We start from the raw sequence: 139,251 nt of genomic DNA, 5'->3' as shown, positions 1-139,251 counted from the left end.
ATTTGAACTCAAAATTTGTGAGTGTTGTCTCTGCACTTGTCAAACTATGGAACAATAGTTCTTTACGGTAACTTTTTATCTCGTATTATCTCCTTAAAATCTTTTATTTTGGATGGAAGTTATAACGGTGTTATCCAATTTTAATGAGTTCAAGAACCAATACTTACAAATTTTTAGTTCAGTGACTAGAACTTTAATTAAATTAAAGTTCAGGAGCCAATACTCGAATTTTCTTTCTTAGGTTGTAGTCATTGTATATTTGACATGGTTTTTTTTTTTAAGGTTAATATCGTTGAAGATTAAAGCTTTTAGGGCAACTAGTACACATAATCATCTTGTAGCATAACATTACGGTCTCGTTTGGCAGCTCAGACTGTACTGACTATTTCAGTCGGATAGGATAAATAATCGTCGGATAGTACTGACTAAATTAGTCGAGCGTTCGGTATTGTATCGAATTAATTTATGCATTGGATAATACGTCGGACTATAATAATTTTTTTTTTAATTCACAATAATTGTTGTTAAAATTAAAATATAAAATAATAAAAAGGAAAAAAAAAAACCAGGACCCTTCTCAGTCGCATCTTCCTTCTTCACCATCTTCCCCGCGCATCAATCCCACCCTCGGCGACAGATTGCAGAAGAGTAGTGGCCAGGGTCGAGAACTCGGAGCCTATATTCGAATTCATGTCCCCCTCCTCGTCGGAGCCCAGCTCCCTTCCTCATCGGAGCCCAGATCCGAATTGATATACCCCTCCTCGTAGGAGCCTAGCTCCCTTCCTCATCGTCCTTCTCGTTGTCGGAGCCCAAATCGGAAGAATTTGAATCATCATCTTCCTCGAAAGAATTTGTTGTCAGAAATCAAAGGCAAACAGAGAGGTGGGAGGTGTGTGTGCAAAGAAGGAGGGAGGAAGAGAGAGAGAGAAACAAAAAGATGGAGACGAAGACGAACCTGAAAGTAGACGAGAGATAGCAGGCGATGTGAGAGAGTTGAAGGAGAGTGCATGAGAGAGGGACGGAGTGAGCCAGTGTGAGCGAGAGAGATGCACTTGACTAAATAATACAGAGGTTTGGGACAGGATAAACAAGCGGGTGTGAAGGGGATAAAAAAAGTAGGGCCAGATTCAATAATCCGGTGCTTATTTAATACGAAGCTCACCAAACCTCCGCTCCATATTATTAGCATTATCCGAGGATCTTATACGGCGTGCCAAACAAGGCCTATATGTACAATGCAGAACAATAGTAAAGTAGACATAATCAAAGGAAAGAGTTCTTCCAAAATTAGCCAACAAATCAGCTACAAAGTTGGCTTCACGGAGCACTAAGTGTAGTTAATATATGTTTGACATGTACGTGACATGCTATCAATATACAATCATAGTTTGCCACTTTTAGAGCAACTCTACCGTGGTGGATTGCTCGGGGGACAGGCCAGAGAAAGCCTGAGGCCCTATGGATTCGCTCCATCGTGAAGGAGCCCGAGTGGAGTTGGAGGCCCGAGCTCAAGGCCTGTGAAGAATTGCCAGCCCGAGAGCCTGAGTGGATGTGACGCCAGGGCTGACGTCAGCTTGGTGTCAGGCCCTTTTTTAATTTTTTTTTTTCTGTCAGGCGTATGCACCCCACTCGCGCGTGAGGGCGCGTCGCCAGACATATTTTCAGAAAAGTCAGCCTACTTTTCAGACTGAAATGTTACCATTGGAAGCCACGTGGCTTCCCACGGTCTATTCGATCTCAACGGTAAAAAAAAAAAATCTTATTTAATATCAACCGTTCGATCTGAGATCGACGGTTGATATTAATTTGCTTTATAAATAAAAAAATAGTTTTAAAATTAAGAAAAGTTACCGTTGTGACACATGGCACAATCTGGAGTGTTGGAATTCAAATTTTTTTTATATCCAATGGCAGAGATTAATTAGTTGAATAAAAATAAAAAAAAATTGTAAAAAAATTGAAAAAAAATCTGAAATTATTTTTTAAAAAATTGTTTTTACTTTTCTATAAATACTTTCTCATTATCATCTACCTTACACCACAATTTCATATTTTCTCAACTACTTTCAATCACATTCCTTTCTTTCTCTCAAAGTTTCAATCCATTTTTTTTTCAACAAAATGACTACTGTTGCATGTACGAATGGTCGCTTCTTGAAGATATTGCGTTGTGTACTAGCTGGGTTGAAGTTACTCATTGTTCGCTTACGGGTAATGAGATGCAATTGCGAGAAATGTGGAGTCTTATTCATACCAATTATCTTGAGAAAATTGGTGAGAAAAGAACCAAAGAATCGATGTCCAGTTGTTGGAAATTACTTAGCCAATCATTTAGTACGTGGAGAGACGCCTTGGCACAAGGTAGTACTAATATTCGAAGTGGGGAAAATTACTCAGATCAATTAACAATATATTATTTTTTTTGTTTGTACTATACCCGAATTTACATTATAATTATTTGTTTGTATTATTTATTTGTTACCTACTTACATTATAATTATTTATTTGGATGACTCGACGGGAATGTGAGGCTCTGCCCATTCTTGCTTCATCATCTCTCCTTCTACGCTCCTCATCCTTTTCTTTCTCATTTTTTGCCACCTGGAGATTGAACATTCCTTCTGATTGGTTAAACAATTCTTCCTCTACCTGATCGAGTTCCCACATCATCCTTGAGGAAGAAGAAGACATTGTAAGAAAGAAGCAAAAACTATGAATAATGATAGAGATCTTGAGAAAATTGGTGTGAGATTTGTGAGGATGGATGGTGGATTATATGGAGGATTCAGAAAGGATTAGGTTGCACATAATGCCACGTGACATGCCGTCATTCGTTAAAAATCTGATGGAATCTATCCTCAAAGATTGTAAACAGATTATGACACGTGGCGCAACGTGATTGGTCAATAATCTTATCAGAAATCCATCACCAATAATTGTATTTTCGGATAATGACACATGGCACAACGAGTAAGATTAAAAATGTTATCGGAATTCCATCCCCAATAATTGTCTTTTCGGATTTTATCATAAGTGGCACAACGAGAACGATTAAAAATCTTATTCGAAATTAGAAATAAAATTATTCTGTATTATTTAATAATACTTTGGATAATGACACATGGTACAACGAGAACGATTAAAAATCTTATCCGAAATTATAATTAAAATTATTTTGTATTATTTAATAATACTTCAGATAATGACACGTGGCGCAACGAGAATGATTAAAAATCTTACCGAAATTACAATTAAAATTATTTTGTATTATTTTATAAATAAAAAAAATACTAATATTTTATTGTCAATTGTCAGGGCTATTGAAGTGTAACGGTGAAGATGCAAAAGGCGATTACTATTCATTAAGAGCCGTCACTGTTCATCAGGTGAATTGAATAATAAATAACCTGAAGGGAGGGCTCACACGCTGGAGTTGCTCTTATACAATTATTGTATCAACAAAACGCCTTAGTCGGTTGGACTACATTAAGGTCTATGAGGTGGATCGACAAACAAAATTTTGAACACATGACCTCGTGGTGAGAAGTAAAAGTAAAATTAAGAAATGATAAGTCTGTTCTCTCCCTCAATTCTCTTGAACAACATAAGTAAACAGCTTTATTCTGTCGAATATTGTCTGCTGTACTTGATTCTTCAGCAATATATGTACATGGTGATGACAGCAGCGTAATCTTTGGGTTTATGCCTTCATATCTCAACGTTCGTTAACTTGGCTTTCATGTGAGCTTACACATTTCTCATTGGACCTACTTTGCTTTCTATTTTATCTTTCCTGGCTGCAATATATTATTAAGCAAATTTGCCTTTTCCTACATGCTTTTACAAAAAGCAGGTTTTTTAAGACACTGTTACAAAAAGCAGTTTTTTTAGGACACTTATACAAAAAGCATGTGCCAAATGCACTTTGATGAGCCTTTGGCCTCAACTTCAGAAACTTTCGGAAAATCAGATTCCAATTATTCATTATAAAAAGCTGAGCGTAAATCAACTTTTATAGTGTGATCTTAATTGATTAATTACTATACTGTTGATCTTATAATATTGTGAAATTTGGGAGGTCACTACTTTTAGTTTGTTTGGAAATTACTAGATCCTTTTGCACTAATGGCAGGTCAACTCTAATAAAACCACCAAAACCATCCATTAACAACTAATTAATTGTTGGAGAATACAGTCACTCACTCAATTCTTTTGGGTCTTTTGGGACTAATATTTTCGACCCCTTGTTTGTACTTTGTACGAATGATAGATTGTTTACAAATATATCATGATAATATGATAATACGTTTACAATAATGTAACGTAATTATAATAGAACAGAACTAGTCACAACTAAATATAAAATCGATATGCATATATATAATATCATAGCATCTATAAATGAGTCGAAACTAAAATCTCGTCTGATCAAGTGAAAAAGCAAATTTTAATTTTGGAGCTAGAAAGCAAAGGAAGACAGAGTTGGTGCAACTTGGTCTTTGAGCTTTTTTAGATTCCTTTTGTCGTATCCGAGAAAGCATGCAATTGATGAAGACATTTACCTTATATACTTATTGTGGCCATATTATAACGCGATCATGCAAACTGTCTTTTTTTCTGGTTTTCCACAAAGAAAAATGCGATCTTATCATATTGATATATACCTAAAAAGATTCTCAGATATATATCTTCATCAACGCCTAAAGCCTCTCTAGCTAATCTGTGAGCAACAAGGTTGGTCTCTCTAGGCGCATGTAGCGCACTGCAAAACAAGGACTAAGTAAAGGAAGGAGCTAATCGTTTCATTACCTAAGAAACAATAAGAAAATTATCAGCTAGCTAGGATGGAAGACAGCCACCGAGGTCCACTTCCATCCTAACATGATCCGAAATGTGGCATGATTTCATGGACGAGGTTAAAATTGGCCGACAAATTAACAAATGTCAAGTCTTTGCGGTTTTATTTCAAAATTAATTGGCAATAGAGAGAACAAAAATTTTATGGTGCTTCAGAATATGAGATATTACGAGTTCTTTAATCGTTAGATCTTGATGTTTGTATTTTTTAATAGATATCTAACGTTTAAAAAATGGAGAAACTTGATATAAGTCCAATTTTTTTAGCCAATAGTAGGAATAGTCCAGTTTATTAAAACAAGTCCAATTTCTTATATTTAATTATTTAATTATCAATAGTTATCTGTTCAATGATAAGATTTATTATAAAAATCAAATTTCTTCCCAATTATCTCTTTGCTTATTTCTTTTTATTTATCTTTTTGTTATTTCTCGTTCTTCCTCCTACTTTAAACCCCATTTATAGATTTTATTTTTAATTTTTATAATCAACCTATATCACAGGTTAATTATATTTATCTACCTATATGACATATTCTTTTTTTTATAATCAACCTGTCACAGATTAATGTGTCTTACTTGTAGGTATGTTATGTTTTTCTACATTTTAATTAGGTTTCATATCTCACGTATAGGTATTATATACATTCATATATTTGTTACCTGAGTTAGGGTAGAATGTTTTGTAGATAAATTTATGTTAGTATATTAGTATTTTTGTTATAAGATATTAAATATATTCTTTTGGAGTTGGAAAATGCATAATATTAGAAGATTTTAATTGATTTTTAATATTTTTAGAAAATATAAAATGAGTATAAAAGAAATAAAAACATATAATTAGATAACTGAACTCATTCCTAAAAACACTCTACATTTTTGGACCTGGATCTAAAAGCCCCTTAAAAAATTTAGAGTATTTTATACTTCAGAGCACCATAGAAAATCTCGAGAGTAGCTCTAGAACGGTTTCTTAACTTTTCGATTTGATGCATTTCTTCAGATCCTCACAAATCGGTTCTGCCTGACAGCTTGCAAAATATATGAACCACAATGAACTTGGCCATGATACCATACGATAGATCTGTTATGTAAATATTCTGCTGCAATGCTTTTGTTTTCTGGTAGAAAAATTTGCTACTGTATAGAGATATGTTCAAATTCCCTAATACTAATTTTAACCACAACATAAATTAACGTGTTGGATGTCTAGTGGTTAGTGGGCCAAAATGTACTAAGGAATCAGGATTTGGATCATCTTCTGAGCAGAGGGTCCGAATCCTGCTAATCAAGGAACATAGACCGTTGAATCAAAATCTAACGGCTACAAATAGGCAGATCCTCTAAAAATTATAATAATTATAACCGTTAGATTTTGATCCAATGGTTCGTGTTCCTTGATCAACAGGATTCGGACCCTCTGAGCTCAAGAGAGGATCCAAATCCAAGGAATCAGCTCATTGTGGTTTCAAATTAGGTCAAGTTCCTAATATTTTAATTTAAGAAAAGAGGAATAAATTATTTCATTTTCCTTGGGAAAGCCAGTCTTAGATTTCAAAATATCATAAAAAAATAAAAATAAGACAAAGGATGGTAAAAAACCCCACAAAGAACAGATAAAACCAAAACCCCGGAAAATTAATAAACAGAGGAAAACACAACAAAATAACAACCAGAGAGCAGCACGCAAATGTCACGTACAGTTTCTAATTTTTCCCTTTACGACATCAAATAGTTTATTAATCATACGGGCCACTTAATTAATTAATTGGCTCATCAAACTATCGTTGCGTCATATAAGTTATAACTATATGGTTAATTTAGTATCCTAAACCTAAATTTCGATGAAATGTCATATGAATGCTTAATTTAGGTGTCCTAATAAACTAAATTTCGATGACATGCAATATGGATAGCATTCGTTATACTTTTAGATGGCTACTCAGGCAGTATAAAACAATGTTATGGTAACTCTATAAAGGTTACATTCGAAGTTTTCAAATTCTGAATCTATAGTCTTGTTACTCTACACCCCTTCTCACTACTACACGGACTCTAAATCAATCATACACCTATTACTAACCTTATCATGAAATATGAATGAACAATATTAGTATAATGGTAGTTTTCTTCTAACTAATAAAAGAGATCTAGTTTTCTTATCAACAATTATTATTGGTGTAGATTTTGCATATCAACGGGTTGGTATTAGGCTATCTCCAACCGAAAGGTTCCCAGGGCCAGAGGGCCAAATATAGCCCAAAAATCGTCTCCAACCGAGGGCTAGGCCAGAGTGCCCATAGACCTCACGGAATTTGAAAGGGCCAAATTTTTGTTAAATCTGTCAGATTTCCTGTCGGTTATAATCGACAAGAATAAGAGCAATAGTGTCGGTTATAACCAACACGAATAGTAGGGAATTTTTTTTTATAATGAATTTAAACCATTTTTTCCCTATAAATACCTAAGCCATTCCTACACCATTTCTCACATAATTTTCACCATTCCATACTATCTCACTTTATTCTATTTCATTTCTTCACATTATATTTTCTTACCTCTTCCAATAATATTTCCTTCAGTTTTTTCAATCATTTTCAAATGGCCTCATCTGCAATGAAAGGTAGGGTTTGGACCCAAAAAGAAGATGAAGCTCTTTGCAAGGCTTATAGATAGGTCTCGGAAGATAGTGTGAGGGGGATTTCTCAAACAAGTGAAGGTGTTTGGACTCGTGTGTAAAAAAAATACTGAGAGTTTTACAAAGGCACCATTCCACCGGATACCCGAAACCACGAGAGTTGTTTTTCAAGATGGAAGAAACATCTTCATCCAAGTTTGAATAAATGGCATCAAGCACCATTAGCATCCGTAATTAGACATGAAAGCGGCGCCAATTACTACGACGAAGTTAGTGTTTTCACAGTTTATTTTAAATGCTTAATTATATTACATTTAATTTCATAAATTAATTTCCTTTAATTTTTGTAATTATATTTTCTAGGTACGCCAAGCGGAGGAATTGTATATGGAGGGCATCTCAAAACCCTTTCAGTTTCACGGTTGTTGGGAAATTTGTAAAGTGTGGTTGTTATTTGAAGATCTACCTCAACACAGACCTCCTACGTCGGTGTTCGGAACTGCATCCTTAGCTGTAGATATGGATGAAGATGGATCTCCTGCCAACAAACAAGGGTAGAAAATCTGTCTTTGGGTGAAGGTTCCATACCTAGGGCTATAGGACGAAACAAGGTGTGAAGTTGAAGGAAAAGGGCAAGACAAATGATGATTACGCCACTCAACATGAAGTGGCAGCCTCATTGCGACTAATGGCGGATTAAAATGCCCTTAAGGTGGAAGAAAGGAAAGGTAGGCATGAAGAACGGGTCAAACAAATAGAAGAAGAGATGGATGTTAAGAATATGGAAAGGAACACTTAGAATTACACTCCAATGAGTAAGGCCTATTTTGATAGGAAAAAGAAAAAGAAATTATGACTCGGCAACAGTTGTTTACCTCTGACTATATTCCTACAATGGCAGATGATGAAGATGATGTTGATTATAGATATTAAATTTAAGTTGTTGTAGTTTTTAAATTTAAGTTAATGTTGTTTTTAAATTTAAGTTGTTGTAGTTTTTAAATTTAAATAATAAACTATGTTTGGCCCTATGGTCCTTTGGCTCTCGGTTGGAGACAATTTTTTGTGACAAGGCTAAAACAAGTCCTATGGCCCTCGGTTGGAGATGGAGGCAAATATGGCCATGTACTGTTCATTAAAATATTAATATCTTGGAGGGTCAGAAGGCTAAAACGAGCCATATGGCCAGCTCTCGGTTGGAGATGGCCTTATCTTTGGTTGGAAGGTGACTCTTTTAGTATTATTTATTCTCTCCAATCGACTTATTTTGATCCTCATTGGCCTCTTTGTACGCAATAGTCTATTTCTTTGGACTGCATTCAAAAGATGACTTTCTACGTCCCCTCACATATATTGCAAAGAAAATGTTGTTGTAAACAATTTTGCTAACATGGGCTTGTCTTCTCCAACCCTGGTATGGCATGATTCCCCTCTGTTTGTGGTTTGTGCTACTTTATTTTCAAACTACACTGATTTTCTTGGCTTCCTATTCTCAAATTAATGTGCATTTCGATATACAAATTTGTCTCATTTTTTTTTTCTTAACCTTGTGATTTAGCTCAATTTGTTTTGCAGGTTTAGACCTTTATGTTTGGTTTTAGAAAGGTTAGGTTTCATGTCTCTTCCCCTCTTTTCCTTGTATCTTTATTGTTTTTGTTTCTAGGAGGGTAAGGTTTATGTCTCCCTTCTTTTTTATTTTATTTTTAATGGTTTAGACCATCCGAATCTGATAGACAAAAAAAGCACAATAGTGGTTGCTTATCCAAGAAGAAAATGACAAACGAGTGCGTGAAATCTTAAAAGGCAATCAAACCAATATTTTGCTATCATAATTACAAATTCACGAGAGGGTAAGGTCTATGTCTCCCTTCTTTTTTATTTTTATGTTAATGGTTTAAACCATCCTAATCCGATAACCAAAAAAAGCACAATAATGGTTGCTTATCCAAGAAGAAAATGACAAACGAGTTCGTGAAATCTTAAAAGGCAATCAAAACAATATTTTGCTATCATAATTACAAATTCACGAGAGGGTATGGGCGTAGCATTTGGGGACAGGCATGGGGACGCCTAGGGCATTGTTGTAGGAGAATCACCACATGATCATGGTGGGTGCATTATGAAAGGCACAAAATCGATAGGCAAATCAATAGGCAGCTTTGGAATCTTATTTTTTTGGTTCAGAATCTCCTTAACAGATGTGGTCTTTAAGATATCACCTTGTTTTACTTTATAGATTCTAAGGATTGGGTGGGGGCTAGGGTTTGAGGTAGGTATAAAATTAGAGAAAAACTAATAAAAATGACTTGAAAACTTTGAGTTTTAACGATAAGTACCAAATAAAGGGTAAAATGAATAGTACCAGGATTGACTTTTTAGTGTAAAAATGTAGTTTTTCGTTAAAGTGAACAATATCAAGAGTTTTTTTTGTTAAAGTACCCTAAAATCAAAGCAACTTTAATCATCAGTTAACCTTGTTTTGATATTATTCAATAAATAAGCTTTGAGGCTCTATTAGATTTCCAGAAAAATCCAAGACTGTTACTCTTTTAAAGTTATTGTTAGATTTCCTTGACAGTGGCATTTAGGTCATAGAAGAAAATCACATTTGCACATATTTTACCTTTTGCAAATAACGTATCTTCATTTGAATAAAATTGTATATCGTTTAGTCATCTAGTTATAGTTAATAAATAGATGGTTCATCATGAATATATTCCTTGATACTCACATCATCGATTTGTTCCATATATCTGAACAACTAAACAATTTCTGATTGTACCTCCTTGGCGATTATTCAAGTGGTAAAGCAAATCAAGTTCTTGTTAATTGCCTCCAATTTCATTGTTCTTTGTTGATGTCAATTAAAGTGGAGGCTTGTATACGTAGCTATTGATCTTTTAGAATCCTCCCTTCCCCTTAGCTTCGCTTGTAGCCAAAACAAAATTTATTCACCAAAAACGGCTTGAGCTTGATCTTCATAAAGGACCCGAGTCCAAGATATTTACAAGCTCAAAATGATTTTTGACATCGCAATTTTTTTTTGTTAATTACGAGCGGAAATTTCTAATATAAACTATGTTATGGGGTTTTTAATCTCGAAACACACAAGGTTATAAATGAGGGGAATCCACCAATTGTTCTAACTTCGAAAAATTAAGACAAAACCTCTTAATTTGATCCACTTAAACTAGATGTTTTAAAAATTTGAATATCATTATTTCTTTCTAAGAACCTGTGCAATTGATGGTTTTCAGTAGTGAACAAATGAAGGGTATTTTCGCCACTACATTGTCTGTGAACAGTGCACCCGAGTTTGGATTTTGGTATAGAAATAATGTTTCAAAGAATGAAATTGTAGAGAATCTCATTCCAAGTGTTTGGGATTCCACATAGACACCAATGACTACAATCAATTTCTGTGGGACCTCCCAACCCATAAATTAGAGGATGTTGATGTGGTAGAAACTAACACACAAATTAAACCTTATAAATTATGCAATCATAGTACGAGTAAGTAGGGATCGTTTTATTCCGAAGATTCGAAGGGATGCTAATCAACACAAATTAAACTTATAAAACTGAAAACTAAGTTAAACTAACAACAAAACAGTGACTTGGGGATTTTGGACAAATTTAATTTAAACAAAAGTAAAAGGCAGCAAGTAAATTAAGTTGTGAATGAAATATGGATGAAAGGATAGCTAAATGATTCTTCTCCACACATGAATCATATGCATACAAATCGATTTCCAGTTATTCTTTCTATAAACCATGAATGACAATGCCCCAAATTAATTGTGAACAACACTAATTAACTCTCAGATTTTCCTAAGTTCATTGAATTGGACTCAGCAACGCAACCAAATTATTCTTCTCTAGTTCCCTAACTATGAAAAGCATGATAGAGATACATCTCAAAGGTCATTAAATTCTGTGAAAGTCATAAGCATTGACAAAACATTCGTAACTATGATAAGCATGATACTCCTGCCAAGAAGTTACTTAACTCAATCATGACTAGTGACTTTTATACGAATTTCAATTCGGAAGTTAAGAGAATCACTGATCAAAGAGCGAGCAGCCGCCAGGTTTAATGATTTGGTGGGATCCACAGATGTAGTGGCTGGTGAACCGCTTCTTCTTCTTCCGCGAAGATTCAAACAAAAATTCCCTTATATTCTAGCATTAAATCCCTGCATGCAAACTAAGTATGCATCCTTAATAAACATAAATAAGTTCTCTATAAAGCAGATAAGTAAATCGCATTCATGTTTTATGAAACAATAACTGGATGTAATCAATTTATATAAAACATATGATTATGACTTCGAATTCACTTCTAGAAAAAAAGAAACTTAGTTACACATGTTCATCATAACTGAAAAGCAATCTAAAATAAACATTGAAACTTAAAACAAAGATAGAAAGAACTCTGAAAATTCCAGCAACTTCAATGGATGAATGGTACGCGTGGCACATCCTAAATCGTTGCAGGAATTTCATATATATAGGGGAAACGATTGAATCCAAGGAGGAAAGGAATTAGGCATTTTGAATTATTTTAGGACTCTAAGAATTAGATAGAAAGTGTTGGAATGTGATTAGGATTCCTCATTGCAGCTAGAGATAAGATAAGATGATGTTGGATAAGATAAGATAAGATAAGATAAGATAATGTTTCTCTCCAACTAGGATTCCTCTTTCTTGTGTAATTCCTTGCCTTCCAACCCTCAACTTTAATTTTTCCAGATTTTAGCACATATCTAGCACCATTTAAACACCAAAAACATCCAGCCCATATGTTATCCAATCCAAGTCCAAAACTACTCCAAATTCCTCCATTTGGCTATGTATTGTCATCTTTACCAACTGGACCTACAATAATACGAAAATAACTTAAATTACCAAAATAAATGGAAATTAAATAGTAAATGCAAAGAAATAAGATAACAAAATCATATAAATATGCTCCTATTAGATGTCCATCTTTACACAAGAGGGAGAGGTTTGTTACATCTAGCAATACCACAGGAAGGGCCGTATTTGACATTTTGAGGGCTTTGAATTTAATAAAAGGGCACTCCTAATTTTTAAAGAAAATAATTGTTTGGACTATATTATATTTATACATTATTTAACGATCAATGTTCAAACTTAATCTAAATCAGCATCTCACTCTTATTAATTGAATTTTCTATTGTCATGAAATTATGCTTTAGGGGCCATCCATGAAAAAGAAGCATGATTGAAAGAGAGATACAAAATACACTCAGTGCTTGGCGGAGAAAGTAATACACAAGTTTTTTTATTGCTAGAGAAAAGTGGACGAAAGTAATACACAATTGTTTTTTATTGATACAGAAAAAATTAATATATTATGTATTTATCAACTGTAATATATATAGATAAAATTACGATTATGATTTTTCTTTTCAGTCAAAAAAAATTTTATTAACAAAATTGTGCTCATATGTAATGTCTTAGGTCTATGTCCTATTACTTTGGCTGTATTATTCGTAATTGCCTATTTACGATACAGACGTGGTGATCAGTTGAATGCGATATCATTGCTGAATCAATCAATGCAAGAACAATTGCTTTATTTTGAAAAAGGAGTTTCCAACCACCTTTCCTTTTAGACTTTAGGCCAAACAATCCTTGTAATTTTAGAAACAATTAATCTCCAGCCACATTTCTTTTTAGATTTCCAGCCAATCATCCGATTACAGATTATTGAATCGTTATTAATTTCATTCAATTCATATACTTCTATATCTCTCAATCCAAATTATATACTTAGGTTTATTATATTTTTAAGAGTTCTTTTTTTATTTCTTTTGTAAACAGAATGCTTTTAATGGTCCCCTTTTTTGGTTTTTTGAGACATTTAGAAACAATTTTTTTTTTGTCCTTTAAAAATTCATAGAATTATAAAACATTTCTTTTGCAATTTTTATTTTTATTTTTTTTTAGTTCTTTTTAAATTGTTTCAAAGAATGAAAGTTTTTTTTTTTTTTTTTTGGGAGAACCCAGGTGTAGTTCAACTTTCATTCTAAAAATTGTTTAAAATAAAATAATAATAATAATATTTTTGACCTTGCTTTTTCATTGGATCATATAAGAGGATAAAATTTTTTAGGGCTCAGAAATTCGTTGCACCTTTGGCACACCCCAACACTGCTCGTCACTAGCTTTTTTATTATGCTTGATTTATCCTATTTACTATAATCCACTTCAAAAATATTATTCTACACATACTCGTATGTCATGAAAACATAAAGAAGAAATTGCACCATGAATAGTAATGTGAATATAAGATAACTTTCTTAGAGTGCTAATAACGAATCATTTTGATTAATTAGCTAATAGTCATTAGTTTAGATAAGTTATATTAGACAAAGAACGAATCATAATGAGATGGAGAAATTCCTTGGAAGAAAACCCTAGACTTTGATCCACCTATCCAGCCCAAATTCATGACTGCGTTGCTGGTCTCGCCTCCTACTTCAATATTATCTTATCTGTAAAATTACAACAGTTAACCTAGTATTTACCTTTTCACTAGAGTCACAATTTATAGAGATGTTAGAATAGACTTAATTAATCAGTAATCATTTCTGTAATTATTGTATATATTATTGGAATTATTTTGTAATTATAATTATGTAGGGTGACATAATTCTCTATTTAGTTAGGAATTCTACACTAATTATAATTAAAAAATATATTCATATAGTATAGTATATGTAACAATTACAGTGATGGTTCTTGATTAATTAAGGATTTTTTTGGTAAGTGTCTTTTTTTTTTTTTTTGGTTACAAAGGGGCCCAAAGCCCAAGCAGGAACTACTAAACAAAGAAGAACATTAGCCCAAGGGGCTTACACAAACAACTTGAGTACTAGCAACTCCAAAAATATCATCTGGAAGTAAACCAACAATTGAAAGAGGACAGTTATCCAACATAATACAACCTAGATTCAAAGAAAAACTCAGTTTTACTAAACCATCAACACCATATTCCTTTCCCTATAATATGACCTAAATCAAATTGTTCAAAATGAAAAATCAAGTGATGATAGCCATATAACAAAGAAGCTAGGGGATGCAAATCATGCACAAGAAATTTGAAGATTGACACTAAAACAACATAGTCAGATTCCACAAGTATCCTCCTAGCACCCTTATCCAAAGCCATTTTCATACCCAGAAAGAGATCCCACAATTTTGCTTCAAGGACTTCTCCTACTCCTATATTAACTAAAAAAAACCTTCAATCCAAAAGCCCTGATGATCTCTAAATACTCCTTCAAAACCGATAGCATGGTTTTTTCCCTTGACAAGAACCATCAATATTCAATTTCAACTATCTGTCATTTGGAAAAACCTAAAGTCAACTTTTCAATAATTCTGCAGGGCTTAGAATGACTAACCTTATTAGCATCAATCCACTCCCAAGCATACTTCAAAATAGCCTTCACAAGATCGAATGGAGGTTGATAGGAAGGATTGAATACAATACAATTTCTCCACTTCCAAATATGCCAACACACAAACTAGAAGAGATTACACCATTCTAAACCTCGCTGACTGAGAGATTGACAGTGTATGTTAGTAGCAATCTATCTGTCACGCCCCGATCCCAACCTACGTCCAGGATCGACACGTAATGTCTCAAATACTCGTACATCTAACATACCTAGCCTCCGAGATATGGATGAAACACCACTCAAGGTCCAAATTGCATAGTAATTTTTCGTATGCTTTATGGTTGCATCTAACGTTCTCGTTAGACTGCCTATGTACCCTCAATAGGGATCAAGCCATTCGTAGTTCACCATTTGTCAAACTCTAATCTTTTCATAAAATACTTCTAGCGAAAAACATAGGGTACCACACTACACATCAACCATAAGCCAAACACAATTATCATCTTGTCATACACGCAAGTATGCTATTCCTGCACATATGCTTTCCAATTCATCCTTCATATAAATCACTATGTTTCACATAATACCACAATTCATAGTCTGCAACATCTCAAAGAACAGTCAACAAAGCACAATGTTATCTTCTAACCACAATGGTCAACGAGTCTAATCATAATGACAACAATCACAACCAATATCATTCCACAATCACTTCAATCAATAACACATAACATATACCAAAATGCAGGGCTAGAGCGACGCAGTTCGGCCGAAGCCTACATCTCTGAAGCTGATATCAACTCTAAGAAACCAAGTCAAATGATGCGATTTTGGACCACTCAACGGAATTAAAACACCAAAAGGGATTCTGGACCTTTCAACAAAATCCAAACTAGGATACGATTCTGGACCATCACTCAATGGAATCGCGGAGTATAAGGGATTTTGGACCATCACTCAATGGAATCCAACCAAGATACGATTCCGGACCATCACTCAATGAAATCCAAACCAGGATACGATTCCGGATCATCACTCAATGGAATCGCAGAGTAGAATGGATTCCAAACCATCACTCAATGTTCTAAAATCGGTCAACTATAGGGTCCACAACCCTACGAAATTTGATCCGGAAGATCCGTACGTCGGATTTTGGATCTATAACATCCTAAGGTCCACATTATGCTCATAGAACAACTTACTAAAATCTCATTGCAATCTGACAGTCGGATCTCTGCCAATTGCTAGAATTAGGTGGCGGTCAACAATTAGTTTTACAAACTTAGAAATTCAATTCGGAAAGATCCGTATGCTGGATTTCTGATTCTTCAGTTCCTAACATCCTCAAATATTACGTTCTATAAGATATTAAAGTTTGAGGACGATCCAACAGTCGGATCGTCGATTCATATATTTATCAAGTGGCGTATTATAATGAAAACAAGTTCAAACAATCAAATTTCATCAAGCGGGAATCAACTCTGAAATCAAGACATCTAATTTAGTTTAAAATAGCATCGTCGGCCTACTGGCCACGCGCCGCCGCTAGTGGCGGTCGGCTGCCCGGACTTGCCAGAAAATTCAACTATCTCCAAAAATTACCAAATTTTACCATAATGAAGATCTCAATGAGTAAAGCAAGTTTTATACATGTGGCCAACTCCAATTTGGTTGGAAAAAGCCCCAATTTGGCTCCCACCCGTCGAAATAAATTAATATAAATTCTCGAAACATAATATAAAATGTCAAAAATACAAATACATAGATCATAACAGTGAAATCTAGGAACGGGATTTCACATTCTTCCCCCCTAAAAAAAATTTCGTCCTTGAAATTTCCCAGTATCAAATCATTGTCCACTAATGCAACAATTCAAGTAAATAGTGATGCACAAACACATTCACACTTTAGCTATAACTAGATTTAGCTAGCTCAAGTTCAATCACATTGTACCTCAACTCACAAATATAATCATCGTCGTCCCAGCACGACTTCAACACCAATCTTTGCACAATCACAAAGAATGCCACTACTGACAAGAATTCATCAATATACTCATGATTTTGGCAACCAAACCAAACAAATTGTAATTACAAGCTTTCCCCCTCAACCCTTTTCATCAAACGTTAAAAAAATGGAATAATATTACACGTGTCCCACAATTGGGAAGTTGTTATCAGAGTGACACAATAGCTAGGTCACAGTTATTTTATTTTTGAAAATTTATTAATTCATCTTTACAAGTTGCATGAAATTAATTGTGTACATCAAACATTCAAATAGAGGTATTTTAGGCATTTGAAATTTTTTTAATGTATAAAGTCAAACATAATTAATGAATTTGCTGATGTGAAATATAGTCAATGATGATTTTTACTCACGTAAAAAACTAATGCCGAATTTTATTTGGAGAAAATTAAATTTGAAAAGCCAGAGTCATATTTTTATTTTTATTTATTTTATTTTTGATTATTGGATTGTCAAAAATCAAACATACATGAATATAGTAAAACAAGAATGTGAGAGGAGAAAAAAAAGTGTCTATTTATTATTACTCATTAAATATTGTAATAAATATAGCTTTAACTTTTAACTAGGACTACTGACACACCCCGACCGAGATCAGGGAGTGCTGGCCGTCACACGGAGGTGACGTAACCACGTGCACAGTGCGGAAGCTAATAAAATAGTAATATAAATAGTACGAATAACTAAAAAAAAAACTAGCATACATAAGGTGATAGAAATAAGTGCTAGCGTAAGTGAGACACAAGTTCAGAGCAATAAGCCTAAAGCAGTCCAAAGAAAAATAATGCGACAACAGTACACCCGAAGGTGACCATACGCTGGTGATCGTCTGTCAGAAATGCCGGGAAAGCCCTCTGGGAAACCACCAAACCAACTGGACAACTAGAACCTGGAGGGGCGCAAAACAAAAGCGTGAGTGGGCAAAAACAAAGCTTTTCGAAAACCATTTAATAAATAAGTTCTAACCCCTCGCCGTAAAACCTGTTTACTTCCCAGAAAAATAGATATACGTATATATACCAATCATGCTCAAGAATATGCCATGCCAAAACCTCAGAACAAAATGCAAGTGCTCAGGTATAATCATAACAATAGCATATAATCTGGCAGCCGGAGTCACCTAACGTGACCTGTACGGCTGCATCTAGAGCTCAAATCTCAATATCAATAACTAGACCTGCACACGAGTCGGAACCACCTAAAGTGGTCTGTACGACAGGCCTGGGTGTAACATATAAATGCTCTAGTGCTACGATCACGTGAAGGCTGGGCGAGTAATCGCGAGTCACCTACAAGTCGGAACCACCTAAAGTGGTCTGTACGACATGACTGTGCACCTAACTTGGATCCAAGCTGAGCGTGTGGTGCGGGAGGTGAACATCACGTGAAGGACTGTGCCTTACTCTGGGCGGGAGCACTAACACCGGGGGTGCAGGTTATGAGCTCTCTAAGCATCTCAAACCACTACTGAATGTAAACATAAATAATCATTACCTGGCACTTACCTGTGTGTCCACAGCACCCAATATGCATATATATATATATATATATATATATATATATATATATGTACGATTAATAATGCAACTCACGATGCATAAACAACGATAATATAATGCATGGCATATGGCAAATAACAATTCAAATCAATTTCTGGGAAAATATAAGTATATAGGTATATACGGAAACCAAAAGCCCACTCACTGGTATGTGGAAGGGTCGTAACCCCCCTGCCTCGAGTGACCACGCTCGTCCTCGGGATAGGTACCACCTATATGCGAAACAACTACAAAAACGTCAATTTTAAAGCACATAACCAAACCTTTTGAAATAACTTCTCATACAATGCTCAAATGGGGTGTATGAATACATCAACGTGATCTACTCAACCTCAGGAACATCCCCATATTTTTAAAATAATTTTTCACCATCGCACGCGCCCCCACGTGCCGACCAAGGCACGGCCACACGCGCCGGCCACGCGAAGGCACGTGCCTGGCACGCTGACGGCGTCAGTTGGAATATTCCGTCAGTTTTAACAGATTTCGTCAACGGCGTCAGGAATATTCCGTCAGACTTGACAGAATATTCCGTCGTCTTTTCCGGCAAGCCTCCGGCGCCGGCGACGGAGCCGGAAAATCGGGAAAACTTTAAACTTCGATATCTTCTTCGTTTTTCAACCAAATTTCACCAAATTGGTACCAAAATGAAGCTTAGAACTAGAGGAACACAATCATACCACTTTCAAGGGTTTAAAACCACAAAATCTCACCTGAAAAATCAACCCAACTCCGGCCAACTTCGAAACTAGTGATCCCGACGTCCAAATCCTTCAAACGAACCACCCCGAGCCTCCTAGGGACCTCACCAAGCTACCTACAAGCTTCAAATTCCCTAAAACGTGAGAAATCACGTGTGCATGAACAATACTCGAAATCGGACATCGTGGATTCGACATGAAAACGATGGTGTTCTTACCTAAAAATGGTATAGTTAGACTCCTACAAGCCTCACGAGCTCGAATAAGTGCTTGGATTCCACGATCTGTGAAGATTTGATGGGTGTGTGGGTGTGTCCGTAGGTTTCAAAGGAAAATGGGAAGGGAACTGGGCACGGGTAGGATGCAGGGCAGGGGAAAAAGTGTGTGGGTGTGTGGGAGTATGTGTGTGGCTCAAGACATGCCAACAAAACCCAAAAACATAACACAAAACGTAAAGAAATCGAACTAGGGGCAAAATCGTCTTTTCTCGTTACGTTTTTAGAATTTCTCGGGACGGGCTGTTACAACTACGGTTGAGAGAGAAATTTTTTAGTGTGCTAGGAACAAGCCCCGGTACACAATTGGTTGGAAATTTTTGTTTTCAAATGTCCAACCAATTGCATTATTACACTTATGTACTAGGCCGTGTTCCGCACACTGAAAAATTTATTGGTTAATGTTTCTGTTCAAAAAAAAAAAAAAAAAAAAAAGGGAAAGATTTTATTTACTTGGGTATTTTGTATTATATATGTTATTTTATTGAAGTTTTTCTTTGTTTTCAAGGAATTAATTTTGTTGACTTATTTGATTAGATTAGTATCCTAGAAGCCTTCCTGTATTGCTATATATTGTAAACCATACTATCACCCACCCATAACTCAGCCACAAAATATCCAAACCCTAACACTAGTGTATGTGCACTTGAACAACATCAGAAAAGAAAAGATGAATGATTCTACCTCTCCTTCAACAAAAGCATTAATATTTCTCATTCAAATAGTTTGTCTAGTTGTGTTTCTTCCAACCAGCCATTGCAGCAGACCGGCAGTCTTCTTCCCAATGGATGCCAGTCTGATCGAACAAACATGCAACCAAACACCATATCCCGATCTTTGCGTCTCTACTCTTCAATCAGACCCTGGATCGAAGCGCCAAAGCAGATGTCAATGACTTAGGCATCATATGGTCGATGCACTAAAGCCTAAGGCACTCGACGTTTTGGATAAAGCCTTGGTACTTGTAGTTAAAGAACCCGGAAATCAGCCCGCAAAAGCTTGCGCAAATACCTACCAAGAAGTTCTCTTACTGATATTCCACAAGCCAGTGAAGATTTCCCTAAAGGTGAGTCTAGGATAGCAGCGCTAGCCATGATCAATGTCGTCCAAAAATCAGATTTGTGTGAAAGTGGTTTTCCCGGCGGCAGTCCTTTCAAATATAAAAGCAAAGTTGTCCATGATGTTGCTTATGTGGCTTCAGCAATTGCCAAATTAATCAACTCTTAATGTATTCTTCTATTGTTGTAGTAAAGTAGTGAATTTGATATAATAAAAACTCAAGAATAGGATTAGAGTTGTTTGACAATTTCCAAATCCATTTTTTTTGTTTACAAATGATAGTGTTAGTGAGTTAAATTGTTAAATGTTAGCAGGAGGAGGATAGTTTAGGGTTGAAGCTGCACTAGGGTACATAGCAATCATGTTTATGCATCTTAGTGCATGTTCGATCTCCACCGTTATCTAAGCCACTAATGCTATCGTTGTACCCAAAACAATGAACATAATGAATTTTTATCTTATCACATGTAAATAAGTATAAAATTTCCGATTGGAATATATTGAGTAAATTATTTTGCTTGTATTTTACAGATATTAAGTAAATTATTTGTTTTTAAGTAACATTTTAAAATTTATATAGTAGGTGCACTATTTGAATCAAATAACATTTCTTTATTTTGTATGTAAATTATTTTGCGTGAATTTTTACATATATCGAGCATTTTATTATTATATATATGTGTGCTTCAAATAATATACCTACATTTGTATGGAGAGTATTATTTTCTTGATTTAATTAAGCATGTATTATTTCATATATTAGGCATGTTTTATTGTTATTATACAATAGGAAATGCATTTATAACATTAAGAATAATGTTATTCATACCATGTTTTTGTACCACATTTCTATACCACCTTGGTGGCATTTGATGTGAACAGCCACATCATTTGAAAAGTTTACAAAACCCAAGGAAATGAATAAGAAAGACTCCTCGTACACCACAGTCATCATTTAATTAACTAGTTTTTCTTAATTATTAGTTTATTAAATAATGAACTAAATTTAAAAATCTAATTAATTCAAATGATGTGGTTGTCCACATCAAATGACATCTAAGGTGGTATGAAAATGTGGTACAAAAATATGGTATAAATAGCACTACTCTAACATTAATGTCTTTTTCTTTTTGTAAAATTATTAATTTGTCCTTACAATCCACATGTAATTAATTGTTTAGGCATTCAAACAATTTTAAATGTGTAAAGTTAGACATAATTAATGAATGTAAGTGGCCATTTTCTACAGTGGTGGAAAAAAGTTAAGCCCTTGCATAACTGTATGGGTTCAAACTCCGTCAGTGGCTAATCTAACACCTAATTTAACAAAAATCTACTGTTTGACAAGAAAAAAAAAACATAATTAATGAATTTGTTGATGTCGAATACAGTTAGTGGTTTTATTTACACAATTAAGAAATTTGTTGATGTTGAATCTAGTCAATGAGTTTTATTTGAGTGAAAAACTTATATCTCATTTTATATGGAGAAACTTAAAATTCAAAGGCCAAAGTCTATTTTTATTTCTAGTCATCGAATGGTAAAAAATCAGACATGCATGAAAATAATAAAACAAGGGTTGGAGGAGGAAAAAAATGTGTCCATTTATTATTTCTGATTAATGAAAAAAAAATTAAAATTTGGGGAGAAAATACATTTTGCCAAGATTGAGAGTGAATGAGAATGAGAGAGAGGAGTGAGTCTGAGAGAGTTAGAAGAGATAGTGAGAGAGATGAAAGAGTGAGTGAGAGTGAGAGTGAGAGTGAGAGATAGGGAAGAGTGAGTAAGAGTGAGAGATAGATAAGAGAGAGAGAAAGGAGAGATTTGGGGAGAGGGAAAGAGATGAGAGGTAAGAGAATAAAGGACATTGAGAAAATTGTGGAGGAGCTATATTGGTTTTAAAAACTGTATCACTTTGCGCGATGAAGGATACGAGTTTGAGCAATGAAATATTGGTAGCGCAAAGTCTTAATAAAATTTAAAAAAATAAAATTTCCCGCTTCCTATTTTTGGCACCCGCTCAATTTTGAAGCTTTTGCACGACGAAGTTTTGGTCGTGCAAAGTTTTGGGCAACGAATGATTTGACACACCCTGACCTAGAATGTTCACCTGGACTCTGAATCGAGATGTGTCAGCCGATACCAGAAAGGTGACAAAGCCAATATAAAATATAAAACTAAATAAAAAACAAGTAAATAGGGTTTAGGTGACGAAATATTGATATTCATCATACAAAGTTAGGAAAAAAAAAATTAACTTATGAAAATAACTATATTAAAATTTATAATATAAAATTAAATAAAAAAAGAAAATAAGTTGGTTTAGGTGACGAAATATTTGGATTTCGTCACGCAAAGGTTTTTAAAAAATAATTTTTTATTTTTGTAAAGACTTTGCGTGACGAAGTTTAAAATTTCATCGCGCAAAGCAACTTTGAGTGATGATGTTTGTTTCGTTGCGCAAAGTGACTATGCGCGACGATGTGTGTTTCGTTGTGCAAGGGTTTTTTTTATTTGTGGTTTAAAATGACTATGACAATGTTTTTGTCCAAAAAAAAAAAGTTTTATTTATTTATGTATTTATTATTATGTTATTCTATTGAAAGTTAAGCTTCTTTGTTTTCAAGGAATTATGTTGACTTATTTGATTAGGTTTGATGTGAGATTAGTATCCTAGTTTAGTGTAATGCTATATATTGTAAACCATACTATCACCCACCCATAACTCAGCCACAAAGTACAGAAACCCTAAATTAGTTTGCACAATAGTCTATGCACTTGAACAGCATCAGTAAAGAAAAGATGAAGAATGATTCTACCTCTCCTTCAACAAAAGCACTAATATTTCTCATTCAAATTGTTTTTCTAGTTGTCTTTCTTCCAACCAGCCATTGCAGTAGGCCAGCGGTCTTCTTCACAATGGATGCCACTCTGATCGAACAAACATGCAACCAAACACCATATCCCGATCTTTGCGTCTCCACTCTTCAATCAGACTCTCGAAGCACCGAAGCGGATGTCAAAGGCTTAGGCATCAAAATGGTTGATGCAGTTAAGCCTAAGGCAATCGAAGCTATGAATAATGCCTTGGAACTTATAGAAGGAGCTTGCGGAAATACCTACCACCAAGTTTTCGGTACTGATATTCCACAAGCCAGTGAAGCTTTCTCTAAAGGTGACTCTAAGATAGCAGAGATAGCCATGATCAATGTCGTAGAAAAAGCAGATTCATGTGAAAGTGGGTTTCTCGGCGGCAGTCGATCATTTCAAAGATAAAAGCAAAGTTGTCCATGACGTTGCTTATATGGCTTTAGCAATTGCCACAGGATTGAACTTTTGATGTATTCTAATATAATAGAAACTGAAGAAGAGGATGAAAGTTGTGTTTGAAAATTCCCGAATCCAATTTTTTTTTTTTTAATTTTTACAAGCAATAACGTTAGTGGGTTAAATTGTTAAATACTATAAGGAGGAGAATTGGTAGAGATCGAACCTGTATTAAGATGTATAACAATCATGCGTATGAATCTTGATGCGAATTTGATTTCCACCGCTATCTAAGCCCTTAATACTATCGTTCTACTAGAAAACCTGAACATAATGAATTTTTAAATCTGATTACTCCCATAAGCTTGGAGCCTTGGACATATATGCAATTATTTATCACCTATAGTTTGAGGTACCGAATAGAAAGAGGTTTAGTATTGTTCAAAAACTAAAATTACAAGTGAACTGTGTGTCAAAGGTTTACTAAACTCAATCTTTGTAACATATTAAAGAGATTAGTTGCAAGATTCCACATCACTCAGGAGTGAGGATCCTGTAAGTCTTCTATGTATATTTCCATCTCTACTTAGCACGAGGCTTTTTGGGAGCTCATTGGCTTCGGGTTCTGTAGGAACTCCGAAGTTAAGCGAGTTCGCGCGAGAGCAATCCCAGGATGGGTGACCCACTGGGAAGTTCTCGTGTGAGTTATCGTGCTACGGTGGAGTCGAGCCCAGGATGTGGTGGGGGCTCGGGCTAGGATGTGACATTAGTATTGTTCAAACCCAAAAGAAAATACGCAAGTACTCTTGGATTTATATATATTTTCTATAAAATTTTAACTAAAACTAAAAGAAAATAATAAGGTGCCTACTTTCACACACCATTTTTAGCCTCACAAACACCCCCACCTATTGTGGTCATCAAACTGAAAAAATCAATCATAAACATCGAACAAGATTAAACAAGAGTGCGAGAATAGAAAAAAATTGTACGTGTGCTTAACGTTTCTCATCAAATATTGTATAAAATATAGTTTTAGCAAGGGTTATGAGATTCCATCATTGCCTCAAATATTCTCAAGATTTGATGATAGCAACAATATACTTACATTAAAGGGATGACAAATAAATTAGTTCTGAACTCGCCATTTTCGAGATTCGAATTTAATACTTCTCACTTATAAGTAAAAGAAATGTCAACCCGTAGTACTAAGTAGCATTTGAAATTTAATTCTTAAAATTATGGTGATGTAAGCAAATTGGGCACTCTACTAGAATAAAATAAGTTCTTATACATGCAAAGCAATTGGGTTCGCCTCAAGGAATAACAGCCCACAAGGTTAAACTCTTCTTTTTCGACCGAAACTTCTCGATTTCATGAGAAGCCTCCTGTTCTTAGGCCATCTCCAATCGAGGGCTAGCCAGATGGCTCGTTTTAGCCCTCTGGGCCTCCAAGATTCTTCCAGATATTAATATTTTAATGAACAGTACAGGGCCATATTTGCCTCCGTCTCCAACCGAGGGCCAGAGGACCAGAGGGCTCGTTTTAGCCATGCCACAAAAAACCGTCTCCAACCAAGGGCCAAAGGGCCATAGGGTCAAACATAATTTATTATTTAAAAACTACAACTTAGGTTCAAATCCAACGGCTAAGTGACGTCAGCTAGCCATTGGATTTGAATTTTTCTTTTGCTATAAATAGGGTGGATATTGGGCTATAATTCACATAACTTTGAATTCAATCTTTTTCAATTCAAGTTTGCAATGAATTCCAACTTTGGATCCTCTTCGGATTCCAACTTGGGGTCCTCATCCAATTCCAAATTGGAAGCAAAATGGGGGCAAATGAGACGAGAAGATGAGGAGTGTGATGAAGAAGTTCAAGTAAGGCGCAACAAACAAAACATAGCATCAGCCATGGCTGGGGCCATGGTGTGTCAGCCAACTGAGGAACAACCTCAATGAGGTGGCTCTATTGCTGGCCACTCTTACAAACCACGAAACAGGGCGATGTCGCATGCCAATCTGATGAACAACTACTTCAACCCCAACTCGGTGTACACATAAGAGGATTTCAGACGTCACTTCTGGATGAGGCGTCATGTCTTCGAGCGTTTACTTCGTGATGTCCAGCAAGTCAATCCATACTTTCGACAGAAGCTGGACAGAGCAGGCCGTCCTGGTTTCTCACCTCATCAGAAGGTTACTGTTGCACTTCGAATGATGGCCTATGACTCCCCAGCTGATTCGATGGATGAAACCCATGGTATGTCTGAGTTTACATGCCTTGATACTCTTCAACAATTCTGTGACACAATTGTTCAGGTTCACAAAGACGAGTACCTCCGCAAGCCAAATCAAGAAGATCTGAATCGGCTTCTTTGCAAAGCTAAAGACCATGGGTTTCCGGGCATGATAGAGTCATTAGACTGCATGCATTGGGATTGGAAGAACTATCCCACCGGATGGCAAAGAGGCTTTAGTGGAAGGTCGAGAAAGCCAACTATTGTGTTAGAGGCGATTGCCTCATATGACACATGGATTTGGCATGCTTTCTTTGGAATCCCTGGATCCTAAAATGACATTACAGTTCTTAGGCATTCACCCCTCTTCAATAACTTGACGGAAGGTAAAGCACCTCAACTTCACTACTACATCAACAACCGTCAATACAATATGGGGTATTACTTGGCAGATGGCATCTACCCAAAGTGGGTGACACTTGTCCAAGCAATTCCAAACCCTAGGAATGACGCAGAAAAGTTGTTTACCTTACACCAAGGGGCATACCGGAAAGATGTTGAGAAAGCTTTTGGTATTCTACAAGCACGGTGGAAGATTATTAGCGAACCGACAAGAGGGTGGAGTTGAGAAAATTTGGACTTCATCATGATGTCTTGCATCATATTACACAATATGATAGTGGAGGATGAGCGAGATGAGTATTTTGATGGAGAGTCCGATGACGACCAAGAAGATCCAAATAGGTCAAGAAGGGCTCGTGCAAAAATATATGATGGCCCTAATTTATCTTTCAATCCAAGAACTGGTAGTATCTCTATAAATGAGTACATGAGGCGCTATAGAATGATACATTCTCATGCCACAAACAAGTACCTACAACATGATCTTGTTGCGCATCTTTGGGCCAAAAGAAGCATGGAGTATGCGTTTAAGTTTTATGTTGTTAAATGTTTTTTAAAATGTTGTTTAAGTTTCATGTTGTTAAATGTTTTTTTTTATGTTGTATAATTTGTATGTTGGTTAATGTTATTTAATGTTATTTCATATTGTTTAATGTTGTTTCATGTTACTTAATTTAATTTAATGTTGTATATTAGCTTTGGAAGTTATAGGAAAAAAAATATAATTTAAAAAAAATATGAAACAAATTTTGTGAAATAGAAGTTACTAGAAAATGTGCCCGCGCGTTGCTGCGGGACTTGAATGCATCACCTTGAACTACACGAATAAGATACATTTTACCTAAATGAAGAGAAGAATAGATGAGTGAATGCGGCAATTGATACGTACTTATTACATCAATTACTATGACTAAATGACGTGTCGATTCCATCATTATGCAATAAAAAAACGTAGGGCTAACGAATATGACCGATCATTCTAACATTCTTCCTAGCTTATCCAATCTAGATGACAGAAATGGCTAATTTCGTTGACCAATTAACCGGATTAGCTAACACTTCCTAAAGAGATATTCTTCATGCTTCACATCTCTTAACTGGAGCCGTAATAGAATTCTAGCATAGTATCCCCAATGCTATTGAATTGGATGACGGAAATGCTGAATTTCTAAATAGCTCATCATATACTTGTGATTTGTGAATGAAGATTTTGTATTCATGAATAACGATCAAATGCTTGACAATTATCGTGCTACGTAATTATCAATCACATATTTAAAATCCAGGCACAAAAGCTTTAGAAAGATAAATAAAAAAACCCATATAACTAAATAGGCTTTGAATATGCTATCAGGGCACATAATTATATACCTAAAAATGGCAACAAACCAGCTTCTTCCTCACACGACCCGACTTTCTGAAATTTCCCAAGAAGATAAATCCATTAGCAATTAAGAGAAATTCGAGATATATATAAATCAAGAAGCAGAGGAGCAGAATGTTCAAACCTAATTACACCAGAATCTCAAAACGACCGATGCCCCGGAAATAGCCATGCCCTATTGCTTCTCCTCGTTCCCAGTTTGCTCTGAAATGGGGGTGTGACTCATAGTTTGATCTGGAATGGGAGTTTGACTTCTAGTTTGTTCTGCAATGGGAGTTTGAGTTATAGTTTGCTCTACAATGGGAGTTTGAATCTTGACCGAATAAAATTATTGATCAAAATCGTTCTATTTATTAATGCTTGTTCAGAGATATAATCATACCAAACAGAAAGACTCAATCCATTGCTAACATCAGCAACCCTAATTTCCCACCAAAAGAACTTAGCTCAATAGATTTCTTAGGAAACAATTCTTAGTCGCTGCGAACCACGAACTACGCAACCGAAACAGAACCGGATTAAATAAAAGCACTTTGAGTAAAGAAAACAAAGTGAAATCTGTTTTCCATCCAAATAATCTTTTAGCTCTCCGTTCAACACTTTTGATATGTTTTATTTAAAATGGTTTCTGGAATTGGTCATCTCACAGGGTATTCTGACTCTCTTTTTCATTCATTTCACGCAAACCAATCATACCTTTTAAAATAGGGCCTGGATAGCCTAATGTAAACTACACAAAAAAAAGATTTAGAACTTGGTTTAGCGGCTGAAAATAATTTGTGCCTCCAAATAATAATGCTTACCCATAACCTAGAATTTAAAATTAGCATTTTGTGGCATTTGGATGTGAAAACTGAAGCGGCAGGTGGCAGCAGTGGTACCAAATTACAATTCTAAATCTAGCAACAGAATCCGGCTGATAATTAACCCAGAATATAAAATCTAAATAAGTTAGAGCAAAAATCACCTCAAATCTTTGCTTCTCTTGTACTTTGGTATTATGGGGTTGACTTGTAAACGGTAGATAAAGTCTTGAAAACCAAGAATGAAAAGCATTCTTTCAGTTAACCAAAAACCATTCATAAACGGAGTACGACATGTAAACAAAAAATAAATCTTGGAAAGCAGACATAAACAAACTTCAATCACAATTACTTTAATACATATTTGGATACAAAGGAAAATTGAATTTATTAAATTTTGATATAAAAAACATTAACTAATGCAGGAAGAACATTTGTGCCTCAATGGCGTGAGAAGTACTCAAAACAAACTTTGTGATGTGTAAACAGAAAATGATCATGCTCTCCAACCTAATGCAGAAAAAACATTTGAATTCTTCCATGATATCCATGATTTGCACATATTTATATACCAATTGAGAATAACAATTTAAATCCCCCACCCACCCCTTCTCCCCCACCCGAAAAGTTCACCTAAAAACCACATTAACCGCCACAGTTTAAGAATCCAGATTACATTTTTCAACAAAAAAGAATCATCCTTCAATTATTAGCCTAAATATTGATTTGCAAACACAATGTAGCAAAAGAGTTGTTCAATAGCTCATTTTGGATTATAGGAAGTCCATTCAAAGAACTGAAAAAGCATAAATGAAAATATTCAAGAACCAACCTTTTTTGGAAACCATTGGTTCTAGTCTTATGATCTTTGATTCATTTAGCGAGAACCAAATTAATCTGAAATAAAAAGAAACCTGTTAGTTAAATCAACTCAGAATTCAAAACTAATATAGATTGACAGTGAAAAAAGGTATTCGCACACACATAATGCAATACACATGTGTAATATACAATTGAGTAAGATACTTTGATGCCATGTGGATCATTAACTGTTCCCTTGAGCCACAATTTTATTTGAATTAATGTACTAAAGATTAATGCTATGTACATTGAAAACGTCGAGTGATTGTTATATCAAAAGATTTGACCACACAGGTAGGCCATGCGGCTTTGGATCGATATTAGTACACTTACATGCAAAAAATTATGAAATATTGATTGGTTTATTAATAACGTTAATAAAGATTCTTGTTTTTGGCGTGTCTCAATGAATGTTGTTTTGTTACATCGTTTTATTACTTAACATTATTAGTTAAATTTAAATACATAATGTTATGATAAAATGATTTAAACTTAACGTTATTGGTAACAGCATACAAAGTTTCAAAAAACAACATTGAACTTAACTAAGTTTGATGTGAGGATTATTTTGAATTTAAATCATAGATCTCTGCTCTAATCTGTGCACACACAGCATACACATTTTAAAACAAATAATAACAATCACAAAATAACCAACAGAGTGATGGCATAAAAATCTCAAGCATGTGGCGTCATCTGTCAATGAACAAAAATAAGATGTATCATGTATTGTAGAGGAATAGATAACTGAGAATTCCATTCAGAATCACCACAATGACAACAAAGAATAGAAGCATGAACAAAAACATGCAAAACACAGACAATGTGTTTTTTGCATAGAGGTTGTAACACTGAAAAAGTAGCAGAGCAGGAGGAAAAAGAGAAATGGAGAGCAAGGTGGTAGCCAAAAGAGAAAATCAGAGTTATTAATATCTTCTTAGCTCTCCTAATTTAATAATTTAGACTCAAAATAAATTCTGTCAGATGTCTTTCCGAATCCATGTTTTGAGAAAGATGGTACTGTCCAAGAAGAGCGGGACTTTTCCTTTCTAAAAAATGGAAGCCAACAGCAATCATGAAAAAAAGTGGGCAGAGAATATAAAATTCTACTTGTCTTTTCTTGTGGCTTTGGTGGGTTTGGCAAATGGTTTTTTTTTTTTTTTTTTTTTTTTTTTTTACAGCAATGGACGGCAGCAAGAAGGGGGGGAGAGCAGACAGGCAGCAGAAAAGCAAGAAATAATCAAATTGGACTCGAACTTACCAATTTTCTATTCAAATAAACTGAAAAAAGGAGTTGGAATCAAACTAACCTCCGTTTTCTATATGCAGCAAACTGCATCTTGTTTTTGCCTTCGTTAGCAACATACCATTGGCTCTGTACACACCAAAAAATGCTCTGTACACACCAAAAAACACAGTAAACACCTCATTCATTACTAATAACCATTTCAATTAATTTATTATTTAGACAAATTTTTCAACGATTCCGAAGCTCAGATAAAATCTGCAGGAGAAAATTGAGATTATATGCAATTGTATGTCAAATAACCTGAAAAATACCATATATCCAATATTAAGTGCATAAACCTATAAACTAATCTTTATATATTCTTTAAAATAATACAGATCAATGTAATCTAAAACATTGAAAACATTATCATACAATTAAAGAATAACGATGCAGAAAATTTTCTTTCCATTATTTTCAGATAACTTTCCAGTCAACAACCATTTCTTTTATCCCATTTGTCCAACACCACCTGCATTTCAAACAAAAAGGAAGAGTTTAATAACTAATAATTTCAGGCACTTTCCAATTTTCAGCTATGATAAAGACCATGGATAATTTATTGTGTCCATTTTCCTGCCATCTTAAGTGGCCAGAAACTGAAAATTTGTTATCAAATGTGTTAATGCTGCAATATATAGGATGACGGAGAAAATTCCAGTGAAGATTGGTTGAGGAAATTTACAGTGTCACTACTTGCCTTTAGAAAGATGTCTTTTCTGGAAACCATTTCAAAGTGTTTAGGATCCCAAAACCCGTAATCGATTATAGTGTGCCTAAAATCAAAAAATGACCTTCACAAAAACTAACTCAAAAACCCTAAATCCCTAAACCAGATTAGTGTGGTTTCATCCTGTTAAAGATACGAAAAATGAAGCCATTCAAGCGGTTAAGATATCTAGTAATGATCGTGGAGATACGCAGCTGAAAGAAGATGTAAGATAAAAAACTTATTAGTATGAAATGAATCCAATATCCTAATGTAAAGGAAATTACTCATAGTAGAAATTCTGAATGGACAAAGTTTTGGCTTCCCTTTCCGGCTATACTTGATTAACTGGGAACCTTTTTTTTAATGCAATCAGCGACTTCATGAGAGAGAGAGAGAGAGAGAGAGAGAGAGAGAGAGAGAGAGAGAGAGAGAGGAATATTAGGTGAAAAGTAGTATTGCCAAATCACACAGAGATCAAAATCTTGAATATATATGTTTAACCATATCAAACATCATTTCGTCGAAACCGACTTCACAAACACCTTCTTCTTCTGTTTACAAATTTTCAGAAACACAACAATCAACTACGTTTTCGAGAAAATTAACAAAAAAAAAAAAACCCTCTTTGATTCAGTTTTCTCAACAACCAAACAAAACCTAAAAATTTCAAGCTTACATTTTTGAAGCGAGCCATGGATAACGTTTGCAATTTCAGCTCCGTAGCTTTGTGATCAATACTGCAAAAAGTTAAAACAAAAAATTATACGCATTTAGAGTAGAAAAAGAATGAATTTATGCTAGGGATTCGCCAGATAATTAAAACTAATTGAAAAATTAAACAAAATTACCTTTGGGCGTTTAGGGTTTTGGGGGAACTCTGTCTCTGCGTGAGGTTATAGACGAAGGAAGGAGATGACTAAACGCGCGAGGCAAATTAGGTTGGTTTATTAGGCGCATCTGAACCGTCTACACATACTAAGGAAATCAAGATGCATCCAAAACACAAACAGTCAAACTGGAATGCGCATGGAGAAGCAGAAGAAGAAAAAGAAGATGAATAGGGGGTAGTCGATAGCTTACCCGACACTGGTCGTGGTCGGAGTTGACAGAAATCAACAAAGCCCTGTGCGATTTCATCGTTTTGAGATGTGATGGTCACATCATGATTTTATCACCTGAAGGTCGACTCTTCCAAGTCAGAAAACAAAAAAATTAAAATTCAGGAACAATAAACTAACAAAAACAAATTACAGAAGAGGAAAAAATCAAATTACCTAAACAAAAATCCATGATTATTCCATGAGTGCTGATTCTATAGGTTTTAAAGGGGGAAGGTTTTTTTATTTGAGATGGATGATGTTCGATCTGGGGATTTTAGGTGAGCAGATTGAAACCGAGGGAGAGAGAAAGAGAATGATGAAGAGAATGGGATCTGAGGGAGAAAGAGGGGAGGAAGAGAATGGTAAAGTGACGATCGCACCCTGCCTTTCCACGATCATCAACACGCGGCATCAAGATCAGCGGCAAAGAGAGACAGTGGCAGCTTCGTAAATAAACTGAAATGTGGTCCAAAACACTGTTCATATGAATAGTGCGATTTCCCCTCCTACTTTAGACTAAAGTAATAGGATAAAAATAGAATTTAAAATAAAATAAAGCAACTATGTGAAATAGAAGTTATAGGAAAAAATGGAATTTAAAAAAAGAAGTTATTTGAATTTTTTTCTTAAGCATTCCTGTTGGTTATAACCGAAAGGAAAACTAAATTTTCTGGCCAGCCCCGGGTTGGCGCAGCCAACCCTCCAGCCCTCTAGCCCTCTCCGATTCTGTGTGGCCCTTTCATATTCTAGAGCCCTTTGGCCTAGCCCTCGGTTGGAGACGATTTTCGGGCTATTTTCGGCCCTCTGGCCCTCTAGACCCTTCGGTTGAAGATGGCCTTGGCTTCTGATTTGTTGGTCCTTGTAATTAGTAAGAAATAGCATTCGGTTGGTCAAGTAAGACGAGACTCTCTACAAAAGAATCCATGAAGAAGTACCTGTATCCATCAGTTTCGAAATCCTTAACTTGTTCGGTTTCAGGATCCACCAAAACAAGCACTCCGCCCAGCATTCTGAACACTACTTCACCACTCTTTCTAACACCAAACGGCCCTGTTAGACTTCCTTCCAGGCACGCACTCAGTAATTTAGTCCACGATTCAGCAACACCGTACTCTTTCATGATCCACATGTGAACACGAGTAATAGTATTCGATCCATCCGAAACTTCATACTCTCTCTCAAACAAAGCAAGAGACTCTTCGTATCTCGACACAGACAAAGCTTTTCTTCTCAACTCATGTGGCACCATTATCTTTCCAAATGATTCCCTCGCATATCAAATGACACAATGCGGTTACCCTCGTTCTTACTCGGTTGAAGCCAATGCGGAGAACCATTAACGAAAGCTTGTGTATATCTACCGGCAATACCTGCAGGCATAAAGTCTGCGGGAATAACATCAGCGCTAAGACTCTTCCAGTGTCCCCCGGCTAATAACCGAACCTCAACCTTGCACCGGGCTTTGACATTTTTGTTGCTCACAATTCTCAAAACCTTATAGTCATCTATACGCAAATCATCGCCAAATGCATAAGTCGCTATCAGATTAGTATAATCTGTAGCGGAGAATGCAGGCAAAAACATAAACTTTCTAGCACAAGGGTTCCAAATAATTGTGGCAAAGTTAGCAGCAAGGCATATGAGACCATTACAAGTTCCAACCACAGAAATTATTTTGTACTAAAACCGTTCTCTTTTGGGGGAAATAATTTGTGTTATTGTAAATGAAGGGATTTAGATTCTTGGTGTACTCACCAAATGCAGGGTTGTCTCAGTGCAAGGAGAAAAGCTCACCAACCTGATGAGTAGCGTCCTCTTTCTCGGCCAAAGCATTTCGTAGAAAGAGGTGATCAGTGTTGTTTTGGTTGCTGGATTGGACCGCACAGCTGAGATGGGCGTGAATGAAGGCGGAGGTTTGGATTAGAGACCTCCATGGCAGGCACACTGCACTGCATTTGCCTAAAGATTTGATGGGCAACCTCAGAAGAATTTCCCGTAGGATTGCTTCAGGGAAGTAATAGTTTGACATAGCTTGCATTGTCTGATAATTTTGCTCTAGTTCTCAGATTTCAATGGAGGATCTGGGGATCTGGGGATTTGCTTGTCTGAAAATTTTATTCTGAGCTATTATCTTTTTGGTCAAGAAAACCAAGTCAATCTTTAGACAGTCTCTCGTTGACTTTCTAGAAGTGCAATGCTACCTGTCTGGATGCCCCCAAAATTGTCCCTCCATATATTTTTAGACGGAAGTTAAGCCAGTTGGCTAGAGTAGTGTACACAATCCTTTGCACCCTTTCAATCCCTCTCCTGTAAGTTATAATTTAGAATCTCTCTGTCAAAAATTATGCTACGTTCAGCATACATGGTTTATAACAGCAGGACTTGAAGGTATTAGCCATCGATAGATAAGCAAATTGAATCTTGTAAATAAGAAAGAAAGATTGCAATTAGATAAACGTTTAATAATATACTGATTGAGGGCTTGGGATGAAGGTTTTGTGCATAGAATAGATATAAAGATTATTGATTGAACATCCCACATTTTGTTAAAACATGAAGAACCACATCTTACAAAGAAAGAGTCGCACGCTCGAAAATTAAGGATACACGCGAAAGAGGTTGCTCTTGCTTACGTACAGATCTGGAAATCTAGTAGATGTCCTAAGATTTACATTTAAGCTTGACAAAGAACTACAAGCGATTAACGAGTCTCATGTGATGTATTGACATGGAGAAAGAGATGAGGTTCACTGCCCAGACCAGCTTTAACTGCGTCGACTTCATTTAGACAGCACTGGATAGGCCAATAGCCGATCCATCAACCTTGCATCATAAGATTACACCATAAGTCGGTACTTGACACATACGGTTAGCGCAATAGATATGGAGAAATGCAGGAAGTGTAGCAGAAACATACCATTGGAAAATGAACTCTATTCAACAAGAATTGGTCTGGCAGAAGGGATTGGTCTAGCAGAATGGCTTGACAATGTATTAGCATCTGATAGAAAAGAGAAATCAGTACTTCATGCAATAAGATCACTGCTATGGAATAGAAACGCAGAACTCAAAGTGTAATTACATGCCTTTTAATTCCACCCGCAACCAATCTTGTGTGCATACCAAAGCCTCTCGAATGTCAGGATTCAGTGAGCTTCGACATTCATCAAGCACTCTACCACCAATGTCGAATGCTGATTCTGGTGCAACAGTTGACATGGGAGTTCCCAGAACGTCACGTGCCATCATGGACAAAATAGGGTACCTAGGCGTGTGGACCTTCCACCAATTTAATATGTTAAAATCACAATTGCGTGGAAAGACAGGTTCCTCTAGATACTTGTCCAAGTCTGATATCATGTTTTGGCTCTGAGAGGTCTCGTAGAGAAATTTGTCAAATCCCTTCAATCGATCCCTACTATCAGTGCTGGTACTCGGTAAGCTGCTGCCAGGCAAAGCTGAACCTTGATCAACCATTGTTGAGCAGATTGAATATGCATCAAAAAGTTCCTTGAGGCCATCAGAAACTTCCTTAATCCTATCCAGAGCAGTACTACCGTATATTTGAGAGTAGTAATACTCCACCAACTTCATTTTGAACCGGGGATCCAAGATTGCTGCTACTGCCAAAGCCAAACTGCACTTGCTCCAGTACTTATCAAATTTAGCTTTCATCTTTAGTGCCATGGAACTAAGAAATTCATCTGGGCTCTTGCACCATTCAATTAATTGGATGTGAACATCACAAATCTCAGGAAAATATATACTTGCAGTTGGACATTTGTTGCTGGAAAAGACATTAACGATTTCAACAAGAAGTTTCAAATAAACTGTAACAGACCTCATCCGTTCCCATTCTGTGTCAGTTAAAGCTGATGTATACGAAGGGTCATGCTCTTGCAGGAGAGAAAATGCACCCCTGTATTCTAAGGCTGTTTCAAGCATATGATACGTTGAGTTCCATCGAGCTGGGAAATCGAGAATTAATCTCCTCTGACTATTAATTCCTACTTGCTGAACAATTTCATTGAACTTCCCTTGTGTCAATTGTGAACTTCTTACGTGCTTGAAACTTCCTCGAATATTTCTTATCACCTCTCTCATTGCTTCCAAAACATCCTGCACAATTGAATTTAGAAGATGTGCTGCAGAGCGAATATCAAATAACTGACCATGGACCGAGAGAGGCCTGTTTTGGGAGATCCGGTCTTTGATTCTTACAACAATGTCATCATCAACAGAACAATCATCAAATGTCAAGGCAAATAACTTACTGTCAATGTCCCAGTCCATCAGGCACTTGATAACTACTTCTGAAAGCAAGTCTTCCGTATGAGTAGAATCAAGTGTGACAAAATTCAGAATTTTCTTTTGTAATTTCCAGTCCTCGTCAATATAGTGTGCTGTCAAACACAGGTACTCAACGTTTTCTGGAGAAGACCACATTTCAACAGAAAGGTTAATTCTGCCGTGCAAACTATTAATCATCTCATACACTTGATGTTTTTCCTTCCTATAAATTTCCATACAAAACTGTTCAACATCATTATTTGGCACAACCTCAAATGATGGTTGAAGGTTCTTCACAAAAACTTTGAATCCAACATCATCAACCATGGTGAACGGGTAACCATGCAATAAAATCATACGAGCAAGATCATAACGACTACGGTCATGATCAAACTTTCCGCTTGCAATGGTAACTAGTTCATCCTTTTTTGGATCCTGATCAAACTTTATAAGTGCTGGCTGAATATAATCATCTTTTCTCTGTGCTTCATCACCATTAATACTTGCTATGGCAAGGATATTATCTTTTTTCCTTCTCTTCGCTGAAAGTAGTTGTGATACATCAAAGTTCGATCGTTTCAGACATCGCATTAAATGGTTTCTCAGATGGGTGGTCCCACTATTACTTGATCCACTGAGCTTCTTGTTACAATGTACACAAACAGCATAACATATTTCAGCCTTTCTAACCCTTTCAAAATGATTCCAGACAATAGATGTCAACCTCTTTGGTTTCTTAGCAGACTCGACTGGTATTTCCATCACATAGGCATGAAATTCAATCAAACTCTGCACAACATATGAGATAAAACGACTAAATCAGATAGAACTACAAGATGAATTTGCGGAACCTCAACCATCAATAAAAAAAAGTTGACAGTCACAAAGGAATTAAAATTACTACGAACACTAGCTATAAATAAGTCCTATAATTTACGGTGCACAACACCAATAAAAGGTGAATGCAAATACGTGTGTGTCATGTGTGTGCATGTACATGCATAATTACAGACATACACGAAAGATCTCATAGTAATTGATATTTTACAACACAACTGAATCGAGAAACACACAGAATAACAACCACACTGTTAAAATGTTCCGTGCAAGTAAATTCCTTGGGACACAGCCTTTACAAGAATTCAAATACTCTCAGACCAAAACCTTGCAATACTTAAATCATCCAGCGAACACTAAACTATAAATAAACTATAACGCACAGACAAACCAGCATAAATGCACGGAATCACTACAAGAAGAAATCACCATGTTATCACTAGTTTAAAGTCACAGAGAAATTTATCAGTCAGAAGATACACATAACAAGATTCAAGAGGTATGTGAACATTCATTTCACTAGCTGGATACTGAAACACGACGAATTTTTTTCTTCTTCAGTGCACAAGACAAACTGAATCGATTTTGGCCCATAGAGATTTCCCAAGGAAAACCTGGAAGCAAGTCTAGAACACAACCCACACAATGACCAAAAATACAACCTTGAAACCAGCAATAATGCAGCTAAAGTATGTTATGTCAACCAAACCCATGAAACCTCACAACTTGAAGATCAATTCCAATATAAAACATGACTCAAAATGAATTTAGCGGGTCTACGATTATAAGTTAATAGCTGAAAGATTCAATGTTCAAGCTCTCACTAAACCCGTTACAAATATCAAGAGGGCTATAGGTCACTAAGTCTTAACGCAGACAGAGAAAACAGCAAACTATAGACCTTGTGACATCAAACCAGATCAACACAAAACTGTCTGAATGCAAATATGAATATCGAACTCAAGAAAAATGTGCACGAAGCCACTGAGAAACCCGAAAAACAAACGAAGAACATGTCATGACACGTCACCAGGGGAACTTCAAAGGTGAAAATTTTCAACCCAATAAAAATATATCAATTAGGACTAGAAGTCAACATTTGGAGTCATTTGTTAAGGTACCATTGCATTGACTCATGTCACAATTTGAAGTGATAAATCCAGAGTCAAATCCTGCTCCTCTTGATCATACAAAAGCATGAGTTTATCCACAACCACATAACTTGAATTTCAACACCACCTAAAAACTAACTAATTCAAAAATCAAAATTTTCAAATAAATAACAACAAAAATACAAAATTCAATTTATAAAGATTCAACCTTTCATCTTCAAATCCCTAAACAACAGAACAATCATATGCATTTAAGATCTGGGTCAGACCAAAATCCACCAAATAAACTCCAATAAACATTACAAATACCAATTAAAATCTGAGCCAAACAGAGTGAGAGGAAAAAAGAACAAAATTACACAAAAATTCGAAATGGGTCTTACCGCAATTGTTGAAATGACCTTATATCTTAAAAAATCTCAGGGAATCCGATCAGTGGTCCGGCGAATCGGGGTTGGATCGTGGGTGACCCTGAAGAGAGAGAGGGAGCGAGCCTGAACCCGATGTGGGTGTGAGAGAAAATGGTTTGGATCCGATAAGTATACCCACTCACTTTACCCGTATTGGGTTGTGGGTCAACGGATTAGATATTAATTTGGCGATCCGATAGAAATTGAAGCAACGGTACGGACCCTAGTGATTTGACCTGACCCAAATTGTGGTCCGTTTTGTTTTAGGTTAGGCAGGGTTAGGTGTTAGGTGTTTGAATCATTTGCCAACATGGTATTAGAAAACAATTTATAGTAAAGAAAAAAGAGAATTGTTATTAGCATTTCAAAAATCTCATTTTATACTTCAAACTTTCTATATTATGAAAGAAAAATACACTTGTGAGGAGTATAGAATGAGATTTTTTGAGCGCTAATTACACTTCCCCACAAAAATCGCGAATAATATATTCATAGCATGTCGTATTATTATGGAAACTTTAATGAAAAGTTTTCGATACTATTCATTTTAACAAAAAATCATATTTTTATATTAAAAAATTCAATTATGGTACTATTCACTTTACCCTTTATTTTGTCTTTATCATTAAAACTCAAAGTTTTCAAATCATTTTCATTAATTTTCCTTATTATATATAAGTCATTCTCGGACATTTGGAGTTAGAACTATTTGTTTATTTACTTTGGTAAATAAGAGTTGGACTCGTAGAATCTTTCGTACTTTTGACAAAACGACATTCTAATTTAATTTAATTTAGTTTACTAGAGATAAGGAGTTTGAGTGATTTTAATTGATTTATAAGTTCATAGAGTTTGATGAAGTTTAAATGATTTTTAGAGATTTTAGTGATGTTCCTCATGAGAAATGTGAGATTTGTAAATACTTAATATACATTACGTAATATCTTCAATTCTCTCGAATCTTTTACTTTTTAAATTCCTTTCAAATAAATTTCTAATTGAATACACTTAAAATTTTATATACTCCTTTAAAATCATAATTGAATGCATTCGAATGATGTTTTACATCATATGTGATGTAAGACAAGGTATAAGACTCTCTCCAACCATGGGCTAAAAGCCAAATTACCCATTGATTCCCCCCCCCTTCCCCACCCCCAAAAAAAAACATCATCCTACCCAAGCTAAAATATTGGGCTAAAAGCCAAATGCTAAAACTGGGCCAAATACCCCCCTCAAATTCCACCCCCCCCCCCAAACATATGGACTCGCTAGAACTTGGGCCAGTCTCGGCCCGCCCACACGCGGTAGGTTTGAAATTGTTTCCCGACAGCTTGGGGCCCACTGTCAAGCCCCTGTCGGCCACTTCCTTGAGCCCAACAACTCTTTTGCGCATCAAATGACCATCATTTAAGGACCGTTGATTGATCCAACAGTCCAAATTCAATTTTTTTTAAAAAAAAAATGTTATTTTAAAATACATTGAATCCAACGGCTAAAATAATTAAAAATATATATTTAACTCAAAATTCACCCAAAAAAACTCTATAAATACCTATGTATTTGTTCAAACATCCACACAAAACTCAATTTTCTCCTACAATTCTTCCAATTTATCTTTGTACCATTTCTTTCCATTTCCAAATTGTTCAACATGGCAAGAGAGCATATTAGAGGTCATACTTGGACCTATGAGAAAGATGTTGCTTTATGCTAGGCATGGGTTTCTGTTAGCGAAGATAGTGCAGTTAGCACAAATCAAAATTAAAAACTTTTGTGGGATAAAATCATTACAAAGTTTCTAGAAAACTGCAACGGCAGCGAGCGGGACGGTGGTGGTGTTTATGATCAGTGGAAGACTACCAACAAAGCATGCACTTTATGGAAGGGAAGCTTGGAGAGAGTCGTGGTTGGCGTGGCTAGTGGAAGGAGCGCCACATAAATTGTGAGTTTTGTTCTTGATATTTTATTTCTCATGTACATAATATTAGTTTTCAACTAATTATTTTTATGTATTTTTTGCATAGGGTGACAAAGCAATGGAAATTTACAAGACAAGAGTTACACCAAAAAATCAAGTTTTTAAGTTGCAGCATGCTTGGGACGTCCTCAAGGATTGTCCGAGGTGGGGAATAAATGCGGACCAACAATGGGGAAGATTATTTCAACGTGAAGCCGCACAAACAAATGCCAGAGATGAAGGTGTCGATGAAATGACACCATCTCCTTCTTTTGCAAGGCCCCTGGGAAGAGATAAGCAAAAGGAAGCAAAGAGAAAAGGGAAGTCTCAATATCCGATGAGTGGACACTTTGCTATCGGAATTGCAAATTTGAACGAAACCTATAGTGCTCGCTAAGAAGAAACGGCCCGAATACGTTTGCAAATAAAGGAAATCTCGGATAGGGAGCAAGATAGGTTTGAAATTAATTTCATGATGGAGGACCTCAACAAATACACTCCATAGAAGAAGTTCTTACGTGGTAAGCAAAAGGAAATTTTGCGAAAGTCTGCCTCAAGGAGTATGTTTAAAGATGATGAATCCTCTGAACCCTATATCCCAACTCCCAAGTCAATCACGAAGTCCATCACCAAGTGAAGATGGTGAATATGATTATTAAGTTTATGTAGTGTATGAATTATATGCTTTATTAATTAAGTTTATCAATTGTCGTTTGTACTAAGTTTATGTAGTTTGTTAATTATATGGTTCATATCGGTTGTATTAAGTTTATGTGGTTTATGAATTATCGGTTGTATTAAGTTTACGTGGTTTATGTACTTTATTAAATTTATGTCTTATTAATTATTGTTTCTATTAATCTAGATGTCTTTAATAATTATTGTACTTATTATTTCACACTTTGATGTAGAATAGATGTCTTCAATAATTCAACCTCCATTTAATAATTTACCAACGTAATCGACAAAATACCTTGCACAAGAAGACACTTAAATTTATTACTAGAAAATAACAGCATAGTACACTTAAAATTATTAAATAAATGCTTAACCAACATCATCAACGTTCACCTTCTTGGCGCCATACATGCTACAACCAAATCCTTGCGGAGTGTGTCATGACATTTAGGAGCTTGAATTCTATTTAAACGTCTCATATACTCACTCAAGGTGACCCTATCCTGTCGGGTCTCATATATTGTTGGAGCGAGATATTCAACATCTCTTGCAATAGCTCTCGCATTTGTTGGTTGGTAATCATCCACATCTTTGTTTGAATCTTCTTCAATTTCGATGTACTCATCTTCCACAATCATGTTGTGCAAAATTATGCACGTCATCATGATTGAATGGAGGTTTTCGGTCTGCCAAAATTGTGCAAGCCCTTTAACAATGACCCATTGAGCTTGTAGGATCTCGAACGCTTTCTCCAGATCCTTCCTGTAAGACTCTTGCCTCTGCAAAAATAATTTCTTCTTTGCACTTTCGGGATGAGAAAAACTTTTGACAAAGGTAAACCAAATAGGATAAATACAATCAGTTAGGTAGTAACCTATCTCATACCTATTACAATTTACCTTGTACTGAAATTCTGGTGCCCATCCATTGACAACATCATCGAACAGAGGAGAAGACCAAAGAACATTGATATAGTTGTTTGATCTAGGAGCGCCGAAGAAAGCATGCCAAATCCATGTGTCGTAAGACGCCACAACCTCGAGCACGATGGTTGTCTTGTTATGACAGCCCTTGAATTGGTCAGCCCAAGCAGTAGGACAATTTTTTCACTCCCAATGCATACAATCGAGATTTCCTATCATGTCAGGGAAGCTTATTTTGTCTGCCTTGCGTAGAAGCCTCTTCAAGTCTTCACGATTTGGCTTGCAGAGGTATGTGGCTCCATATATAGCTTGAATTGCCTAACAGAAGTGCTTCAGGTTCCCAATAGCAGTACTCTCTACAAGTTAGCAATACTCGTCAGTTGAGTCTGCAGAGCACCCATTAGCTAGCATGCGAAAAGCAGATGTGAGCTTCTAATTAGGTGATAGACTTTGTCGGCCTGCGACATCTATCTTCCTTGCAAAGTAGTGGTCATGATTGACAACTGCGTTCAAGATGCTTTCAAAAAGCTCTTTCCTCATCTGAAACCACCTCCGAAAATCATGAGCAGGAAATTTCGGACGCTCGATGAAATAATCTTTCATCATTCGATCATGACACTCTTCTCTATCACGTTGCACAAATGAACGCCCCGTGACAGAACCACGATGGCTAGATTCGCCATGGTGCTCATATTGCATAAACAAGTTTACAAATTTAGCTTCGACATTAATCAATTCTGCATCCTCAATGTCAATCCTTGCTTGGTATTGTGTCATCTGCATTGTCATGCTACACCTTCTTCTATCACTCATTGATGAGATATTGAGAATTTTAAAAAAACAAATACTCTTTGAAAGTTGAAAGATCGGTGAATATAGAGGACGATTGATGAAAGTTGTACAGTTAGTGAAAGTTGAAAGTTTGGTGTTGAATGGTTGATGAATTGAAAGTTTGGTGAAAGTTGAAAGATTGGTGAAAGTTGAAGTCTTGTTTTGTGGAAAATTTAGTGATTTTTCAATATTTATTGGAATTTAAATATTTTTAGATTAAAATGTTCATAAAATTAATTTACGATATTCTACATATTTATATTTTAAAAAAAATTAGCCTAAATTCATTCTTTAATAATCTCGTGCTAAAATTTTAGTCTAGAATGGTTGAAGCAGAAAAACTGTTTCTGGGCTAAAAACTAAATTTTCCGAGATAAAAAATTTGACTTTTAACCCAAAGGTTGGAAATTGTCTAAGTCAAAGAAGAAAGATAATAAAATAAAATGTTTCAAATTTTAAAGAAGTAATGAAAGTTACGAACCACTGAACTAAAGACAAAATTGATCGAAGAAAGACAAAAGGATTAAGAGAAAATTTATAAATTTTATGTTCGATTCCCATTTTTGAAGCATAATACCTTCTGAAAAGAGCATTGCTTGCTAATTCAAACTCATTGTACAGTGTATTTTAATCATCCAAAGTTGTTTAAATTTCCAAAACCGCATAAACCTGTAATAAAAATTGAACTTTTCGTTTTTCCATCCCATTAATATTTTTGTATTTTCTAAGACGAACATCCTAAAGTAAGTCTATTTAAACCTTATGCCTCCCAGTCTAATTCATCAATTCAGAAATAATTAAACCACCTGCAGCTCTGGAGTGTTTAGTCGGCCGTCACACCCTATCGAGAGAGCAATGGGGAGGAAGCGATTGTTGGTGGTGCTAAAGCCGATCGAAGCTGACCCAGTTTCCCAATCAGAAGGTCCATCTCGCATCACCAATCCTCAGTCTAAGGTAATGATCCATCTGCATATTTGAACTGTTTTATTCAGCTTAGCACTCCAAGTGTTTGGTAAAATGCCAAAGTCGATAACTTTCGTTTGTCTGCTTTATTTTTTTCCTTCAAATTCATCTTTGTAAAAATGGGATAATAAGAAAATTCTTGGTTCTTGTTTATACTGCAAAAAGTAAAAAAATTTCAATGAACGCAAAAACATTACAAATGAGAAGAGAGGAGGGATTAGCACAATGTACCAATTTTGTAAGATTTTTGTAGTATTTGTGATATATTTACTTTGTAGTGTGTATTAAGGCTTCATCTATGAGTAGGCCATGATTTAAGGTGCCAAGAATGATAAAGTTTCCGGTTTTGGGTGTTTAGGCTTACACAAAACTCAAGAATTTTCTTACTTGGATTCAATTTTGAGAAAACTGTTGGAATAAGTGGAGTACGAAACAAGTTTGAAAATTAAACGGTGTGAACTTTGATTTCACTTCTTTAACTCAGTATAAAAGAGAATGGCATACCTGGGAAAGAAAAACAAGGTGACGAAAGTTTACGCTTTGTAGTTGTATATATAACAAAATCAAATTCTGATCATTTCTCGGTGTGACATGTTTTCGTTTTGCAACTTTGCCAAGGATAATACTGTTAGATCAGTTCCTGAAACCCTCTTTCTTCGATTGCATTTTCCCCCTACCTTTGATAAACTCTCGCACGCTCTATCTCCTGTTAAGTTAGTTTTAAACACCCTTGTTAATTCAGTTTCTTTTGAATGAATTGCAGATGCTACATCACTTAGACAGCAGAAGAAAGGTGCACAATGATGCAATAAGTTGTTGTCAGAATATTTTGCGCCGCAAGCCCATTGAGTGGAATTCTGTAGTGCTTACCGATCTATCACAGCCCGTCCATGATGTGGACCTTGTTGTCACAGTTGGCGGCGATGGTACTCTATTACAAGCTAGCCATTTCATTGATGACTCAGTTCCAGTTCTAGGAGTGAATTCTGACCCCACACAGCCCAAAGAGGTTAGTTACAGTCTTTGGCTAAGCCCTCAAGTATTAGTCTTTATATTGGCATGCTAGCTTCCTTAGTTGTACAGCTTGTGCTTTATCCTTGCTTGTAACGAGTTCAATTTTTCCTCATATTCCCTGATTTTTGGGCTGAGACTTGGTAATTTTCGGAGCAGCGTATTTACAATATTTTGTTTGGTCAGGTAGAGAAGCTCAGCAATGAGATTGATGCTTCCAGAAGCACAGGATATCTTTGCGCCACAACTATTGACAACTTCGAAGAGGTAAAACAAAATCATGAATTTGACACAATACAAAACAGAATCCAGACCAGTCAAATTTAGGTTCCTCTATTCTAGTTAGGGTGTCTTTAGAAGCAGGAATAGGGAAAGTACACAATTCATATCTTTTGAAAATTTGCTTTCTTTTCTCCGCAGGTACTCGACAACATCCTCCAGGGTCGAACTATCCCTTCCAAATTGACAAGGATATCCATATATGTAAACTCGCAAGTGCTTCCAACTTATGCCCTTAACGATGTCTTGATTGCACATCCATGTCCTGCAGCACTTTCGCAGTTCTCATTCAAGTAAAAGTTCCTCCGTGGTCTGCTGATCAGCCATATATTTAACTTGTTTGTTTAGCTTACACGCATTAGTTTTTATTAACTGTTTAAATTCCTGAATCGTTGCCTTCAGAATTAAAAGGGACGGCGAGTTATGTTCCCCCTTAGTGAACTCTCGGTCAAGTGGCCTCAGGGTTTCAACAGCTGCCGGATCAACAGCCGCAATGCTCTCAGCAGGCGGATTTCCGATGCCAATCTTATCTCAGGATCTCCAGTTTATGGTACGAGAGCCCATTTCACCCGGAAACACCTCAAGCTTGATGCATGGATTAATCAAATCACATCAGTCCATGGAAGTTACATGGTTTTGTAAAGAAGGTGGCGTATACATCGACGGTTCTCATGTTTTCTTTTCTATACAGAATGGGGATGCCATTGAGATATCTTCAAAGGCTCCAATTTTGAAGGTTTTCTTGTCTCACAATTTGCAGACAACAGTAAAGAAATGTGAGGAAAAGTATTTACATAAAAATGTAATAGCTTGTAAATACTAGCTCTATTCACAACTTCATTCATATGGAACTCGTGATTTCTTGTGTCAATAAAATTACTGTTTTACCTTTATATATAATTCTAAAAGTATTTCCCTAGTTTCACCAAACGCTTGCCCCAGCCATCGTTACCGGCGGTGGCTTCGCCGGGGAAATGCCATGTGTGGAATGGAATAACAAGTGATAACAAGTAATAAGTGAATTTCATGTGTCAAAAAGTAAATAGTGTGGACGATAAGCGTCCATTCAAGTCGTCTACAAAGAGGCCTATAACTGGATTAGAGCAGTAATTTATACTAGATTAATTAGAATATTGCTCGAATAAAGATGCAATAAGTGTAGGTTGTGGTTTATCTCAAAAGTACAGTTTTTGCTGGTTTATAGCTCAAAGTTTCAAACCGAACCATCCGAGTTAGCTTTTTTGCTAGTTGAACGTTTATATTGTGCTTCATCCATTCAATTTTTTCGTTTTCAATTTTGGCAATTTTGGTAGAGATAGAAAAGAAAAACATAAGAAAAAGAAGAGAAACAAAAAATAGTTGAGGAATGATAATGAGGGAAGCAGAAGAAATGTATTTGTAATGACACACAAAATGAAAACGAAAGAGTGTGCTATCCACACATATTTTTTTACTTTTCATACATCTCTTGTTGATTTCTGTCTTTTGATCTTCTTCAATTCATCCGATCCAACGATCAAAAATTAAAAAAATATGAAAGAAGTAAAAACAGGTGTGTGGATATCACATTCGAAACGAAAAACTATAATTTTCCATTAAAACCATAGCATAAAACAAAATAATTTCTTACACAAAACATAAAATAAAATAAAAATATGCTAAATACTAAATAGACCCTAAAAATTGCTCCGTAGACCCTAAGTCCCTGACTGTTACCAAGAAAAAGTGGAAAAGAAAGGCCCTAAATTGTCAGAAATTGTTCAACGTACCCTGTTACGGTTCCGCCACATGCAAGTCTAAACGGAGCTTTGGCCGGTCCACCATCACACCACAGAGAGAGAGAGAGAGAGAGAGAGAGAGAGAGAGAGAGAGAGAGAGAGAGATGGCGAGGAGGAGACTGTTGCTGCTGTTAAAACCGTTCGACGTTTACCCAGTCGGCCAATCAGAGGGTCTGTCTCGCATCACGAACCCTCAGGTACCACCATGCCCCTTTTGCTTCTTTCTGATTCGGTGTCCGCTACAACGTGGTCTTTCTCGTGGACCCTCATATTCGAACTGCTTGCCTTGCTAGTTTTGATGGGTCGCTTGCAATTTTCAGCTTAAGCATTCAACCTGTTTGTTAAAATGCCAAAGTTAATAAATTTGGTTTGAAATGAGAAGAAGCTCGGGAAAAAAATTGATTTTTTTTTTATTAAACGAAATCAATGAACTTAAGAAGTCTGTGATTTGAGTGAGAAAGGTGAAAAAGATTTGTACTTTGTACCAATTTTCAGGACATCCCCGACCCTCGTAAAGTAGGGAACCTTGTTGTGTTGGCTCGCCATTTTACCAATTTTCAAGACATTGTAGTTTAAACCATGATTTGTCTTTTAGAATTTTATGTTGTTTTGTATATATGTATAGAATCATGTATGAATGTATCATGATTGACGATGCCGACGATGGTTGATTTGTGTGTTTGGGCTTGCGGAAAAACTTCGGTATTTCTTTGGCCGGGATTTTTTTTTATGATGGTACTAGTTTCTCACCCGTACTTTGTATGATTGAGGCTTTTACAAGCTGAACTGATGTTGGAGAAACTCTTGGAATAAGTGGAATTTGCGATGGATTTATGTCAACTGTGATTTCACTGGTAAAAGCCGGTAAATGAGAAAATGCCAAACCCAAAAAGACAAATAAGTTGATGAAATTTAAGGTATTAAATCGTTTCACCAATAACGTTTGGCTTTGTGATTGTACATGTATATTAATCAAGGACACGATTCTAGCTATGTCTTTGGTTGTGGGAATATTCTTTAAACTTTGTATTTTCACCTTAAATGGAGCCTCGAGTGAAGAGCAGAGAGTCACGGGCTTGCTCTTCTCATAGTGCTCCGGACATTGATTGTCTTGCTGTTTCAGAAGGATGGTTTGGTTCCATCTTTTGACAACTTTTGCAAAGGCATACAAGTAATTCATATTTTCTTAGTTCATCATATTATGCTTTTTCCAAAGCACCCTCATAATTCAGTTTCCTTTGGAGAAATTGCAGGTACTACATTACTTGGAGAACAGGCGAAAAGTGCACAAGGATGCAATAAACTTGTGTCAGAGTATTTTGCACCAGAAGCCTGTTGAGTGGAAACCTATAGTACGTACTAATCTATCCGAGCCTATCCGTGATGTGGACCTTGTTGTTACAGTTGGGGGTGATGGCACTCTATTACAAGGCAGCCATTTCATTGATGACACGGTTCCAGTTCTAGGAGTGAATTCTGACCCCACACAACCTGAAGAGGTTAGTCTCTTAATTTGGCTAAGCCATAGAGGTTCAGTCTTTATATCGGCGTGTTAGTTCACTGAGTTTCACTTAATCATGGCTTGTAATCAGTTCATGCTTTGTTTCTTTCTTCCTGGTTTTGCCTTGGTTAGGTAGAGAAGCTCAGGAATGAGTTTGATGCTAATAGAAGCACAGGCTATCTTTGCGGTGCAACAGTCAACAACTTTGAACAGGTAAGACTGATCTTGAATTTTAACCTAAAGATGATCGGAGACTAGTTACTAGTTTTACTCCTCTATTCTAGGGTGTCTTCAAGATCAGACAGTACTGGAAGGAGAGAAAACATAGAACATTAACCTCATGCGTTAAAGATCTGTTTGCCGGCCCAAGCCCTGCTACGGTATTAAGGGCATCTAGGGTTGGTCTGCATGGAAGTATGTTTCATTAAGTGCAGTTAATTGGTTGTAGGCAGGCCCACTCACTTAGGAGTTAGTCTTAGTTAAGTAACTTCTGTATTTTCAACTTCTTGTGAAGTTGTTCCACACAACTTAAATGTGATATCATTACACGTTTTGGAGATGCAGAGTGAAGGATTTGTAGAAAAATTGGTGATTTCCAGCACAAAGTAGCAATTCCTTTTGAAGTATCGTAACTTCTGAAAAGATTTGCTCTTCTTTTCTTAGGTACTGGACAACATCCTCGAGGGTCGAGCTAATCCTTCCAAATTGACAAGGATATCCCTATGTGTAAACTCAAAAGTACACCCGACTTATGCTCTTAATGATATTTTAATTGCACATCCATGTCCGGCAGCAGTTTCGCGATTCTCATTCAAGTAAGCTTCCTCCATGGTCACACAGCTGTATGCTTAACTTATTTCTTTAGTTAACATGCATCTAACTTTCTCTCTAGCTAATATGTATCTAACTTTCCCTCCCCCGCCTACAAGCAGAATTAAAATGGATGACCAGCCATGTACCCCACTGGTGCATTCTCGATCAAGTGGTCTCAGAGTTTCAACAGCTGCTGGATCAACCGCTGCAATGCTCTCAGCAGGCGGATTTCCGATGCCCATCTTATCTCAGGATCTCCAGTACATGGTAAGAGAGCCCATTTCACCAGGAAACACCTCAAGCTTAATGCACGGATCAATCAAATCTCGTCAGTCCATGGAAGCTACGTGGTTGTCTAAATCGGGGGTCGTATACATTGACGGTTCTCATGTTTGCTATTCCATAAAAGATGGCGATGTCATAGAGATATCTTCCAAGGCCCCAGTTTTGAAGGTTTTTTTGCCCCACCATTTACAGAACATTAGTGAAGAAACGTAAGGACGGATGTTTGGGTAGAAATAAATTTTTGTAAATACGAGCTGTGAATATTGCGGAACTTCTGTAAACATGCGTTCGGGTTGTAGAGTTTTGATTCTTTGATTTCCAGTAGAAACCATGACATATTTTACTTGAAACGATATTGGAATTATTTGGAACCCTGACATCCCCGCGTTTACCAGCACGCGAGTAACTTTCTCTATTCCAAGTAAATAACCGTGCCATTGTAGTCGAATATGTAACAAACGTGTCCTGCCAGAAACATTCCGTACTATTGATATCTGCTTAGGAAATTACATCAAGTGAAGGAGGGAAGGGGGAAGAGTTGGGAGGCAAATCAGCTTCCGGGGTGCAACGTCCATGCCATAACCATATCACCGGAAGCTGTTTCACCCCAAAACGAAAATATTTACACCAAATGATGCCACAACTGATGCATTTTTCTGTTACAACATATGATTGTTTCGTAATAGGGTCTGCGAGAATTCTCTTTTTCTTTTCGAAAAAGAAAATTATAGTCATAGTAAACATATTCGGCATGTCTTTCAGCAAACAGCGAGCACTCAACTTCGAGCCTAGAACCTGAAAACCAGGTCACGAGAATTCAGGAATGGATAGCTAAGTAAACTTGGCAGAACTAAAATTGCAACTTACGTGAACATCTGGGGACGGCGGGAGAGCTGAGGCCTCTTTATTGGGGAGAGTATCATGTTCCGTAAAGTCATTGCGGGGTTGCTAGCTCCGCTTCCAAACATAGGGTGAGCACCAGCCCTTCTATTCCCAGCATCAACTGGAATAGCAGCTTGTTTTGCTGGTGAGCCAAGCGACATGTCAAAAGGACCGCCGGAGTTTGAACTATTCTGTCTCGCTGGCCATATATCCTCCTTCGGCCCTGGAGTTTCAGGAGTAAGAACGGACCAATCTGCAAGAAATAAGTCAACTGGATTTGGAAATATTTGAGACAGAGATTAAAAAATAAAGCTATTATGTTCAGATCAGTCACGTTATAGCATCAAACATCCAGAACTTGGGAGGTTTATCGAAAAGAAAAGTCAGCATAGGGTTTTTATTTACTGCTTTACAAATTTATTTCTGCAACATTAGAAGGAAAAGAGTTACCTCTTCTAACAGCTTCTCTGTTATCCATCATAATGTTAGCTTGGTTTGAGAAAATATCAGGTTCATTTCTTGAAAAGAAATTGGTCGACGGTTGGATGGCAGATCGTTTAACTGAATCGTACTCACTCCTCAATTGATCATACATTTCATCTAATTTTCTCTTCTGTCTGGTATATAATAGAGAAAATCATTATACGAGGGACCCAATAACGGGACTATATGCCTCAGGAATTAGTATCAGTGGGTATGAAACGAGACCTGGATTTCTCTGAAAACTTCTCCTGCAGCTCCTGCTTATCCTTGGACAAGCTCTCAATTTCTTGTGCCATCGTTTGGCACCTCTTCGCCATTTTCTGGTATGCAGCATGCAGCTGTTCCATTTTCTCACCAAACTTTTCTTGCATTGCTTCAAATTTCTGCCGATACTGAGCTTGCATTCTGTTCATCTTGCACTGCATTTCCAATTCCCTTTGGCCAATGTAGAACATGACACTTTTGTGTGCACTCTTCATTACTAGGAATACTGTCAAGGGAAAGATGTCCTGCCATTGTCCCTTTATAAAACATTGAATACAATGCAATAAAAACCTAATCTAGTTTCGTCACTCCCTCATAAGAAATGCACCAATCACCGTATCAGATTATTAGATTGCAGAGAAAATAGAAAAGGATACATATCTGTGGAGACACTCCAATCATGGCCATCTGAAACAGAATATCTTCAGATCATTATCAAAAGGATACAGAAGCTACAAACGCAAAAGGAAAAGTAATATAAAACATGAAGACAAGCTAGGTCTAGTCAGTGAGTACTTGCTTACATTTATCCATTCATCATTTGGATTGATATCAAAAGCTTTCATATGACTGCCAAGAGGAAAGCAAAATGAGATGGGCAAGATGCTATATGTAAGTAGGAAATAAGTTTGCCACAGTGCTTCTATTCAAAACACAAAGTTTTATTGGTGGCAGGAACTGTCATGTTATGGCTTTACTTTTCGGTTCTCTCAAGGATTGCACAAACTGGTTGCTGCACGAAAAAGAATTCTGCAGCAACCATTGATGCCGGAAACAGACTAAATTTGGTATTCAGCAGTTATCCCATACAGTGAATATCTATAGTTACACTCTCATATTACTTGTTAGTAATAAAAGATGACACCCTCTCATTTATGTACATGTATGCACAGTGCACCTGCACACTTAACTGCAAGGCTTGAAGAATACAGATTCCCAGAAAATGCTACCATTCTAAGATCATTAGAGGCACTTACCTCTTAGAGAGCACTTGATCACAAACGGGACACGCTCCATCACTGCCAAGGATCTTGCCCGCATCCTCTGTGCCTTTCCAAACTGTTAAGGAAATTTATATTCATATATACCAATCAACCCTATTTCCACAAGAAAGTTAAGTTACACGAATGTTGACGCAAAATTTTCCTCTCCGTAGGATACACAAAAGGTGGCCACAGGTGGTGGAAACGGCTCGCCCTTCCAGTTCTCGCCAACACGCATTGCATCTCATTTCAACCTTCAAAGACAATCTAATGCACTGGCATACCTAGGGGATATAAAACATGGGTTAAATGCTTTTTGTTATGGGTTTCAATTGAGAAACCAGGGAGGCTTGTGGCAAAACGAACAAAGGAAACATAAACTTTTTCCAGTGCAGTAATAAAAAATTGCAGACTTGCTACAAATGATAAGAGCAATGAGTTCATTTGCAAATATTAACACAAATTCTATGGAAAATAGGTTTTTCTTATCCATTTTCAACATTTTTGACCACTTTCTGAAACCAAAATAAAGGAAACCACTGGAACAGAAAAAATGTGAGAAATATATTGAAATCAAATCTGTCCAAAGAAATACAGACGAAGAAAATAGCTTCATGTTCATTGACAATATAATTTCTGAAAATAAAAACAAAGAAGCGGAAAAATCAATTAATTTCCTCATCAATATCAAATAATCAATGCTTAATAAACGCAAAATCCTTTGATTTTTAACATTTTCTCAGCAACCAAACAGTAAAAAGAGAAGTTATAAACTTGTATACCCGAACTTTGACCAAAATTCAGCTCCAAAGCTTTGATTCCATTGGTTTCAAAGAAAATCCTTCAGCTATCAAATTACAGACCGTCAGATTGAGATTTTCCGCTCGCTCAACTGGCCGTCTCTCGGAGTGTGCTCCGATTCATACGAAAAACTTCCTGAAACGCCAAAACGTAAAAAGAAATCGAAAATCACAGATGAAAGGACGAGAAAATTGGCGCTGAAATCCGAAATACGAAGTGGTAATACTTTTGCGGAGATTTACCGCAAAAGTCGAAATTCTTCGTTTGTTTGCCTCTTCCAATCGGAAAGATGAAGTTACAGCAGCTATACGAAGAGGACGCAGAGAGAGAACTGAAGAGAAACCCTAGCGGTTTGGAAACGAATTTGGCGGGAAATGCCGGGGACAATGTGCTTTGCTGAGCTTTATTTGCGTGAGAGAACGAGACACTCTTTGAATTTAAATTCTTAAAAAAAAAAAATGTCGAGATATGAAATTCGGGTCGGGTTCCCATAACCATCTAGTGATGGGCCGACTCCAGCCCAAACTCTCAACTCTCTCTTAGCCCAGCACCGAAATTCCTGATTTCTGTCGGCAGAACCTACAGAACTTTTCCCACTAGTTCGGCATTTATATCCGAATACTCTTTGGCAGTTCATTTTGTACGACCGAAAAAATATTGGACCCCTTTTAAATTCCTGCCAAGATGATGAATCATGTTCATGTTCTAGGTTCTACCGCATCATAGAACTAACCTAGTTAAAGGACCGCGATTTGATTTCGCTCCATCACTCAATAATCAATTACTTTTCCAATAGCGACAATTTTTATAAATTTAAGATACAATTGGTAAAGACTAGTTCATAATTATTTCGTTTTTAATTTTTAATTTTTAATTCCTACGATCAATCGTAGGAACATCACCACCAGACTTCAAATATATTAAATATGAGCCTAATTTATTTACTTTTATTTCAAGTAAGCGAACATTTCCCAACAATAAGTTCAAACCAACCATTTTGAATGCACTTTGACTTAAACAACCCTTATACAAGGAAGTCGACAACTGCCCTAAAATCCTTGGATGAAAGCAACAAGACAACCTTAACATGCGAAGGAGAAAGACGTAGCGCCAAAAAGAGCCTCCATAGACAACAACCCCCTCTCTGATATCCTCAATGAACACCCTCCTACTAGTTATCATGTTCATATCTCTAGGGCTATCCATTTATTTATTTACTTTATGCACATTTTTATTATTTTTTATCCATTGATCTTCTTAAATTTGTTCGATCTGATGGTCGAAAATTGATAGGTGTGTGTGAGAGGTAAAAATGGAAGTGCGGAATTTATTTAAATTGCTAGTTCGTTTGTGGATTATCTTATATGATTGTACAAAGAGTAATGCTACACTTACCATATTTTTTACTACCACATTCGTACCACTTCTGTAATAGAGGTAGAGTCCACAAAAGTTGATAATTGATGATATTTAAGGCAGATTAAATAAGGCATTATAGCCTCAATAGTCCTACAATTAAGGGACACCTACCCTTAATTAGTTCCTACATCTCATCCCATTAATGACGTGTTTACTTACATGGAATTAGAATGAGTAGAGTGTGAATGATTCCAATTTCGGATCAAACGTGTTTACATACATGGAATCGGAATGAGTATAGAGTGAATGATTCCAATTCCAGATCAACCCTGTGTTAACCTTCCCAACAGGAATGAAGAGTAATGTGGAGTGGACCCAATCTAAAATAAGGAATCTGATTCATACTTTTGAAGGAATTCAATTCCTCAGGGAGGTGGTGGATTTGGGCATGGCGAGAATGGGAATCAACTCCATGACCACCGTCAAACCACTACCGCACTATCCAATCAAAACCATTGTTCTAAAATTTCCCGCCTTACTCCGTCTGGGGGTTAGACGGCTAGTCACCGCTTTCATTAATTCATACACGTTTGAAAATTAAGAAAAGTCGCTCACCTAAACTGTCTAGTCTGCCTAAGCTATGCCTAGCCCTGCTTAGGTGCTAGACTCTAATCTTGCTTGACTAGTGTCTAACGTCTTTTAGAACATTGCCTAGTAACAAGCCAGTATGATCAAATCGAAACTCATTATATGAGAAGATCAAAACTTGAATAGAGGTGCAGTTGGAAGCGTATGCTACTGTCTTTCATCTTCCACTTTTGGCCTTCAATTTCGTGGTCCTGGCCTTGAAAAATTTGTCAACCATCCCCCACCCTTTGACACAAGAAAAAAAATGAAATTCCGATGCCTTTCTCTTTCTTATTCTTAAATGGGCCAGTTTAGTAATTAAATTGGTTTTAATTTCAATTCAGGAATATTTGGTAAACAACTTTTATGGAATTAACATTATTCATACTTTAATTTAAGATAGTTTAGTAAACATCTTACATAAAAAGTTTAATTCTAATTTCTCCTCTTAATTCAACTTATATTCAATTCCATTCATCTTAATCTGATAACGCATTAAATAAACGTGCCATAAGTTGAAAGCCTCAACAAGAAAGGTGCACCATCCCATACCAAACAATGCCAGTTGGACGAGCCCTCTCATTAATTTTGGTACCTTCCATACAAGGAGGAGGATTCTTTACTTTTCTAATCTCTCTACCCTTCTATACTCTCTTATTTGAACGGTCACAGTTAAGTCATGTCAACATCTTGTATTGATCTTTTTTTTATAGAGATAATAAGACAAAAAACAATGTGTGTGAGGAGGAGATGGAAGGGGATGAGAATAAGAGGGTAGAAAATCATCTTTCTCCATATAATGCCTAGTTGCTCTGGGCGTGCCCACTATAAAATAGGTGAATCCGAATCTTCGTCGGATCCTCTTTATGAGAATCTCAAAGATCCGTGAATTGTACCTATTCATTGTACATCGTGCAGTTAGTAATCATTTTAAATATTTTTATTTAAAATTAAACACAAACTGTATTTGACAAAAATTGACTGTACGATATACGATGAACAGACACGATTTATAATTCTTAAAATTCTCACCTAAAGGATCCAGAGAGGATACTGTTGGAAACTAGGCCATTTGGTTTTTGTGGGTTTCTGTGGTGTCAACAGGACGCTCCCCGGATTCTTTGATGAGGATCCAGAGAGGATCCTGTTGGAAACTAGGCTATTTGGTTTTTGCGGGCTCCTGTGGTGCCCTCTCCGGATTCATTTGACAAGGAAGGATCTGTAAATTATGTTTGTTATCATATATTATGCGATTAATTTTTGTTAGGTAATTTTTGTGTTTAAATTTAAATAAAAATATTTAAAATAATTTATGATTGTTAACCAATTTCTGGAACCCTCACAAGAGGATCCAGATTTCTGTGATGTTTACATTATGTCAGTTTTCGTTTGTCAGAAAGAAGTGTCAGTTGAGCTCCCGAAGATATTTGTAAACAGTCTTGCAATCAACAATTGCAAGGCAACGGCGGCCTCCTACGCCACGACACTTGTTAAATCCCTCCACGTGTACACCTTCAAATTGCTTGCTGTCCTCCGAGAAGATCACTCGTTTTTCGCTCACTCCTCCCTTCTTCAATTGTGGAGATAGAAACACCTATAAAACGCACAAGAGTAGAGATTTTGGAAGGGTTTAGAGAGAGAGATGAAGATACAGTGCAACGTTTGCGAGGCGGCGGAGGCGAACGTCCTCTGCTGCGCCGACGAGGCGGCGCTGTGCTGGGCATGCGACGAGAAGGTTCACAAAGCGAACAAGCTCGCGAGCAAGCACCAGAGGGTTCCTCTGTGCTCCTCCCACATGCCCAAGTGCGATATCTGCCAGGTATACTTTAAAGATTCGAATCCCACATCGAAAAAGTTGAGAAATTTGATTGTAAAAACGCGAAATTTGGATTGGGTTTTGCTTGAATTTTTGAGTTCATGCTTTGCAGGAGGCAGTTGGGTACTTTTTCTGCTTAGAAGATCGAGCTTTGCTGTGTAGAAAATGTGATGTATCTGTTCACACGGCTAATAGCTTTGTGTCGGCTCACCGGAGGTTCTTGCTGACCGGAATCAAGGTTGGGCCGGAGCCAGCTGAGCCGGATTCCGGCGGAGTTAATGGGGTTTGTGTTGGGGCGTCTTCTACTGTGAAGTTGCATTCTGGGTCTGCCTCTGTGTCTAGATGTGAAACTCATAACCCGTTGCCGGTGGAGTGCAAGGCGGGCGCGCCGCCCGGTGGAGGGATATCGTTTAACGGGGGTTCTGCAGCTGGGAGTGTTCCACAATGTTATATAGATGAGTTTCTTGGATTCTCTGATCTTGATCAGAGCTTTGACTACATTGATAATGGATCTTCAAAGGTGTGTGCCTGCCTCATTGTGTTCAATGCTAATCTTATAATTATTCATTTATTTAACAATCATTATCCTATTGCATTGTTGCAAATACATTCTTTATTTTGATTACACTTAACAAATAACAATTTATTTTGGAGAAACCTTTCGAAATTGTGGTGCCAATTTTTTGGTTTCATGAAAATTCGAATGCGAAGTACTACAAATTGGGTCTTAAAGCTCTTCAATGGACAAGTATTTTGAGATTCATAAGATTGCACTTCATAATTGCAAAAAGGAGATGTCCTATAAGCGTGTACTATAGATCATCGTAAACTGCTTTTACAGCTGTTGTGTTGCAAGGCCCTTGTGATTATTGAAGCGCTCGCTAATGTTAGGCCGTCAAGCAGTTGACAGAATTCAATAATTTGGTTATGACTGATGAGTGATGAGCGATGACCTGCTCCTTGGCATATTTCTCTAAGCATTATCGTTCTAACTTATAGCAGTGCATAATGTTGCTTTTTTCTTGTGATACCAGGCTGACTGCAGTAAACTTGGAGGGTATGACTCGCCAGTTTTAAGATCATCTGTGGAGGAATTGGAAGACTATGAGTGCATAGGTGAGGTGCCAGAGACCTCATGGATGGTGCCACAGGTACCTTCCCCGCCTACAGCATCGGGACTCTACTGGCCCAAAAGTTTTCAGAATCTGTCCGATTCTTCTACAACGTTTGTTCCAGACATATGCCACTCACAAATGCAAAACTCTCTTCGTTCCCAACATAATGGTACTATCTCAAAACGTCGTAGGCAATTCTAGTTCCTTTTACAAAAATTACCATATGCTGGGTTTGTTTGTTGTGCTTATAATACAGTATTTTTGTGCACCGTTCTTTCTCCGCTTGTAATTTTGTGTACCATTCCCAACATAATGTCTTACCACTTCCCATCATCTCCTGTAATGTTTGTAAACATCAATCCACGAAATAAAATAAACGAGTTGTATTCGGTTATTGCATATAGATTCAATTTGATTTTTACCCATTTAGATTTAAAAGGTTCTCCTTTGTCGGATAGAAGAAGTCCAGAGTTGTTACCCTGCTCATGAAATTCTAAATGTCCATAAACACGTTTTCTTCTTTAAGAAATAGAGAGATTAGGCAAGACTAGTTCTTCGTCAATTTAGAAACATTGAACCTATGGCTACTTACTAGATCCTTAGGTGCATTTGTGCTATCGGAAAAACTCAACTGCTGTTGTGACATCTTATCTTAAACAATCTAAACAACTGATGACCTGCCCATGACTCTTTGCATCTCTGGTCATGTCAATAGCTTCTCTCTTTCACATGCAGTCTCACAAGGGCTGGACCTCCTTGCTTGTTCTTTCATTTCATATTGTTAAAACTGTGATGCATTATGATTTCAGTTTCTTATGCAACTCGGATGCCAAGGTGGTGGTATCCTGATACGTTTGAGATACCGTCACCCTGCGGTGCTGTTTGACTGATATCAGATATGATCGACTAGAAATTTCTGTGCTTCTTCCCTCTTGATGATGTTCTTAGTCCCCAGCTCCATGCCTACCACTACTTTATTATGCTATGTACTGTCAAATCTTGATTTGTAATTTTGTTTTGCATTAAGGGTTAATGTGCCTCGTGTCATTTAACGTTAGGAATGTTTCATAATCAAATTGGTTGGAACCCATTTGTCCCACATCAGACAGAGACAGAGGGAAGAAGAAAGAGCCTTTTAAATAGAATTACCCCACTCTAACTAACGTCAAGGTTTTTTGTGATAAAACCCCACACCTGACGGATTGGGTGGCTGGTAAAGTGGGGACAAAATTCTACATGGTATTAGAGCCAGGGGATGGGCTTGTACTGCCACGTGATTGGGTGGGTCCCCGTTTGGCCCCGCGCGATGGGTGAGCCCCGATATGGCTCTACGTGGTTGCCGATGTGTGGATCTCCACGTGTGACCCATAAAATGGGATCTCACGTGTGGGGGAGTGTTGGAACCCATTTGTCCCACATTGGACAGATGGAAGAAGAAAGAGCCATTTAAATAGAATTACCTTACTCTAACTAACACCGAGGATTTTTATGATAAAACTTCACACCTGACGGATTGTGTAGGTGGTAAAGTGGGGACTTTTTGTGATAAAACTTCACATTTGATGGATTGGGCAGGCGATAAAGTGGGGATAGTAATGGTGTTGTTGGAGTGGGCTCTTGGCCTGTCGACTTGAAAAATTCTACACTTCTATTATTTTTTTGGAAACACTTCTTTATTTGAATTATATACAACCTGTTTGCACAAAAGATAGGAGAAGAGCATATGCTACATGTTGAATTGGGGGACAAAACATTTCACATGGCAGGATCAATACTTCAATGGCTGGCCTGCTAGTACCTGCCAGAAGTAGGATTGCCATGGAGGATAGTGTCCCTTGATTAGGCTTCCTGTATTGTCTGTTTCACGGATTGGATGCGGCGTAGGTGGCTTTCGTGGAGAGGCCAAACCAATCCAACTATTTGGGTTTGGTTCAGTTCGGTTCACGATTATACTGTTTTAGGGTAAAATTCGAATTGAACTGCTCGGATTGGTTTGGTTTTGGTCGATTTGAATGGTTTAAGGCGGTTTTCTGTCCTCCCTTTAGTCTGTTACACCTTAACTGTGCACACGATTTTTGTCGGATGAATTTCCATTCGAATCAACGCTATAGGATAAATGCAACATTACCAATTCTGTGTTGGTGCCTGTTTGAACGAACAGTAAACGTTGCATCTAGTTTTCTTCTTCTCGAGGAAGGTGGACACTTTTCTTGGCTTCCTTGAGGATGAGTTCCAAGAGCCTCTCATACATTCCGATAGCAGATTCGAGCGTATCGATCGCTCTGCTTCTATCCTTTGCTGCCACCTTCAGCACCTTCGATTTCTACTTGGCTGCTTCTGTTTTTGTTAGAGGAATTGGGTGGTTTGGTCTGAGTTCTTGTTTAGGTTTGACATGGTTGCATGAAAGGCCGCCAAGAAATGGTGAGATGAGATTCCAACCCAATTAAGGCGGATTTTTGAATTAGTAGCATCATGTGACGGTTACAGAAATTTGTTCAATTGGTACCCATCTTGTTCATTTCATTTTAACTTGACCTTAGGATTAGGTCTCATTTGGAAGGTTAATAAAGTAAATAGATATTCTAGAAATGCTATGCATGCAACGGAAGTTATTATAAGAGAGAAGATGTTCTTGATGCACAATAATCCTATTTCACTACTTCAAAGATTAATTTCCATAGTACATACATTCCTTACCAAGTTCACCAAACCATTTTCAACTAGCTTTCATTTTTCTTTAGGGAACGGGCAACATCGAACCAAAGCATTTTCTAAATATTTTCCAACAAGCATAATCTCGCTAAATCGTTAACACGCCATCTGAGATATAAGGCAACATGCCTGTGATCCATCTCCCACGTTGAGCGCAATGGTCTGTTTTCGGTCGCCAGTGAGAAAAATATGGATCATGTTTGATTTTGTTAGCATAGCTGGTCGGCACATCGGAGAAGCATCTTCAGCCTTCATGGTTTTGACAATTTACATACTCCAGTTCTGGAGCAAAACCTGCCGCATCAAGACTGCCAAAATGCTGCCCATCGATATGTTTATGACGTTCACAGCATCGTTGTTGAGCTGTAAAATAGAGCATGAACATGGTGTAAGAACAGAGGGAAATATGTTGCACATAGTTGAAGCCGATAACAAACTACAAGGAAAATTATATACTATGAAGCTGTAACATCTAGGGGCCTCCATGCTTTTGAAGGGGAATTCGTGCCACTAAAGCACAAAGAAACTTGTGCATTTCAAAATGTATCATGATTCATGATATTGTTATTATTCGAGGAACCTCCCCGTGCTCCCCAGATTGCCCATCTATTCTATCACCAGGTCCTCAACAGGACTAAAAACCCTATACTTTCCCATATCCAACATTATTTCACCAAAATGCTCAGGAAACCCATGAATCGAGCTCAACCGGCCATTGGTTCTCGTTAATATGCTAAGAGCAAACCCTCAATGGCCATGACCGATCATACCAAACTGATTCTTTATTAGAGAATGATCATAATACGCAAAAAAAAAAAGTTACTAAAAAAAGGATATATAAAGAATAAAAAATTGGGATGATCGCCTACCCATCTAAATCCTTCCTTGTCTTGAAGAGCAGCACCTATAATGCTCTCACCAAGATTAGCTATTTGTGAAGCTATTACGCATATCAGTGCTTCAGGTGCACTTACCTGTTTGACCAAAAGTACAAGGAATGTTATAAACATAAAAGTTTAAAAAGATAATACACACAAACATTGAAGGGTATATATAGTAAACAGCACCTCACCCATGGCACAACCAACAAACGCAAGAAGGATAGCGGCCAAAAGTCCAGCAAAGGTTCCCTCAACACTCATAGCCCCCTCTGTTCCCCTTGGAACTACCTTCAATGTTGTAACTAAGTACCTGGTCAAGAAGAAAAATTATGTTCTTGGAATTTTAAATTGATCTGGGGTAATAGAAAATACTAAATTTTTGATGATCTCAAACAAATCATTGCTTATCTAAAATCCAAAAGGAAAAAGACACGTTTATCCAGTTAGCAGAAAAATGAGCACAACACTAGTTGGATTCTTTCCCAAATGAGAAAACTAACCTAGGAAGGGAGAGTTGCAGAATTTTATGGGGCAGTAGCTTTCAGTATATATTAGGGGGTTTGGGGTTTCTGGTAGCAAATAATGCGGCTAGAGATTTACAAGGTGTATCCTTGAGAAAAAACTAAGATTTCAATTGTAAGCTCTAAGATTCTTCATGAAAAAAAAAAACACATCAGTTTAGTTGTTGATGCAAATGACTCGATCTAATATCACGAGAACCTAATTCTAAATTTGATACTTTTAATTCCTAGCTTCTTTATGTCGCCAGAACTACTCAAAAGATAAAATTAAAGCTTCAAATTTCACTATGCTGCAATCATCCTGCACTAGAAACTGCAGAATAGACTAAAATGATTTTGTACCTGAAGGCTAAAGCAGTATGCATTTTATGTTAGTTTCACTTTACCTGAAGGCTAAATCATTACGCATTTTATGTTCATTCCACTTTACGAGAGTGTTACACCATCAATGAAAGGTTAACCTGTACAAGCATACCATGATTAAGGCACTTTCATAGTATCAGCCCTTACATATTTATTTGAACACTATGGGTTTACTCAATTCTATTACCTAACTAAATCTAACAAAATATAGTTTCAGTAATGATTGTCCATTCTTTTACTGATGGACAGGACCACAATCAATGAGAAAAACTACTAGAACCATCTTCTCATTATGTGTCCAAGTTTTGCAGGCCTGTTCCCAAGTAACTCAGTCACCTAAAAAGAATCCTACAAGCCAACACAAGATTCAGTTGACGACTGAAGGTTTCAACTTTCAAATGACATTAGGTTGGGCCAACTGCTGGAATGTTCCGGGCACAACCATTTATCTTCCTTTTTGGCACCCATCAGAATTTGAGGCAACCTTATGTGTCAATCATACGGTGTACAGGGTTTAAACCTAATGTAAGAAATCACCATAGCATGTAAAGCTGAACGATGTATAAAATCTAATAAGAAAAGATGAAGAGAGAGATGAACTATGACAATTTCAAGCAATAGACTATCACATGCCGTATATCTAGGAACTTCTGGGGTTGCTAATTTATGTAATGCCAATAAAAACGAAACTTATTAACCAAATGTGATGCTGTTGAGTATTGAACACCAATATTAGACCCAAAAGATCAGTTATAAGTTATAACAACATGGACACGAAGATCTGAATTCAAACAAATACAGAAACTTACGTTGTTTTTCCATATGCCTTTCCCATCTCACTTGAGACAGTATCACTTAACTTAGTACAGAAGCTGGCAACAAACCCTAGTTGCCAAAGCCGAGAATATCCGCTTCCTCCTACTCCAAGTATTGACAGGAAAGCACAGACACAACCAGCAGCACTGGATCCAATGACACTGCCAGGGCCTCTCCTTCCTTTCCTCTTCTCGGCTACCCCTTCAGCCTCCTTTTGTTTCATCCTCACCTTTGTCACTGCCGTGCCCTGATAAGATTTTGACAAAACCCCATCACGAAAGATCAGAAATCGAAATCATTTGGAAATCAGATTCATTAAATGAGCATAATAGCATGGAATTGTTAAATCTGCAAAGTTACAGATTTTACGAAAATCCCCTTTGAACTGAGTCAAGTTATCAACTGTCACTATGAAGGTTCAGCACCTTAATTTTTGCATCCCTCACTCAAATTTCAAAAAGAAAAAAAAACTGAAATTTAACAAAAACTATAAAAGAACAGAACTTTAAAGTGCAATTGATAACGAAAATAAAACCAAATACCAATTATCGCCATTTAGTGATATTCTTGTTTTAAGAAACTCTCTGGATGACGAGTTCGATACCAGTTATCAAAAAGCTTTATGGAACTAATAGAATAATCAATTTATACCAGAAAACAGACAAAAAGAAAAACCCAGATAAAGTTAATATCCAAAAAACACTCAGATACATAAAAGCAAGAGAATTTTCACTCACAAGGACGAAGTATGCGGCCACCAGGAGAAACCCAGATGACCCAAAAGCGCGCCAAGTGAGAGTACCGAGCAAGAAAGCAGCTCCAATGCCAGAGGCAGAGAGTCCGGAGACCAGAATTGGAGAACCCAGCAGGAAGATCAGGAGGTTGCTGAGGACGGAGGACTGCCAGGTCGGAGGCGACGACTGGATCAGGCTCATTGCCTGGGACACAGCACTCTGCACACTGGCTGCGGGAGGCCTGTTCATTGTTTGTTTGGGGGGATTGCTGTGGCGAGGGTGGGTTGGGGTTAGGAATTTTGTGCGGAGGATGGGGAGGGAGGAGGAGGACACGCGGTGGGATTGGGATTGGAATAAGGAAGGACTTCGAGGGGGTTTGATGTGTAGGAGGAGGTGAGTTGTCGACAATGCCATTTTTTTGTGTATTTTGAATGTGGGTTTGAGTGTGTGTGAAGGAAAAGTGAAGTATTTGGGGAAATTCCATATGACGTGTCATTATCAAGCTATTTGGATCTTCCATGTTTTATTTTTTATTTTTTATTTTTATATAAAATATTCTCTGTATATTAAATATCGAATTTATTTAATAAAGAGTCAATTTCAAAATATCTTCCATATAATGACTTGAAGTTTAGTCGAGGTTTTAATTGGGTTCCAAAATCACTCGAGTTATGGAATTTAATGACAAACTTGAAAAGAAAATCTCTTGTTTCATTAAAAAGAAGTGAAAAAAGAAATATAAATCAAAAACATCTTTTATCATTCACATGAAAAAATCACCATGTTAATAGCTTGTTATGAAGTCAAACTTAATCTAAACATTTTTCTATGTTAAATTTGAATCACCCCCTTTTGTCAATTAGAAAATTAATAAATTTCGATACTTGAAATGGCATTAGACTTAGGGTTGAGTTATATTGACTAGAAGAATGTATTATTTCAATTGTACCGAAAGTTTGAACATGTAAATAAATTTAGGGGCTTTTGGATCTAGGTCCAACAACATAGGTAGTTTTTGGAACTGAGTCCAGTTATCCAATTACATATTTTGATATCAATTTTGCCCCTTCAGATAAAAATATTTAAATTCTTTAATTTTTTATCATTTATTCAGTTTTTAAATTTTGAATATTTAAATACTCAAACTAAAATATTATCTAGTAACTACCTACTATTTATAAAGAAAACAAAACCGATATAATCTAGTAACTACCTACCTATTGTATAGGAAGAAAAATGCTTTATACCTACAAAGCAAATATAATCTACTTGCAAAACAAAAATAAACTACCTATTGTATTGGAAGAAAAATGCTAGGAACCTACATGGCGGAACATATAAATATAAATATGATATAATATACCTTCATTAAAAGAACGAATTTGGAGAGAAGAACACAAAAATATCACCCATGAAAAGAAGAGACAAAAAAAGAGGAGGATTGATAGAGGGAATTGTTTGGAAGAAGGAAAAAATGTGGGATGAAACGGACTGGGGGTTGAGGTGATTATATGGCTATAACTAATCCTACAATTAAGGGATTAGTTAAACGACAAATAATCCCATAATTAAGAAATTTTGTGTATTTATAACAATTCGTAAGCCTAATGGGTAAATATGGTACAAACCACAAATAAGCATACGTGAAATCTTAATTATTGAACCTATTTCAATGAAGTGGACTAATTCTACTAATGGCTCACAAAATTGAATCTATATCAAGTTATCCCATAAATTTAATATAGAATATCGTTTGTACAATAGAAAATCGTAATTTTCACCCATTCAAAACTTGTATTTGTGACGTGTACTTCAACTACGGCTCGCTTGGAAGGATTTTAAGATTGAAACCGATGCGGTGCGTTTAGACCTACGTTCATCTGCAAGTCGAACATCTTATCCTCTTTTATCAACAAACACTCCGCAAAACCCAACCCAGAAACACAGCGGAGTGAGTGCGACTCTGAGACATCAAAATGTCCCTACTCTCGCTCGCAGCTTCATCTTCTTCTTCCTTCATGCTTTCATCCTCCGCCACTTGCTCTTCTTCCCCAAAACCCCCATTCTCCTCCTCCTCCTCTAAACCCCCCATTAAAACCCCATTTGTTGGGTTCTCGGTGGCGCCACCACAGAAGCTCTGGATTCCCTCCACCACCGATCTCAGCTTCAACAATGGAGGTTCGCCGCGTCGGAGCTTCGAGGTCTTCAGCAGTAAAACTAAGGACTTCGTTCGGGTCCCTTTGGATCAGCGATGGATGTTCGAGGACTACGAAGTCGACGGCCCTGTATGTCCTCACACTCGCGCTCTCTCTCTCTATCTCTACATATATATTACGTATGTGTATTGGGTTGTGTTTGGTTTTTGATAGAATGTAGCAAAAAAGTACTTTTTCAATTTTGCTTCTGAAAATTTTGAGTTAGAAATGCGGACCCAGAAAGCAAAGAAGAAAAAGGAGTTGAATTTTAATGGTGGGTGTGCTCAAGACTTGTTCTTTATGCTTATTTCTACGAAACACCGGTTTACTAACCTTGTTTAGCTTAAACAGTAACTTATGTAGTCTTCAATGTGAAAAATTGTGACCAATGGATAGTTTTAAAGAAAACTTAGTGTATTTTGTGTGTAGGAAACTTCTATTGATTTCTTCAAACATGGTTATTGAGTTTGAGTATATGCTTTGGGTCTGTTTACTAATAATATATACATACATTTTTATTAAAGATTGTGTAAATACGCTATCCTAGAAGTTATTGATGTCAATATGTACTTTTCTTTGAGGGCAATGTCGATATGCACTTAGGTCCTTACTCAGGTTTTCCACTCTTTTTTTCCCAGGACATTTGGAATAATACGTGGTATCCAAAAGCTGCAGACCATGTGAATACTGACAAGCCATGGTTTATCGTTGATGCCACGGACAAGATTCTTGGACGAATGGCATCCACAATTGCCATTTACATCCGTGGGAAGAATTTGGCGACCTACACCCCTAGTGTGGACATGGGAGCATTTGTCATTGTGGTATGTGGAGTGTATAGTTTATTAGTTATGCACATGCTTCTCTTCATTTTCATTGCTCTAGATGCAGACTAAATTACAATCTTCCTTGACTTATATGGTTCTGGCTGGGGAGTGGTTCTTAAGGTTTTGGTTATTGTGGAATTAGATATTTCTAGATCAATGTCTAGTCCTGACTTGAGATCATTGAAATGATATAATTCTCGTTGTGCTGAGAATTTCATTACATCTTCTTTAACAGCGTATATGCATGCATCTTTATGCTCTCTTCCATTTGCCTACGTACCTTGAAGTTGATTAGTCTTTGTCTCTATTTTTAATCTGCTAGTTTATCCCTTTATATTTGGAATTGTTTGGTTCCTTCATCATTTTGTCGAGACTTGGGCTTGGTAAATTTTTTTTGGAGGTCCTCCATGGGTGTCTGGAAGATTAGTATTCACACAATCTGAAGCCTCTGGTGCTCCAAGTGAGACTATTTCATGTGATTTATAAGAAATGGCTGTGGTTACTGATATTGATATTGTTTTGGAGCTAAATGGGTCCAGAATCCAGAAAATGGGGTACTACCAATGTTTCCCAGTCTATTTATATGATTGTCGAGTGACTCTACTTGTATAGTTTCAACCATACAATGTGATGATAAAACTGATAAAGAACTCAAGCACATACGAGATTTAGTATTTTTATTTTATAACTGCTAATGGTGCAGGTTTTCATAGAAGGCTAAGAAAGATATTTCTAGTGAGAATCACTTTTTCTATTATTGTTCCTTGTTTTCTTCTCTGCTTGTCGTTATTCTTTGGGTTAAAATGGCCGATGTTTTTATTTGTCTGCTCTCTGCTGTGTTATTAAAATTCTGGTTATTTTAGGTTGTATTTCGTGTCGACTTCCAGTTCACTTCCAGTGCACTTCCCTATCTCTTTCATTATACCCTTCCTGTGCTAGAGGAAAGGAAGGTCGTTTCAAGTACCGTTTACTCTCTACTGTGTAGGCTTTTGACTGTTCTCCAAATATTCCTTCATCCTTTTCCACCATTAGTGGTTTTGTGTTATCTTTACATTTCTATTTTTGTGTACTATGTCTAGCATCCCCTTGGTGTTTTTTAATAATACTTTGTCCTGATAAACATAAAAAAATCTCTCACAATTACACATAAAAATCAAAATGATAAAGAAGATTACCAGGGATTGAGCAAAGAAGAAATGCACGAATCGTAATAAATATTATCTACTCTCAATGTAGTCTGAAACAGTCTTAAAACATTTTGGTTCCAAAAAATTAGCATTAAATCATTTTTGTATTCTCAGATGGGCATATGCTTTACTGTTGGGCAGCCCCAAAAATGCTTCTCTCAAGCTGTGGGTCTCTAGCAGACCGTTTTTTCATTTTTGTTTTCAAGTCTTGTATTGCTGTTCTCTCTGGTTCTCAAGGTTCTGGAATTTGCTTAACTATTACTTCTTTTCATGTTTCTCTTATTTTCGCTTCCAAATACTTCTATGCTTCGGTGGATGATTGTGTTGAAATTTATAGGTAAATGCTGAAAAGGTTGCCGTATCTGGCAAGAAAAGGAACCAAAAACTCTACAGGAGGCATTCTGGACGACCAGGTGGTATGACAGTGGAAACGTTTGACCAGTTACAGCAGAGAATCCCAGAGAGGATTATTGAACATGCTGTTCGTGGCATGCTTCCGAAAGGGAGGGTGAGTTCTTGTACTCAAAGTTATCTTCCTATATGCCTACACATACACAAAAGAAAGCTATATCTTTCATTTTGCATAGATTTGATTGAAACTACGAAACTCATTCATAATAAAAGTATATGCAAGTGGTTCTCTTCTCTCGGCATGACTGTTGTGCTTGGCTTTACTATTGTTTTTCACTCTGCTACTGCTCTGCATTGTCCGTTCTGAATATTTCCTCTAAAACAAACTCTCTCGTGCAGCTCGGGAGAGCGCTTTTCAACCACCTAAAGGTGTACAAGGGGCCAGATCATCCCCATGAAGCTCAGATGCCAGTGGAGCTGCCGATTAAGGACAAAAGAATACAGAAACAGAAGTAGATTTGAAGCTGGATTCTGCAGCACTTCATCTATTTCATTTCCTGGGCAGAGTTTAATGCTTAAAATCGTTGGCTAGAACCCGGCTTTTTTCATGTTTATATTTTTTGCATGTGGATGTCGTTTTCAATATCAGGCTTGCTTGAATCTGGCCGGAAGCTTCCATAGGTTTCATTTGCTCTTATGTAATTGAATACGAAGATGAAATTATGTTACAACCGGTTTCAGCAGAAATTCTGTCTGCATGACAGATGTGCATCGTTGCTGTAAAAAATATCAATGCGTTTTATTGGTGGCAATGATATAAACACATTATTGATGACATATCAATAGTTTGTTCCATAGCCAAACTACACGTTCGAGAGTTATTAGCAGTGAGTAGTCTGGCTAAAACAAAATCAAGAATGCATTTTCCGATTTTCGTGGTGGAATATGGTCATGTAACTGTGCCAAACTCATGACAAGAAAAGACAAAGGTGGCGAGATTACATGCGCTCATAGCAAATGGAAAAGAATTTGGGCCACGATGGTCCTGCAGTGGGAATGTCTCGTTCCGGATTCTGAATAACGAGGTGTCAGGATACGTTGTTGTACTTTGTACATGGCGACTTTGGGAGGATTAATTTCAGTAACATCTCTTGAGATTTATTGTGTTTTCACATAACTCTTTTAAGTTTCTAAAATTACATTGACACCCCTTGGATTCTAATCTCCTTGGAACATCATTCATTGACGAGCTTTGACGTCACGGAAATGTTGGTTCTTTGTGATTGAAAAGTTACAGTTTCAAGTCGTGGAACCAGTCTCTTTGTAAAGCAAAAATAAAGTTTCGTACAGTAAACATTCCCATTGAAACTCGCAAACTGAGTAGCTTTATTGGGTCGTCCTTTTATCACTCATTGTGGTGGTGTTCATTTAAAGGTAATTGTAATTATTTTCTTGATAAATTAATGGCTAGATACTTGAACAAGAAACCCTAAGGAGTAAGGAGGATTCAAATGAAGTAGCCCACCGCCACGGACGTCTATAACTCACCAAATTCCAAATTGATGAGTGTAGGCTGTAGCAGTCTGATGCTTTCTTACTAACTAGTTCATACTTCGATGTCAACTATTACCGTTTCTTCTATCGTGTGGTTAAGATATGAGAAATTTTTAACTGTGACGAGAACACATGTGGTACATTACATGTTTTAATATAAGTGGTGAAATTTTTTTTTTTTAAAGTTCTTAACTTTTTAGCACACATATCCCACCATTTATATAATGACAAGTGGTGTACCATCTCGTGTACCTGTCGCACTTAAAAATCTCTCCTAGGATACGAGCACCAACTATCATCCCAACTGCTTTTTCCAATACCAATTGAGTTAGTAACGCTAATAATTAATTATTTATATCATGTGTCACCAATAAAAATGAGCATACTTATTGATGTTTAATTAATAACCCCATTGTCTAGTGATCGAATGGTTGAGAGTTAGAGTCGTGGTCTTTAAGGGCTGAGCTCTGGCACAAAGAAAGATTGTTCCTTTGTGATTGAAAGATCATGAGTTTGAGTTGTGAAAACAACCTCTTTACAAAATAAGATTAAAAAGGCTGTTTCCACCCAAAAAAAAAAAAAAAAAAAAAAAATCCCACCCCCTTGAGTTTGCCCTTTTAAAACAGTCGACACCACTAACAGGATAAGAGGTGGTGGTTGTTTTTAAACAGTCTTGGGTATTATCACTTCAATAAAGCTTTAGATGTATCTTCACGCATGCAAGTGTACTTTTGTATTGGATGAGGCTAGTTGACTTTGATTTTCCACGTCATCATCTCACGCGTACGTGCCCTCACCGCATCTCTATAAATATTAGAGAGTTTTAACAAAAAAAATTACATTTTTACACTAAAAAGTCAATCATGGTACTATTTACTTTACTTTTTATTTTGTCCTTATCATTAAAACTCAAAGTTTTTAGACCCTTTTCATTAGTTTTCATTAAATACTATGAGTGACATGCCTTAGCAAACATTCACACACATTCACAATTCACAAAATCCATCAAATGCCTTAGCAAACATTCACACACATTCACAATTCACAATTCATGTCTCGTCACAACTGCATCTCTGTAAATACATTGGGAATAGCCACACATAAGAGCACTTCCACCGTGTGCTCCAGCCCGAGGGACAGGCACAGGAACAGGGCCAAAGAGCCCGAGTGATGAAGTCCAGCGTGTGCTGGCGAGCAAGCCCGAGCGAGAGGCCAGGCAGGAATCGACAGCCCGAGAGCCTGAGGGTTGTGTGACGTGTGGCTGATGGGCGGCATCGGTGCATTCGCCGACCTTGCATCTCCCCGTCCTCCTTCCCCTCATTTGACCTAGATCTACACACCCAAACCCTCAATTCCAACGAAAAACATCAACTAAGCAGAATCAATTTCAAAAAATTAAATTAAAATTTCCAATAAAATTGCAGTTCTAAAACCACCGCATATAGGATCAAATTCGATCGGCAGTAAATAAATCAAACTAGAAATTAAAAAAAAAAAAAAAGAATCATCGGATTGCCGCTGTGTAGAGAGAAGGGAAGTGGAAGAGGGAGGGAAGGGAATGAAAGCAGAGAAGAGGAGAGGAAGACAAAAATTGGGGAAGAAGGAGAAACCGAGGAGGGAGGGAATGAAAGCAGAGAAGAGGAGAGATGATGATGGTGGAATGAGGAAAAAACGTAAATGAGGGGAAGAAGGGAAAGAGAGAAAGAAAACAGAGAGAGAGAGAGAGAGAGAGAGAGAGAGAGAGGAAGAAGAACTGGTCAAACAAAAAAAAAGGGAAAGGGTGATGAGATGTTTGATGGATTGGATGAGAAAAAATTAATATTTTATTATCCATTGCCAGAGTTATTCAAGTGCAACGGTGGAGATGCAAAAAGTGATTACTATTCATTAAGGGCAATTACTGTTCACTAGGTGAATTAAATAGTGTATTGACTGGAGAGAGGGTTCCCACACTGGAACTGCTCTAAAGAAAACTTACTAAGCATAAATTATTCTGCTTTTGCAATTGTATGAGATCAATTGAATTAAACCGATCGAAATGATGTCTATGAAATTTATTTCAAGCTTCCTTAGCTTCACATTGCTAATGATGGCCATATCGACCCTAGCCCAAACATCAAATGACACAGCAGGTTCTCCGGTGCTCGACACAACCGGACAACCTCTTCAACGTGGGGTTGAGTACTACATCAAGCCTGCCGTTACCGAAAATGGCGGCCGTTTGATCGACCGTAGAAACGGAACATGCCCGTTTTACGTAGGTCAAGAAGACCTCTCAGGTCCCGACGGCTTTCCGGTGACCTTTGCGCCATTCGCAGAAGTTGAAACAGTGGTGAAGGAGGGTAGGGACATAAAAATCACGTTTGCGGTGTGTGCAGTCAACTGCGTGGAAGCGAAGCAAGGAGAAAGGCCAAGAGACCGAAAGGAGACTAATTTTTATTGGAGAAGACGAAAATGAAGGGTATCTGACTGGAAACTACTATAAGATTATTAGAGAAGGGAATGGTCTCTACAGTCTGTTGTGGTGTCCTTATGAGGCGTGTCCCATTTGCAAATTTGATTGTAGAGCGACGTGGGTTGGTGTTTTGGTTGAGAACGGGAAGAGGTTGCTGGCATTGGATGGTTCTGCGCTTCCTGTTGAGTTTGAAAGGCATAATATTGATTAGGGTTTAGGGTTTCATTGGCATTGGATCATCATGAATATACAGTATATTATAATAATGGAGCCGATGAATTCCTTTATTCTTAATTATGGATGAATAAATTCTGGCAACTAATGTGATGGACTTGTGATTAATTGTTTAATTGTTTAAATAAAGAAATAAAAAGGGAGACTTTGCCTTCTGTTTTATGTGTTGTTGACAAACTTTTTGGAAAAGTTAGCACTTTTATGTATTTTATTATTATTATTATTTTTTTAATATTTTTTTTCTTTTCAGTTAATGGAATAATATTCGAAGTTTGTAATCCGTTTGTTCTTCTTTTTCTTTTCTGATTTTTTAAACAAAATTGACAAATTATTAATTTATGAGAGCTTATAGTGCAGAATAACGAACGATGTAAGTTAATAAGGCTGAAATGCGATCAGTCGTACAATAATAATAATAATAATAACAATACTAATTATTATTATTATCAAACAATCCATAAGAAAATTTTATTTAAGTAAAGAAAAATAAGAAAATTCCTAGAGCAAAGCTGCATACAAAAGTTCATTCCAAGTATCAGGAGCACCAGGAAGACACCAGTGACTACAGTCATTATATTTGGGACCTTCACCTGCATAAATGGAGGGGTGCCCATCTTTTCTGAGCTGCGTGAGCAATGTGATGTCCAGTAAATACAAAGGCTTTTCCATGCCACTTAACACACTCTTTACAATAGCTTCTCCCGGATGACTTGGTCCTGGATAAGTTGGTCCTAGAATTGGTTGGGTCTGTCTTAGGCAACTCCCTGCTTCTGGATCCTTCCATTCCTTGCCACTAAAACATAATTGATTTCATGCCCACAAAATGGAATATACAATGTTAGTAAATCTGCACAATTTCTTGTTTGTATGGAAAATTCGTCCAGTGCAATTGTCAAAATACCAAGTGGTATTACCGTACTACTAATTTACGCGTTACAAAATTATTAAATTGATAACATCAAATATCGGTGTAACAATTGCTTTGAAAATAGAACTTACTCAGTATGAACAGCAGCTACTCCTTGAAAGAAGACTTTGGTAATTGAAATATCAATGCTGGAATCAACCCATTTACCCCATGTTGTTAATGCAATCTTGTAGGCCTCCATGTGATCCATCTCTTTCACCACGTTGTCTCCCACTTGAAAATAGTCCCATCTGCAACAACAAAATAATAATCATAAATCATTCAATTCTAAATTAGTTTTTATGATTGATTAATTTAAACTTATATTTGGTATGCCTATGGAAATGTTCTTTTAGGAGATAGTCTGGTACATTGTCTTTTCAGTCTGTCAAAATTAAACTATTGACACGATTCTATGAATATGCTATTTGAATTGATAGTCTAAAAACATAGCATGAGTTGAAGATTGGCATACGTTTGAGCACGCCCGGTATGAGCCCACCAATGAAAGCTGTTGAAAATCAGTATGTCTACTCCTTTCCATTGGTCGCCAGTACTGATGGAGTCTAATTTCAGGACTTTGCCAATCTTTTCATAAGCCAAATCCACCAAGAACCCATTTTTCAGAAACATAATCGACACTCCATATTCCTATCAAAACATAAAACAAATTTAATTTGATTGGTAAATTCATGAAAAAAAAAAATCTATCTGCCTCAGTGGCAGATCCAGGAAATACTAGTGGGAGTGAGGGTTGGGGGGATGTTCAGTAAGAATTTTTTGGATGAAATAGCAAGCAAATTGGCATTTCATTGAGGCCTGAGTCATTTGCCAAGTCATATTCCATGCCTGTTGACAGATGCCGACAACTTTCGAGCGAGCATGTCATTCGATAATAACTTTTGAACGAGCATGCTACCCGAACGAGCTTAAAGACAGATGCCTATAGCAATGTTTACAAAGACATGAGGCTAGCAGATACCTGCCTAGTGCCCATAGGGGCAATCCATCGAGCTGTTGGAGGGCAGCTCTTCCATGGAAGATGTCTAATCTTCGAGGGGAGGGGGGGGGGGGAGGAGAGGTGTGGTCAGCTAACCCACCTTGCCTCGAGATGGATCCGTCATTGATCTACCTAAAGAGTCTATTTAAAGTTTTTCATACAAGCAAATGTTTTAAAGTCATATGAACATTAAATCTCGGGTGCAGAACTAAACGCTATCAAATGCTTTATAAAACCCTTGCGGATGTGAAAAGAAATTGAGTGGCCTAGAGTTACCTCAAGGTAAAATGTGTTGAGGGACCCTGCTTGGGTTAAGGTGTATTTAGAATTAGGGACTGCAACATGTAGCATGCATGTCAATGACTGCCACATATTGTTGCTTAGTGAGTCCCCCACAAACATGATTTTTTTGCCTCTGTTTCTCTCCAAGAAATCCTGGCCATTGAATCTGTGTCAATTTCACATGAGCTGTTAGGATATGAATGAGTGATCAACGTTGATTGGAATCAGAAGAACAAAAAAGTAACCAAAATAAAGGACAAGGCCTAAACACGTTTTTGGTTTTGTAGCTTTCACAAAATTCCACTTTCGTCTTTATATTTTCTTTTGTCCCCAATTTATTCTCTGTGATTTGTAGATTATTTTATTCCGAAAACCTTCGTCAAATTTGGTTAATTTTTGTCTAAAACTGTCACATACACAATACATGAGATGATTAGCTCGACAAATTTTGTACAAGAAATAAACAGAAAATTAACTTATGTCCGATGGAACAAGTTGCAGACTACATGCACCAAACTCTCTACAATCGAAAAACAAGAACAAAAGTAAAACTTTGTGGAAAAACTACATGGAACACGGACTAGAAGTAAAGTGATTTCTACAAACTTTTTTCTCTTCTACCCACTCCCGTGGATTGAAGAAATTTAAAAAAAAAAAAAAAAAAAAAGTGAACGAACATATATAAACAAGATTATGCAGAAGGAAAAAAAATGTGCGCAGAAATCATTTTCTGGAACGTAAAAGCTTATTTTAGTTGAGAATCAGAGAAAAAAGTTACCTTGGAAGTTCACAAGCAGTGGGCTTCCATCTATATTTGAGGTACTCTTTGTCAGGTCTACCGTTGCTGAGGCAATTGAATCCAATGAAGGGACAGCTTGAACCATTGTAAAGTGGGTAAAACTCGTCCACAACCCAACTCCCCTGATAGAAATCACAGGCAGCCGATGACGATGGCGGTAAAAGAGAAGAAAGAAGTAGAGGAAGAAGGTGAAAACACCACAGTGCCATTTCAGATTCTCGGAAATCTGATAAATTAATTGGCAGAGAGAATACTGAAACGCTCTTTATAATGATTTTTTTTTCCTTTAATGTTTGAAAATCTTTCTGGCTGTGTGGTCTTTATGAGTGGAGTTGCCGTTTGCCATTTGTTAATTTCCTTTTTCTTCCCCTGGGTTTCTGTCTTCTCTGCATGGAAGTGTTTAAATTTGATGCCTCAACGGTCTAGATTAAAGAACAAATCCTTGTCTTATAGAATAGTATCTAATCATAAAAGAATTACTATACTTTTTTTCTAAGATAAAAGAATTACTATACTTTTTTTTTGGATAAAAGAATTACGGGTTCTTTATATACAGACTCTTACAACTTTTTTTTAGATAAAAACCTATCTAATTCTAAACATCTAAATAAAATCCAAATTTGAAAAAGACTGTCAAGTAGAAAAGTAATTGACCTATTATTACAAAATGTTTATAGCTTATGCCGCAATATTCAAATCAAATCAATAAACGTTATTACTCTTCTTAATTATAATGAACAAATAATTATAGCACATACTATTACCCCTAACACACACACACACACACACACACACACACTCTACCATAAGTTCAATATATATATAATTTAACTATATGTATGTTGTATTACTATACGTTCAAATATATATATGCACAATACTAACATACATGTTAAAGTAATTCATTTACCTATATGTAAATTTATGATTAACAAATAATATATATTTTGTAGGTAAATTAATAATGAATCAAGTAATATTCTTTTATTTTGTAGGTAACTTATTTTTCATATATTATTACCTATATTTGACACATTTTATTATTATAAGATATATGTACAAATAATAGGTAAATTAGCTTCGAATCGAATAACATTGCTTTATTTTGTAAGCAAATTAATTTTGAATCAAATAGCATTCTTTTGTTATGTAGATATTTTATTTTGAGTGATGTTATTCCCACCCCCAATGTCTTATCTTTCCTGTCACATTCCAGACCAGCTCCACCGTAGCACAATATTGTCCGCTTTGGGCCCCGGCCACGCCCTCACATTTTTGTTTCTGGGAACTCATACAAGAACTTTTTAGTGGACCCATCCTGGGAATGCTCTCGCCCGAACTTACTTAACTTTGGAGTTCTGATGAAACCCGAAGGCCGTGAGTTCTCAAAAGGCCTCATGTTATATGGAGATGAGCATGTACATATAAGGCACATCACCCCCTCTCCGTTGGTCGATGTGGGATGTTACATTTCTAGCCACCTTTTAATGAATTTTTTAATTACAAATTTGTCCATTTACAAAAAGACTAATAAGGACATTAATTATCTTTTTTTTCTTAATTAAAAAAAAAAAAAAAAAAAAAACAGGTTAGGCATGGGAGACAATTTGTCTACCTTAAACCGTAACTCATATTTTCATCTCCTTACATTCAGAGAAAGTAAAAAAATAGCAATGGACTTAGAAGATGACTTTTTCATTGAACATGTAGAAGATGACGCTTCTACGGAAGAGCTAGAAGATTATGTTTCCATTAAAAAGGTAGAAGAATAATTTGTGTGTAGGTCATTTGAATTTGTCCATCGTATTTTTAAATTTGTCGTTGTTGAATTCTTTTGAATTTGGATACCTTTATCGTTTCTATTTGAATTTGCAGACTTTAGTGGTTTTCATTTACATATTATTTGTTATATTTTTTAAGAGACAATTGTGATATCCCACATCGCCCAGGGGAGTGATCCTTATATGTATATTCTCATCCTTACCTAGCACGAGGCCTTTTGGGAGCTAACTGGCTTCGGGTTCCGTAGGAACTCCGAAGTTAAGCGAGAAGGGGGCTAGAGCAATCCCATGATGGGTGACCCACTGGGAAGTTGCTCGTGAGTTCCCAAAAACAAAACCGTGAGGGCGTGGTGGGCCCAAAGCGGACAATATCGTGCTACGGTGGTGGAGCGGGCCCGGGAAATGATCCGCCCCGGGCCGGGATGTGACAATTTGGTATCAGAGCCTAACCCTGGTCGTGGTGTGCCGACGAGGACGTCGGGCCCCTAAGGGGGGTGGATTGTGACATCCCACATCACCCAAGGGAGTGATCCTTATATGTATATTCTCATCCTTACCTAGCACGAGGCCTTTTGGGAGCTCACTGGCTTCAGGTTCCGTAGGAACTCCGAAGTTAAGCGAGAAGGGGGCTAAAGCAATCCCATGATGGGTGACCCACTAGGAAGTTGCTCGTGAGTTCCCAAAAACAAAACCGTGAGGGCGTGGTGGGCCCAAAGGGGACAATATCGTGCTACGGTGGTGGAGCGGGCCCGGGAAGTGATCCACCCCGGGCCGGGATGTGACACAATTTTATAATTTCATATGTACGTATATATTAAAGGTTCTTTTGGGAATAATAGTGGGTGGGAAAATAACAATTTAATTTTTTAACTTTTTAAGGTGGGTGGGATTATAACGTGTGTGGGAAAATAAGACAATGGGTGGGTTTAGTAACTATCTTTATTTTGTATGTATCAATATCATATATATATATATATATATATATATATTTGGCACATTTTATTATTATATGTACAAATAATAGATAAATTAGTATTAAACAAAATAATTTATTTATTTATTTATTATGTACGTAAATTAGTTTGCATGTATTTTGCATATATGGGTTTGTTATTATGTAGGTAAATTATTTTTCATGTATTTTACACATATTGTGTCACATCCCGGCCCGGGACGGATCACTTCCCTAACCCGCTCCACCATTGTAGCACGATATTGTCTGCTTTGGGCTTACCATTCCCTCACGGTTTTGTTTTTGGGAACTCACGAGCAACTTCCCAATGGGTCACTCATCATGGGACTGCTCTAACCCCCTTCTCGCTTAACTTCGAAGTTCTTACGGAACCCGAAGCCAATGAGCTCCCAAAAGGCCTCGTGCTAGGTAGATATGGGAATATACATTTAAGGATCACTCCCCTGGGCGATGTGGGATGTCACAATCCACCCCCCTTAGGGGCCCGACGTCCTCGTCGGCACACCACGACCAGGGTTAGGCTCTAATACCAATTTGTCACATCCCAGCTCGAGGCAGATCACTTCCTGAGCCCGCTTCACCACCGTAGCACGATATTGTCCGCTTTGGGCTTACCATTCCCTCAGGGTTTTATTTTTGGGAACTCACGAGCAACTTTTCAATGGGTCACCTATCATGGGATTGCTCTAGCCCCCTTCTCGCTTAACTTCGGAGTTCCAACGGAACCCAAAGTCAGTGAACTCCCAAAAGATCTCATGTTAGGTAAGGATGAGAATATACATTTAAGGATCACTCCCCTGGGCGATGTGAGATGTTACAATCCACCCCCTTAGGGGCCCGACGTCCTCGTCGGCATACACACGACCAGGGTTAGGCTCTGATACCAATTGTCACATCCTAGCCAGGGGCGGATCACTTCCCAGGCCCGCTCCACCACCGTAGCACAATATTGTCCGCTTTGGGTTTACCATTCCCTCACGGTTTTGTTTTTGGGAACTCACGAGCAACTTCCCAGTAGGTCACCCATCATGGGATTGCTTTAGCCCCCTTCTCGCTTAACTTCGGAGTTCTTACGAAACCCGAAGCCAGTGAGCCCCCAAAAAGCCTCGTGCTAGGTAGAGATGGAATATACATTTAAGGATCACTCCCTTGGGCGATGTGGGATGTCATAATCCACCCCCCTTAGGGGCCCGACGTCTTCGTCGGCACACCACGACCAGGGTTAGGCTCTGATACCAAATTGTCACATCCCAACCTAGGGCGGATCACTTCTCGGCCCCGCTCCACCACCGTAGCACGATATTGTCCACTTTGGGCTTACCATTCCCTCACGATTTTTTTTTTGGGAACTCACGAGCAACTTCCTAGTGGGTCACCCATCATGGGATTGTTTTAGCCCCCTTCTCGCTTAACTTCGGAGTTCCAACGGAACCCGAAGCCAGTGAGCTCCCAAAACTTCGGAGTTCCAACGGAACCCGAAGCCAGTGAGCTCCCAAAAGGCCTCATGCCAGGTAGGGATGGAAATAGACATTTAAGGATCACTCCCCTGGGCGATGTGAGATGTTACATATTGGATATATTATTATTTTTTTTTAAAGTTATCTAACATTTTAAAATTTTAATATTAGGTGCACTATTTGAATTAAATGGTTTTTTTTATAGGTAAATTATTTTGCATGAGTTTTACATATATTAGGCATATATATGTATATGTGTGAAATAATTTACCTACATTAATATGTAAAATATAATTTTATTGACTTAATTAAGCATGTATAATAACATATAGTAGACATGTTTTATGTTATTATATATTAGGCAATGATTTATAACATTAATGATTTTTTTTTTTTGTTGTAAAATCATTAATTCTGCCATACCATTCATCTGCATGGCATTAATTATGTACATCAAACATTCAAATGCAGTTTATCAAAAAAAAAAAAAAAAAAAAAAAATCAAATAGAGGTATTTTAGGCATCCAAAATTTTTTAAATGTGAAGTGAAACGTAATTAATGAATTTGCTAATGTGGAATCTAGTCAATGAGTTTTATTCAATTAAAAAACTTAGGGTAAATCTCAGTTTACTACCCTCAAGTTTCGTGGTTTTCAACATTTAATACATGAAATTTTTTTTCGTCCCAGAATCATACCTAAAGTGTTAATTTTGGGACAATCTCATACATCCGTTAGTCTGGCTGTTAAGTCTCCCGTTAACTGATGACGTGGCGCCCATAATAACTGGATGCCACGTGTAATTAAGGGGTCTACGTGGAAATTAAAAATTCAAAAAAAGAATTCTCTCCCAAATTTAAACCCAAAACCCCTTTCGTCTTCCCTAACCAACACCCCTCTATCCCCTTCACCCACCAACACCTTTCCCTTTCCCTAGTACCCACCCCTACCACCAAGCCTTTTCAACTTCCCAAAAAACCCAACCCCCTTCCCTTCCCCCAAAACCCTAAAATTCCCTCCCTCTCTTCTCTCCTATGCGACGAACAACAAAAAAAACCCCAAATGTTCGCAAGGCCTTCACTTTCGGGAAGCCCAAGACGCTGCTCCAGCACCTCCACCACTTCTCCGGATCCAAGGAGTCCGAAATCGAGGAGTTCTGCAAGGTCCACTACCAAGACTTCATCCTCGCCGTCGACGAACTCCGATCTGTTCTCTCCGACGTCGATTCTCTCAAGTCTTCTCTTTCCGTTTCCAACGCCAAGCTCCAATCCGTCAGCCTCCCTCTTCTATCCTCCCTCGACGCCTTTGTTGAAGCCTGAAACAGATCCCGCAACGTCAACCTCGCGCTCGAATCGGTCCGAAAGTGTATTCGGATACAAAAGCGGAGGTTCACAGTTTATTTTAGCATAGTATTGAAGCACACCAAACATAGGTTCATTGTTTCTTTCTCTAGACCAGCAATGGTAGCAGTGGCAGTGAACGGACTGAAACTCGGTACGACGTCGCAGGCCTACTTGGAAGGCAAAACAGTGAGCGACAACAAGGTTCTGATATCTGACCTCTGCCGCCAGTTCTACAATCTCGGATGGATCTCAGGGACCCGTGGCAACATCACAATCAAAGTGCATGACGACCCTATTCCTAAGCCCGAGCAGCTCGTAGTCATGTCTCCATCTGGGTATTCATGGATTTTGCTCAAGTTGCTAATCTTTGTGTTTTGTTTGTTCTTTTGGTTGTTTGCTTTCTGGGTTTATGTAATTTCTACTAAATGTTGAATCTTTTGGCTCTTCTGTGTTGCTTGGTATATAAATTAATTGTGGGGTTTGTTTTGTGTTGATTAGTTACTGTGTTTTTTTAGTATGAGCTCGACAGTTTGGCTGTTTGATTAGTGAGATTTCACTTTGGGGGAAGGGAAGGGGCTGGGTTTTTAGAGAAGGAAAAAAGGCTTGGTGGTAGGGGTGGGTATCAGGGAGGGAGAAGGGTGTCGGTGGGTGGGTGGAGGGGATGGAGGAGTGTCGGGTGAGGAAGATGAAAGGGTTCTGGGTTTTTTTTTTTTAATATTTTTATTTAATTAATTATTTTAATATTTTAAATTTGGGAGAGAAATTTTTTTTTTTGAATTTTTAATTTCCAAGTGGATCCCTTAATGACACGTGGCGCCAAGTCATTGTCCATATAGGCGTCATGTTATAGTTAACAGGAGACTTAACAGCCAGGCTAACGGATGTATGAGACTGTCTCAAAATTAACACTTTAGGTATGACTTTGAGACGAAAAAAACTTCATGTACTAAATTTTGAAAATCACGAAACTTGAGGGTAATAAATTGAGATTTACCCAAAAACTTATGTCAGATTTTATGTGGAAAAAATTAAATTTTAAGGGCTAAAGTCATATTTTTAGAAGAATTACTGTACTTTGAATCCACACTAAATGAAATTAAAAGGGTGATATTTTTCTAAAAATAATTACAGGTGACCTTAGCCTTAGAATGAATATTATTAAAAGAGTATTTGAATACAAGACAAGAAGACAACTCTCTCGCATCTACCACTCGCTTCTTAAATCCTTGATAATTATACGTGTTTCCTATAAAAGTGGAAACAAGTAAATTTCTCTTGTACCACCGAATTTTTTATTTAAAAAAATGATACTGTGATCGCTTCTTCACCTAAAAGGATAAATATGTCATTAATATTTTCATTAAAATGTAAGTGAGAAAATAGAACAATTGGATGGGTTTAGCAGCACCCTAATAAAACATACATATACAAAATCGGATTTAGTGTGCGGTTTTGATTTAATACATATAATATTATAAAAATATGCATATGATATTATTTATTTTAGTATTGTAGTATTCTATCAACATCTTGAAGTTATGTGATTGAAAGCTTGAGACTTTGGGTTGAGTTATGAGATTAAATATTTTGATTTCTAAGATTGTAAATCTAAGTTTCGATGTTGATAGTTTGATGATGATTTTTTTTATTTTATTTTATAAATGGATAGGTTTATAAACTTATTAGAATTATCAATTTAATCCTAATACTTATTTTGATAGAGCTCTGAAATTTTCATCAAGTCTATGCACATGTTAAATCAGAAACTGAAACAAACCAAACCAAACTAAATCACAACATTGATGAACTGATTACATTGGTTCCAAGGCACTGTGGTTAAATTGTGATTTTAAATTGTCACAACCTATAACATACGGTTTGGGGCAATATTTGGATCCAAAATTCAATCAACCCAAACTGCACCCCAACGGTTGGAAACTTTGAGACTTTGTTACATATATGAACTTTATTACATGTTCTAATTGAATTAACAGTTAAGTTTATTATTATATCTTCTCCTCTAGCTAGTGAGAACGATTTCCATGACTCGACATCATCACCAATCACCATAACATCCCGTGCGGCCGTGCCCTAGTTCTTCTCTAGTCAGTAGTCACAAGAATAGCATACAATAGTTCATTCCATGAATCAAGGACACCAGCAAGGCACCAGTGACTACAATCATTTCCATGTTTTCCATCGAGGCCGTATACAGATGGGTGCCCGTCCATTCGTAATTGCGATAGTAACGTTATGTCCAACAAAGTTATTGGCGTTGACATTGTAGTCAAGACATCCTTGACCACAGTTGTTACTGATGGGGGACCTCCTGGATAGATCGATCCACTAACAGGTTGAGTTTGTCCATTGCAAGTTGACTTTGGGTCGTCCCATTCTTTTCCACTGCCCTGTCAGTATCCAAAAAATAATTAGTTACTTTTACTTTTTTTTCATTGTGTTAGAAATATGTTTTGATACATCAAGTGTTATAATATAATTTTTTTAAAATTTGTTTTTTTTTCAAATTTCCAACCAATCGTATTATTATAATTAATGTACTAGGACCTGTTCGCAGCACATAAACTAATACATTGAGGTTTACTAAAAAAAATTCACATGTACACTGTCACATTATTTAGTAAATAAATGTGCTAGATAAATTATGTGGCACCAACACTATTGGACGTGATATTTGATATTTCTAAAAAAACTTGTACCTGGCAGTGAGATTTAAAAAGATGATAAGAACATACTCGTAATGGGTTGGAGAAATGCCTTGAAAGAAAACTTTGGTCTTGTTAGCATCAACATTCGAGTCCACCTACTTGGACCAAGTAGTTAATCCCTCCCTAAAAGCAATCAAACGGTCCATATCCTTGAGTATTTTACCTCCTGATTCAATGTAGTCCCATCTGAAACTCCAATACAACAAGAGATTAATTATTTCTTTTGAGTATATCGATATTTTTACATTAAGGAGTGCATGCAAAGTAAGGTTCTACTTCCACAAATGTGAATAATTTTTCTAAACCATGATTATATATTTAACATAGGGGACAGGTTTGTGACATCATTTTTTACACAATTTTTATATAATTTTTTTTTTTTTTTGAGGCCTACTTCTTAATATTTTTCACGATCCGAACCATCTATGTTTGAGATCTTCCGTGTGTGTGTATATACACACACACACACACACACATATATGTATATGTACGTTATGAGGCATTGAATCAACATTGATAAATTATAATCGTATTCGAATGTTCAATCCTAATTTACAGTATGAATATATTAAAAACTACATTAATTTCTGAGATTAGTAATTTAGTATCTTACGGTTGCTTGCTTCCTGTATGGAGCCACCAATGCCAAGTGTTGAAGATAAGCATGTCGTATCCTTTCCATGCTTTGCCACTCAAGCTTGAGAACCTTGCCTATCTCTGTCTTGACTAGATCCACTAGAAATGTATTTCGAGATAGTGTAACAGAAACTCCATATTCCTGCAAACTCCAGTTCTTAGTAATTGATACTTAACATCTTATAAGCCTAAAAGCACCCGATTCAAAGATACAAATAAAAGTCCGGTCAGTGACACATTAAGATCAATTTTAATTCAAATTTTTTTAATCGAAATGATAAATTCTAAATAATTGTTGCTCAGTCACAGATAAGAAAATTCATTAATTAAATTTAGTAATCTAATACTTCAAAGACCCAAGTAATTGAAATGTATAAGATATGGCCTTCATGAACGCCCATAGTTCTTTGAGAGTAGAGATCGTAGACATGTATGCCTGCAGAAAACTCACAGGCAAAGAAAATGCGGAGTCATCTAGAGTATAATTTGATTAGGGCACTGCAGTGTGCAACATGCATGTAAGTGACTGCCATTGGTTGAAGCTTAGAGAGTCCCCGACGAATAAGATCCTCTTCCCCTTTACCCTCCTCAGCATGTCCTCACCATTGAATCTGCACCATATATTGCATAAATGAGATACATTTAATTGAAAATTATATAATTTTATTTGAGGACACTTTGGGTCCGCTTTGAATTTTATTTCATTCAAACATCTAATACTAATGAAGAAAATAGACATACACAATGTTATAAGAGAGAGACTAAAATGATAATCATTTAACTGAGTGATTAAATAGTTTCGAATTTGAGCGGTTTTTCGCAAGAATGATTTCAAATACAATATCCATGAGCCTTACAAAAATGTTCCTCAAATAAACTTACTCAAAAACCCCTCAGCTAGAAGCTTAGATATATAATAAAGGGTTACCTCTGAGAGGTGTAATCAGTAGTAATGCAGTGCAAATAGTTTTATGTAGGCTGTTTATCCAAAATGGTTATGACTTCCCATTTTGATTACTGAGCTTTAAAATCGGTAGAAGTAGTCCATGAGATTGTTCACCGTCAATCATTTTGGTCATTCTATGAGAAATCACTATTAAATTGATGGTAACTGGCGTTTTCTTCAATTAAACAGAGATTTTTCACAGAATGACCAAAATGATTGAATGTGGACAATCTCAGAGACCACTTCTATCGATTTTAAATTTTAAGGACCAAAATGAGAAGTCGTGACAATCTTGGGGACCACTTTGGCTAAAATGCCTTATATGTATGAAGAAGACTATCAAATAGCTAGTCTCGAAGGAGAAAAAATTGGCAGATAAGAAAACAAGTTGTTTCCCTTGGAAGGTCACAGTCACTGGCCGGTTTCCATCTATATTTGAGGTATTCTTTATCTGGTCTACCATTCTTCAGGCAATCGAATTCTCGATCGATGAATAATGGACACTTTGATGAATCATAAAGTGGATATGAATTATCAATTATCCAACTTCCTTGAAAATAATCACATCCATTTGACAGCTTTAGTTGTTTATCTTCGCCTGCATCACCATTACCATGCACTTTACAAGGTTGCAATATAATAACCAGCTGAGATAGAAGAGAAACAGAGGATATCATGAAACTAAACCACGAAGCCATTCTAGAAATTAATGTGATTGAAAACTGGAGGGAAGAAAGGAAATGGACACCATATATATATATATATAGGGTTTTGGAAGATTTTCCTCAACTTTACAGTGTTTTAATAACATATTCTTAAAAAGCATCAAACAGAATCTAGCTTTTTCTTTTTCGTCAAAACAAAATCAGGCTGGTAAGGAATTAATATCTAGAAATTACAGAATTTGTTGTAAATGTGGGTGGATGGACTCGTAGCTTCTTAGTGCTGGTGGATGGACCACTAATTTCTTAAGTGCTATTATTATACAACCATTTGTAACGTATGGGATAACCCCATTATCATAAGCCTATAAATAAGGGGCTTATCAAAGAATGAAATACGTTGAATACTGTGTTACTTTATTCATTATTAGAATTTACAATATATAGGCACACATGCCTTATTTTACAAAGAAAGTAATTACAAAAGATAAGAAAACTAAATCCTAAAGATTACAACCAATTACAAATTCTAATACCAAATATAGGACTCATAAAATATCTACAATAAAGTCAACACACTGCATCAAGTTTGTGCATTGATATCATACATACCCAACTTGATAAGTGAGTCATTGTAAAGCTTTACTTGATACTCTATGAGCAAGAACATCAGCAGTTGCTCCCACAAATTCACAAACAGTATATACACAATCTTCCTTTCAAGATTCTCTTTATCAAAGTGTCTATCAACCTCCACATGCTTTGTTCTATCATGTTGTACCAGATTATTCTCTATTTCCTTTGCAGACTTATTGACACAACATAATTTCATAGTTTCCTTTGGTTCAAAGCCAAGACATCTTAAAAGTTTACGTATACAAAGGAGTTCACATATTTCCTTCTGCCATATCTCTATAGTCGGCCTCAACAAAAGACTTTAACATTGCTTTCTGTTTTTTACTACGCCATGTAACCAAGTTCCCCCAAACAAACGAAAAATAGAATTTCTGTTAATAGCATTACCAGCCCAATCTGTTGAACAGTGCTCACTTGATATGTAATTAGCAATTGGATACTTCACCTTTCCTTCTGGAAAGAACCTGTCAAGTGGCACACTACGATTTTATCTTGCTGGTAATTTATACGTATCGACAAATAAGAAAACAAGTTGTTTACCTTGGAAGGAGAACAAATTGTTGTATAAAAAAACAAGTTGTCTACCTTGGAAGGTCATAGTCACTGGGTTTCACTCTACATGTGAGGTATTCTTTATGAGGTCTACCATTCTTCAAGCATTCGAATTCTCAACTAATGAATAATGGACATTTTGATGAATCGTAAAGTGAATATGAATTATCAATTATCCAACTTCCTTCAAAATAACCGCATCCATTTTATTACTTTAGTTATTTATCATCGTCTCCATCACCATTACCATTCACATCACGTAGCCAGCTGAGATAGAAGAGAAACAAATGATATCATGAAACTAAACCAGAAGCCATTCTAGAAATTTATTGATGTATTTCAAAACTAGGGGCGAACCGACTTAATGCCGAGGGGGGTCAGCTGACCTTCAACCTCCGGTGAATCTCTATGGATGACTGCTTGGGTGTTGAGTCTTTGAAAGTTGGAGTTGCCCTTCATATATGTCTTCCAACTACTTGATAAAATGTGTTAGAGAGGTGTTGTCCCTTTACTGTCTAGGCCTAATATTATTTACCTTTGGCTTGTTTGTTGGTTGTTATTACAATTGCAGGAAGAAAAAAAAAGAACGAAGTAAAAGATTATCCAAAAATGCAAAGTAAATGAAATGGTAATCTCATAGAATGAACAAAGAATCATCATTCTTGGACAAACATATTAATGAGATGCAATGAGATCAATCAATTTGTTACTGTGTTCCTTTGTTAAACATTATATGGGAACAGCCTTGGAACATGTTAGTTACCCACGCAAATGAGGGCTTAACATGTGTGCAATATGCTTTTGCAAATAACTTCAGGCCTATCAAAACTCGATAAAGTAACGATTTGCATGCTATTTCGATTAAAAAAAAAAATTTGCACGCTGGGAGTGCTATTGTTACTAACCTCCCTAATAATATTTTCTAAATCTGCCACTTTTCAAAACTGAAGGGAAGAAAGGAAATGGATGCCATATATATAGAATTTTGGAAGATTTTTCCTTTAAGCTTTATTGGGTTTTAATAACATATTCATATAAAGCATCAAACAAAATCTAGCTTTTTCATTTTGTCAAAACAAAATTTGGCTGGTAAGGATATTAATATCTAGAAAGTACATAATTTATGGCTCTTTATAAGACTGATAACAACAAAAAAAAACGTGAGAATTAAATGCCCAATTACAGGAATGTATTGACAATCTGTAACAGCCTTTTTAACCTTATAAAATTGAGAGTTTCAGCCACTTTTACATAAGCTTCCCCTTGGGGATGCCCATAGCTCTCTCTCTTCTCTTTCCTTGGCCTTTCTTCTAGAAACAAAATCCTTTCTCGAAGAATAGGGGGTGTAGTCAAACTAAGATTTTAAAAGATTTTAAAAGAGATAGATTTGATAGGATTTAAGAGGAGTAAAGACTCTTACAAAATTCCTGTGGATTTTAAAGAATTTGAATGGATTGTGGTGGAAGGATTTGAAATCCTAGGGGGTGAGGTTTGATTCTTTTTAGTTTTGGTTATATATACTTGTGGTGGAAGGATTTGAAATCCTTAGATTTGGATGGATTCTAAAATCCCTTAAAATCTTTTAATTGACTACACTAGGATTTTAAAGTCTTTTAAAATCCTCTCAAATCCGAGTTTGACTGCATCATTCTTAATAAATGATTAGCTACAAAATAATTTTTATGTATATATAGCCCATTTAATTAAGAATTTAGAGGAGAGAAGGCATGCAAGCCTTATTTAAATGACAATCCAAAAATATAAAATGAATTGAACACATACAACATCACATTATTTACGTTTTAACTCCATAATTAAATTATGCATGTATTGCGGCGAATCACAAAGGTACATTACTTATTTGGCCTAGTCCATAATAAACCACATGCACTTAAATAAAATAATCAATAAGTAATTATCAACACAAAAACAACAACAATAAAACCTTATCCTATTAAGTGAGGTCGGCTATATAAATCCTAAAATGCCAGTTCTTTTGATTTTGCGTCAAGTTTTCTCTTAGCTCCAAGTACTTCATGTCTTTTCTTAGAGTCTTTTTCCAAATCTTTATAGATCTTTCTTACCCTTTTTGCATTGAGCCTTTGTCTCATAATAGAATCTTCTAATCGGAGTATGCGTAGGTCTTCAGTTTACATGTCCAAACCACCTTAACTAATTTATTATCATCTTATCTTCAATTGCAGCCACTCATGTTTTAACTCGGATATCCTCGTTCCTGATCATGTCTTTTCTCGTGTGCCAACACATCCAAAGAAGCATTCTCATCTCCCCTACGCTCATTTTTTACATGTGTTGATGCTTGACCGTCCAACATAAAGCATTGATGGCTTTGTTGCTGTCTATAAAATATTTCTTGAGTTTTAGTGGCATACGTCAATTGCAGAACACATTTGATGTACTTTTCCACTTCATTCATCTATCTTGTATTCTATGGTTGAGATCTTCATCCAATTCTCCGTTCTTTTGCAAGATAGATCCAAGATAATGCAAGGGCTCACTCTTTGGTACTTTTTGATCTCCAATATGGTGTAAGTTGTGTTATAAATGGTTTTTTTATTTATAAGATACAAGCCCCCAGGGCAAACCAGACGCAAGATCCCATAACCCCTCTTGGAAAAGAAATCTCATAACCAAATAGAACGAGTCTCATGCAGAAGAATCTGCATTCAAACGCGACTATCATAAGGTTTTAAATGGCTACTATTAACAATAATGGTCATCATCAAAACAAATTAAAACAATTTAGTTTAATGTGTGCGTATCTCCGCCTTCCGTGCTCAGTAGTAGCCACAAGAGTTGCGTAGAATATTTCCTCCTTTAGTGATCAGTAGCCACAAGAGTTGCGTAGAATAGTTCGTTCCAGGTATCAGGCACACCAGCAAGGCACCAGTGACTACAATCATTTCCTTTCTTTCCATCGATGCCATATGTAGATGGGTGTCCATCTTTTCTCAACTGCGATAGCAACGTTATGTCAAGCAAGATTACTGCGGATGTCATGGCAGTCAACACTTGGTTTACCACAGTTGCTGCCGGTGGTGAACCTCCCGGATATATTGAGCCTCTTACTGGTTGAGTTTGTCCATTGCAAGTTGCTGAGTCTGACCCATTCCACTCTTTTCCACTGTTCCACCATTAGTATTACTAATTAATTAATTTAATTTTTACCCCTTTCAGGGTGAAATTAAACCAAAATATAATAAAAATAAAAGGAAAAAACTAAAATAAATGGCTACTTAGTAATACAGTCTAATGATATTCCTCTTCATTTGTAAATGAGATGTCTTAAGTTCAATTATCGTCAAAAAAGAATTTGAATCACATTATTATGACTAGCCTATTGTGAAGCTTAGTTCACTTCTCCACCCCTAAGGTAGATAATATCGTTTGTTAAAAAAAAAAAAAAAAAAAAAAAAGCTAAATAAATTGACTGAGTATATGAGTGACTTCGTATAAATTAAATTCATCTATTTTACTGTGGCACGTCATTTAGTAGATAAAATTATTAGGTCGAACATTATTGGATGTGATATTTTAATTATTTTCTTACTAGAAGATTTAAAAGAGGCATCGAGCACATACTTGTAGTGGGTCGGAGAAATCCCTTGAAAGAAAACTTTGGTCTTGCTAAAATCAACATTATAGTCCACCCACTTGGACCAAGTAGTTAATCCCTCCCTAAAAGCAACTAAACGATCCATATCCTTGAGTATCTCACCTCCTGCTTCAATGTAGTCCCATCTGACACTCGTAATACCAAAATGTATAATCAGTGCATGCAAATTGAGGTTTTTAATTTCCAAAATATATTATAACTTGTTCAAAGTAGTAACTTGTTAAAGTAGTATACAGTACTTAATTATAGAGATCTGACAAATTATGTTTAAATTGTATAATTTTGGTGCAATGCTTAATTATTGTATTTTGAGGTTTCTATATGTAGCATATATCTCACGGTTGTTGGCTTCCTTTATGCAGCCACCAGTGCCAAGTATTAAAGATAAGCATATCATATCCTCTCCATGCGTCCCCGTTCTCAATAGAGTCCAGCTTTAGAACCCTGCCTACTACTGTATTCACTAGGTCCACCAAAAATGCATTGCGAGATAAAGTAACCGAAACATCATAATCCTGCAAAATCCAGGGGTTTAATTTTGTGATCACTCCAAAATAATCATTTGGTAATCTTATTATTTGTTTTTTATTTTTTTTAAATAAAAAGGTTTCATCATAAAATCAATTGTTAATATGGGAAAAATAGTCAAATTTCTTATAAGCCATTGAAAGACTTTTCCTTTCACCAATGTATGACTCTTTTACCTTCACATTCTCACACGCCCACTCAGATGTGCGAATTTTCAAGCCAAATATGTGGATAACAAGAATTGGTGACAGGGGAGCATGTGTAGCCATTGGGCTTCACATGTAGGCCAACATACTCTGATACTATGAAAAAAGTTGGGGTTTCACCGAAAACCATTTGACAGTATAGGAAGTAGCCCTCTTATAAGCCCCTTGCAAGGTTTCTCCTTTAAAATGATGCTAGACTCTTTTTCCTTGACATCCTCACACCCACGCATGTGTGACGATTTTTCAAGCCAAACAAATGGATAACACGAATTGGGTGATGTGGAGCATGTGTGGCCATTGAGCTTCACATGTGAGCTGACCTGCACTGATATGATGAAGAAAGTTGAAGTTCCACCATAAAACCAATTGATAATATGGGGAGTAACCCAACCTTTTATAAACCCTTGCAAGCCAAACATATGGACAATACGTATTAGGTAATGTGGAGCACATGCGCCTGTTGGGCTTCATACTTGGACCAGCCTGCTCTGATACCATGAAGAAAGTTGAGGTTCTACCATAAAACCAATTGGCAATATGGGAAGTAGTTGAACTTCTTAAATCCCTTACAAAGTTTCTCCCTTTACCGATGTGGGAGTCTTTTACTTTCACATTCTCACAATTTTTTTCTTTAAAGAAAAGTGCATGATAACTATTTTGAATGCACAAAACAATTCTCTTTTAAGATTAATGTTCAATAGTACTTGTCCACGTATACTAGTTAGTGATCAAAAGGCTACATATATACACTTCGTTTAGGAACCTAATACCTAATCATATATATCGTTAGTAGAAAGTGTTTTGTAACTATATAGATATGCATCTGAAAAACTCACAGGCAACGAAAACGTGGAGATGGCTTCTTTCCTTGTTATAGTATAATGTGTTTGGGGCACAGCAGCATACAACATACATGTTAGCGATTGCCATTGATTGAGGCTTAAAGAGTCACCTACGAATATTATTTTTTTCCCCTTTAACCTCCTCAGAATGTCCTCCCCATTGAATCTGTACCATGTATATACGTTGAAAAATGAGAAATATGTGATATATCCGAATTCTATCAAGTAATTACATATGCTTATTTAAAAGGGAATTAAAAGGTGCAAGTGTCGGTGCCTTACATTTGTAAATTTTGTATTTGTGTCGCATAGTGTATATGTGGGTGTTCATAACTGTGAAGTATGTCAAAGATTGGCCATTGTAATTAAGGCTGGAGCCTAGTTATGATCACAACCTCTCCTGTTCTATCATGTGATGATAAAGTCAAATAACCCATGATATTGTCAAGGTCAATGATTTTGTATGATTTGATTTAGGAGAGTTCAAATCTTCTACGTTTATTTTGTGTGTGGCCACCTCTATTATTGATGAACATGTGTTAAGTTTATGACAATAAGAAGAGTTAATTTTATAGACATATGTTAATCAATATAGAAGACATGGAATTATCACACACAAAATTAGTTCCAAATCATACGTGAAGACATTTTACAAGCGAAAATTGATTTTTTCGAACCTTGCCCCGGTTCTTGGGGCAAGGACTTAAATCTTGGAAAAACACTTTATTGCTTTCTGCAATAAGCACATAACTACACGCACATAAATACAAGCTTTACTTATGAATCCACTTGTCTCCACCTTGCTGAATACATATACATGTAAGCAAATGTTATCTTTTCAAGCAGTATCCTAACATGCGCTGAGTATACATAGTTAACGGAGAAAATTTGGAAGGGTTTATATATAAGAGGTTTAGTTACTCTCTAATATTGCAAATTAGTTTTATGGTAGAATTTTAATTTTTTTTATTGTATCAGAGCAAGTTAATTCACGTGCGAAGTTCAATGACTACACATGCTCCGTGTCATTGAAGTCACATTGTCCATGTATTTGGCTTAAAAATTTGCCACACGTGAGAGGGTATGTTAAGATGTGAAAGTAAAAGAGTTCCGCAATGATGAAAAAAGAAACCTTACAAGGACTTATAATTAAGAGGTCGAGTTACTTTTTATATTGTCAACTGATTTATCAACACATTGGTTCATTTTATCAACACAAGTTATGGGGCTAATGGTGTCTAATAAGGCTGTTAACCTGAACTTTTGATTAAAGAAAATTTTAATTGAACGCCTGATTACTACTAAGCGCAGAGCTAGCCTATTCTGGTTGTGAGGGTTGGGGCACAACCACTTCAAGCTTGTATGTGGCTCCACCCATGCTGGCAAGAGAACGTTACTCTCTAAACAATCTAACGACTTACAAAGCTCGTATGTACATATATATGTAGGATTAACGGAATTCATGTCACGCCAATCTTCAACTGTATCAGTAGAGCTCTGCATATATAAAACATGGAAATCGTTACCTTGGGAGTGCACATGCGTCAGGCTTCCATCTATATTTGAGATACTGATCGTCTGGCCGTCCATTTTTCTGGCAATCAAACTCTTCCTCAACGAAAGGGCAGCCCGATGTGTCATAGAGTGGATAGCTAACATCATAAACCCAACTCCCTTGAAAAAAATCACATCCGTTTGCATATGAATAATATTGGCCTTCCAAATGGAGGCATAGAAAAATGAGTAGAGCATAAGAAAAAAAGCCATAGCCCTGCAACATATTTCCCATGGTTGACAGAGATAGAAATAAAGATGTATGTGTTATGTGTGTGTGTGTGTGTATATATATATATATTGTGTGTGGTGGCAAATGGATTGGGAATTCGATTTCAGATAGAGTGAAAGATGCAAACAAACGCTAGCTACTGTGCTTTCTGTATGGATGTCATCGATTTGAGTTTGTTGGGTGGGGTGTTTTTTTTTTTTCTTTTCGTGTGGGGTTTACTTGGATACAAATACCCATTTTTCTTTCTTGTCCATTTCTTTTGATATAGCTTTTGTTAGTTTGGACGTTTTCTTGACGTGAATTATTTTCCAACAAATTTTTATATACTGGCAGATCCTTCTAAAGAAAACCATGTCTTTTTGTAGAAAACAATGTTCTTTTTCCAGCTTCCAACAATGTAAAGGGAAATGATCTGGTACCAAATAAAAAAAATGAAGTAAATAGTTGCAATGATTGTCGGCAGCAAATATATATATGACAAACAGGTGTACATTCAAGGTGCAGACAAAACTAGTTCACAATAACTTAAGCTCAAGCATGATTTTCCACATTGAAATGAGTAATGCTATTCATATTATGTTCTTGTATCATATTTTCATACAATTTTATGTGGTATTTGGTGTGAATAACCACATTATTTGAATTAATCATATTTTTAAATTTAGTTCATTATTTAATAAACAAATAATTAAGAAAAAATAGTTAATTAAATGATGATTGTGGTATACGAGGAGTCTTTCTCTTTTCTTCATTGGGTTTGGGAAATTTTTAAAATAATGTGGCTGTTCACATCAGATGCTACCTAAAATAGTATAGAAATGTAGTAAAAAAACATAGTATGAATATCATTACTCATTCTAACTTGAAAACTTTCGCAAAAACTCTTAATTTGATATACACTAAAAACAAAGAGTTGTAAAAATTGGAATAGAATTCTTTCTCCTCTTTTTTTCCCTCCTCTTCCCTCCCCTCTTATTTGAACGGTTACGGTTAAGTCACGTCAACATCTCATATTAATTTTTTTATAACAAAATAAAGACAAAATAAGAGAATGTGAGAGGAGAGGATGGAAGGAAATGAAAAGAAAATGGAAGAGAATCCTAATCCGAAAAAATTTGAAAAAATTTGAATATCATTTAAAATCATATCATTTCTTTCTAAAAACTTGTCCAATCTCCATCCTTTCGATGGTTTTCAATAATGAATGTTTTAAAGAATAAAATTGTACAGAATCTCATTCCAAGAATCTGGGACTCCACAAAGACACCAATGACTACAATCCATTCCTGCGTGCCCTGCCAGCCCATAAATTGAAGGATGTCCATCCTTGCGCAGGAGTGAGAGGTTTGTTATATCTAGCAATGTCACGGGCTTTTTTATTGTGCTTAACACATTCTTCAGCACACCCAGAGCTGGTGGTAAAGCTCCTGGATAGATTGACTCAAGCAAAGGCTCCTTCTGCCCTACACAACTTCTTGCCCTTGGTTCATGCCATTCACTGCCACTACAATTAAAATTAAGAAAAGAAAATAATAGACTACTAATTTGATTGATGTCTTGGGAACAAACTTCATAAACAAGTTTTCAAAACAAATTATTCGAAAACTATAACAGTGATATCAACTAATTAAAAAAGTTAAAACTATTGTGTTATATTTCACCCAAAAATTGAATTGAATTCATAAAGCTGTTATTTGACACTTCAAACTAATCATTCTAGGTACACTCCTCGTTAATGAAAATATAATGAAATTGCAGTAGAAACAGTAGAAAGAGTGTTGTGAGTATATGATAACTTTTTTGGAATGCTGCAATGATGATTAGCTTAGATTAGTAATATTAGGTAAGGAACTCACTTGTAATGAGAGGGAGAAATTCCTTGGAAGAAAACCCTAGACTTCGCTGGATCAATGTTTAAATCCACCCATCCAGCCCAAGTCACGAGTGCCTTCTGAAAAGCAAGCATGCGGTCAATGTCTTTGCTCATCTGACCTCCTACTTCAACATAATCCCATCTGCAATATTATAGTAGTTAATTTGGTTTTACCTTTTAAATGCAGCTAAAACTTAATCAAAAGATGATTAAATATAATAGTAAATAATAGTTATAGACTTTACGGTTGTGAGGGTCCTCTACGATTCCACCAATGCCAAGTGTTGAAGATGAGCATATCAATATCCTTCCATAACTTGCCTCCCACAATTGAATCAAGCTTCAAGACCCTCCCAATCTTTTCTCTTACAATATCTACTAGATATACATTGCGGTCTAGCATCACTTTAACTTCATAATCCTGCAGGTATTGATTACAAATTTCACCATGTCATTTACCCAAAGGAAAATTGGGGCCGAATCACGTGCTTCGTGTTTGTAGGATCATGACAAAAGTTCATGTCAAGTAGTTGTCCAAGGGAACTGAAAGGTCAAATTAATTTCACACGAGACCAATTTAATTAATTTCACGTGAAGTAGTTGGTGGAAATAAAACTGATGAAAAGTCTAAGGGGAATTGTAGTCAAATTAGGATTTGATAGTATTTTAATAGATTTTAAAATTCGAGAGTAGTCAATGAGAATTTAAAAGATTTTGAAATCATGGTGTAATCAAATTAAGATATTAAAGGATTTAAAAGAATACATTCAAATTCATGGGTTGTTGATTAGGATTTTAAAAAGTCCTCAAAAGTCTAGATGTAGTGAAAATATCAAGGATTTGCTAGGATTTTAATGGATGAAGGATTTTGATGGATTTGATGGTATAAATAATAAATGTCATAAACAATCCAACTTTCACCCCTAGGATTTCTTTTCAAGAACGAAAAATTCTATATGTAGAAGAGGAATAGTCTTCCCCATTTTCGGCCCTACCTAAGAACCCAGTGAGCAGCTCACCATCTATACATAACAGTTTTCCAAATCTGCAATTCTCTAACTTGCTTTCACCACCCCTCATCCCCCCTGTGACCCACCCACTGCCATATTGGATGAACAATCCCATCCACCCACTACCAAAATGGGTTTGATTTTCGTTCTTAGCTTTTATTGGATGAACAATCTAATGTCGTTGCTGGTAAGGTTGCGATTAAAGCTTGTGAGTGTTTGTTGTTGCTCGAATCCAATACAAATCATGGATGCCATTGAATAAGGATGGACAGGTGAGTCACTCTTTGATTACTATGTATGCAAGGTGTGGTGAGTAGGTTTTTGCACGGAAAGTGTTTGATGACATTATTAAGAGGGATTTGGTTTCGTGGAATTCCATGACTTCTGTGTATTGCAAGATGGGGTGTGCTGGAGATGCGGTGGGGTTGTTCCGGGAAATGAGAGGTGATGGATTTGAGCCTAATGAAACGACTTTGGCAACAGTTCTTGAGCATGCGGGGACATGGGGGATTTGAGTTTGGGTACTTGTGTGAAGTGTGTTTTGTAGTTGAGAAGAAATTGGAGATCAATTCATATGTAGGCTCTATGTTGATTGGCATGATAAAAGTCCTAAGAAATTTATGAAAAAATCCATACAAATCCATATAAATCTATAAGTGAAATCCATATAAATCTGTCAAAATCCATATAAGATTGTAGAATTTATTAAAAAATTTTAAAATTTGTCACTTAAAAAAGTTTATTAAAATACTCTAAAATCCAAGTTGACTACACCCTAAAGTGTTAGGATTGATGCTTTGCACTCACCTTACCAAATTTATGTGTGATTTGACTTCACTTAAATTAAGTTGGTTATCAACTAAACAACTATTATCATCTTCTGCTAAAAATTTAAGCGTATTATGTTATTAAATTGTCAGTTTTGACTACATATACAAATAAAAATGTACCATTGAATGGTTTTGTCAACTCATATATATCCTGACAACAACTTATCAGATTCTTTGATAGTAGAATTATTCTCATACAAATAAAAAGCAATGGCCAAAACAAAATGGAGACTTGACGTACCATGAATTCGAAAATAGATACATCGTTTACTCTTATCACATTATACTTAGCAGTTGGTACAGCTGAGTGAAGCATGCATGTCAAGGATTGCCATTGATTTCGGCTCAATGAATCTCCAACGAACATGATGCTCTTTCCTCTAAATCTTTCGAAGAAGTCAAGAGCATCAAATCTGAAAACAAGGTAGTCACAAAACATTAAGCTAGGTTCCCATAGGATAAACTATTATTCAGGTAAGACATGTAAATGCTAGATCAATAATGTTTTCATCCTATCAAATAGTTATGTTATATCACTACAGCATAAAATTATGTTTAGTGTCGATTGACATTTTAAGTACACAATATGCTTATGCATTCAACAATTATCAATATGGTCATGGTGCCACTTGTGTACGCGGGTGTTAAAAGAAAAGAGAAGTTAAACATAATCATTGTTCATCATGAATCGAGAGGGACCTCCGCGACAACTTACAACTCCACAATCCATATAGGCATACAGCTCAATGACAGTAAACTGGCAGAAGGCTGCAGGTTCAATGCATGTAGATTTAGCATTGTTTTCTTTCGAGCAGGGTAGGTGATGAAATGTTTAAATTTATTTATTCCAAATGTACTAACATGGAATTAAGAGTTAGGATTTCTGTTTACATGGAAATGCCCTAAAATTTTTTTTTGAGGGTACAGTAATGTTTAAATTAATCCAAATTGTTTTGTAGTTATTATCAACATTCTTAATAAATCACTACTTTCATCTTTTTAATAGAAACTCTAGTATAAAGTTTAATTATAATTCTCTTCACTTATAAATAAGAGATTTTAAATTTCACTCCCGTTGATCATAAGTTCTTAACCAAGAGTTTAGTGAACTCCCGCTTTCCACCCATTTTCTTTCTATCAGATCTCCCTCCCCCTTCTCTCTCTCTCTCTCTCTCTCTCATTTAGGTCCAAAACAATAAGTTGTAGTAAAATCATGGGTAAATTACACAAAACTATTACAATTATAGGTCAAACGAAATTATCGTACCTTATCTTTTAAAAATAACAATATCATATCTTATCTTACGAATTTGTATCAATGTCAGACATCCGTCAATTTTTCTATTAAATGCTGATATGGCTAGAAACGGAGCCCACTCACTAATTTAATTAAATTAAAAAATAATTAAATGTATTTTTAATAATTAAATATTAAAAATTAAAAATTTAAAAAAACTAAACAAATAAAAAATGACCTATGCGGGCCTTCCCTTTCCACGTCCCACACCAACCCTTTTTCTTCTTCTCTTTGACAGCCACCAAACCCTTCCCCACCCGTCCCCCCAAATCCAAGGACCACGCACTGCGAGATGCAGAGTCCAATCGCCGGTTGCCGATTACCACCACCACCATAACCGCTTCCCCTTTCTTCCCAAAGCTCTCCATCATAGCCTCCTTCCCCAATTGCGAGCCTTCCGTTCTCGTCACCGACAACGGCACATCCTCCTCAGGGCTCCAATCTCTGCTTCGCAAGCCGACCATGCTCTTTCCAGCTCCATCGAGGTCGACGCCGTCACCGAAGCCGAGCTCCGGGAGAACGGATTTCTCTCCACCAGGCGCACCAAGCTCGTATGCACCATTGGTCCGGCCACCCCCGGATTCGACCAGCTCGAGTCGCTCGCCGTCGGCAGCATGAACGTAGCGCATCAATATGTACTATATCTTTGAGGATGGTATAGATGAACCTGCTGATGACGGTGGAATGGTGTTTTAGTTTTTTGAATTTAAAATTTTAAAGCTTTAAATTGCGGATTGCAGGTTGCCCAGAGAGAGAGAGAGAGAGAGATGGTGGTGGTGGGGGAAGGTTGGGGGGACGGGTGGGAAAGGGTTTGGTGGCTGTCGAAGAGGAGAAGAAAAATGGTTTGTGCAGGTGGAGGAAAGGGAAGACTCGCATCCGTATGTCATTTTTTATTTGTTTTAATTTTTTAATATTTAATTGTTAAAAACAAATTTAATTATTTTTTAATCCAGTTGGATTAGTGAGTTGGCATCGTCTCTAGCTACCTTAGCATTTAACAGAGAAATTAACCGAAAAATTGACGGATATTTAACATTGGAATAAATTCGTAAGATAAGATATAACATTGTTATTTTTTTAATATAAGATATGATAATGTTGTTCGACTCTTAGTTAAGATAATTTTATGTAATTTATCCTAAAATAACTCTTTCTCTGAACCTAATCATATGATAATTTTATTTTATATCAAACACGAATAACTGACATGACAACAATATGGCACCACCGATTCCCGTGAGCTCTAACACGTCTTTAATAAATAATTTGATTAATTGTCACATGAGTAGAGGCCATATCATATGAGTGGGTGGGTGGACTATAAAAGTAGAAAGAAATAAACTAATAATTCTATCACCATCCGTGCCATCCCATTGCCAAGACAATCACAGCTCACACAAACCAAAAGGTGCAACTGTCACCAATGAAAGGCTGCGACCACCGACATTTCCATGCAGCCAAACATTTATATTTCTCGGGAAAATCATTGGGGGAGAGTCGCTTTATGTATTCACCGGGGGCCACGGTCCCTCTTCCACAATTTTTGTTCTAAACAAAACATTGATATACTCTGTTCACAGGATGTTTCCCGCCAGGAAGTATATAAATTAAGTTCATTTGTTTCAAATGTAAAAAAGGGACACACACAACTAGATCTAAATTTACTTTTCATATTTCGAAAAAAATTACCAAAACAAGTCATTTTCTTAGAATTAATTTGGACTGTGGGATTTCAAATGTAAACATTGTAATTCATGTCTCCAAAATAAACAGAAGAATTTATAAATTTCATGAATTTTTATTTTTAGTCACATAAAATTTGAACTTAATATCAATAATATTGCAGCAAGCCAACAAGCCAACAACTAGGAAAACAATAAGCAATAATATTGCAGCAACAGAAAGCATTTTAATAAGTAGAACAAGAGAAATCAGAGAGAGAGAGAGAGAGAGAGAGAGAGAGGTGTGCACCTTGCTAAATCACAGTCATGTGGTTGCCATCTGTATTTCGTGTATATCTGATCGGGACGGCCATTCTTTTGGCAGGTAAACTCGTGCTCAATGAAGGGGCATGAGGAAGTATTGTAGAGGGGGTAGGACTGGTCCAAAACCCATCTCCCTTTGAAGAAATCACACGACGATGACGATGATATTGATTCATCACTTCTTGCACCATTTGCTAATACTACCGCTTGGTAATCACAAACAACAAGGAGGAGGAGAACAGCTACACTCCTAGCGCAAAAACTACTATGAACCCAGAAACCCATGAGTCCTTTTCTAGAGAGAGAGAGAGAGAGAGAGAGAGAGAGAGAGAGAGAGAGAGAGAGAGGGGTTTATAAGAATGATAATGGGATTAGAAACTCTTCTATCTATCTTCTCTTTATCTCTTATAGCTACTATATTTATGTCTTGTCCGTATATACGTGAGAGAGAGGATGGAAACTTATTGAGAAATTCAAATGATCTCCTTATGATATTTTCCTTCGTCAGCCTTCAATCAACGTCAATAAGGGAGAGCATCATGGGATTATTACTTACTTTGTACCAAATTACCAATTAGCTATGCAGTAGGGATTCTTGTAATTATATACACCTGTATTCTAGTACAATCAAAATTAATGCAATTGAAGTAAATTTCGAAACTTCCAAAACTACCTTTAAGATGGTATCAGAGCCCCTCCTTGGCATAGATGTGGGTTTGATACGGTTATCGTACCTAAACTCTCATACTAATTACCATACCAAACTTTTGATATGACAAAATTCATTACTATTACCATGCTAAAATTTGGGTATATCAAATTTCGATATGCAAAATTTTTTGGTTGGCATGTTATAGTAATGGCAATGTCATTCTTTTAAAGAAAAACTAATGAACAGCATTTCAAAACTTTGAGTTTTAACCAAAAATCATCGTATAACTTTATTTAATGATAATGACAAGAGAAATTAAGAAAAAAAAAAACAAAAAACAAAACAAACCTAACTAAAGGCGTGTGCAAAGAACACCCAACCAATCCTTCAGTTGCATAACCCTTTGACATAATCCAATTATATTTTATTCCTCTCAAATTAAAATTTCAAATTGAAGTGGGTTCCATTTGATTCAGAACCACATATGGGGCAATATGGTTAGGAAGGAGTCGGTCAGGTGTGGGTTGGGATGGTTGGTGGTAGGGTGGGGCAACATTATTGACAACATCATTGGACTCATCACCATTTTCTAGTAATGGTATTGAGCTATTAGCCATGCATGACTTTAACGGCATGGACGTTGATCTCTATCATGTTTTTTTTTTATTATTTATTTTTATATCTTTTTATTGCATTATGGTGAAAGAACTTGAAAATCTGGGACGAGCATCTACCGTTAAGTTTCATAAATAGAGTAAAAAGTTTCATAAACAGTATAGTAAGTTTCATAAGCAGTATAGTGAGTTCATAAACAGTGTAGTAAGTTTCTTAAATAGTTTGTGTGAGGGCACGCGGGTCCGTGCGTTATTTTTTTTTAAAATATTAAAATTATATATTTTTCATTAAAATATAAGTTTTTTTTTTGTCTTTTTTTTATTAAAATTTAAGAGTTTTTCATTAAAATTTAAGTCTTTTTCGTTAAATAAAATTATAACATGGTTTTTTATTAAAATAAACTTAGTCCAAGCTCAAATTTTTTTTTTTTTTTTTTTTTTTTTTTAAATTTTATAAATCCTACTCAATGAAGCTTTTAGCCCAAAACGGTACAATTACCATACCATTACCAATTGGTACAAAATTTTAGCATAAAATTGATATGGTACGGTAATATGGTAAAATTTTCCACCTCTACCTGGGCTCTTGATTCTTTACATTTTTTTTTCTGCTCCTTCTTCCTCCTAGAAGTTGGATGTTTCCTTTTCAAACGTGGGAGACAGGTTCAGATGCTAAGAGTGATTCCAAGGATTCCTTTGGCCAATTTTTCGCCATCATTCCAATTATACCTGAACGATGCTTGTTTCTAAGCCTCTACCGGTGATAACTATGGTATTTGGGGTTGCTCCATGACGATTATGCTCAGTTCGAAAAACAAGTTAGTGCTCATAGATGGTACTATTAAAAAGCCAAATGCGAAGAAGACCATTGAACTTGCTCTTTGGCAAAGGTGTAACGACATGGTACTTACGTGGATTGTCAACGTCCTCGCATCCAACATAACATCAAGTGTTGTGTATTTGAGGATTGCTGCAGATGTTTGGGAAGATTTCAAAAGAGAGGTTTTCGCAGCAAAACATCTCATTCAACATGAAAGTTCACGCACCACTTGAAACCAACAACCAATCAATGTTTACTTCACCAAACTGAGGAGTTTATAGGATGAGATAGAGGTATGTCAGACGGTGGAAGCATGTTCTTGTGGTGCTGCCAAATCCCACGGTGAACAAGCGAAACTACAAAGGTGTTGTAGATTCTTATAAGCCTTGATGAGTCGTAAGGAGCGATTGTTGGTCATATTCTTCTAACGTAACCCTTCCATCCATCCATAAGATCTATTTCCTCTTGTATCAAGAAGAGAAACAATGAGGCATAGCCACTGTGCAAGCCTTGATTGAACCCGCAGCCATGGCGGTGCAGTCCTCACGCAATAATGGCCAGGGACGATTAGCGGAAACGCAAACCTCTCATCTGTTCGTACTGTGACCACGACCATCACACATTTGACACCTGGGTCATCATTTTCATGGCAAATCCGAAGAAATTGTTGGAGTTTGAGACCCTCTTGTCCCACATTGGTCAACAATATTTTTTCATTGGCCTTTATATAGGCTTATTCCTTTTTCTTAGTAATTAGAACTTGGATTATTTGGAAATAGATTGAAGGCTTGGGCCTTATGGTTGTGTGGATTAGGCTTGATAATTATACTACAATATTAATATTAATCAAGACATGGGCCTTGGGGTACTTGAGGCCAAGGAATTAAAATTAATCTGATCAATTAGTTTTAATTTCGAATTAAGTTTTTAATTAAATTAATTAAAAACGTTTTGATTAATAGACACAACTCTTTGGAAATAGTTGTATCTTTTTGGAAATAGTTGTATAGCTTTAGATACATCCAAAAGGTGTTTGAAGAGGTATGAAAGAGCCTATATAAATGGAGTCCTCATTTCCATCAATCATTATCTTTTTCTTCTCCTTTGTCTTCCGTACAAAATTTCCAGAGAGTAAACACACAAAGCAATTCGCTAGAGTTCTATAATCCAGTGCGGGTTGTAGAATTAGGTAGTTGTATCCTGGTTGAGCAGATGTTGTAGAACCACAAGCACACGAGTGGAACGGAAATACTGTTCGAATGACATAGCGTTTGCGCTAGCCTCTACCTTCAATTCATTCAAGTTAGTATCATATTAATTGTTTGTAATTATTGTGTTATTGCATTCTGTATTGCAAGTATTTGTGAATAATAAAGTATAAGTATTTTGATTCTGTATTTCTGTTATTTTATTGTTTCTAAATTGTTCTCCAACAGACACCAGTGATGGCGATTGCAAAAAGAAAGCCAAAGGTAGTAGGTCAAGCAGCGAATGGGTTTCATTAGCCAACAATATTCAATCCATAGGGTGTGCTGAAATGACGCCCAACCATATTCAAGAGCAGTCCAGCAAATTTTATCGGTGATGAGCTAGAAATTAAGCATGGAAAGCAAAGCCAATGCAATCACTGCTGCAGGTAGGACTCTAACGAATGGGTACTGGACAGTGGTGCAACAGACCATGAGTTAGGTTTTCCATTGGCCCAAGCAACATTTAAAACATCATTGCCTGTCGTGGCTTTACCTGATGGCTAGCTGCTGGATTTTCATTGGGCACCCTTTTGGACAAAAATAATACAAATTATATGTTGAATTATAAGTGTTGAGCTGAAAAGTCTAAAATAAGATGTTCTAAATTGGTGTATTCACTTATGCAAAATGATGCAAAGTGTAAAGTTTAATTTTACTAAAAGGCCATGAGTGCCATGTGTTGATTGATCCATGTAATTAGTTAGATGAGTGACTAAGATGAATTGTAGTGTGTGTGGTCCCAAGTTAAGGCTAACTGTGATGTAAAAAGCATGTGAGTGCTCTCTTTTTGATATATGAAGAAAGTCTCCTTTCTGCATCTTTAGGCGAGAGTGAAAGGAAGAAAACTATTCAATTTCCCCTATGTTCATTTTTTTTCTGCTCTCTGTCTTGCTCTCTCTCTAAATCGAAACCAGTTTTTTCATATACACTAACATGGCCTCAGAGCCAGGTTGGGTTTAACAATCTGGGCGTAAATTTGTGAAGCTACTTTTGAGCTCAATCGAAGCTCTCTTGAAGCTCCGTGAAAGTTGTCGATTCAGATCAAAACATGTCTGGATCTGGAGGCTTGGAAGTGAGGACTCCAGTTTTCTCCGGTGAGAACTACGAGTTCTGGAGAATTAAAATGGCAACGATATTCAAATCCCTTGGGTTATGGAATCTGGTAGAGAAGGGGATTACAACCTCCAATCCGAAGAAGAAGGAAGCTGGAGAAGCATCGGAGGATGATGAAGAAATGGTGGCTGTTCTGATGAAAGACGCAAAGGCTTTGGGAATCATTCAGAATGCAGTCTCAGATCAGATATTCCCACGAATCGCCAATGCCGAGTCAGCTAAGATGGCATGGGATTTGTTGTACGGAGAATATCATGGTGGTGATCAGGTACGATCTGTGAAACTGCAGAATCTTAGGAGAGAATTTGAATATGCTAGGATGCGAGATGATGAGTCTTTATCTAGCTATCTTACACGGCTGAATGAACTAATTAATCAAATGAGAACATTTGGTGAATCTCTGTCGAATGAGAGACTTGTGCAGAAAGTTCTGATTAGTCTTAGTAAACCTTATGACTCTATCTGTTTGGTTATAGAAAACACAAAGTGTCTAGAGACTGTAGAGTTGCAGGAAGTAGTTGCAATCTTAAAGAGTCAAGAACAACGGTTTGATCTGCATACTGTTGATACTACTGGGAAAGCATTCTCATCTTTCTCAGTGAGTTCAAAAGAGCAGAATAGGGGTGAAGGTCAATCTGGTTCATCTCAGTTCCAGAAAAATTGGAATAATAAGGGCAAGAAATGGGGTTCAAAACCTAAGTTTCAGCAGAAATTTCATGCTAATTCTGCACATAATGCACAGTCAATGGGGCAGATAGGTACAAAACCACAGTGCAGGGTATGTTCTAAGTTTCACTTTGGAGAGTGTAGGTATAAAGGGAAACCTAAATGCTATAACTGTGAAAAGTTTGGTCACTGGGCTAGAGAGTGCATAGTAGGTAAATTAGTGCAAAAGGCAAATAGTGCTAATCAGGTAGAGGTGACAGGGAACCTGTTTTATGCAAATAGCACAATCACTGAATCAAAAGTGAATGGAGAACGGTATGTTGACAGTGGTTGTAGCAACCATATGACAGGGGACTCTAAGTTGTTGATAGACATGAAGACAAATGTGGTTGGCAAAGTTCAAATGCCCACAAGGGAACTCATGAATGTGGCAGGTTTTGGTACACTTGTGATAGACACTAGCAAAGGCAGAAAATATGTCAAAAAAGTAATGTACCTACCTGGGTTGAAGGAAAATCTGTTAAGTGTGGGGCAGATGGATGAACACGGTTACTACCTGTTATTTAGGGGAAAGATGTGTAGTATCTTTGATGGACCTTCATTGGATTGTCTTGTACTCAAAGTTGAAATGAAAAAGAACAGGTGTTATCCTTTGACACTGATACCAAATGATCAGGTTGTACTAAGAGCAGGTATTTCTAAGTCTACTTGGATATGGCACAAGAGACTAGGCCATCTGCATTTTAGAGGTCTTCAACAGCTTAAGAACAAAGAAATGATGCATGGTTTCCCAGTTTTAGAAGAAATGGATGAAGTTTGTGAAGGTTGTCAGTTTGGGAAACAACATAGAGAGTGGTTTCCAAAGAATCAGGCATGGAGAGCAAGTAAACCTCTAAAACTGGTGCATGTAGATCTGTGTGGTCCTATGCAGAATGACTCTTTTGCGGGTAATAAATATTTCATGCTTATTGTAGATGACTGTACAAGAATGATGTGGGTTTATTTTTTGAAATACAAGTCAGATGCATTGATCTGTTTTAGAAAATTCAAGTCCATGGTGGAGTTACAAAGTGGCTTTAAGATAAAATGTTTGAGGAGTGACAGAGGGGGTGAATTCACATCTTGTGAATTCAACAAAATGTGTGAAGATGCAGGGATTCAAAGACAGTTATCTATGGCCTATACTCCACAACAGAATGGAGTGGTAGAGAGGAAAAACAGAGCTGTAGTTGAAATGGCAAAAGCTATGCTTCATGACAAATGACTACCATACTACTTATGGGCAGAATCTGTACTCACAGCTGTCTACATATTGAACAGGTGTCATACAAGAGCTCTTGGAGAAGTAACTCCATTTGAAGCATTCAGTGGTTGAAAACCTGGAATTGCACATCTTAGAATCTTTGGTTGTTTGTGTTATGTACACACACCAAATGAGTTGAGATAGAAACTAGATGCAAAGAGTGTCAAGGGCATATTTGTAGGTTATGCAACCTGTGAAAAGGGGTACAGAGTGTATAATCCTCTTAGTAAAAAGCTTATACTCTCAAGGGATGTAGTGTTTGATGAAAATGCAGCCTGGGAATGGAAGACAGCTCCTGAGAACTATGTAACTGTGTTTAATCCTAGTGAGTTATCTGTGCTGCCTAAATGTATTTCATCAGAGACAACTCCAGAGGAAAATGATTATGCTTTGTCACCAAATCTGGCATATCCTCATGAATCTGTAAGTGATGTGGACAGCAGCATGAGAAAGACTCAAGCCTTTGATCATACTCCATTGAAATGGAGGAATCTAGATGATGTTTTGGCACAATGCAATCTTTGTATTATGGAACCTGAAAAGTTTGAAAAGGCAGCCAAAGATGAAGCATGGATGAAGGCTATGGAAGATGAATTGTCAATGATTAAGAAGAATGCAACATGGGATCTGGTGAACAGACCAAGTGATAAACCCATAATTGGGGTTAAGTGGGTGTTCAAGACCAAGCTTAATCTCGATGGGACAGTGCAAAAGCATAAGGCAAGGCTGGCAGCCAAAGGATATGCTCAGAAACCAGGTGTGGATTACAATGAAACGTTTGCACCTGTAGCTAGACTGGATACAATTCGGACTCTAATTGCTTTGGCAGCTCAGAAAAGTTGGAAATTATACCAACTAGATGTGAAATTTGCTTTTCTGAATAGAGTACTCGCAGAAGAAGTTTATGTAGAACAACCAGATGGTTTTGTGATCAAGGGGAGTGAAGACAAGGTGTACAAGCTTTATAAAGCTTTGTATGGTCTAAAAAAGACGCCAAGAGCCTGGTATAGTGAAATTGGTACCTATTTTGCTCACTGTGGGTTTGTGAAAAGTCAAAGTGAAACTACTCTTTACATCAAAGCAATGGGAGGAGAAATTCTGATTGTTTCAATCTATGTGGATGACATAGTGTATACTGGAAATAGCACTGAAATGTTGAAGGAGTTCAAGGAAGACATGATGACAAAATATGAGATGACAGATTTGGGGCTTCTTCACCATTTTCTTGGTATGAGAGTTATTCAAACTCACACAAGCATATTTATCCATCAAAGGAAGTATGTTGTTTCTTTGTTAGATAAGTTTGGTTTGAATGAGTGTAAATCTATGTTTACACCTCTGGTTTCATCAGAGAAGCTATGCAAAGATGATGGCAGTGGTTCAGCAAGTGAGGAACAGTATCGAAGAATTGTGGGAAGTTTGTTGTATCTCACAACAACTCGACCAGATATAATGTATGCTGCAAGCCTTCTAGTTCGATTCATGCACTGTCCTACAAATAAACATCTTGGAACAGCCAAAAGAGTGCTTAGGTACATCAAGGGAACATTAGATTATGGTTTGGAGTATGTAAAAGGAAAGAATGCAATGCTAATCGGATTCTGAAGGAAAATTTATGTCCTAGCTAAGAACATGTAAAGAACATTTGAATACATAGGCAAACTATTAACAAATTAAAGTAGGCATGCATCCAAAAACAATTCATAAAACCCATGACTTTCAAAGCCTAGTATATGGTGAACCATAACTCTTTAACAACATTAAAGAGAAGAAAGGATTTAGAGAATCATTACCCTTGTAGCTCATCCTTGATTACACAAGGGATTCACCCAAGTGGAGGGCCTTCAAGTCACCTCCTTTGCTTCCTTGAGGATTTGAGGATATGTTCTCCAAAACACCAAAAGCTTGATGTCTCCAAGTCTCTACACCAAAGATTAATTGTGAAGATAAAAATGGATGACTTAGGGGAGAGGAAATTGCTAGATATCCCTCCCTAAGTGGCCGGCCTCCCTTGTTGAAATAGAGAGAATAATTTCACCCAATTTCATCAAGAAAAACCCTAAATGAAATAAAGTTATAATTTTGAATTTATACTTCATTTCTTGTGAGTGGCAAACTTGTAATTAACACAAGTTTGGTATCCCTCACTATTCATGGCCGGCCTCTCTAAGTGTTTGGGCTAATTGCCCATTTTGTTTTAGTTGTCATACAACTTAAACATAATGGGCCTTGTGGACCAAAACACTTTTGGGCCCCTAAACCCAAAACCAACTTAGAAGTCCAATACGAACGTTTCGTATAATTAATTAACTAATTAATTAACTTTGACCATACTTCAATTAACCATTTAATTGCTTATCCATTTCATTTAATTACTTCACTTTCATCCTTACTCGGTGTATGATCCATTAGGTTCTAATTAGCGAGGCAGTGGGTGATGTTACTCTTAACTATCGATTGTGAATTGAAACCATATTTCAATTCTCCCTTAAGATTAGTGTTTGCTAATCTTTAGGGCTTCCACAAACCATGAGTGACACCTAGCAGCGTGTCATGGTTACCCAAGCTAAGTAGAAGTGGTTGGAGAACCTATCCAGTTACAACTACAATGCAATACGGTCATTCGCTAATACAATACTCTTAATCACATTGTTGAAGTGATAGTTTGTTTCATGTCTACTATCCAATGTGATACTTCCCTATATGATTCGCTTGAATAAGATTTGGAACAAACTTCCTAAGTCATATTCATATGCTTTGGCCAAAGACTCTCGAATCATATCTTAGAGTATTCTCCTTCCACCATGGAAGGTTAGAGATCCCTTGTTGTGCATTCATATGCCTACATGACTAGATAGCTTGACTCCAACCATGCCGTGGACACTCCAAAGGAATGCCATTTGACACGATCAAAGATCAAGAACCTAACCATTAGACATCTATAATGCCTCAGGTCAAAGGACTACTTTGCATATTGTAACCATCGAGTTCTTACATGACATGTATGTTTGAACTCTCTTTTGATCATAGTTCAGTGTACTCGATTACTCTTTCGAGCACCTATGTGTTTGTCTTAGTGTCCAACACTAAATGACTTGAGACTTGTCATATCCATACTTGAGTCGACATAACACATACTAACCTTAGCGGATTGTCAATGCCCAATTGGCAACCCTATGGCTAGGAACGTTTTAGGAATGAACATAAGAGAAAGGTCTCGAGAATCTAACTTACTTAGATCACTTATCTCTTAGATCAAATACATTCCTTGGATTCCCTTATTGCTTAAACACAAGATACAATAAATAGTGATTAACAATAAGCTTTGCCCTCCATTAAACATATAAAAGTTTAATACATTAAGTATTCCAAAAAGCTATTACATCAAATGAGTGGCTTTGTGGGCATACTTCCAACAATCTCCCACTTGCACTCAAAGCCATCCTCCCATGTATCTAATACCCATCTTTTCCATATGGCGGTTAAGTTGGATTTGAGACATTGGCTTCGTTAGTGGATCTGCTACGTTATCGGCTGAAGCAACTTTGAGGATGTTGACTTTCCCCTCGGCAGCATATCTTCTAATGATATTAAAGCGCCTATCAAAATGCTTGTTCTTTTGATGTGCCCTGGGTTCCTTGGCTTGAGCTATCGCCCCACTATTATCACAGTACAAAGTTACTGGTGATGTAATGGTTGGAACCACTCCAAGTTCAGTGATAAACTTCTTCATCCAGAACGCTTCTTTACCGGCTTCAGCTGCAGCGACATATTCAGCCTCTGTCGTGGAATCAGCAATTACACTTTGTTTCTTGCTTTTCCAGCTGACAGCCCCACCATTCAGAGTGAATACATATCCGGAGTTGGAACTTCTATCATCGACGTCAGATTGGAAATCTGCGTCTGTATAGCCTTTTACTCGCAACTTTGTCGCTCCTCCATAAACGAGGAACATGTCTTTAGTTCTTCTTAAGTACTTAAGGACCGTCTTGACAGCTGCCCAGTGTTCTGATCCTGGGTTAGATTGATATCGACTAGTAATGCTCACAGCATATGCGATATCAGGCCTTGTGCATATCATGGCATATATGAGACTTCCTATGGCGGAAGCATAAGGAATAGTATTCATTTGCCGTATCTCTTCAGGAGTCTTAGGTCCCATGGACTTAGAAAGGTGAATTCCATGTCTCACAGAAAGAAAACCTTTCTTAGATTGTTCCATCTGGAACCTACTTAGCACCTTATCAATGTACATAGATTGGGATAATGCAATTAGTCTTCTGGTTCTATCACGATAGAGCTTTATCCCAAGTACATAAGATGCATCTCCTAGATCTTTTATGTGGAAGGTTTTGGACAACCACACTTTTATCGAAGAAAGTACTGCAGTGTCATTCCCGAATAGTAATATGTCATCTACATATAACACTAGAAATACCACTGCATCCCCTACGACCTTTTGATAAACACAATTGTCGTCTTCGTTTTGAGTAAAATCAAACGATTTGATTTCAGTATCAAAACGAATGTTCCAGCTCCTTGAGGCTTGCTTAAGTCCATAAATGGACCTCAGAAGCTTGCATACCTTAGTCTTTGCAGACTTGGACGCGAAACCTTCGGGTTGAGCCATATAAAGCTCTTCCTCTAGGTAGCCATTCAGAAAGGCCGTCTTCACGTCCATTTGCCAGATTTCATAATCATGGTACGCAGCTATAGCAAGCAAAATCTGAATGGACTTAATCATGGCTACAGGAGAGAAAGTTTCTTCATAGTCAATCCCTTCTCGTTGCCTGTAACCCTTGGCTACAAGTCTAGCCTTATAAGTCTCCACGTTCGCATCAACGCCTATCTTCCTCTTGAAGACCCATTTGTTTCCAACATGTACTATACCTTCTGGAGGGTCTACAAGAGTCCAGACCTGATTTTGATACATGGAATCCATCTCGGATTTCATGGCCTCTTGCCATCTCTTTGAATCAATGTCGGACATTGCTTCTTTGTAGTCCCTAGGGTCCTCCTTTGTGTCATTGTCACCCAGAAGGTACAATTCCGCAAAGTCATTGTCTAAGCCATACCTCTTAGGTGGCTTACTAACCCTTTCAGATCTACGTGGAGCTTGGGGTCCAGGAACAGGGTTGTCAATATGTCTTGTGCTTGTTTGTGGTTCATCTTTAATCTCATTAATTTCCATCGTTTTACTTATAGTTCCTTTGAGAACAAATTCATCCTCTAGAAACTTAGCAGTTCTGGCGACAAAGACTTTCTGGTCGTCAGGATGGTAGAACTCATATCCCATAGTTTCTCTAGGATATCCCACAAAATAGCACCTTACTGATCTCGCTTCAAGCTTAGTAGCTTCAAGCTTCTTGACATATGCTTCACAACCCCAAATCTTAATGTGATTAAGACTTGGCTTTCTTCCATGCCATATCTCATAGGGCGTTTGTGAAACTGATTTGGAAGGTACTCTATTAAGCAAGTAAGCTGCTGTATATAGAGCGTATCCCCAGAATGTTACTGGCAGATCAGCGGAACTCATCATAGAACGAACCATGTTCATCAAGGTTCGATTTCTCTTTTCAGAAACTCCATTAAGTTGTGGAGTTCCCGGTGGAGTCCACTGTGATATTATTCCACACTCTTTGAGATAATCTAGGAATTCATTACTCAGATATTCACCCCCTCGATCTGATCTTAGGATTTTTATCTGTTTCCCAGTTTGCTTCTCAACTTCATTCTTGAATTCTTTGAACCTTTCAAAGGATTCTGACTTGTACTTCATAAGATACACATAGCCAAACCGAGAGTGATTGTCGGTGAATGTGATATAGTAGGAGAAAACTCCTCTCGACGTAGTAGACATAGGTCCACATACGTCAGTGTGGATTAACCCTAGAATTTCAGTGGCACACTCTTCTTTCCCAGTGAATGGAGATTTGGTCATCTTCCCTTTCAAACAGCATTCACAAGTACCCATCTGGTCATTACCTAATGGGCGGACATATCCGTCTTTCGACATCTTGCGAATCTTTTCAAGGTTCACATGTCCAAGTTTAAGATGCCACATCCTTTCTTGGTTAACTTCTTCTCTAGCCCTTTTGGGTTTTGAGGTATTCCCGCTTTCAATACAGTGCATCCCACTATTCGTCTCTAGGTGAAAAAGTCCCTCTATCATATTACCATGAGAGATAATACGACCGTTCAAGTATAAAGTGCAACTCATTTTGTCAAACAATACTGAGTGCCCATCTCGTAAAAGCTTAGAGATAGAAATCAAATTCTTTATACATGAAGGAAAATATAAACAATTTTTAAGTTCCAGGACTTCCCCAGAGGGTAGGTTAAGCATGTAGGTGCCTATTGCTTTTGTAGAGATTTTAGCGCCGTTCCCAACTCGCACAACCATCTCCCCATTGCGCAGTGTCTTGCTCCCTGCTAGTCCCTGTATCGTATTACAGATATGTTGACTAGCACCTGAATCAAATATCCAGGAATTAGAGCTCACTGTAAAAGCACTCTCTATGACAGAAATAGTCTCTTCAAAAGTTCGTGTCATAAGGCTCGCAATGCGCACCCTGTATTTCTTCTTCCAACGTCCATCCTTTCCACAATGAAAGCATGTTCCTTTGGATTTTCTTGCCTTCTTCTTATTTAACCTTTTCCTTGTGTTTTCATTCTCACTCCCACTGTCCCTTTTGAAACCTTTTTCAAATTTACAGCACATGTCAATCATCTCGTTAAAAGTATGATCGAATCTATTCACTTTATAGTTTACAATAAACTTAGTGAAATCATCCGAGAGAGATGCAAGGAAAAAATCTTGGGCCATTTTCCCATCGATGGAAGTTCCTAAACTTTCAAGATCTTGAAAGATCCTTTCCATCTTTTGTCCATGTTTATGGACCGATGCCCCTTTTGCCATTTTGGCATTTAATAGACTACAAACATTTGAGAATCGTACTTTACTAGTCTCAATGTCATGCATCTTATGCAAACTTTCAACCATGGCACATGAAGTGTCCATGTGCTTATGTAGCTTCATAAGCTCCTCACTAAGTGAAGTGAGGATTAAGCATTTGGCTTGTAAGTCATCCTCATAACATCTTGCATAATCATGACACTCTTCCTTCGAAGCTAGTTTCTTAGGAGGTACATGAGGAGGGGATTGCTTAAGCACATACAATATGTCTTTCACCTTTGAGACATTCTCAATGTGGCGATACCAAGCAAGGAAACGTTGGCCCCTAAGGCCCCTTTTGTCAAGTATAATGGTGGGTATAATTTTAGGCATGTCGTTCACTACATAACAGAAATCGTATTAGATTGTTGATAAACTACTTGATTGGGTCTTGAATCAAATAGTACCACCCACTATTTTTGGAAATTCCATATCCCTCAATAGAATCCGAGAGTTATATTGAACTCTTAGCGGGGTATGGGAGACTCACCATTACCAAGCCCACCTCACGATGATACGATGTTGGTTAGCAAAAATAATGATGAGAGAATAACGCTTTACTCATTTACAACGTTTGTAATTACCCATCTTGTTTGGCCTCTAGAGAATGTTGCCTCACGATGATACGATGTTGGCACCATTGCACTTAGTTAAGTTATTCCCACCATGCTTAGTTCGTGTAGGGGTTCAAGAATAACCTCACGATGATACGATGTTGGCTATCCTCGTTGCCTACCTCACCACATCATGTATGTACATATGGACTCCTCCTGAATGTAAGCACATACTTTGAACTTCCCCATGATAGGGTGAAGCCGGTGTAGGAGTCACAAACGATTGGAGTCCACCACGGTGGAAGGCCTACGAAAAGATGTTCAAAGCATCTCTCGCTTATCAACTTAATATCCATTTTATTTGAGGGAGTGGTGTTGGGCTACATCAATAACATTTTAATCATATTAAAAGAACATGGGCCTATCACAACTATTGGTCCAAGTTAATATGAATTAGTAGCATATAATACTCCCACTGTTTCGTTGAAACAAGCGAGACTATATGGAACTACTAACGAACGCATTGCATCCTCATATGGACTATATAGTCGTTTTAGGTTTTAGGATGATTATGAACCGATTGATTTGATCCAACATGAGCCTTGTGTTGGACCTTGGGTTTTAGGTAGATAGTTTGTTGATTTTAGTTACGCGTTTAATCTAATTAAACCGTTATTTCCTATTGGGCGTTGGACCCCAACTATTCCAATTTGCATACAATTAAACAAATAGGAATACATGAAATAAAGAGAAGGGCTTATGCCCTTTTACAACACATTGGAGGACTTATGCCCTTTACAACAAACTTGAATTAATCAAATTACATTCAAATCTATACTACTAAACCCAAACATTCATAACGTTAAGCGGCCAATCACATAGCTCAATTATCGAGGCATTTGGTTCATAATCACCCTTTTCTTAATCAATCAAATTAACTAAGAAAGCAACTTTAAACAATTGGTTTTTGGATCCATAGAATTGATTTAAATGGAACTAAATATAATGAAAATCCAATTCTCATTAAAGAGACAAAACAATTTTTGTTCTCATTTTATTTGGGTCATTTTGCAAAAACACAAACTTTTGGGCCAAAATACAAATACACAAAAGTATCAAAACTTTATATAATTGCACAAAAGTACCCCACTAGAGGGGTGGCCGGCCAAGGATAGAATCATTGAGATTTTTGATAAAAAAAATTTTGTAAGTGGATTTTGGTGGGTGAGATTAAAGATGGTGGGGAAGGTTTGAAAAGAAAATATATCTTTGACATAATTAAAGTCATTTAATCATTTCTCACCAATAATCATCACCCATCAACTAATAATCAAAACTTTATGCAAAAAAAAAAAAAAAAACTTTTGAATCAAAACTTCAAAATTTTTTGTTCTTGGCAAGAACTTCAAGAACATTGAAGAACACTCATGAAAACTCATAATAGCTCCATGAATGTTTTCACTTACCAAAACTCAATTTTTCACAACTCAAAAGAGGGTTAATATCCTAGGGTACTTAGGGGTTCCAAAAAGCACTTTAAAACCATTTTAACAAGCCTAACATGAACCCAAAAAAATCACCCTTTGGATTTGGCCGAAAATCCCAAAATACTTGGCACCAAATTTTAGTTCCAATATTCATGCTTATATGAACTACATCTACAACATTTGAGATGCTAAATTTTCAAACAAAATTTATATTCAAAGCAAGAACAAAGCTTGTAACATTTACAACATTTAAATCACATATTATGAAAAATCACAAAACCCAAAAGGATCCACCATAAACTAGGCCTAGGCTCTGATACCACTTAAAGGAAAATTTATGTCCTAGCTAAGAACATGTAAAGAACATTTGAATACATAGGCAAACTATTAACAAATTAAATTAGGCATGCATCCAAAAACAATTCATAAAACCCATGACTTTCAAAGCCTAGTATATGGTGAACCATAACTCTTTAACAACATTAAAGAGAAGAAAGGATTTAGAGAATCATTACCCTTGTAGCTCATCCTTGATTACACAAGGGATTCACCCAAGTGGAGGGCCTTCAAGTCACCTCCTTTGCTTCCTTGAGGATTTGAGGATATGTTCTCCAAAACACCAAAAGCTTGATGTCTCCAAGTCTACACCAAAGATTAATTGTGAAGATAAAAATGGATGACTTAGGGGAGAGGAAATTGCTAGATATCCCTCCCTAAGTGGCCGGCCTCCCTTGTTGAAATAGAGAGAATAATTTCACCCAATTTCATCAAGAAAAACCCTAAATGAAATAAAGTTATAATTTTGAATTTATACTTCATTTCTTGTGAGTGGCAAACTTGTAATTAACACAAGTTTGGTATCCCTCACTATTCATGGCCGGCCTCTCTAAGTGTTTGGGCTAATTGCCCATTTTGTTTTAGTTGTCATACAACTTAAACATAATGGACCTTGTGGACCAAAACACTTTTGGGCCCCTAAACCCAAAACCAACTTAAAAGTCCAATACGAACGTTTCGTATAATTAATTAACTAATTAATTAACTTTGACCATACTTCAATTAACCATTTAATTGCTTATCCATTTCATTTAATTACTTCACTTACATCCTTACTCGGTGTACGATCCATTAGGTTCCAATTAGCGAGGCAGTGGGCGATGTTACTCTTAACTATCGATTGTGAATTGAAACCATATTTCAATTCTCCCTTAAGATTAGTGTTTGCTAATCTTTAGGGCTTCCACAAACCATGAGTGACACCTAGCAGCATGTCATGGTTACCCAAGCTAAGTAGAAGTGGTTGGAGAACCTATCCAGTTACAACTACAATGCAATACGGTCCTTCTCTAATACAATACTCTTAATCACATTGTTGAAGTGATAGTTTGTTTCATGTCTACTATCCAATGTGATACTTCCCTATATGATTCGCTTGAATAAGATTTGGAACAAACTTCCTAAGTCATATTCATATGCTTTGGCCAAAGACTCTCGAATCATATCTTAGAGTATTCTCCTTCCACCATGGAAGGTTAGAGATCCCTTGTTGTGCATTCATATGCCTACATGACTAGATAGCTTGACCCCAACCATGCCGTGGACACTCCAAAGGAATGCCATTTGACACGATCAAAGATCAAGGACCTAACCATTAGACATCTATAATGCCTCAGGTCAAAGGACTACTTTGCATATTGTAACCATCGAGTTCTTACATGACATGTATGTTTGAACTCTCTTTTGATCATAGTTCAGTGTACTCGATTACTCTTTCGAGCACCTATGTGTTTGTCTTAGTGTCCAACACTAAATGACTTGAGACTTGTCATATCCATACTTGAGTCGACATAACACATACTAACCTTAGCGGATTGTCAATGCCCAATTGGCAACCCTATGGCTAGGAACGTTTTAGGAATGAACATAAGAGAAAGGTCTTGAAAATCTAACTTACTTAGATCACTTATCTCTTAGATCAAATACATTCTTTGGATTCCCTTATTGCTTAAACACAAGATACAATAAATAGTGATTAACAATAAGCTTTGCCCTCCATTAAACATATAAAAGTTTAATACATTAAGTATTCCAAAAAGCTATTACATCAAATGAGTGGCTTTGTGGGCATACTTCCAACAGATTCTGTGATAGTGATTGGGGAGGATTTGTTGATGATAGCAAGAGTATTTCTGGTTATGCATTTTCTTTTGGCAGTGGAGTGTTCTTGTGGGCCTCAGTGAAGCAGAATTGTGTAGCAATCTCTACTGCAGAAGCAGAGTACATCAGTGCATCTGAAGCAACTGCTCAAGCCATTTGGCTTAGATTTGTTCTTGAAGATTTTGTGAGATGCAAACTGAAGCAACTCCAGTGCACTGTGATAATACAGCAGCAATTGCAATTACTAAAAATCCTGTTTTCCATCAGAAAACCAAGCACATTGACATAAGGTATCATTTTATCAAGAATGCACTCCAGGAAGGGATAATCGATTTGGTGTACTGTCCAACAAATGAGCAGGTGGCAGACATATTTACTAAGGCTTTGACAAAGGATCGGTTTAACTATCTCAGGGATATGCTAGGTGTGAAATCAGCTCAAAACTTAAAGGGGAGTGTTGAATTATAAGTGTTGAGCTGAAAAGTCTAAAATAAGATGTTCTAAATTGGTGTATTCACTTATGCAAAATGATGCAAAGTGTAAAGTTTAATTTTACTAAAAGCCCATGAGTGCCATGTGTTGATTGATCCATGTAATTAGTTAGATGAGTGACTAAGATGAATTGTAGTGTGTGTGGTCCCAAGTTAAGGCTAACTGTGATGTAAAAAGCATGTGAGTGCTCTCTTTTTGATATATGAAGAAAGTCTCATCTCTGCATCTTTAGGCGAGAGTGAAAGGAAGAAAACTATTCAGTTTCCCCTCTGTTCATTTTTTTTCTGCTCTCTGTCTTGCTCTCTCTCTCTAAATCGAAATCAGTTTTTTCATATACACTAACAATCTTCACTCCAAACATAGTTTTACGAGTTGAGACGTCGTTTTCCACAAGGATGTGTTTCCCTATCATGGCTAAAAGGAATTGAATCCCCATTCAAACAACCATCATACACCCATGTTCAGTTTTTGCATTGAGCCTTCCTCACCATGCCATAAACTGCATGACCGCACCAGTGCCTCACAAAATGCCGAGACACATCTTAATATTGCTCCTGATTATCAGCTCTTTAACATGCAGTCACTTGATGAGCACCATGCTACTATCACGCAGCCTGATGATGAGCTCTATGCACGCAGCCTGATGATTAGCTATCTAACACGCAGTCACTCGATGAGTACCTTGTTGCTATCACAGCCTGATGATCATCTATGTGACACGCAGCCTGATGATTAGCTTTCTGACATGCAACTTGCCACTCAACCTGCCTTTGCTCCCGCTTCTATCCCTCTCTGGGGATCTTGTCACCTTACAACTATGAAACTCAACGACTATGTTTATCCTTCTCTTACGTTGCCCCCTCCCCTACACATGCCCTCGTCTGCCCAGTTCTAGTACTAGACATCCACTTTCAAATTTTTTATCCTACCAATAATTGTCGCCGCTATAGTCTGCCTTCATTTCTAGTTTTTCTACCATTGTGGACTCAACCACTTATGCAGAGGCGTGTAAAGATCCTAAATAACGTCAAGCCATGGATGACAAAATCCAAGCTCTAGAGGCTAGCAACACTTGGAGTATTACTCATTTGCCCCATGGTAAGGCATGTATTGGTTGCAAATGGGTCTACAAAGTCAAGTACAGATTTGATGGCAGTATTGAGCGCTACAAAGCTCGTTTGGTTGCTAAGGGGTACACTTAGTTATAGGGTATTGATTATGATGATACATTTTCCCCTACTGCCAAACTGGTCACATTCTGCTGCCTTCTTACTCTTGCTACTGCCTCTTCTTGGTCCCTACATTATCTGGATGTTCATAATGCCTTCCTTCATGGTGATCTCATGGAGGAAATATACATGGCCCCGCCTTCTAATCTTAGCTGACAGGAGGAGAATTTGGTACGTCGCCTCAATAAATCGCTTTATGGTTTAAAGCAAGTCCCTCAACAATATCTTTCAAGTCTTCGCAAGCCATTAAGACCGCTGGTTATGTTTAATCAAAAGCAAATTATTCGCTTTTGTAAGTCATTTACTGCACTCCTTATTTATGTTGACGACATTTTGATTACAGGAAAGGATTCAACTACAATTAATGACCGAAAACATTTTTTAAAATACCAAGTTCTACATCAAAGATCTTGGTAATTTAAAATACTTTTTAGGCATAGAAGTGGTACGTTCAAAAAAGGGGATTTTTATCTTGCAAAGGAATATTTGTTGGATATTCTCGATGATATGGGTCTTTTAGGATCACAACCTAGCACTTTCTCTATTGAGAAAAATCTCAAATTGCTTTTTGATGTGGGTGAAATGCTCAATGATCATGTTAAATATAGGAGATTGATTGGTCATCTAATTTATCCCACTATTATCTTGCTAGATATCATGTACTTGTTCCACTTGTTGAGTAGATCATGCAAGCACCTTAGAAGTCACACTATAAGGCTACATTGCGCATTTTGAGGTACTTAAAATGGACTCCCGAACAAGGTATCATGTTTTCTTTAGAAAATGATTTGAAGTTGAAAGTGTACTTAACTTGGATAACGCGGGGTGCCCAACCACTCGGCGGTCCACCACTGATTATTATATTTTTTTGGGGGACTCTCTTATTTCATGGACAAGCAAACGTCAAAGGACAGTCTCTTTGTCCGCTGTCGAAGCAGAGTATGAATCCATGGCAGCGAGTTGGCTTGGCTACAAAATCTATTTCATGATCTACAACTTTGCAACAAGGGGGCTACAACTTTGTTTTGTGATGATCAAGTTGCTCTTCACATTATCGTAAATTCAGCATTCCATGAACGTACACAACACATTGAGATTGATTGTTGCCATGTCCGAAATAAAATCATGAAAGGAAAAGTTGTCACAGGTTATTATGTTCCATCCATGTCACAACTTATCGCCATTATCTATTCTGAAGTTGAGGAGTAATTTGACTGTAGCTGCTACAGTCAAGTCAAAAATTTTCCCCTTGATTTCACTTTATTTACAACAAATCCATGGGATTTGGGGATGGGTTGGAAGGTAGTTATTAAAAGTTAGGAGGGTAATTTTGTTTCTGAACAGATTTTGAGATATTTACGGTTTTGCCAGTCTATTCTAAAATGGGCCCTCTGTTTTGCGTTATTTACATTTCTGCCAGTGTATGGCTGTGCTTCTGCCGTTACTTACATTTCTGAGGGCACTACGGTTCGGGACCGAATGGGCGCAGGCATTGCGGGACAGCCGTTGCAGAGAGATGAGAGGATTTCGATGGCTACGAGGGATTTCAGGGATTCGCAGAGAGATGGGAGGATTTTCTGCAAGGGTTGAAGGGAACGGGTAAGGGAGGTATGACCTTGCAAAGAGGGAAGGACAGAGAAAGACGGAGAGTCGTCATCATCAGCAAGAAAAGATTAAGGAGTAAAACTCCTCAACCCTTCTTCAGTTCCTTTTCAGATTTCTCTCTCTACAATTTTCTCTCTCTAAAATCCATCTCTTTCCTCTGGGAATCCCAAACCTTTCAGGGCCACGCACGACTCTGCGATCACAAACCCTGATCCTTTGTACGGTCTCAAGACTTGGAGATTTTATGTATATAGTGTTGATTTATATTCTTTTTGTGGCGTATGAAGCTCTGAGAAAAAAACCCTCAGGAAGTTGATCGGGCTGCTATCGTTCACGAGCTTGAGGACAACCTAGCTGAAGCGGACGAGATCGATCGAGTTGGCTTTCGTGTTCAGTTCAACTTTCTTTTCCAGTTTTCTGTTTGGTTGGTGGGAAAATCCCTACTTTCTGTTCATCCCCAAACCTTTAAATCCACGCTTTCAAGATAATACCCGCCAGCTTCTTAATTTAATTTAATTTTTAATTCAGTTTTCCATTTCCAATGCCTAGAAATATAATTACACAAGGAATAATAGGAACTAAAATTTCACATCTCCAGAAATTTTTGTTTTCTAATCCTCCACGGTTTCTCGGCAACCAAACGGAGTGTTAAACAATTTTAATTAACTAAAATAACGTTATTTATTTATTTATTCGTTTGTTGAATGGATAAATCCGTTGATATTAGAGCTCGATCTCGCATTTCTGCAGATATTTCTCAACCTTTGGTCCAACTCTCTCTCACAGCTCCTCCATTTATTTATTAGTTTTGAGATTCCTTCTCTTCCATTAAAGTCATGCCTAAATCAACTAGAGTTTTTCTTTTACTAATTTTTGTTGCACAATCAAGCATTTACAGGTTATGCTATTTGTAGAGTGCTTCAAAGAATTCCAAGAGCTTCATTCATCCAATTTATGCTCTTCATGTAAAAACTCTTTCAAAAAGCTCAAACATCTTTCAATGTAAATAACATTAACTTTTGTAACAATTTCTTATAGCTTTGAAACATGGTTTCTAATCCTGCAGTAGTGCGCGGGCCATATTTCTAGTTTTCACTAAAGCTTTGGGAAAGGAACGTTTTAAATCTCTATTAGGCAAGTTGGGCCTTTTTAACAAGGGAGAGCATCACAGGCTGATTACTTAATTACTTTGTACCAATTAGATATGTAGTAGGGATTCTTGTAATTGTATTTACCTATATTCTACAACAATCAAAATCAATCCAATTGAAGTAAGGTACCGTTTGGTACGTGGGACGAGACGGAACAGAGTGGGACAAGGCGTTCTCTCACGTTTGGTGTGCCTAAAACGGGTGGAACAAGCTGTTCCACGGAACAAGTTTTGGGTGAATTTTCGTTTCACCTCACCCCCTGGAACGACTCGTTCCACATCCGTGGAACGCAAAATTATAACCTCTCCGTCTCCTTCTTCCTCCTTGTTTCCATCCGAGGGCATCTTTGCTCCCGCTCCGTTCCGTTCCGTCCTGTCCCGTCCCGTCCCATTCCGTTCCGTCTCGTCCCGTCTGCATACCAAACGATACCTAAATTCTAGAACTTCCAAAACTAAATTTAAGAAAACTTGGCAATTTGTTTATCTTTTAGGAATGATTTACATCATGTATAATTTTTCTTTTCATGCACATTCTTTGAATCTTGCTTACCTTATATATTAGCTATATATTTTTTTTGTAGAAAATCCTCCGTTAATGATTTCCGATTTTACTAAATTATGTTCCTTCTCTCAACCAAGTTGCTGTATTCCCCTCCTTTTCAATTTTGGTGTACCTTCCTACTCTCTTCACAAACAACCACATAGCCAAAATAGTATAGTGTTCAACCAACTTACTCTATTCCCTTCCTTTACAACTTTTGTATTTGTAATACGATGAAACTTGCCTGAACTTAGCTGACTTTTTAATCTGTTAGTGACGATTTGTGATAATAAAATTCTGAAGCTGGAAGCTTTTTATAATACCCGTTTTTTATTTTATTTTATTTTATAATTTAAGCCGTAACAAACTAGTACTAAGTTACTTTAATTTTAGCAACAGCATGAGCCATTATTTTATACTTGGCAGTATAAGCTCGAAAACATTCAAATACCAAAATTTAGCTGCCAAGTAACGTGTTCCATTTTCCTCTGACTAAAACGCTGCCCTGTGTTGCAAACTTGGCAGCCAAGATTATGATCAGTTTTTATTTTGAAGGAAGTTGATCGAAACAATTGATCCAATCTAGGTATTGAAGTATAAATTTATTATTCGAAAAGAAAATCATTTTATCATACTACAAAATACTGAAAAGAGCTGATTTCACATTTTATAATCACCATGCTGTAGAAACTTCTTCAGTTCTGCTGTCTACTATATTATCAAACAGAAAAAAGAAAATAGCTACAGAGGAAATGCAAATTATTTATTAGCTGATATGTTTAGCGTGCTAAGGTTGAGTCAAACAGATAACTGTGCAGCACAAATTCTCTCGCTTCTATTTCAGGTTGACTCAAACAGATAACCGAGCAGACGCGGATGAAGCAGTCCATGGCCCTTCAGTTGACTGATCCATTTCTATCCGTTTCTCGCTCGTGACCCTTCCAAAACTAGATTGAAAATGTTTCCTCATTGCATCGATCTCAATACTCTCGGCTTTTGGATCCGAGACCAACTCCTGAATAACAGCCTTTCCTTCGAGCATGCTCACAACTGAAGACATGGTAGGCCTAGCTGTTGAAGTAACGTTGCAACAAAGAAGAGCCACATTAATTGCAACAATCATCTCCTCTTTGTTAAAGTCGGATCCCAACCTTGGATCAACTAGGTCCATCAAATTCCCTTGCTGTTTTAGAAGTCGTGCCTACAAAAAATGGAAGTAACAAAGGCAATATAAACTGTCTTTGGATTAAACTTCACCGATTCAAACGTACTTTCACACGTATAAGGTATATTGAGAAAATTTGAAGTTAAATTAGGAAGTAGTAAATTCATGTTACCCAATCAAGAAGATAAAAGCTTTCTTCCTTTTTCCAGTAAGTTGTGTTGTTTCTCCCGCTAACAATTTCCAATACGAGAATACCAAAACTATAGACATCTGCTTTATCAGTCAGATAACCCCGCATTGCATATTCGGGCGCTATATATCCACTGCAATATCATGAAATCATATCATTAACCCAAATCTAGCTAAAATAACTAGTAAAAATATTGCTAATTGAATACTTAAGATTAATCCAATAGTTTGAGAGATACACAGTAATACAACTATATTCAAAGAAAAAAATCTGCCCTTGAAATTTCTTGAACAACAAAGATTTGATGAGGTTGAAAATTATGTAAGTTAGAGATTTTCCGTTGCTCTATCTTCTTTTTTAAGGGTGGAAGAAGATCAAAACAAGACAATAAGAAGATAAATAAAAGTTTAGGGACTCACTACGTTCCAGCAATACGGGTGCTAATGTGTGTATTATCCTCTTCATCAAGCTTGGCCAATCCAAAGTCAGATATTTTCGGGTTAAGATTTTTATCAAGCAGAACATTAGAAGCCTTGATGTCTCTATGAACGACCTTCAATCTTGATTCCTCATGAAGATAAGCCAAACCTCTTGCTGTACCAATACAAATCTTGTGCCTTGTTGGCCAATCCAACTTCAATTGACTTTCTTCTACCCCTTCAATTTGCCAAATTAAACAAAGTTAGTTGTAATGGACATATTTTTAGTGCATAAGATCTTTTATGCCCACTGTATGAAGAAATGAACTTTTGGCAGACAAGACTAGTATTTACCGAATAAAACGCAAGCGACGCTATTATTTTCCAGGTACTCATAAACAAGCAATAGTTGATTTCCTTCAATACAACATCCGTGGAGCTTGACAAGATGAGGGTGTTGCAGAGCAGAAATCATGCCAATCTCATTAACAAATTCACGATTCCCTTGCTTTGATTTGGAAGAAAGCTGCTTAACAGCTATTATGGTGCCATCTGCTAGAACGCCCTACATTTGAGAAAGATAATCAAATTAACATCACTACAGAGCAAATTAACTTTCATTAGAATGGACATTATCAAATTAGAAAAAAAATGTAATCAATAACTAAATTCTTTGCTCCGAAGAATACCTTATAAACAGAACCAAAACCACCCTCACCAATCTTATTGGCTTTGTTAAAGTTGCTCGTGGCATCTTTGAGTTGCTTGAAGGTAAATTTACCAGTTTGCAGGTACACACCCTTCAAATCTGTATAACAAGTAAAACTCATAAGAAATTGTGTCTAAGAAAACGTTTAGAACGATAGCATTCTTAGTTATTAATACTTTGTGCCTGATTCTAGAATTTAACTAGTAACTGGATCTGTAGGCAGCACTTTGCATCATGAGTTTGGACGATATATACATATATTACAGCAACATCAAATTGCCGGAAAGCTCAATATCTAAATAATTACTGTCTTTGTGGTGCACGTCAATATGCTTGAAAACCATACAAAATAGCATAAAATTGCACTTAGATACGAAAAAACACGATGAGAAAAAGTAAAGGAGAAACAAAAAGGAAAAACAAGTATAACAGAATAAACTGCAAATTAATACCATCCTCCAATGTCTTTTGTTGTCCTAGGAGGCCTCTCTTCCAAAGAATACCAAATATCAGTAGTATCATGAAGATTGCTCCAACCACAATTCCAACCACAACACCTACAGGCACGCCACTTCCACCAGGTTTTGGCGGGGGATCAAAGTCTGTCGAAAGTAAGAATATAGCTTAAATTAGTGTAAATGTAAATGTAATTAATATGAGGTTGTATTGGTCAACCAGCTATCTAATGCAAAACGAAACAGAAGATTGAACCCCGTCTTTAGGGCATCCTTAAATAAGTAGATAGTAAATGAAGTAATCCCTTGAACAAACTTTCGTTGGATGGTTGTAATTAAATATTATATGTTTCCTTAAGTGAACTGGATAGTTTTCATGTAAATAGTTTAAAATGTTCGAAGTTGAATTTTGTTGTATTTAAAAGCGCATACCCGTCACCTAGAAAAATAAAAAACAGCATATTATGTGATAAGAAAATTTAAGAGTATTTCTTCAAGTCTTGGCTCAAACTATGTAAAACAGAAGAAACACGCAGAAGCATTTTTGTGAAATTACAAGGGAAAGGAAATATTGAAGAAGAAGAACCTTGCAGAACTGAAGTCGGGTCTCTTAATTTAGTAGATATATCAATGCATATGGTCGACGCATAGTAATTAGACGAAGCTAAGATCAGTGGAAACTTACTTGGGTCTACTGAAATAGCAGAAATAAGTGGACCATAGACTCTTTTAACAGGGATGGCCGTCGTCCCTATCCGGGCCCAATAGAAACGAATCTCCAATGTACTATTAGTCACAGGAGCAGTAAAGTTCTTTATGACTACATCACCAAACACACCAGCTTCATCCATGATATTGAAGTCCTTCTTCACTAGTTTTCCCTGCAATATATATATATATATGTACGTATATATACTAATTTAGTTGCTTAACATTTCATGATCATAAATGTGAAAGTTAACATCAAATCGTCCAAAATATAAACAATGCTTGTTGAAAATTAGAATAATTCACTGGTATACATGGAAGTGGATGCGATACTTACCTGAATGTAAATGTCGAATATGCGCCTTCCCAAGCTTTTATATGTTTTGCCATTTCTAAACATTATCTCTGCAAAATGGAGGTTTACAGTGTAGTTTCCATTTCCCAGACAAAACCCAAAATAAGTTAGAGAGATGGGAGAAAGGCGTGCGTTCATGTACAGTTGAGGATTGGCCATAGAGAGTCTAGTTCCATTAGTCCCTATAAAGGTGTCATAAGGGCGTTCAACATCAATGAACCAACCGGTGCTGCTTAATGCCCAATTTGTGCTGCTCTGGTAAAATGATGAAGGTCCAGCTTGAAATGTGTCATCATCATATACTGTATCTTTCTCTCCAGGGACAGTAACTTGTTTCCCACCACAATTTATATGGAGAGAGTAGTGCAAATCTGTGAAAAAAGAAAATGGAAGTAAGTTGGCATTAAGGAGGAAAACTAAAAAAGAATGAACCGAAAAAATAAAGGTAATTATTGTGTAGAAACTCGGCTTACATTTTGGACACTCTGAAGTTTTTAAACATGAAACAGTTCTCCTGATAGAGTAATTCAGGGTACAGAAAATGTCAGCAATCATAAATGAGAAGAAGTTGGAAAAAAAAAAGAGTACAAAATACACGGTTGGATGCCGAAGTAAATTTATAGGTGCATGCTTTGAGACGATTAATTGGAACTTACGAACTATTGCCTTTTGACGAGCTTGCAAACAAATCACTGCAGAAATTAACAAAAATGAAAAGTTAAGCTTTTCTCCACATAACACATACAGATTAACTTCAAGCTAATGAAACATTCTTACAGGCCGACTTGTGGTTGACAACTTGCATCCTCTAAGGCGAGGTTGTTATATGAAAGATCACTGCACAAAAAGAGCTATGACGCAAATTCTGTTGAATTGTAAGTCTCTAGCTGATTAGAATTAGTGAAAAATAAGTTATGAGCTTAATTGTGTATTCACTTGAGTTGTAATATTGCCAAGTGTGGGTTCAAAGATGCAAGGCAAATAATGCCATGTGTGATGATCCTGGAAAATAGCTAGATGTGTGGCTGAGATCACTTTGTGATGTCTAAGGTAATATTCTCTTTGCATGACTTGTGTGTGTGATAGAGAGAGTGAGAGAATATTGAATGAAGAAGGATTTTCCTCTGCTGCATTCTGCAGAGCAGCGAGGACATACATTCTCTGTGTGATTTTCTTCATCCTTTCATTTTCATTATTAATCATCTTCCCCCCAGTCCTCATATTCGTTGAGGTTTCATAAACCAGAATAAAAGAAGCGCTAACAAAAGGAAACAAGGGTGAGGAGAAAGAGGTAGGCATTCACATGGTTCGAATTAAGTTTTTGATATAATAGTCTTATATCTATCGTAGTAAAAAAAGCATAAATTTCCTTGGTAGCAAAAGAGTAGCATTTGGAAGAGAAGCTTACACGTTGAGACTTGGCGGCCAAGCAGGTACAGGTCCAGTCAGCAAGTTTCCAGTTAAGAATCTAAAAATAATGAATACAGAATAACTCAGTAAAGAATATAGTGTTTATTCTTAGGAATTTCTTTGTGAAGGTTTGAAAAATTGAGTTTGCCAACTCTGAGTCCATTAGATCAGTACTTCCATCTGAAAGACACATCCAATGGATCACCTTATGTCAGTTAATTGCATGAGTAGTAATGACTATAATGAATAAACTAAATTTTATTGCAGTATAACCCGTGACTCTTAATTATAGTAATCGTGATTGGAAATACTTCCAGCTTGTCAGGCTGGGGTGTAACCAAACCATTGAAGAATATCTGCTTGAATTTCATGTAAGAAAGATTAGATTGGTCATTTGCTTACATATAAGTCACATCTGGTAGACTACCGAAGCTGCTTGGAATTTCTCCGGTCAGTTTGTTAAAGCTGAGGTCTCTGCACAAACAAATAGCAAATGCAGTTTAGATGTGCCCTCTGCAGAGAGGGAAATGATATCTGAAAGAGATGTTCTCTTAATAAATACAGAAACATAAAGTCCACCCAACATTGTCTAATAAGTCACTTCAATAATCATTGAATTAGTAGAATCACATCTAGAAGAAATTTTTTATTTGAAGACGGAAAAAATAGGGACTAAGACATTTGTACTTACAAAGTTACCAACTTGTTCATTTGCTCAAGATATGGAGGTATCTTTCCAATCAGGTTGCAACTCCTCAACATCCTGCAGCAGACACAAAAGCTTGGAGTTTACAGAAGACTTCTGGTACAGACAAAAATTGTGTGTCATGGAACCATTAACTCACAGTGTCCTCATATTTTTCATCTTATTCAGCGAAGGAATGGGTGATTCGGGTCCACTCAAGTCAGTGATTCTCCTGCAAGTTAAAATTGAGCCATGAACATAAACTACGCATTTCGCTAATCGTTTTGTATTTAAAAATAGAGACGGGATATACTAACAAGTCAGTTAAGTTCGTCAAAAGAGAAATGCCATAAGGAATTGGCCCTGTCAAACCGCTAGCCTGAATCACTCTGTTTCAACGAGTCATAACATATGAATTAGAGATAAAATTCAGAATCAAATAGCAGAAAGATGACACAAAAAAGAAAAATACTCACAGTTTTTCAAGATTTGTCCAGTTCTCAATAAAATCAGGTATCTGTCCGGAAAAGTGACTGTCACAAACCCGACTGCATAATGATTGGAAAAGGGAAAATCCTTCGAATTAGTAACAGAAAGCAGTGAAGTATAAGTGCTCAGGAAACCTTTAAGAAGGAAAAACCACAGAAGCTTACAAGTCCTTTATTTTGGTAAGCATTGCAAATGTTTCTGGCAACTCCCCAGTAAAGTTGTTTGAGGAAAGCAGCCTAAGTATAAAATAGACATAACAATATATCAATGATAAAGAAGTAGATGATTTACTGGTGAAAACATCCAGAATTTGTCTACAAGAAAGAAAATTCCAAATAAACCAAATACTTTTTAACACGGTAAAATTTGAATAGGACTCTTACATTCTTTCTATGTTGGCCCAAGATCCAAGCTCCTGAGGGAGAGGTCCAGAGAAATTATTGAAACTGATGTCACTATACAAATAAATTCAATTCCATTGATTAAAAAAAACATCATTAAGGATCTCCACAGAATCAAATGGGGTAAGCAAGAAACAAATGCTCAATTAACACTCACAAACTCTTCAGGGTGGTGATGTCTCCAAGCTCTTTGGGGATGGAACCCGTCAAACGATTTCCAAGAAGGGATCTGCTTCAAAAACTGTAGTCTTAAGATCACTTTTATCAAGCAAGAGGCTCAATAACATTAACATGTTCGTCAATACGAGGGCAATGAACCCCATGTGTTCGATTCAATATTTATGATTCAAGCGCCTCATGACCACGGAAGCCCATCATGAAAAAAACTCAATGTAGTAGATTCATAGTTTAAGAAAGAAATGGCTGAAGAACATTGGAATGACCAAATAAAGCAATAAGAACATGACATGAACATCAAACACAAAAATGCATGCAGTTTGAGAGAAGACAGTACATGTTCAGAAGTGGAAGAGAGCTCCATTCTGGAGGGATGGTACCGCTCAGGTAGTTGCGGTTGAGGTCGCTGAAGGAGAAAGAAAGAAACCAGTTATTGTCTCATTGACAACAGAAATAAAGGTAAGCTATGTATGAAATTAGAATAAACCATTTACACGACACATATTTATTTTCTTTTTACTTTTAATAATGTAAACTTGGAGGGGTAAAAATATGCTTACATTTCTTGAAGATAGGTGAGATTTACCAGCTCTACTGGGAGTGTTCCTTGCAAATCTTGGGATCTTAGAATTCTGTGTTTCATCGGAAAACATGGTTTCAAAGATCAGTTGCAAATTAACAAATATCCATTACGCATCTATACTGTGATTAAAAGAAAAAGCTGCCATAAAATGAGACCAAACAGTTAAAACACTAATTTATCACAGAAAATACTTACTTTTGGTCAGGGAATTAAATAGGAAGAAGGAATTGGTTTTTTTACTTTAAAACCGAAGGAAAATGTCCAATGTTCTTTAGAAAGAATAAAACTTGAGGAATTACACAAACATTAAATGTGTATTTGTTACAAGCACACTGTGAATCATTCTTTCATCGACTTTGTAACTAATAACTAGGCCGATACAAAGTTGTTCGTGTACAAGAAGTACGCAAGAATCATGGTGGCTGCGAAATGTTGTACGTCGATCAAGTATGCAAGAATCAAGCCTAAATACAGTACAGCAGTAATACCAAGTTCTAACAACGCAGCATGCCACAGAACGTCTATGCTGGCTCATGACCAGCTCAAAAACACATTGCTGTCGTAATTGAGCAAACTGGTCACATCCCATGAACTCGATTTTGCATATAAGCTTAACTTGAATTGCGGTCCATGGTAGGTTGTAATTGATATTTCATTGGTCATTCAATAAAGGAAATGGATTAGTCTTTCTGCATTTCTTGAATTTCAAGGCACAACAAAGGTGTTATTAGACCAAGAAAAACTTCCAATTGGTTGCCGGTTGAAGAAAAATTAAAAATCTAGAGGGTAAAGGATTTGGGAAAATGGAAACCCCACTAGGGTCTAGAGATATCAGAATTATGTTGGCTTTATACCCAATGATGGATCACAAATTAGTAACTATGTAACGATGGCAAAGGCGGCTTAATTTTAAGATGCGTTCCATTTTTCTTCATATTTTTGTTTGTAACCCGACAAAAACAGAATTGGTCGAAATCGAAATTTTCAATCCAACTTGCATGTCAAGAATAACTTATAGCTTTATGAAAATGATTATTGCATAATTTGGTTTTATTCATGTCCCTTGATTCGTCGAAGGCTAGAAATCAATAGGGTGCATGAAGAGAAAAAGATGAGTGATAATCACTTTTCATAGCTCTAAACGGTAGCGTTTTACATACATAATAAAAGCTTTAAAATTTTTACACCCCAAAGCTAGAAGAAATTTTGTGTGTAGAGAACAAAACTGGTTCACTAAGTGTCATAATACAAGTGGTTGTAAATTTCTTTTTCAAGTACTTAATTACTTATATTATGATACTTGGTGTGCGGACTCGTATTCTTAGCATACTAAAAAATCTTTTCAAAGCTAAGGTCAGGGCGTGAGAAAATCAAAAGAAACAAACGAGCTCGACTTTGCTATTAAACTAACATCCCTCAAATCCAATTGAAATCAATAGGCCTAGCTAGCTACCTTGCCCGACATAAGGTTGAATGATTGAATATGACGTGCCAACTTGCCAATAGGCAACTCGATGAGGCCCACACTAAGCCTTATAATTCCTACTTTATTTTGGAGGTTTCATGGGCATGGGGTTAGATTAGAGCAACTCCACCGTGGGTAGTGGACCGGCAACCATTTCATCAAATTGCCTTCCTCTTCTTGTTCCAGCTCATGCGAGCGATTGGAAATTTTAAAGCTTTTATTATGTAATATTATATCGCAAGTGTGTAGAGAACAAAACTGGTTCACTAAGTGTCATAATACAAGTGGTTGTAAATTTCTTTTTCAAGTACTTAATTACTTATATTATGATACTTGGTGTGCGGACTCGTATTCTTAGCATACTAAAAAATCTTTTCAAAGCTAAGGTCAGGGCGTGAGAAAATCAAAAGAAACAAACGAGCTCGACTTTGCTATTAAACTAACATCCCTCAAATCCAATTGAAATCAATAGGCCTAGCTAGCTACCTTGCCCGACATAAGGTTGAATGATTGAATATGACGTGCCAACTTGCCAATAGGCAACTCGATGAGGCCCACACTAAGCCTTATAATTCCTACTTTATTTTGGAGGTTTCATGGGCATGGGGTTAGATTAGAGCAACTCCACCGTGGGTAGTGGACCGGCAACCATTTCATCAAATTGCCTTCCTCTTCTTGTTCCAGCTCATGCGAGCGATTGGCCCGAGGGGCCGAGTAAGAGGGCGGGCTCAAATAACAGGCCCGAGTTGGGGGACGTGTAATGAAAAATTGATTGGTACTTTTCAACGGAAACAAGAAAAGAAAAATTGATTGATACATATATCAAATAGACATGGGGTCTACAAAACCGAATTCCAACCATCTAATCAACATCTCTCCTTGCAATCTTTATGAGTTTTTTCGACTCTCGAAAAAGTTAACTGTCGTGACAAAATGACCAGCTAATCCTCTTTCTTTTTTTTTTTTTTCAAAAAAAAAAAAATCTCTCCTCGCACACTTGTGATCAATTTATATCAAACAAATATATTATTTTTAATATTTTTGATATAATATTATATACCATGTTAACAAAAATTTACACGTATTTATATATGATTAAATGTAAAATTTTATGATTTAACTCGTTCAATGCAAGTTATTTGTCTCACTTAGTCTACATGCATAATTTTCTATGTAGGAGGCAAGTGGCCCTTTACTACAGTAATGTAAAAGTGTTGAGCTTTTGCATGACAACGTGTGTTCAAATCCTATCGATGACTAATTTAACATCTAACCTAACAAAATCTATCCCTTGACAAAAAAAAAAAAAAAAAAAATTCTTTGTAGGAGAAAATGCTCATTAAGAAGAGATTTTTTCAAGTAGTACATCACATATCATAATATAAGTGAGAAAAAATGATATTTTTTTTTATGTCTTCACTCATTTATAACGCTTAAATTACTTACTTGAATACTGAGTACTTAAAAAAAAATTTCTGCTCATTCAGATTCATTGGCCTAAAAAAGTCTTCATGTAGACACCTTTCTTGATTTTTTTTTCTTTCTTTAATGTGATTCGCATAACAAAGACCGAAAAACTTTGATCCTGTCCTTTTCAACCTTTCACAACAAAAGGCGCCTAATCTGTACGTTGCTTTTGCTTAGTCAAGTTATTTTCTCAGCTTTTTCTTTATTTTTCTCTTAATATTTCTAAATATTGCATGAGATTGAACTCGTTCAAAACACAACGACCAAACTGTTTATCCAGAAAAGAAAAATATAATGAGCAATTTTTAATGCCTTAAGAAATAAGTTAATCAATGACAATTCTATATAACCCAACGTTTATTTTCCAACTTATGTCTCTTTATCACATTAAGTACTTAAATTAGTGTTTATTAACGCAATAATCTTATGTGCATGTTACGTGTCAAATAAATTGAAAACCAAGAATTTAGAATTTCCTCCATTTTTTATCTAGGAATTTTACATTCGTGGTTTTATTAATTTTTTTTTATAATTTGGTATCGAATTCGTCATTCACGAAATTCAAACCTAAGACCTCTCACTTCCAAGTGAAGAGGAATACCACCAAACCATAGTACTGAGTGACGACTTTATTAAAAATATTAGTTTAAGTAATTCATCATTATCACTAAAAAATTAACTTTGTATTTCTGTTATTATATTTAATTAGTCTCTTCTTTCATTAAAAAATAAATAATTAATACTTTCATAAAAAACTTCATTATTTTTATTAAAATTTTACGTATTGTTATATGAAAAATATTTTTAAAAGTTATGGTACATTTAAAAACAAACACACCAACTTTTGGTACTTTTCGATTTTAAATGTATCAGGAAACAAAATGTACTATATAATTAACTGAACCAATAAAATCAAACATGCTTCTAATAAAATTGTATAAAAAATGTTAAATCAAATTCTTAAAAAAAAGAACAAAAGTTTAATCAAAGAAATTGAAAAATGAGGCGTCAACAAAAAAAGTTAGCACCATTACCATTCTACTAACTAGTTGATAGTCTAATGGCACTTCTCTTATTAAATTTAAAGGATGTACCAAATCCGAATTTGCCTCCCCGTCAATTGAAAAACAAGTAGCATTTTAATTACGTAATTCTAATCGAAGAAAATATCCCAGCGATCTAAAAATATTCCGGTAAAACTTTTGCTGGGGGCGGCACCAATAAATGCACATCAATTTAAATCACAAAAACCCAATAAGATTATTTGGTATGGGGTAATACTAGGGAGATTAAATTTGGAGACATAATTTTGAAAATTAAAGAACATGGAAGTTGATGATTGAATTATTACTTAAATGTCAATAAACGTGCTTATTTCTATTTGTGATACATCATTTAGTTTGCAAATTTAGTGATTAGAATTTAGTTTCTTTAGCATTACTTTTTGGTATTAGCTTATGAGATGTAGAGAAAATTTTTCATTATGTTCAGAAGTATACCACGTGTTGTTGTATAAATGGAAGGAAGTTTTATTTTTCAAATTGTGTTAATTTTTTAACACAAATAACACACTATTTATATAATGACACGTATTATATTAGTTCATATTTTGAGCACACTGAAAAATCTCACTAAGTTCTAAGTCGGGCATGTTTGTTTTTGAGAGAGAGAGAGGTTTACATGTTGGTAATATGGCAGACAGTGGAACTTTCATAGGAGCAATTACAACTGATGGCATTCTGAACTGCTTTGGGTAAGCTTAGATCAGTCCATGGAAGTTGGCCGCTGCATGGATCTGCGTCTCCGCTGAAATCCCAGTTCGTCTTCCCCAGTGTCTTTGCTATGTCTTTCAAAGTTTGCACTGCATATACGCAAAATAAAATGCAACAAATTAACATCGTGCTCAACAAATGGAAGTTTTTTTTTTTTTTTTTTTTTGATGCATAGACAAGAACTACAGAGTGCGCCTTAGCTTCATATGATTGAAAATTTCAACTAAGTTCACACAAATATCTTTTTACCTAAGGTCCATTTGATAACCATTTTTAATTTCAGTTTTTAATTTTTAGTTCATTGGTAACTGTTTTCACTTCTCCGAAAATTGTAAACTGAAAACCAGAATTAACCCAAACCAAATTTTGGAAACTCAAAAAAATTGAAAACTAAAGATTATCAAACAAACTTAAAACTATCATTTATAGAATGAAACAAAGGAAACTAAGAAAGATTTTGACATAGAGATATTGAGGTGAATTACTCGTACCTTCATCATTTGGCAATCGAGTAGCTCCAAAGGAAAAAGTTACAAAGCAAGCTACAAAGAAAAGAGAATGAGGAAGAAGTCGAGGGAAGAACATATTCATCATTTCTCTAAGCAAAGTCTTTCACATTCGAAGAGAAAACCAGAGACAAAATGATCAGTTTAATTGTGCGGCTAGCTGGATGGAATATGTTTAGTGGTTTTGAATTTGCTGGGTTGTATGTATGAAAAATTGTGACAGTGGCGAAGAAAGAGAGATTTGTGAGGAGAATGAGTCTGAATTACAGCTTTTTATTCGCTTGAGGGGAAGGAGTGGACCTCGAAGGACACAAACGGAAGTCAATGACTTGTGTTACCTTACTTGCCCTTAAAACCAAAGACCAATCTAGAAGGGGAAAAAAATATATTCCCAACCACTGATTCTATTTATTTTTATTTAATTATTTATATAATTAAGGATACATTTACATAAATTACTTGTAAAATAATTAATTTAAAATAGAAGATTTGAGTTTAGCCAAGCTAATTACGCTAGTGTGTTTTTTTCTGCACCAAGTTTGAATTCTGCTTGCCGTAATTTAGTTAAATTTAATATAATTATCTTATCATTTGACAATGAATAGACTCCTTGGTAATATGTTACAAAGATTGGTCAATGAATAGACTCCTTAGTAACATGTTAAAAAGATTGGTTTTGCCGATGGTGACTTGTTAAACTTAAGTTATTATATTATATTGAGTTTTTATCATAAGTGGTTTCTGAGATTGACCCACCACATCAAGATGATATCTGAAGTTGAAAATTGAATAATATCGTCTTCTGTCTGGATTTTGTAAAAAAAAAATTCTATTATGTGCTGATATGAAATACATAAAACTCTACATTCCAATAGTATGTTGACACATGGATTAAAGAAAGTGTTTCAAAGATTTAAAAACGTACAAAGAAGAAAAACAACAAACTAACAATCCTCATCTTCTCCTTCTTCTTTGAACCCAGCCACCAAACAACAATCTCCATATTCATAAACAACATTGATCAAGTTTCAATTTCAGAATCATTTTCATGCGCTAGTCAATTTCAAGGACTATTTGTGATAAAATATGAATTTAACTACAATACTTACATGTTTTTAATACAATCAATATCTTTACGATATAATTTGGCCACCTATTTGAATGTTAATTATGTAGAATGTCCAAGTGATGAACTTGTTAGAAAAGAAATCCATGTTTGTGCCTCAAATTTATTTATTAGCTTAACAGTGGTGTTCATGTCAAGTTGTTAACAAATAAATGTGTCCAACACCATCTGAAAACGAAAAAATAATCCTTTTTCCGTTTTTTAGAATATATTATTTTTTTAGGTAAATTACATTTTACCCCTCAAGTATGGGGTCAATTGCAACCTTATACAATATTTTAAAAACATTTCAATTTCATATACTTAGTTACATTTCTTTTTAGTTTTATACATCCGTTAAAAAATCCGTTAACTTAATCATTAAGTAATGACGTGACAAATGTAGGGTCCACATCTGTGTTGATATGAATGTGAACTTTGCACCTTGTGAATAAAAAATAATAAA

General features: G+C 36.6%; 13 protein-coding genes, 1 long non-coding RNA gene and 2 pseudogenes across 33 annotated transcripts; 7 read left to right on the top strand and 9 right to left on the bottom strand.

Moving 5' to 3' along the window:
- The first annotated feature begins 23,469 nt into the window (after positions 1-23,469).
- LOC148693256 (cell wall / vacuolar inhibitor of fructosidase 1-like) lies at positions 23,470-23,826 on the top strand. The gene has a single exon (XM_088680344.1). The coding sequence runs from the start codon at positions 23,470-23,472 to the stop codon at positions 23,824-23,826; it is 357 nt and encodes a 118-aa protein (XP_088536470.1).
- A 3,391-nt stretch (positions 23,827-27,217) lies between these two features.
- LOC137733699 (uncharacterized) lies at positions 27,218-34,888 on the bottom strand. 8 transcript variants are annotated; one of them, XM_088679139.1, is made up of 11 exons: positions 32,784-34,888; positions 32,590-32,697; positions 32,358-32,425; positions 32,186-32,246; positions 30,820-30,884; positions 29,481-29,545; positions 28,813-28,877; positions 28,228-28,339; positions 27,970-28,109; positions 27,833-27,878; positions 27,218-27,302 (listed from the first exon to the last, which is right to left on the bottom strand). In XM_088679139.1, exons 2-8 carry the CDS (start codon positions 32,644-32,646, stop codon positions 28,319-28,321), a joined length of 402 nt encoding a protein of 133 aa, XP_088535265.1. In that variant the 5' UTR covers positions 32,647-32,697; positions 32,784-34,888; the 3' UTR covers positions 27,218-27,302; positions 27,833-27,878; positions 27,970-28,109; positions 28,228-28,318. The 8 variants fall into 8 exon arrangements, 4 of the variants coding, with proteins under 4 accessions (XP_088535265.1, XP_088535267.1, XP_088535266.1 ...); XR_015953032.1 differs by lacking the exons at positions 27,218-27,302; positions 27,833-27,878; positions 27,970-28,109; positions 28,228-28,339; positions 28,813-28,877 and adding an exon at positions 31,173-31,269 and having other exon boundaries at positions 29,479-29,545; positions 30,820-30,905; positions 32,358-32,475; positions 32,784-34,864; XR_015953033.1 differs by lacking the exons at positions 27,218-27,302; positions 27,833-27,878; positions 27,970-28,109; positions 28,228-28,339; positions 28,813-28,877 and adding an exon at positions 31,173-31,269 and having other exon boundaries at positions 29,479-29,545; positions 30,820-30,905; positions 32,358-32,484; positions 32,590-32,684; positions 32,784-34,859.
- Positions 34,889-35,091: 203 nt separating this feature from the next.
- Positions 35,092-39,560, bottom strand: LOC137741786 (zinc finger BED domain-containing protein RICESLEEPER 1). Its single transcript, XM_068481504.2, has 4 exons — positions 39,232-39,560; positions 35,696-37,688; positions 35,527-35,610; positions 35,092-35,432 (listed from the first exon to the last, which is right to left on the bottom strand). Exons 2-3 carry the CDS (start codon positions 37,659-37,661, stop codon positions 35,543-35,545), a joined length of 2,034 nt encoding a protein of 677 aa, XP_068337605.2. The 5' UTR covers positions 37,662-37,688; positions 39,232-39,560; the 3' UTR covers positions 35,092-35,432; positions 35,527-35,542.
- A 4,449-nt stretch (positions 39,561-44,009) lies between these two features.
- Positions 44,010-46,803, top strand: LOC137743589 (NADH kinase). Of its 2 annotated transcripts, XM_068483513.2 has the most exons (5): positions 44,010-44,604; positions 45,377-45,622; positions 45,811-45,891; positions 46,045-46,196; positions 46,306-46,803. In XM_068483513.2, exons 1-5 carry the CDS (start codon positions 44,506-44,508, stop codon positions 46,724-46,726), a joined length of 999 nt encoding a protein of 332 aa, XP_068339614.2. In that variant the 5' UTR covers positions 44,010-44,505; the 3' UTR covers positions 46,727-46,803. The 2 variants fall into 2 exon arrangements, with proteins under 2 accessions (XP_068339614.2, XP_088535250.1); XM_088679124.1 differs by lacking the exon at positions 45,811-45,891 and having other exon boundaries at positions 44,360-44,604.
- A 793-nt stretch (positions 46,804-47,596) lies between these two features.
- Positions 47,597-50,657, top strand: LOC137743604 (NADH kinase). 2 transcript variants are annotated; one of them, XM_088680670.1, is made up of 6 exons: positions 47,597-47,878; positions 48,935-49,180; positions 49,315-49,395; positions 49,467-49,562; positions 49,846-49,997; positions 50,115-50,657. In XM_088680670.1, exons 1-6 carry the CDS (start codon positions 47,786-47,788, stop codon positions 50,491-50,493), a joined length of 1,047 nt encoding a protein of 348 aa, XP_088536796.1. In that variant the 5' UTR covers positions 47,597-47,785; the 3' UTR covers positions 50,494-50,657. The 2 variants fall into 2 exon arrangements, with proteins under 2 accessions (XP_088536796.1, XP_068339631.2); XM_068483530.2 differs by lacking the exon at positions 49,467-49,562 and having other exon boundaries at positions 47,660-47,878.
- Positions 50,658-50,746: 89 nt separating this feature from the next.
- LOC137741473 (E3 ubiquitin-protein ligase CCNB1IP1 homolog) lies at positions 50,747-54,102 on the bottom strand. 3 transcript variants are annotated; one of them, XM_088680671.1, is made up of 10 exons: positions 53,936-54,102; positions 53,675-53,828; positions 53,071-53,176; positions 52,887-52,959; positions 52,434-52,479; positions 52,287-52,317; positions 51,871-52,126; positions 51,613-51,779; positions 51,148-51,415; positions 50,747-51,075 (listed from the first exon to the last, which is right to left on the bottom strand). In XM_088680671.1, the coding sequence occupies exons 3-10, from the start codon at positions 53,138-53,140 to the stop codon at positions 51,069-51,071; spliced, it is 918 nt and encodes a 305-aa protein (XP_088536797.1). In that variant the 5' UTR covers positions 53,141-53,176; positions 53,675-53,828; positions 53,936-54,102; the 3' UTR covers positions 50,747-51,068. The 3 variants fall into 3 exon arrangements, with proteins under 3 accessions (XP_088536797.1, XP_068337281.2, XP_088536798.1); XM_068481180.2 differs by lacking the exon at positions 53,936-54,102 and having other exon boundaries at positions 51,148-51,385; positions 53,675-53,843; XM_088680672.1 differs by lacking the exons at positions 50,747-51,075; positions 53,936-54,102 and having other exon boundaries at positions 51,144-51,415; positions 53,675-53,813.
- A 2,373-nt stretch (positions 54,103-56,475) lies between these two features.
- LOC137742615 (B-box zinc finger protein 22) lies at positions 56,476-63,789 on the top strand. 5 transcript variants are annotated; one of them, XM_088679923.1, is made up of 5 exons: positions 56,758-56,946; positions 57,076-57,498; positions 57,608-58,015; positions 58,530-58,779; positions 59,420-59,667. In XM_088679923.1, the coding sequence occupies exons 2-5, from the start codon at positions 57,322-57,324 to the stop codon at positions 59,494-59,496; spliced, it is 912 nt and encodes a 303-aa protein (XP_088536049.1). In that variant the 5' UTR covers positions 56,758-56,946; positions 57,076-57,321; the 3' UTR covers positions 59,497-59,667. The 5 variants fall into 5 exon arrangements, with proteins under 5 accessions (XP_068338627.2, XP_088536049.1, XP_088536051.1 ...); XM_088679925.1 differs by lacking the exon at positions 59,420-59,667 and adding an exon at positions 59,346-59,410; XM_088679926.1 differs by lacking the exon at positions 59,420-59,667 and adding an exon at positions 63,399-63,789 and having other exon boundaries at positions 56,759-56,946.
- On the bottom strand, positions 61,205-65,051 carry LOC137742778 (protein VTE6, chloroplastic). 2 transcript variants are annotated; one of them, XR_011069431.2, is made up of 5 exons: positions 64,641-65,051; positions 63,897-64,150; positions 62,395-62,513; positions 62,192-62,296; positions 61,205-61,685 (listed from the first exon to the last, which is right to left on the bottom strand). XR_011069431.2 is itself a non-coding variant. In XM_068482726.2 (5 exons), the coding sequence occupies exons 1-5, from the start codon at positions 65,049-65,051 to the stop codon at positions 61,590-61,592; spliced, it is 990 nt and encodes a 329-aa protein (XP_068338827.2). In that variant the 3' UTR covers positions 61,205-61,589. The 2 variants fall into 2 exon arrangements, 1 of the variants encoding a protein (XP_068338827.2); XM_068482726.2 differs by having other exon boundaries at positions 62,390-62,513.
- Positions 65,052-66,508: 1,457 nt separating this feature from the next.
- LOC137742018 (large ribosomal subunit protein uL13c) lies at positions 66,509-69,944 on the top strand. The gene is made up of 4 exons (XM_068481749.2): positions 66,509-66,922; positions 67,471-67,656; positions 69,184-69,354; positions 69,597-69,944. The coding sequence occupies exons 1-4, from the start codon at positions 66,614-66,616 to the stop codon at positions 69,711-69,713; spliced, it is 783 nt and encodes a 260-aa protein (XP_068337850.2). The 5' UTR covers positions 66,509-66,613; the 3' UTR covers positions 69,714-69,944.
- Positions 69,945-72,721: 2,777 nt separating this feature from the next.
- Positions 72,722-73,532, top strand: LOC137741537 (kunitz type trypsin inhibitor 111 pseudogene; annotated as a pseudogene).
- A 262-nt stretch (positions 73,533-73,794) lies between these two features.
- On the bottom strand, positions 73,795-76,807 carry LOC137743771 (protein trichome birefringence-like 42). Its single transcript, XM_068483712.2, has 5 exons — positions 76,408-76,807; positions 75,624-75,795; positions 74,823-74,998; positions 74,440-74,598; positions 73,795-74,233 (listed from the first exon to the last, which is right to left on the bottom strand). The coding sequence occupies exons 1-5, from the start codon at positions 76,635-76,637 to the stop codon at positions 73,939-73,941; spliced, it is 1,032 nt and encodes a 343-aa protein (XP_068339813.2). The 5' UTR covers positions 76,638-76,807; the 3' UTR covers positions 73,795-73,938.
- Positions 76,808-83,824: 7,017 nt separating this feature from the next.
- Positions 83,825-86,986, bottom strand: LOC137743932 (protein trichome birefringence-like 38; annotated as a pseudogene). Its single transcript, XR_015953480.1, has 5 exons — positions 86,689-86,986; positions 85,795-85,957; positions 85,321-85,485; positions 84,735-84,893; positions 83,825-84,384 (listed from the first exon to the last, which is right to left on the bottom strand). The product of XR_015953480.1 is annotated as a protein trichome birefringence-like 38 (transcript).
- Positions 86,987-90,668: 3,682 nt separating this feature from the next.
- LOC137741876 (protein trichome birefringence-like 37) lies at positions 90,669-95,487 on the bottom strand. Of its 2 annotated transcripts, XM_068481577.2 has the most exons (5): positions 94,879-95,487; positions 93,347-93,518; positions 92,116-92,291; positions 91,743-91,901; positions 90,669-91,284 (listed from the first exon to the last, which is right to left on the bottom strand). In XM_068481577.2, exons 1-5 carry the CDS (start codon positions 95,139-95,141, stop codon positions 90,978-90,980), a joined length of 1,077 nt encoding a protein of 358 aa, XP_068337678.2. In that variant the 5' UTR covers positions 95,142-95,487; the 3' UTR covers positions 90,669-90,977. The 2 variants fall into 2 exon arrangements, with proteins under 2 accessions (XP_068337678.2, XP_088535003.1); XM_088678877.1 differs by lacking the exons at positions 93,347-93,518; positions 94,879-95,487 and adding an exon at positions 92,481-93,279.
- A 763-nt stretch (positions 95,488-96,250) lies between these two features.
- Positions 96,251-102,528, bottom strand: LOC137743637 (protein trichome birefringence-like 41). Of its 2 annotated transcripts, none has more exons than XM_068483564.2 (5): positions 102,120-102,528; positions 99,093-99,264; positions 97,257-97,432; positions 96,995-97,153; positions 96,251-96,642 (listed from the first exon to the last, which is right to left on the bottom strand). In XM_068483564.2, the coding sequence occupies exons 1-5, from the start codon at positions 102,416-102,418 to the stop codon at positions 96,348-96,350; spliced, it is 1,101 nt and encodes a 366-aa protein (XP_068339665.2). In that variant the 5' UTR covers positions 102,419-102,528; the 3' UTR covers positions 96,251-96,347. The 2 variants fall into 2 exon arrangements, with proteins under 2 accessions (XP_068339665.2, XP_088536638.1); XM_088680512.1 differs by having other exon boundaries at positions 96,251-96,636; positions 102,120-102,491.
- Positions 102,529-122,862: 20,334 nt separating this feature from the next.
- Positions 122,863-123,560, top strand: LOC148693255 (uncharacterized). Its single transcript, XR_015953532.1, has 2 exons — positions 122,863-123,108; positions 123,213-123,560. It is a non-coding gene; the product is annotated as an uncharacterized LOC148693255 (long non-coding RNA).
- A 1,806-nt stretch (positions 123,561-125,366) lies between these two features.
- LOC137741824 (putative leucine-rich repeat receptor-like serine/threonine-protein kinase At3g14840) lies at positions 125,367-138,003 on the bottom strand. Its single transcript, XM_088680158.1, has 24 exons — positions 137,666-138,003; positions 137,083-137,263; positions 132,448-132,519; positions 132,225-132,293; positions 131,868-131,939; positions 131,693-131,764; positions 131,474-131,545; positions 131,297-131,368; positions 131,138-131,209; positions 130,981-131,052; positions 130,827-130,898; positions 130,538-130,609; positions 130,134-130,193; positions 129,503-129,562; positions 129,382-129,417; positions 129,199-129,239; positions 128,708-129,096; positions 128,348-128,543; positions 127,660-127,809; positions 127,188-127,306; positions 126,853-127,063; positions 126,499-126,736; positions 126,062-126,212; positions 125,367-125,925 (listed from the first exon to the last, which is right to left on the bottom strand). The coding sequence occupies exons 1-24, from the start codon at positions 137,766-137,768 to the stop codon at positions 125,575-125,577; spliced, it is 3,003 nt and encodes a 1,000-aa protein (XP_088536284.1). The 5' UTR covers positions 137,769-138,003; the 3' UTR covers positions 125,367-125,574.
- Positions 138,004-139,251: the final 1,248 nt, after the last annotated feature.

The sequence above is a fragment of the Pyrus communis genome, chromosome 11, assembly GCF_041283825.1.
Source record: "Pyrus communis isolate YQ-2024b chromosome 11, ASM4128382v1, whole genome shotgun sequence".
NCBI lineage: Eukaryota > Viridiplantae > Streptophyta > Magnoliopsida > Rosales > Rosaceae > Pyrus > Pyrus communis.
The sequence above is the reverse complement of the archived record's forward strand: the minus strand, read 5'-3'. Positions and strand labels throughout refer to the sequence as shown.

Coding starts and splice junctions, on each gene's coding strand:
- LOC148693256 (XM_088680344.1), top strand. CDS start 23,470: ATGGATGCCACTCTGATCGAACAAACATGCAACCAAACACCATATCCC.
- LOC137733699 (XM_088679139.1), bottom strand. CDS start 32,646: ATGAAATCGCACAGGGCTTTGTTGATTTCTGTCAACTCCGACCACGAC. Junction 29,546..30,819: donor GCTGCATATAGAAAACGGAG/GTTAGTTTGATT, acceptor TTTTTATTTCAG/ATTAATTTGGTTCTCGCTAA. Junction 28,878..29,480: donor ACCAATGGTTTCCAAAAAAG/GTTGGTTCTTGA, acceptor CTTGGTTTTCAA/GACTTTATCTACCGTTTACA.
- LOC137741786 (XM_068481504.2), bottom strand. CDS start 37,661: ATGGAAATACCAGTCGAGTCTGCTAAGAAACCAAAGAGGTTGACATCT. Junction 35,611..35,695: donor GTTGCGGGTGGAATTAAAAG/GCATGTAATTAC, acceptor CTTTTCTATCAG/ATGCTAATACATTGTCAAGC.
- LOC137743589 (XM_068483513.2), top strand. CDS start 44,506: ATGGGGAGGAAGCGATTGTTGGTGGTGCTAAAGCCGATCGAAGCTGAC. Junction 44,605..45,376: donor TCACCAATCCTCAGTCTAAG/GTAATGATCCAT, acceptor AATGAATTGCAG/ATGCTACATCACTTAGACAG. Junction 45,623..45,810: donor ACCCCACACAGCCCAAAGAG/GTTAGTTACAGT, acceptor TTGTTTGGTCAG/GTAGAGAAGCTCAGCAATGA.
- LOC137743604 (XM_088680670.1), top strand. CDS start 47,786: ATGGCGAGGAGGAGACTGTTGCTGCTGTTAAAACCGTTCGACGTTTAC. Junction 49,396..49,466: donor CAGTCAACAACTTTGAACAG/GTAAGACTGATC, acceptor CCTCTATTCTAG/GGTGTCTTCAAGATCAGACA. Junction 49,998..50,114: donor GTTTCGCGATTCTCATTCAA/GTAAGCTTCCTC, acceptor GCCTACAAGCAG/AATTAAAATGGATGACCAGC.
- LOC137741473 (XM_088680671.1), bottom strand. CDS start 53,140: ATGAGATGCAATGCGTGTTGGCGAGAACTGGAAGGGCGAGCCGTTTCC. Junction 51,780..51,870: donor AAGTTTTCAGAGAAATCCAG/GTCTCGTTTCAT, acceptor ATTATATACCAG/ACAGAAGAGAAAATTAGATG. Junction 51,416..51,612: donor CAGAGAAGCTGTTAGAAGAG/GTAACTCTTTTC, acceptor TATTTCTTGCAG/ATTGGTCCGTTCTTACTCCT.
- LOC137742615 (XM_088679923.1), top strand. CDS start 57,322: ATGAAGATACAGTGCAACGTTTGCGAGGCGGCGGAGGCGAACGTCCTC. Junction 58,016..58,529: donor TTGATAATGGATCTTCAAAG/GTGTGTGCCTGC, acceptor TTGTGATACCAG/GCTGACTGCAGTAAACTTGG. Junction 58,780..59,419: donor TCTTCGTTCCCAACATAATG/GTACTATCTCAA, acceptor TTATGATTTCAG/TTTCTTATGCAACTCGGATG.
- LOC137742778 (XM_068482726.2), bottom strand. CDS start 65,051: ATGGCATTGTCGACAACTCACCTCCTCCTACACATCAAACCCCCTCGA. Junction 62,297..62,389: donor TTGGTTGTGCCATGGGTGAG/GTGCTGTTTACT, acceptor TTGGTCAAACAG/GTAAGTGCACCTGAAGCACT. Junction 61,686..62,191: donor ACAAGGAAGGATTTAGATGG/GTAGGCGATCAT, acceptor TCTATTTTACAG/CTCAACAACGATGCTGTGAA.
- LOC137742018 (XM_068481749.2), top strand. CDS start 66,614: ATGTCCCTACTCTCGCTCGCAGCTTCATCTTCTTCTTCCTTCATGCTT. Junction 66,923..67,470: donor ACTACGAAGTCGACGGCCCT/GTATGTCCTCAC, acceptor TTTTTTTCCCAG/GACATTTGGAATAATACGTG. Junction 69,355..69,596: donor GCATGCTTCCGAAAGGGAGG/GTGAGTTCTTGT, acceptor TCTCTCGTGCAG/CTCGGGAGAGCGCTTTTCAA.
- LOC137743771 (XM_068483712.2), bottom strand. CDS start 76,637: ATGGCACTGTGGTGTTTTCACCTTCTTCCTCTACTTCTTTCTTCTCTT. Junction 74,599..74,822: donor CATACCGGGCGTGCTCAAAC/GTATGCCAATCT, acceptor TTGTTGTTGCAG/ATGGGACTATTTTCAAGTGG. Junction 74,234..74,439: donor GTAGCTGCTGTTCATACTGA/GTAAGTTCTATT, acceptor ATTATGTTTTAG/TGGCAAGGAATGGAAGGATC.
- LOC137741876 (XM_068481577.2), bottom strand. CDS start 95,141: ATGGGAAATATGTTGCAGGGCTATGGCTTTTTTTCTTATGCTCTACTC. Junction 92,292..93,346: donor TCTCCACGTTTTCGTTGCCT/GTGAGTTTTTCA, acceptor TGGATTTTGCAG/GATTATGATGTTTCGGTTAC. Junction 91,285..91,742: donor ATTTCTCCGACCCACTACAA/GTATGTGCTCGA, acceptor ATGGTGGAACAG/TGGAAAAGAGTGGAATGGGT.
- LOC137743637 (XM_068483564.2), bottom strand. CDS start 102,418: ATGGGTTTCTGGGTTCATAGTAGTTTTTGCGCTAGGAGTGTAGCTGTT. Junction 97,154..97,256: donor CGTAGAGGACCCTCACAACC/GTAAAGTCTATA, acceptor ATAATATTGCAG/ATGGGATTATGTTGAAGTAG. Junction 96,643..96,994: donor ATTTCTCCCTCTCATTACAA/GTGAGTTCCTTA, acceptor TTTTAATTGTAG/TGGCAGTGAATGGCATGAAC.
- LOC137741824 (XM_088680158.1), bottom strand. CDS start 137,768: ATGATGAATATGTTCTTCCCTCGACTTCTTCCTCATTCTCTTTTCTTT. Junction 131,940..132,224: donor TCTCTTCCACTTCTGAACAT/GTACTGTCTTCT, acceptor TTTTTGAAGCAG/ATCCCTTCTTGGAAATCGTT. Junction 126,737..126,852: donor CGTCGCTTGCGTTTTATTCG/GTAAATACTAGT, acceptor GGCAAATTGAAG/GGGTAGAAGAAAGTCAATTG.